The following is a 144,179-nucleotide window of genomic DNA, read 5'->3' as shown; positions in this document are numbered from 1 at the left end:
CCTTTGTCTACTTGTATAGTCCCGAAAAAACAATCTTACACCATCCTTTCAGGGGGCTCCGTACCCATCAAGGAAATCAATTAAAAAAACAACTCTAAGAAAACTGACAAAAACCCCAAAAATAGAGCTTCTCAACACATTTCTTCTTCAGCCACAAAGTTGTTTATTAAAACAATCCAGATTCCGGTAAAGAAATTGACTCTCGCAGCCAAAGCGGTTCGATTTAAGTATGCACAAATGACTTTGGCTAAGAGAATTAAAGAAACCTTGCCCTCTGTGCCACCCCCATCCTATGCTCCCTTGAATGAGCTTGTCGCACTAACTGAGAATCAACAATCTCTACCTAATAATGCTCAAAAGTTGACTAATTCTTCTATGATGGGAGCTCCAACTAAAAAATATCTAGCTCTCAACCTCAGGCGTTATGAAATTCGAAAAATGATTGATTCTTACATGTCTTCCCAACCCACCAAATCTAATCTGTTTAATCCTAATACCAATACTATCACAAGGGAAAACATCAGCTTTTCCATCCTCAGTCTTACTCAATCCTTAGGGCTTATTTTGAGTTTCTCTGACTAATCCTCAAGTTATTTAAAAACTTGAGGACTCTGGACAAGCTGATCTTACTACTGCGAGTCTTCCACTCGAACAAATTATGTCCAGGGCAATTGACCAATACATGTCCAAACATTTTCCTAAACCATCGAATACCCCTAAGGGGACATGATGAGCAAGTTGAAACACAGCCTTTGACACAGGTTTTCCAGGCAAAATCCAAGGCCCCTTTTTTGTCCTTCAAAACTTCACTTGTGCCGTCGAAGCAAGGTTCTAATGCACTCTCTAACCTTTTGACTAAGCACCCGGCCACTCAGTCTCGCCTTAAAAAAGATGGGACCCAGCACTTGCTTCATTCTCTAATTATTAAATGTAGAGAGCCCCCTTGCACTAAATACAACCTGAATCGAAGCAGTATCTTGGCAATCTTTGAGATATTCCGATGCTTGAAGACATCAAAACCTCTGATATTGAATTGGTAGAATTTCTCTCTGATTTCAATCTCTCTGTTGCCAGGATCTGGCTCTGATCTGGGCAGCTCGATCCAAGTTAAATGAACTAGTTTTGTTCTGGTAATTGACATCACAAGATCTGCCCCGGATCCTTCCTCCAATATAAGGAACCACCAACTGCAGGAAGGATGCACAGAGACTGTGGGCTCATTAAAAGGTTGTGCCCAGAACTCACTGTGCTGTAAATGCTTGTGTGCAAACAGCTAATTCCTCTCGTTGTACCATGACCCCCATTTTCCTGCAAAGTTGGAATACGAAGGGACACTGATATCTCCTAATGCCCTCAGCTAACAAACTGATTGGACATGATGTCATTCTTTTTCAAGAAACGTTGCAACCTTAGTTCCACCTTGGGATTATTACCACATCATTCTAAATCCAGCAATTTGTTCGTTCAGAGGTTGCACGATGTCCGGCCTCTTGGTTGCCTTAAAAAACAGCCCACATATCTCTTTAGTGGCACAGCAAGCACCCAATCCTTATCTGGAGCTTGTACAGATAATTATTTGCAGACTCACTACTCAATAATTAACGTATATTGGAATCCTGTTGCACAATCTCCTGATGTATTTCTTAAAGCCCTTGAATCCTTATGGCAGAGTATACTTCAAGCATCTTCATCTGATTATGTAATTTTAGCTGGAGATTTAAATCTACATTGTCTTGATAATTGCAAAACCTCTTCTAACATCAGACTAAGATCCTGGAATAGTTTTGTTGACTCCAAGAACTTGCTTTTGGTCAATGGGATATTCCCTGAGGATTCTCCTCCCACTTCACTTGGAAGAGGGGTACATCTACTGCCACTATTGATTTTATCTATGTTAGCCGTGATCTACTTATTTCTCTAACCGGCTTTCAGGTTTTACCGGCCACAGAAAGCGATCATGATATCCTGAATTTCCAATGGATCACCAGCAAGAACAGCCCAGATATACCTATTGCCAATATGTCGGGCACTGTTCAGATAAATTGTGCCTTGAATCGAATGCACTGGACTGAATCTAAACTATCATAGTTCAGCACCTTGCTAAAGGATAGGTTTTTGCAATCCCGGCCTTCTACCGCGACTGGCCTTGATTATACAAACCTGTTGCATCAATTTGGCACCACCTCTAAAACCAAAAAAACTGGTACTTGACCAATCATACCTTCGATCCAGATATGCAAAGGAGAAAAGCGCTATTCAGAAGAGAAAAGAAACTGGCCCTACTTTTACCAGACAATTTGCAATGGTTTACCCTAAAAACTATTGAGACAAGACATGGAAATTTGAGAAGAGCTCATCGAGCTGCCTTGTTCCAAAATTATAGTGAGTCCATGTTAACCAAATAAAAACTCTGCTGGAACTTGGGCACTAATTGGTCAAACCTAAAAGCGCTCACAAAGCTGTATGTAAATCAATGATATTTCATCGACCCAATGGCATGCTCACTTCTACTGGCAATATGCCGCCCCTGACTCGAAGTTTTCACCCTCTTTTCCTAAACTGGAAGGTCCTTTTTTGATATCCTTCTCTGCTGATGACATTCTTTATTCTATTCATAGAGCTAGCCGTTCAAGAGCTCCTGGCCCTGATGGCCTTTCTAAATCTATGTTGAAACAGTTCCCGGAACTGTGGGCCTCCATTCTTTTTGAGCTATTCTCCCAAATCATACTTGTACAAAGGATCCCAAAATCCTGGTGCTGTTCCCTTATTGTTCCTATATTCAAGAAGGGCGATATGCATAATCCAGCTAATTATCAGCCTATCGCCCTTCTTGATGCCGCAGGACATTTTTTCGCATCTTTGATCTTATGAGATTTACACGACTGCATCAAATCAAAGAATATGCAGGACATGTTTCAGACTGGTTTTGTTGCAGGGAAAGGCACATCTATCGATATTGCTACTATCACCTCAATCAAAGCCCTCTGTCATCAGCAAAAGCAGCTGCTATTTATAGCCTTTGTTGATTTCAGAGAGGCCTTTGACTCCATCAATCGAGCGCTGATGTTGCATAAATTAATAAAAATGGGCTGTCCTCCTTCCTTAGTTAAAGTGATCTCACTGCTTCATTCCAACACATCAATACGCATTAGAATTGCCCTTCACTGCCAGTTGATGACATCTTTACCGACTTTTTGAGGCTTTAAGCAAGGGTGCATTCTGGCAGCTACCCTCTTTGATCTTTTCATTCTGGATATGAGCGAAACATTTATAAATATTAATTCAGATGCTCCTAAATTAGGATCCCATCAAATTCCATTGGTCCTATATTCAGATGATCTGATCCTACTCTCAAAAACTCAAGTGGGATTGTAAAGATTAATTATAGGTTTAGCTTCCTATGTACATGAAAATGCCATGACTATTAATCTAGCAAAATCTCAAGTCATGGAATGCTTCAACTCGAGGCTTAAAATCTGTAAGCCGTTTATCTGGACTCTAGACCACAAACGTATTTTCTCTACCTCTGCTTATAAATATTTAAAGGTGATTGTTAGTAACACAGAGCATGATTCACTTTACCTATCAGACATCAATTCCAAATTACAGGCTTTAATCTCTCATTCGAAAGCAATTCTTTACAGGTTTGGTAAATTCACCTGTAGCCCTCTTCTAATCTTTTTTTCAATGAAAGTGATACCTATTATCACCTATGGTTCTGAATCCCGTACACCTAAAACTCGTGCATTCTGGGAGCAATTAGAGGGCAAATTCTGGCGTTCAGTTCTTAACCTACCTAACTTTGTCCCCATTGCCCAGATCCGCTTTCAATTAGGCTGGCTATCTTTATACAGTATGTTTGCTTGGAAACTGTGCTTGTCGCTAAGGAAATGTATAATCTCCTTGCAATACAAGGACATCTCCTATATTTTAGCTAGATACTTGCTAAAATCCATGCAACACTTTCCAAAGAGCTGGCGGAATTTGGCCATAAACATTCTCATTGATGCCGATATTACAATTGCTCTCATAACTAATATCCTGATCGTGTAAAATCAAATTTTTAGCAACGGGATTGGATTAATATCATATAATAGTGTCAACTCTCTAAACACTGGGAACCAGACCAATTTGGACATAAAAAGTTCAGAATCCCTGAATCATATTTAATGAAATATCCATCTCACACGTTTAGACGAGATTTAATGAGATTCCGCTTAAACCTGTGGGCCACCAGAGAGATACAATATAGTCAGCAGCTTCTGGCTTCTCATGAGAATGTTTGTAGGTTCTGCAATCTCACTGTGTACCCTGAAACTTTGAAGCATATTATTATTGTTTCAATTTCTTGAGAGCGATAGAGAATGAGGAATTTTGGTTGCAAGTTTTTGGTGCTAAACAAAGGTCTGTAAGAATAGCCACTATTGGCTTTTTACATGAGTTGGAACTTAATTAGACAGAATGCCAGGGATACATATCACTTTTTTATGAGATTGTGTTATTAAGTTTGATATTTTATATTCACTGAATTATGTATATTTGTATCTTATGTATCTATACGTCTGGAATTTTAGATAATTTCTCTACTATATATTAAATGTGTTTTTTTAAAATTCGGAATGATGTAATTTGCACGAATTGAAAGGTTGTTTTCTTTCAGCCAATCAATAAAAAAAAGAAAAAAAAAATAGGAGCGAGAGAGCCAGAGGGAGTAGAAGCTAGAGACCTGCTGTCCTCACGTACCCTCCTACCTGATACTGTAACAATAAAGAAAACTTACATTTTCTACATACCTGGCTCTGGAGTGGTTCCTCTGTCCTGTCTGAAGTTGATGTCACTCCAAGATACTACATTTTGGCGACGAAGAGTACTTGAAGAACCCAGAGGAAGAGTGAAGAAGTAAAGGAGAGCAAAGTCCTGAATGAAAAGAGACGTAATCCAGATGCCTTCCACCAGAAGCTGAAGAGCATAGACACGAGAAACTGGTGAAACTTGATGGAGCTGCGCAGCCATCAAGAAAGATGGCAGTGGCATCGGTGAGTATCAAAGCCCATCCATGTGGCATGAAGAGTACGGGCATGAAGAGTCCTGGCCCTGGCACAAGAAGAAGGCCTGGGAGACAGAGCTGCATGATGGAGAGCAGCATAACTGGGCATGTGCTGACTGAATCCGGCCAGCCAGTACTAATGATGCTGCATTTTGAGCACCGTGGTGCTCAGGCAGGAAGGTGCTTTGTGTGAATAGAATTGAAGTCTGGACTTGGACCTGTAGCAGAGACCGGAGGTGAAATTTGGGCATTCACAAATGGTCCCAGGGGGCTGTGGGTGGCATGCGCCCAGTTGTGCCCCTTGCGTTCCATCCTTGCCGTTAGGCTGGAATGCACAGAATTCGCCCCCGCATCATGGTTCCCATGTCAGAGTTCCAGAGTTGCTTTGCTAGGAAGAACATTAGAGAAAAGGGAAGCGTGATGACATGTGCGGAAGAGACTAGGGGCCTCATTACGACTCAGGCGGTAAGGGGTTTACGGCAGCGTTAACAGCGCCGACCCTTACCGCCTGAGTACGAGGTCCCTTAGCGCCATGGTGCTTTTAACACCTGCTTTTAGCAGGTGTTAAAATCCATGGCGCTAAGGGACCATGGAGTTAATTACGCCACCGTAATTTACGGTGGCGTAATTAACGCCTTCCCCACTCCCATTATGCCCTATGGGGCAAAAATGGGAATGGGGAAGGGTAAATGGGGATTGGGGACTTACCGCCCCGCCTAGGTCGGAATGGGGCGGTAAGTCCGCCAACCACCATGGCGTAAACGTAGTTTACGCCATGGTGGTAAAGTCACGGCCCAGGCGGTAACTTACCGCCTGGGTCGTAATGAGGCCCAAGGTGTTCAGAGTGGTTAACTTGGAGTCTTTCTTCATTGCGCTGGTCGCCGACCAGAGAGAGAGAGGAAAAAAGGGGGAAGCACTTAAGTAAAATGTGCTCCAGCGAGGGCATTAATGTGCCTGTGAAGGTTTATCCCTAGCGGAGAGCATCAGAGAGTCCAAAGCAGCATTTTCAGAGCCTTTGAGGAGGACTGACGTACTTTTTATTGCATCTTTAGGACGGCGTGGAAGATTTCTAATGATAATTGTTGCCTTTTTTCGGGTTATTAGATTATGCCAGATTGGGATAACATGGGTAGCACTGTGAGTATGAGGTGCCGAGGGGTGATGTGAGTTGTTTCTTAGAGGAACGTGATACAGAAACGAAATTGCAGTGCTTTACTGACTTGTTTTGTTACTCGAGGGTTATTTTGACACTGTGTGCTGCAGTCCATAAAGAAATGTGTTGATAGTTATTGTGTGTGTATTTTGAGTCATTGTCACATAGTGTGGTGCTAGTGTCCAGAGTTGACTGAATATTGATTGAGGTTTTAGTGCACCAGTGCTCGGCACTGGATGCTCGTCGCCATCAGCAGCGGCCCCATCTGCAGCAAGGTAAGGAGCCTCCTGACCCTCACCCAAAAGGGCAACTTAATAGAAATATATGGTGCTTAAAAGCACCATTGCGGACTCGGCGCGTGTTCTCGGTCCCTAGGCCCGCCCGCTTCCTGGTTTCCCTTCTGCCCGCCTCCCCTTCCTGATTGGGTCATTTTTATAAAAAAAATAAAAAACGAAGCAAAATAGAGGCCGCAGCGAGGCTCGCCACTGGATGCTCGCCGCCATCACCAGCGGCCCCCTCAGCAGCAAGGTAAGGAGTCTCCTGACCCTCACTCAAAAGGGCAACTTTATAGAAATAGATGGCGCTTAAAAGCACCATTGCGCCCTCAGCGCGTGTTCTCGGCGCCTGGGCCCGCCCGTTTCCTGGTTTCCATTCTGCCCGCCTCCCCTTCCTGATTGGGTCATTTTTATTAAAACATTTTTTTTAAAACGAAGCAAAACAGAGGCCACAGCAAGGCTCGGCACTGGATGCTCGCCACCATCACCAGCGGTCCCCTATGCAGCAAGGTAAGGAGTCTCCTGACCCTCACCCAAAAGGGCAACTTCATAGAAATATATGGAGCTTAAAAGCACCATTGCGCACTTGGCGCATGTTCTCGGTCCCTGGGCCCGCCCGCTTCCTGGTTTCCCTTCTGCCTGCCTCCCCTTCCTGATTGGGTCATTTTTATTAAAAAAAAAAAACGAAGCAAACAGAGGCCGCAGCGAGGCTCGGCACTGGATGCTCGCCGCCATCACCAGCGGCCCCCTCTGCAGCAAGGTAATGAGTCTCCTGACCCTCACCCAAAAGGGCAATTTAATAGAAATATATGGCGCTTAAAAGCACCATTGCGCACTCTGCGCGTGTTCTCAGTCCCTAGGCCCGCCCGCTTCCTGGTTTCCCTTCTGCCCGCCTCCCCTTCCTGATTGGGTCATTTTTATAAAAAAAATAAAAAACGAAGCAAAATAGAGGCCGCAGCGAGGCTCGCCACTGGATGCTCGCCGCCATCACCAGCGGCACCCTCAGCAGCAAGGTAAGGAGTCTCCTGACCCTCACTCAAAAGGGCAACTTAATAGAAATAGATGGCGCTTAAAAGCACCATTGCGCCCTCAGCGCGTGTTCTCGGCGCCTGGGCCCGCCCGTTTCCTGGTTTCCATTCTGCCCGCCTCCCCTTCCTGATTGGGTCATTTTTATTAAAACATTTTTTTTTAAAACGAAGCAAAACAGAGGCCACAGCAAGGCTCGGCACTGGATGCTCGCCACCATCACCAGCGGTCCCCTATGCAGCAAGGTAAGGAGTCTCCTGACCCTCACCCAAAAGGGCAACTTCATAGAAATATATGGCGCTTAAAAGCACCATTGCGCACTTGGCGCATGTTCTCGGTCCCTGGGCCCGCCCGCTTCCTGGTTTCCCTTCTGCCTGCCTCCCCTTCCTGATTGGGTCATTTTTATTAAAAAAAAAAAACGAAGCAAACAGAGGCCACAGCAAGGCTCGGCACTGGATGCTCGCCGCCATCACCAGCGGCCCCCTCTGCAGCAAGGTAATGAGTCTCCTGACCCTCACCCAAAAGGGCAATTTAATAGAAATATATGGCGCTTAAAAGCACCATTGCGCACTCTGCGCGTGTTCTCAGTCCCTGGGCCCGCCCACGTCCTGGTTTCCCTTCTGCCCGCCTCCCCTTCCTGATTGGGTCATTTTTATAAAAAAAAATACAAACAAACCGAAGCAAAACAGGGGCCGCAGCGAGGCTCGGCACTGGATGCTCGCCGCCATCACCAGCGGCCCCCTCTGCAGCAAGGTAAGGAGTCTCCTGACCCTCACCCAAAAGGGCAACTTAATAGAAATATATGGCGCTTAAAAGCACCATTGCGCACTCGGCGCATGTTCTCGGTCCCTGGGCCCGCCCACTTCCTGGTTTCCCTTCTGCCCGCCTCCCCTTCCTGATTGGGTCATTTTTATTTAAAAAAATACAAAAAAACCGAAGCAAACCAGAGGCCGCAGCGAGGCTCGGCACTGGATGCTCGCCGCAATCACCAGCAGCCCCCTCTGCAGCAAGTTAAGGAGTCTCCTGACCCTCACCCAAAAGGGCAACTTAATAGAAATATATGGCGCTTAATAGCACCATTGCGCACTCGGCGCATGTTCTCGGTCCCTGGGTCCGCCCGTTTCATGGTTTCACTTCTGCACGCCTTTCCTTCTGATTTGGTCATTTTTATAAAAGAAAAAACGAAGTAAAACAGAGGTCGCAGCGAGGCTCGGCACTGGATGCTTGCCGCCATCACCAGCGGACCCCTCTGCAGCAAGGTAAGGAGTCTCCTGACCCTCACCCAAAAGGGCAACTTATTAGAAATATATGGTGCTTAAAAGCACCATTGCGCACTCGGCGCATGTTCTCGGTCCCTGGGCTCGCCCGCTTCCTGGTTTCCCTTCTGCTCGCCTCCCCTGCCTGATTGGGTCATTTTTATTAAAAAAAAAAAAACGAAGCAAAACAGAAACCGCAGCGAGGCTCGGCACTGGATGCTCGCCGCCATCACCAACGGCCCCCTCTGCAGCAAGGTAAGGAGTCTCCTGACCCTCACCCAAAAGGGCAACTTAATAGAAATATATGGCGCTTAAAAGCACCATTGCGCACTCAGCACGTGTTCTCGGTCCGTGGGCCGGCCCGCTTCCTGGTTTCCCTTCTGCCCGCCTCCCCTTCCTGATTGGGTCATTTTTATAAAAAATAAATTAAAAAATCGAAGCAAACAGAGGCCGCAGCGAGGCTCGGCACTGGATGCTCGCTGCCATCACCAGCGGCCCCCTCTGCAGCAAGGTAAGGAGTCTCCTGACTCTCACCCAAAAGGGCAACTTAATAGAAATATATGGTGCTTAAAAGCACCATTGCGCACTCGGCGCGTGTTCTCGGTCCCTGGGCCCGCCCGCTTCCTGGTTTCCCTTCTGCCCGCCTCCCCTTCCTGATTGGGTAATTTTTATAAAAAAAATTAAAAAACGAAGCAAAACAGAGGCCGCAACGAGGCTCGGCACTGGTTGCTCGCCACCATGACCAGCGGCCCCATCTGTAGCAAGGTAAGGAGTCTCCTGACCCTCACCCAAAAGGGCAACTTAATAGAAATATATGGTGCTTAAAAGCACCATTGCGCACTCAGCGCGTGTGTTCTTGGTCCCAGGGCCCGCCCGCTTCCTGGTTTCCTTCCTGCCCGTCTCCCCTTCCTGATTGGGTCATTTTTATTTAAAAAAAACGAAGCAAAACAGAGGCCTCAGCAAAGAGCCGCACTGGATGCTCGCCGCCATCACCAGCGGCCCCCTCTGCAGCAAGGTAAGGAGTCTCCTGACCCTCACCCAAAAGGGCAACTTAATAGAAATATATGGTGCTTAAAAGCACCATTGCGCACTCGGCGCGTTTTCTCGGTCCCTGGGCCCGCCCACTTCCTGGTTTCCCTTCTGCCCGCCTCCCCTTCCTGATTGGGTCATTTTTATAAAAAAATAAAAAACGAAGCAAAATAGAGGCCGCAGCGAGGCTCGCCACTGGATGCTTTCCGCCATCACCAGCGGCCCCCTCTGCAGCAAGGTAAGGAGTCTCCTGACCCTCACCCAAAAGGGCAACTTATTAGAATTATATGGCGCTTAAAAGCACCATTGCGCACTCGGCGCGTGTTCTCGGTCCCTGGGCCCGCCCGCTTCCTGGTTTCCCTTCTGCCCGCCTCCCCTTCCTGATTGCGTCATTTTTATTTAAAAAAAACGAAGCAAAACAGAGGCCTCAGCAAATAGCCGCACTGGATGCTCGCCGCCATCACCAGCGGCCCCCTCTGCAGCAAGGTAAGGAGTCTCCTGAACCTCACCCAAAAGGGCAACTTAATAGAAATATATGGCGCTTAAAAGCACCATTGCGCACTCGGCGCGTGTTCTCGGTCCCAGGGCTCGCCCGCTTCCTGGTTTAACTTCTGCCCACCTCCCCTTCCTGATTGGGTCATTTTTATAAAAAATAAATTAAAAAATCGAAGCAAACAGAGGCCGCAGCGAGGCTCGGCATTGGATGCTCGCCGCCATCACCAGCGGCCTTCTCTGCAGCAAGGTAAGGAGTCTCCTGACCCTCACCCAAAAGGGCAACTTAATAGAAATAGATGGCGCTTAAAAGCACCATTGCGCACTCGGCGCGTGTTCTCGGTCCCTGGGCCCGCCCGCTTCCTGGTTTCCCTTCTGCCCGCCTCCCCTTCCTGATTGGGTCATTTTTATAAAAAAAATTAAAAAACGAAGCAAAACAGAGGCCGCAACGAACAAGGCTCGGCACTGGATGCTCGCCACCATGACCAGCGGCCCCCTCTGTAGCAAGGTAAGGAGTCTCCTGACCCTCACCCAAAAGGGCAACTTAATAGAAATATATGGTGCTTAAAAGCACCATTGCGCACTCAGCGCGTGTGTTCTTGGTCCCAGGGCCCGCCCGCTTCCTGGTTTCCCTCCTGCCCGTCTCCCCTTCCTGATTGGGTCATTTTTATAAAAAATGAATTAAAAAATCGAAGCAAACAGAGGCCGGAGCGAGGCTCGGCACTGGATGCTCGCTGCCATCACCAGCGGCCCCCTCTGCAGCAAGGTAAGGAGTCTCCTGACCCTCACCCAAAAGGGCAACTTAATAGAAATATATGGTGCTTAAAAGCACCATTGCGCACTCGGCGCGTGTTCTCGGTCCTTGGGCCCGCCCGCTTCCTGGATTCCCTTCTGCCTGCCTCCCCTTCCTGATTGGGTCATTTTTATAAAAAAATAAATTTAAAAAACCAAAGCAAAACAGAGGCCGCAGCGAGGCTCTGCACTGGATGCTCGCCGCCACCACCAGCGGCCCCCTCTGCAGCAAGGTAAGGAGTCTCCTGACCCTCACCCAAAAGGGCAAATTAATAGAAATATATGGTGCTTAAAAGCACCATTGCGCACTCAGCGCATGTTCTCGGTCCTTGGGCCCGCCCACTTCCTGGTTTCCCTTCTGCCCGCCTCCCCTTCCTGATTGGGTCATTTTTATAAAAAATAAAAAAAAACGAAGCAAAACAGAGGCCGCAGCGAGGCTCGCCATTGGATGCTTGCCCCCATCATCAGCGGCCCCCTCTGCAGCAAGGTAAGGAGTCTCCTGACCCTCACCCAAAAGGGCAACTTAATAGAAATATATGGTCCTTAAAAGCACCATTGCGCACTCGGCGCGTGTTCTCGGTCCCTGGGCCCGCCCGCTTCCTGGTTTCCCTTCTGCCCGCCTCCCCTTCCTGATTGGGTCATTTTTATAAAAAACGAAGCAAAATAGAGGCCGCAGCGAGGCTCGCCACTGGATGCTCGCCGCCATCACCAGCGGCCCTCTCTGCAGCAAGGTAAGGTTTCTCCTGACCCTCACCCAAAAGGGCAACATAATAGAAATATATGGCGCTTAAAAGCACCATTGCGCACTCGGCGCATGTTCTCGGTCCCTGGGCCCCCCCGCTTCCTGGTTTCCCTTCTGCCCGCCTCCCCTTCCTGATTGGGTCATTTTTATAAAAAATAAAAAAAAACGAAGCAAAACAGAGGCCGCAGCGAGGCTCGCCATTGGATGCTTGCCCCCATCACCAGCGGCCCCCTCTGCAGCAAGGTAAGGAGTCTCCTGACCCTCACCCAAAAGGGCAACTTAATAGAAATATATGGTCCTTAAAAGCACCATTGCGCACTCGGCGCGTGTTCTCGGTCCCTGGGCCCGCCCGCTTCCTGGTTTCCCTTCTGCCCGCCTCCCCTTCCTGATTGGGTCATTTTTATAAAAAACAAAGCAAAATAGAGGCCGCAGCGAGGCTCGCCACTGGATGCTCGCCGCCATCACCAGCGGCCCTCTCTGCAGCAAGGTAAGGTTTCTCCTGACCCTCACCCAAAAGGGCAACATAATAGAAATATATGGCGCTTAAAAGCACCATTGCGCACTCGGCGCATGTTCTCGGTCCCTGGGCCCGCCCGCTTCCTGGTTTCCCTTCTGCCCGCCTCCCCTTCCTGATTGGGTCATTTTTATTTAAAAAAATACAAAAAAACCGAAGCAAACCAGAGGCCGCAGAGAGGCTTGGCACTGGATGCTCGCCGCCATCACCAGCAGCACCCTCTGTAGCAAGGTTAGGAGTCTCCTGACCCTCACCCAAAAGGGCAACTTAATAGAAATATATGGTGCTTAAAAGCACCATTGCGCACTCAGCGCGTGTGTTCTTGGTCCCAGGGCCCGCCCGCTTCCTGGTTTCCCTCCTGCCCGTCTCCCCTTCCTGATTGGGTCATTTTTATAAAAAATGAATTAAAAAATCAAAGCAAACAGAGGCCGCAGCGAGGCTCGGCACTGGATGCTCGCTGCCATCACCAGCGGCCCCCTCTGCAGCAAGGTAAGGAGTCTCCTGACCCTCACCCAAAAGGGCAACTTAATAGAAATATATGGTGCTTAAAAGCACCATTGCGCACTCGGCGCGTGTTCTCGGTCCTTGGGCCCGCCCGCTTCCTGGATTCCCTTCTGCCCGCCTCCCCTTCCTGATTGGGTCATTTTTATAAAAAAATAAATTTAAAAAACCAAAGCAAAACAGAGGCCGCAGCGAGGCTCTGCACTGGATGCTCGCCGCCACCACCAGCGGCCCCCTCTGCAGCAAGGTAAGGAGTCTCCTGACCCTCACCCAAAAGGGCAAATTAACTAGAAATATACGGTGCTTAAAAGCACCATTGTGCACTCGGCGCATGTTCTCGGTCCTTGGGCCCGCCCACTTCCTGGTTTCCCTTCTGCCCGCCTCCCCTTCCTGATTGGGTCATTTTTATAAAAAATTTTAAAAAACGAAGCAAAACAGAGGCCGCAGCTAGGCTCGCCATTGGATGCTTGCCCCCATCACCAGCGGCCCCCTCTGCAGCAAGGTAAGGAATCTCCTGACCCTCACCCAAAAGGGCAACTTAATAGAAATATATGGTGCTTAAAAGCACCATTGCGCACTCGGCGCGTGTTCTCGGTCCTTGGGCCCGCCCGCTTCCTGGATTCCCTTCTGCCCGCCTCCCCTTCCTGATTGGGTCATTTTTATAAAAAAATAAATTTAAAAAACCAAAGCAAAACAGAGGCCGCAGCGAGGCTCTGCACTGGATGCTCGCCGCCACCACCAGCGGCCCCCTCTGCAGCAAGGTAAGGAGTCTCCTGAACCTCACCCAAAAGGGCAACTTAATAGAAATATATGGGGCTTAAAAGCACCATTGCGCACTCGGCGCCTGTTCTCGGTCCCAGGGCTCGCCCGCTTCCTGGTTTAACTTCTGCCCACCTCCCCTTCCTGATTGGGTCATTTTTATAAAAAATAAATTAAAAAATCGAAGCAAACAGAGGCCGCAGCGAGGCTCGGCACTGGATGCTCGCCGCCACCACCAGCGGCCCCCTCTGCAGCAAGGTAAGGAGTCTCCTGACCCTCACCCAAAAGGGCAAATTAATAGAAATATACGGTGCTTAAAAGCACCATTGCGCACTCGGCGCATGTTCTCGGTCCTTGGGCCCGCCCACTTCCTGGTTTCCCTTCTGCCCGCCTCCCCTTCCTGATTGGGTCATTTTTATAAAAAACAAAGCAAAATAGAGGCCGCAGCGAGGCTCGCCACTGGATGCTCGCCGCCATCACCAGCGGCCCTCTCTGCAGCAAGGTAAGGTTTCTCCTGACCCTCACCCAAAAGGGCAACATAACAGAAATATATGGCGCTTAAAAGCACCATTGCGCACTCGGCGCATGTTCTCGGTCCCTGGGCCCGCCCGCTTCCTGGTTTCCCTTCTGCCCGCCTCCCCTTCCTGATTGGGTCATTTTTATTTAAAAAAATACAAAAAAAACGAAGCAAACCAGAGGCCACAGCGAGGCTCGGGACTGGATGCTCGCCGCCATCACCAGCAGCACCCTCTGCAGCAAGGTAAGGAGTCTCCTGACCCTCACCCAAAAGGGCAACTTATTAGAAATATATGGCGCTTAAAAGCACCATTGCGCACTCTGCGCGTGTTCTCAGTCCCTGGGCCCGCCCACGTCCTGGTTTCCCTTCTGCCCGCCTCCCCTTCCTGATTGGGTCATTTTTATAAAAAAAAATACAAACAAACCGAAGCAAAACAGGGGCCGCAGCGAGGCTCGGCACTGGATGCTCGCCGCCATCACCAGCGGCCCCCTCTGCAGCAAGGTAAGGAGTCTCCTGACCCTCACCCAAAAGGGCAACTTAATAGAAATATATGGCGCTTAAAAGCACCATTGCGCACTCGGCGCATGTTCTCGGTCCCTGGGCCCGCCCGCTTCCTGGTTTCCCTTCTGCCCGCCTCCCCTTCCTGATTGGGTCATTTTTATTTAAAAAAATACAAAAAAACCGAAGCAAACCAGAGGCCGCAGCGAGGCTCGGCACTGGATGCTCGCCGCAATCACCAGCAGCCCCCTCTGCAGCAAGTTAAGGAGTCTCCTGACCCTCACCCAAAAGGGCAACTTAATAGAAATATATGGCGCTTAATAGCACCATTGCGCACTCGGCGCATGTTCTCGGTCCCTGGGTCCGCCCGTTTCATGGTTTCACTTCTGCACGCCTTTCCTTCTGATTTGGTCATTTTTATAAAAGAAAAAACGAAGTAAAACAGAGGTCGCAGCGAGGCTCGGCACTGGATGCTTGCCGCCATCACCAGCGGACCCCTCTGCAGCAAGGTAAGGAGTCTCCTGACCCTCACCCAAAAGGGCAACTTATTAGAAATATATGGTGCTTAAAAGCACCATTGCGCACTCGGCGCATGTTCTCGGTCCCTGGGCTCGCCCGCTTCCTGGTTTCCCTTCTGCTCGCCTCCCCTGCCTGATTGGGTCATTTTTATTAAAAAAAAAAAAAACGAAGCAAAACAGAAACCGCAGCGAGGCTCGGCACTGGATGCTCGCCGCCATCACCAACGGCCCCCTCTGCAGCAAGGTAAGGAGTCTCCTGACCCTCACCCAAAAGGGCAACTTAATCGAAATATATGGCGCTTAAAAGCACCATTGCGCACTCAGCACGTGTTCTCGGTCCGTGGGCCGGCCCGCTTCCTGGTTTCCCTTCTGCCCGCCTCCCCTTCCTGATTGGGTCATTTTTATAAAAAATAAATTAAAAAATCGAAGCAAACAGAGGCCGCAGCGAGGCTCGGCACTGGATGCTCGCTGCCATCACCAGCGGCCCCCTCTGCAGCAAGGTAAGGAGTCTCCTGACTCTCACCCAAAAGGGCAACTTAATAGAAATATATGGTGCTTAAAAGCACCATTGCGCACTCGGCGCGTGTTCTCGGTCGCTGGGCCCGCCCGCTTCCTGGTTTCCCTTCTGCCCGCCTCCCCTTCCTGATTGGGTAATTTTTATAAAAAAAATTAAAAAACAAAGCAAAACAGAGGCCGCAACGAGGCTCGGCACTGGTTGCTCGCCACCATGACCAGCGGCCCCATCTGTAGCAAGGTAAGGAGTCTCCTGACCCTCACCCAAAAGGGCAACTTAATAGAAATATATGGTGCTTAAAAGCACCATTGCGCACTCAGCGCGTGTGTTCTTGGTCCCAGGGCCCGCCCGCTTCCTGGTTTCCTTCCTGCCCGTCTCCCCTTCCTGATTGGGTCATTTTTATTTAAAAAAAACGAAGCAAAACAGAGGCCTCAGCAAAGAGCCGCACTGGATGCTCGCCGCCATCACCAGCGGCCCCCTCTGCAGCAAGGTAAGGAGTCTCCTGACCCTCACCCAAAAGGGCAACTTAATAGAAATATATGGTGCTTAAAAGCACCATTGCGCACTCGGCGCGTTTTCTCGGTCCCTGGGCCCGCCCACTTCCTGGTTTCCCTTCTGCCCGCCTCCCCTTCCTGATTGGGTCATTTTTATAAAAAAATAAAAAACGAAGCAAAATAGAGGCCGCAGCGAGGCTCGCCACTGGATGCTTTCCGCCATAACCAGCGGCCCCCTCTGCAGCAAGGTAAGGAGTCTCCTGACCCTCACCCAAAAGGGCAACTTATTAGAAATATATGGCGCTTAAAAGCACCATTGCGCACTCGGCGCGTGTTCTCGGTCCCTGGGCCCGCCCGCTTCCTGGTTTCCCTTCTGCCCGCCTCCCCTTCCTGATTGCGTCATTTTTATTTAAAAAAAACGAAGCAAAACAGAGGCCTCAGCAAATAGCCGCACTGGATGCTCGCCGCCATCACCAGCGGCCCCCTCTGCAGCAAGGTAAGGAGTCTCCTGAACCTCACCCAAAAGGGCAACTTAATAGAAATATATGGCGCTTAAAAGCACCATTGCGCACTCGGCGCGTGTTCTCGGTCCCAGGGCTCGCCCGCTTCCTGGTTTAACTTCTGCCCACCTCCCCTTCCTGATTGGGTCATTTTTATAAAAAATAAATTAAAAAATCGAAGCAAACAGAGGCCGCAGCGAGGCTCGGCACTGGATGCTCGCCGCCATCACCAGCGGCCCTCTCTGCAGCAAGGTAAGGAGTCTCCTGACCCTCACCCAAAAGGGCAACTTAATAGAAATAGATGGCGCTTAAAAGCACCATTGCGCACTCGGCGCGTGTTCTCGGTCCCTGGGCCCGCCCGCTTCCTGGTTTCCCTTCTGCCCGCCTCCCCTTCCTGATTGGGTCATTTTTATAAAAAAAATTAAAAAACGAAGCAAAACAGAGGCCGCAACGAACAAGGCTCGGCACTGGATGCTCGCCACCATGACCAGCGGCCCCCTCTGTAGCAAGGTAAGGAGTCTCCTGACCCTCACCCAAAAGGGCAACTTAATAGAAATATATGGTGCTTAAAAGCACCATTGCACACTCAGCGCGTGTGTTCTTGGTCCCAGGGCCCGCCCGCTTCCTGGTTTCCCTCCTGCCCGTCTCCCCTTCCTGATTGGGTCATTTTTATAAAAAATGAATTAAAAAATCGAAGCAAACAGAGGCCGCAGCGAGGCTCGGCACTGGATGCTCGCTGCCATCACCAGCGGCCCCCTCTGCAGCAAGGTAAGGAGTCTCCTGACCCTCACCCAAAAGGGCAACTTAATAGAAATATATGGTGCTTAAAAGCACCATTGCGCACTCGGCGCGTGTTCTCGGTCCTTGGGCCCGCCCGCTTCCTGGATTCCCTTCTGCCTGCCTCCCCTTCCTGATTGGGTCATTTTTATAAAAAAATAAATTTAAAAAACCAAAGCAAAACAGAGGCCGCAGCGAGGCTCTGCACTGGATGCTCGCCGCCACCACCAGCGGCCCCCTCTGCAGCAAGGTAAGGAGTCTCCTGACCCTCACCCAAAAGGGCAAATTAATAGAAATATATGGTGCTTAAAAGCACCATTGCGCACTCAGCGCATGTTCTCGGTCCTTGGGCCCGCCCACTTCCTGGTTTCCCTTCTGCCCGCCTCCCCTTCCTGATTGGGTCATTTTTATAAAAAATAAAAAAAAACGGAGCAAAACAGAGGCCGCAGCGAGGCTCGCCATTGGATGCTTGCCCCCATCACCAGTGGCCCCCTCTGCAGCAAGGTAAGGAGTCTCCTGACCCTCACCCAAAAGGGCAACTTAATAGAAATATATGGTCCTTATAAGCACCATTGCGCACTCGGCGCGTGTTCTCGGTCCCTGGGCCCGCCCGCTTCCTGGTTTCCCTTCTGCCCGCCTCCCCTTCCTGATTGGGTCATTTTTATAAAAAACGAATCAAAATAGAGGCCGCAGCGAGGCTCGCCACTGGATGCTCGCCGCCATCACCAGCGGCCCTCTCTGCAGCAAGGTAAGGTTTCTCCTGACCCTCACCCAAAAGGGCAACATAATAGAAATATATGGCGCTTAAAAGCACCATTGCGCACTCGGCGCATGTTCTCGGTCCCTGGGCCCCCCCGCTTCCTGGTTTCCCTTCTGCCCGCCTCCCCTTCCTGATTGGGTCATTTTTATAAAAAATAAAAAAAAACGAAGCAAAACAGAGGCCGCAGCGAGGCTCGCCATTGGATGCTTGCCCCCATCACCAGCGGCCCCCTCTGCAGCAAGGTAAGGAGTCTCCTGACCCTCACCCAAAAGGGCAACTTAATAGAAATATATGGTCCTTAAAAGCACCATTGCGCACTCGGCACGTGTTCTCGGTCCCTGGGCCCGCCCGCTTCCTGGTTTCCCTTCTGCCCGCCTCCCCTTCCTGATTGGGTCATTTTTATAAAAAACAAAGCAAAATAGAGGCCGCAGCGAGGCTCGCCACTGGATGCTCGCCGCCATCACCAGCGGCCCTCTCTGCAGCAAGGTAAGGTTTCTCCTGACCCTCACCCAAAAGGGCAACATAATAGAAATATATGGCGCTTAAAAGCACCATTGCGCACTCGGCGCATGTTCTCGGTCCCTGGGCCCGCCCGCTTCCTGGTTTCCCTTCTGCCCGCCTCCCCTTCCTGATTGGGTCATTTTTATTTAAAAAAATACAAAAAAACCGAAGCAAACCAGAGGCCGCAGAGAGGCTTGGCACTGGATGCTCGCCGCCATCACCAGCAGCACCCTCTGTAGCAAGGTTAGGAGTCTCCTGACCCTCACCCAAAAGGGCAACTTAATAGAAATATATGGTGCTTAAAAGCACCATTGCGCACTCAGCGCGTGTGTTCTTGGTCCCAGGGCCCGCCCGCTTCCTGGTTTCCCTCCTGCCCGTCTCCCCTTCCTGATTGGGTCATTTTTATAAAAAATGAATTAAAAAATCGAAGCAAACAGAGGCCGCAGCGAGGCTCGGCACTGGATGCTCGCTGCCATCACCAGCGGCCCCCTCTGCAGCAAGGTAAGGAGTCTCCTGACCCTCACCCAAAAGGGCAACTTAATAGAAATATATGGTGCTTAAAAGCACCATTGCGCACTCGGCGCGTGTTCTCGGTCCTTGGGCCCGCCCGCTTCCTGGATTCCCTTCTGCCTGCCTCCCCTTCCTGATTGGGTCATTTTTATAAAAAAATAAATTTAAAAAACCAAAGCAAAACAGAGGCCGCAGCGAGGCTCTGCACTGGATGCTCGCCGCCACCACCAGCGGCCCCCTCTGCAGCAAGGTAAGGAGTCTCCTGACCCTCACCCAAAAGGGCAAATTAATAGAAATATATGGTGCTTAAAAGCACCATTGCGCACTCAGCGCATGTTCTCGGTCCTTGGGCCCGCCCACTTCCTGGTTTCCCTTCTGCCCGCCTCCCCTTCCTGATTGGGTCATTTTTATAAAAAATAAAAAAAAACGAAGCAAAACAGAGGCCGCAGCGAGGCTCGCCATTGGATGCTTGCCCCCATCACCAGCGGCCCCCTCTGCAGCAAGGTAAGGAGTCTCCTGACCCTCACCCAAAAGGGCAACTTAATAGAAATATATGGTCCTTAAAAGCACCATTGCGCACTCGGCGCGTGTTCTCGGTCCCTGGGCCCGCCCGCTTCCTGGTTTCCCTTCTGCCCGCCTCCCCTTCCTGATTGGGTCATTTTTATAAAAAACAAAGCAAAATAGAGGCCGCAGCGAGGCTCGCCACTGGATGCTCGCCGCCATCACCAGCGGCCCTCTCTGCAGCAAGGTAAGGTTTCTCCTGACCCTCACCCAAAAGGGCAACATAATAGAAATATATGGCGCTTAAAAGCACCATTGCGCACTCGGCGCATGTTCTCGGTCCCTGGGCCCCCCCGCTTCCTGGTTTCCCTTCTGCCCGCCTCCCCTTCCTGATTGGGTCATTTTTATAAAAAATAAAAAAAAACGAAGCAAAACAGAGGCCGCAGCGAGGCTCGCCATTGGATGCTTGCCCCCATCACCAGCGGCCCCCTCTGCAGCAAGGTAAGGAGTCTCCTGACCCTCACCCAAAAGGGCAACTTAATAGAAATATATGGTCCTTAAAAGCACCATTGCGCACTCGGCGCGTGTTCTCGGTCCCTGGGCCCGCCCGCTTCCTGGTTTCCCTTCTGCCCGCCTCCCCTTCCTGATTGGGTCATTTTTATAAAAAACAAAGCAAAATAGAGGCCGCAGCGAGGCTCGCCACTGGATGCTCGCCGCCATCACCAGCGGCCCTCTCTGCAGCAAGGTAAGGTTTCTCCTGACCCTCACCCAAAAGGGCAACATAATAGAAATATATGGCGCTTAAAAGCACCATTGCGCACTCGGCGCATGTTCTCGGTCCCTGGGCCCGCCCGCTTCCTGGTTTCCCTTCTGCCCGCCTCCCCTTCCTGATTGGGTCATTTTTATTTAAAAAAATACAAAAAAACCGAAGCAAACCAGAGGCCGCAGAGAGGCTTGGCACTGGATGCTCGCCGCCATCACCAGCAGCACCCTCTGTAGCAAGGTTAGGAGTCTCCTGACCCTCACCCAAAAGGGCAACTTAATAGAAATATATGGTGCTTAAAAGCACCATTGCGCACTCAGCGCGTGTGTTCTTGGTCCCAGGGCCCGCCCGCTTCCTGGTTTCCCTCCTGCCCGTCTCCCCTTCCTGATTGGGTCATTTTTATAAAAAATGAATTAAAAAATCGAAGCAAACAGAGGCCGCAGCGAGGCTCGGCACTGGATGCTCGCTGCCATCACCAGCGGCCCCCTCTGCAGCAAGGTAAGGAGTCTCCTGACCCTCACCCAAAAGGGCAACTTAATAGAAATATATGGTGCTTAAAAGCACCATTGCGCACTCGGCGCGTGTTCTCGGTCCTTGGGCCCGCCCGCTTCCTGGATTCCCTTCTGCCCGCCTCCCCTTCCTGATTGGGTCATTTTTATAAAAAAATAAATTTAAAAAACCAAAGCAAAACAGAGGCCGCAGCGAGGCTCTGCACTGGATGCTCGCCGCCACCACCAGCGGCCCCCTCTGCAGCAAGGTAAGGAGTCTCCTGACCCTCACCCAAAAGGGCAAATTACCTAGAAATATACGGTGCTTAAAAGCACCATTGTGCACTCGGCGCATGTTCTCGGTCCTTGGGCCCGCCCACTTCCTGGTTTCCCTTCTGCCCGCCTCCCCTTCCTGATTGGGTCATTTTTATAAAAAATTTTAAAAAACGAAGCAAAACAGAGGCCGCAGCGAGGCTCGCCATTGGATGCTTGCCCCCATCACCAGCGGCCCCCTCTGCAGCAAGGTAAGGAGTCTCCTGACCCTCACCCAAAAGGGCAACTTAATAGAAATATATGGTGCTTAAAAGCACCATTGCGCACTCGGTGCGTGTTCTCGGTCCTTGGGCCCGCCCGCTTCCTGGATTCCCTTCTGCCCGCCTCCCCTTCCTGATTGGGTCATTTTTATAAAAAAATAAATTTAAAAAACCAAAGCAAAACAGAGGCCGCAGCGAGGCTCTGCACTGGATGCTCGCCGCCACCACCAGCGGCCCCCTCTGCAGCAAGGTAAGGAGTCTCCTGACCCTCATCCAAAAGGGCAAATTAATAGAAATATACGGTGCTTAAAAGCACCATTGCGCACTCGGCGCATGTTCTCGGTCCTTGGGCCCGCCCACTTCCTGGTTTCCCTTCTGCCCGCCTCCCCTTCCTGATTGGGTCATTTTTATAAAAAATTTAAAAAAACGAAGCAAAACAGAGGCCGCAGCGAGGCTCGCCATTGGATGCTTGCCCCCATCACCAGTGGCCCCCTCTGCAGCAAGGTAAGGAGTCTCCTGACCCTCACCCAAAAGGGCACTTAATAGAAATATATGGTCCTTAAAAGCACCATTGCGCACTCGGCGCGTGTTCTCGGTCCCTGGGCCCGCCCGCTTCCTGGTTTCCCTTCTGCCCGCCTCCCCTTCCTGATTGGGTCATTTTTATAAAAAACGAAGCAAAATAGAGGCCGCAGCGAGGCTCGCCACTGGATGCTCGCCGCCATCACCAGCGGCCCTCTCTGCAGCAAGGTAAGGTTTCTCCTGACCCTCACCCAAAAGGGCAACATAACAGAAATATATGGCGCTTAAAAGCACCATTGCGCACTCGGCGCATGTTCTCGGTCCCTGGGCCCGCCCGCTTCCTGGTTTCCCTTCTGCCCGCCTCCCCTTCCTGATTGGGTCATTTTTATTTAAAAAAATACAAAAAAAACGAAGCAAACCAGAGGCCACAGCGAGGCTCGGCACTGGATGCTCGCCGCCATCACCAGCAGCACCCTCTGCAGCAAGGTAAGGAGTCTCCTGACCCTCACCCAAAAGGGCAACTTATTAGAAATATATGGCGCTTAAAAGCACCATTGCGCACTCGGCGCGTGTTCTTGGTCCCTGGGCTCGCCCGCTTCCTGGTTTCCCTTCTGCTCGCCTCTCCTGCCTAATTGGGTCATTTTTATTAGAAAAAAAAAAACAAAGCAAAACAGAGGCCGCAGCGAGGCTCGGCACTGGATGCTCGCCGCCATTACCAGCGGCCCCCTCTGCTGCAAGGTAAGGAATCTCCTGACCCTCACCCAAAAGGGCAACTTAATAGAAATATATGGCGCTTAAAAGCACCATTGCGCACTCAGCGCGTGTTCTCGGTCCCTGGGCCGGCCCGCTTCCTGGTTTCCCTTCTGCCCGCCTCCCCTTCCTGATTGGGTCATTTTTATAAAAGTAATAAAAAAAAAAAAAACGAAGCAAAACAGAGGCCGCAGCGAGGCTCGGCACTGGATGCTTGCCGCTATCACCAGCGGCCCCCTCTGCAGCAAGGTAAGGAGTCTCCTGACCCTCACCCAAAAGGGCAACTTATTAGAAATATATGGCGCTTAAAAGCACCATTACGCACTCGGCGCGTGTTCTCGGTCCCTGGGCTCGCCCGCTTCCTGGTTTCCCTTCTGCCCGCCTCCCCTTCCTGATTGGGTCATCCTGTGCCTGCTTTTGTTTTCCAGCGTCTCTCGCCGGAGCGCTGTGTACGAACGATCGAGCTTGCCTCTTGAGGGCGTTCAGCGGCTGCGGCGGCATATTACCGCCTACTGGAGGAAAGACAGCTTAATACACGGGAGCCGTTGGAGCCCCGGAGCGTTCAGTGCGTACTGGCTTTGGCGTCCCAAACGCGCCGCTGATCGGGGCCGCGGGCCGCCTTAAGGGAGAACGACTCTACACGGAGTGGAGCTGACGGAGTTCGTGGTGGGTAACTTGAGTAGGAGAGAGGTTGTTGAGGGAGCCACATCGTTTTACAGTAACTTCATTACTAAGCTAGTAGTGTTATTTATTTATTTTAAGTAAACCCCCCCTTTTTTTACCCCCCCCCCCCCTCTCCTGTTATCTGACTCCCTTCACCTCTATTCTTAGTCTCCCCCTCTTGGCTCAATCCCATGGTGTTGCCACCAGTTGGTGAGGAGTGAGGAGTTGCATAGGGGAGGTTATATCCAACCTGCTCAACACCTGCCCGAGGGCCTAACTGAGGGGTGCCACGAATTTGGGGCCAGGTGGCTCTGCGCCTTGCCAGATTACTAGAACCAGTTCAGGGCACTTGCCGTAATCTGGCTCGGCTTTGGGTGTAGCCAAGTTTAGAAAATTGGCCAGAGTGTAGGCACCTCGACTTCTGTAATAATCTGAATGGCGCCAGAGAAGAAACGGACACAAAGTAAATATAACCTGCGCAAGACAAAGAAACAAGTGGAGATGGCACCCCTGAGGAATGATGTGATGAAAAAAGCTAAAATAAAGAGTAAGGCGAAATCCTCTACATCCATCCCTACGGGACAGGGAGCCATAACTGGTTTCTTTGCTCCTCTTCCCTCAACAGAAAGCAACTCCACGACCATCGAAGATCCCGTCTCATCAGATGACAAGGGAGGCGACCTTATGAGTTCCACTAACTTTGACGATATAGACAATAATTCATTGCTAGACCTGTGTTTAAGTATCCAGCGTGGGATGACTCCCCACATCCTTAGGCCATCAGAAGACACAGGTAGGCAATCGGAGAACATCTCTATGTCGTCTTCTGACAACTTCATAGTCCATGAGGCACCTATGGGCCGACTGTCAGCCTCCCCTAACCTAGTGATGGTGTCTATGGAAGACGGCCCAGAGACCGATGAGGGAAATCTCTCTACCCTGTTCCCTGGGGCTAAGGAACTGGCTGAGATCCAATCCTCAGTGGCCTCCCTGCAATTTGCACTCAAAATTCTGCTCCAAATGACGGGTCGGATACTTACAAACACTAATCCATTGCCCAAGCTACAAATTGAAGATAAGAATAATGAAGAAGAAGCGGAGATTAATCTATCGGAGGCCATAGGTATCGCTGTGGAAATAAATGCGATACCTGATAAAGATTTGGGAAACGAGGACTTGAATGAGTCAGTCTTCTATTCCCGAAAACAACGCAAAATGGCTAAGAAAGCACAAAAGAACAAGTCAAATATGTCCCAAGGAACTAAAGAAGATAAGAGGTTGCATACTGGGGGGCGCTCAAAAAAGGCAAAAAAAAGGGCAGCCAGAGCTAAGAAAAAGCTGAGCTCTGGAGAAGGTTGCCTTAGCAGTTGGCTTATCCCCCATCAAGATCCGCATCCAGTCTCACCGCCCAAACATGATCAATCAGTGACGGTGGATTTGACTGATGAAGTAGAAAGAATACCGACTACGGAGGAAGCAGAGGACCAGGCAGATGTATGGGAACGATTTGAGGCCGACCTCCATGAGGTAGAGGAAACTCGGACTAGGGACCCCGACTTGGTACCTCAATTTGAACCAGCCCCGTCTAGCCCTATCATCTCTACTGGGAGACCTATTAAGGATGGACCTGACCTTGCAGGGAACAGAATCTGCCTGATTAAAAATCTGTATAAATCTTGGGAACGTGGATGGCTGCCACGTTCAGAGTTTTTAATTCGGCTGCATTCGGTCCCCGAATTACGCGTTTTGAAATCAGAGGACTTCCTGTTTGTGGAACCTTTAAAAGGCCCTAATTCCTGTGTGTCGGCAATCCACTGCAAATTTTTATCCACCGCACAGATGCTTAGGAAATATCGTGAAGATCTGAGGGCTGTCGACATTGAGGTGGATGCAGCCTTGGACGAAGTTGACCTAAGTACTGAACCTGTAGTAATAAATGGGCCGGATACATCAGTAGAGTGCCCCTGGATATCTAAAGGAAAGAAAGTTGAGGTTGCTGACGTCCAGCTGGTCTTAAAATGGCTCGCTGAATCTCTACCCGAGGTTATACCTAAATACTGAATGCTAACATTGTTATCATGGAACACAAGAGGTTTTGCTCATTTACTGTCTTTGGAGGGGTCGGCCAATTTTTTAGCAAAACATAGTTTGATATGCTTACAGGAGACTTGGGCAATGGACATCTTATTACTTGATGGTTATATGAATTATCAATCCTATGCTAAGAAGGGAGACAAAGGTAGACCGTTCGGAGGGCTCTTGACAGGTGTGATCAGCTCTCTGCCCTCGAGGCAGATACCCTGTAATGAGTGTGACAACATGCTGGCAGTGGAGGTTGAATATGGAGCACAGGCAGACAAGGGGAGGGTTTTGTTAATAAATATATATAATCCTCCGCGTGCGGGAGCAAGTGAACTTATCCAAGACGCACTGCATGAATTACTGGCTTCTTGGTCTGTCTTACCAGGTAATCGAGCAGTGATAGCTGTGGGCGACTTTAATTGTCGTATCCCTGCTGTGACAGGAAAAAATCCCCAAAATCCCAAGTTAAGAGAGAAACATCTATTAACGCATAATAAAACAGACAGGGAGGGACCCCGTTGGAGTAGGCTGTTCAGCGAATGGGATTTGGAAATGCTGAATGGATACACGAATAGTGATTTTCCAGGGAAACACACTTGGTCCAATGGGCTATATTGTAGTACCCTGGATTACATTTTCATGTGCCCTAATATGCTGCTTTTGGTAGAAGATATGTTCGTATCCCCAAACAAATGGAGTGATCATTCAGCTCTCCACTGCACACTAAATTTACAACTGAGTGCTCCTGATAAGTGCAATATGGGCACAGTTTATGCGAACAAATCAGGCTCGTGTATTAGATGGTCGGCTAAAAATATTAATCAGGCTGCATTGGCACTCGAATTGGATAAACGGTTAAATCTACCTAGTTTCCATTCCATGTCTATTGAATCCATTGAGAATTGGATAAAAACCTTCTCTCATACACATGCCTTGGTCCCGTCCATTAGCATGCATAGATCGGAGGGTGGCCCCTGCTCCTATAACAATAAGATCAGAGATGCTAAAAGGGATTTGAGACGGGAATTACGTATGAGTAAAAAAAAGCTTGGACCGTCGGATGTATTACGAGTTGCAGCGAGGAAAATCAAAAATAAATATCGATCTATTATTAAAAATATTAAATCGATTGCTAGTACCCGGGCTCACCAGAGATTAGTCCATACGATCTGTTCTAAAGACACCCGTAGTATATGGGCACTTCTGGGAGAAACTAGGGAGACTCAGAAGAACCAAATGGTTAATCCAATTAAAGCTGAGTCATGGGTTGAGTTTTTACTTGCCCGAAATTCAAAATCATCTTATGACAATCTGGGCCCTCAGATAACCCTGGCCCCCCTTCTGGCTTTTGATATCTCTTATACGGCCATAATCTCTAAGATAAAGATGCTTAAATCGTCCAGAGCCCCTGGACCGAATGGCCTAGCTAATATAGTTATGAGAAAACAACCCGAGTTTTGGGCTAGTTTATTAGCAATACTATTCAAAAAGATAATGGCACAGGGGCAAATTCCAAGTTCATGGCAAACTGCAATACTGATACCTGTATTTAAAAAAGGTAATCGCCTAGATCCCATTAATTATCGGCTTCTCTCCATGCTGGATACAACGGGTAAACTGTTTGCCTCATTACTGCTGGATGAATTACAAACATGGGCAGAAAGGGCAAACATTCTGTCCATTTTCCAGTGCGGATTCAGGAAAGGTTACTCAACGAGTCACAATTTAATGGTCATGAACCTGTTGAGAACCAAAGCGCGCAGCAAAGGTGCACCACCTTTATATGCTTTATATATTGATTTTAAAGCAGCTTTTGACACCATCCCTAGGGATCTCTTGTGGACTAAACTTAACGGGCTGGGGTGCCCCGCAGGCATCCTGTACTACCTTAAATTGCTCCACCACAATACGTCAGTCAGATTGAAACTAGATCAGGAAGGACACCTGACAGACAAAGTGCTCCAGAACAGGGGGGTGAAACAGGGTTGTGTCACGGCCCCCTTGGTTTATAACTTGTATGTCTATGACATACCAGTGGCCATAAAGGCCGCTTCTAATTGTCCACCTAAAATAGGGGAATTGGCATGCACTGTTCTGGCCTACGCAGATGATCTGGTCATTTTTGATCACACAATCAGTGGCCTACGCAGATCGGCTACTGCTTTGTGGGACTATGTGAAACAAAATGGCCTAATCATCAACTTAGATAAGACTAAAGTATTGCGCTTCACCAACAAAAGAGTTTCACGTGTAAGCCTTATGGTGGGTAAGAACATAATTCCCTACGCCCCTCATTATCGATATATGGGTATCGATTTCGAAGTGAGCGGTGACTATGCCATGTGTAAATATATTCGGACGACGCGAGCAGCTCAGGTTACATCGCTGGTCGCGAATTTTACGAACAAGCAAGGAGGTTTCACTCTATGGGGCACCCGCCAACTATATGTGCAGGTTTTCACTCCCATGATAACCTATGGTCTAGAGGCTTTGTTTGACCTAGATCTCAGTTGGCTACAAGTCCTAGAAGGTAAATTTTGGCGGAGGGTCTTGGGGTTGCCCCCAGGAATTCCAATGGCCATATTGCGTCTAGAACTGGGCATACCATCACTAAAAGCTACTGTGATGAAAAAGAGACTAGGGTTTTTTATCAAAATGCGTTGTGGTACATCAAATGCCATATTGACTGCTGTAGACAGGGAATTATATATAAAACAAAACACACTATCTCCCGCTGCTATAATGTTAAAACATCTCGCTGACATAGGATGGACTCATTGTGAAGGGGAGTACACCCGGCAAGTCCAGAGAGCCTTGGACAAGCGAATAGATATGTGGGATTGGTTGGAAAATTTTGCCCACCTTAGTTCACTGAAAAGTTATGAATTTGTTAAATTCAGGCTGTATACTTATATGAGACCGCAAGAATACCTTAATTTGTGTCCGGGCAGAAGATTGCGACGTTTTGTACTCCTTCTAAGACTGGACCAACTCCCGACCCTTTGGGTCACGGGCAGGAGAGACCGATTGCTATCGACATCAAGGACCTGCAGATTATGCAAAATCAATAATGTACCTGAGACTGCAAGCCATGTTTTGACCCAATGCAGAAGTATGACAAATATAATACATCAACATATGGGAAAATATTCGCACGACTCTGCTACAATCCCTAAGTCATTATTTTGGCATCACTGTATAAATGCTGAAAATATTCATATTTTCACTGCTTTATACAACATCTGGCTGGTCATAGAGGGAAAGTTGGGTATCAGGATTTGAATAAGTGGCATTATCTCCACCTTGGTATGGAGTTCGGACTCTTTTTTACATCTTTACTAGTATCTCCTTTTGGCCATATGAGACTATGTAAGTGTGTATCCTGTAAGAAAGAACTCCAACTCCTATCCGCTCTTTTAAATATTTTTAGTCTTCTGTATCCTGGTGAGTTTCGATGTGCTTCTTGCAGGGTCTGATGTAGGGCGACTACGGGTGTGTTTGATTCTATCATGCACGATGGTGTTTAGGCCAGATGCATCTGTATATTGTGATTTCTGTGAATATGAATTCTAAACTGCCAACTTTAGGTCCTGATCCAAGGCGTTCTTGGCTGCTCCCGGTCCTTTTATGCTCTACTGTGCCTGGGTTAGAATTATTTGCCTATGCTGTATTCCGTAAGCATGTATTTTAATTTGTTAACCATTCCCCGGTACATTGTTAATATTGTCAATTATGGTGAAACTCTGATGTAATTCCCATAGGGCTGTTGTAGGATGATACTGGTTGTTTTATAGATCCTTTTAGGGTATTGGGTTTTAGGTATTTGTTAGAACTAAGTATGAGGTATTAGTATGATTGATTGTGTCTAGTCTAGATAGATAGATAGACTTAATTATTCTTCATCTATTTATTTATCTATAGATATTTTACTAAGAATGTTAAATTTTAGATGTGTAATCTTAATTTTATAAATGCACTATGTTGTTACTCATGTGTAAAGTTTATTAGTTAAACTGCAACACATTAAATAAATAAAATAAAGATTGGGTCATTTTTATAAAAAATAAATTAAAAAATCGAAGCAAACAGAGGAGCAGCCAGGCTCGGCACTGGATGCTCGCTGCCATCACCAGCGGCCCCCTCTGCAGCAAGGTAAGGCGCATCCTGACCCTCACCCAAAAGGGCAACTTAACAGAAATATATGGTGCTTGAAAGCACCATTGCGCACTCGGCGCGTGTTCTCGGTCCCTGGGCCCGCCCGCTTCCTGGTTTCCCTTCTGCTCGCCTCCCCTGCCTGATCGGGTCATTATTATTAAAAAAAAAAAAAAAAACGAAGCAAAACAGAGGCCGCAGCGAGGCTCGGCACTGGATGCTCACCGCCATCACCATCGGCCCCCTCTGCAGCAAGGTAAGGAGTCTCCTGACCCTCACCCAAAAGGGCAACTTCATAGAAATATATGGCGCTTAAAAGCACCATTGCGCACTCGGCGTGTGTTCTCGGTCCCTGGGCCCGCCAGCTTCCTGGTTTCCCTTCTGCCCCCCTCCCCTTCCTGATTGGGTCATTTTTATAAAAAATAAATTAAAAAATCGAAGCAAACAGAGGCCGCAGCGAGGCTCGGCACTGGATGCTCGCTGCCATCACCAGCGGCCCCCTCTGCAGCAAGGTAAGGAGTCTCCTGACCCTCACCCAAAAGGGCAACTTAATAGAAATATATGGTGCTTAAAAGCACCATTGCGCACTAGGCGCGTGTTCTCGGTCCCTGGGCACGCCCGCTTCCTGGTTTCCCTTCTGCCCGCCTCCCCTTCCTGATTGGGTCATTTTTATAAAAAAAATAAAAAACGAAGCAAAATAGAGGCCGCAGCGAGGCTCTCCACTGGATGCTCGCCGCCATCACCAGCGGCCCCCTCTGCAGCAAGGTAAGGAGTCTCCTGACCCTCACCCAAAAGGGCAACTTAATAGAAATATATGGCGCTTTTACCATTGCGCACTCGGCGCGTGTTCTCGGTCCCTGGGCCCGCCCGCTTCCTGGTTTCCCTTCTGCCCGCCTCCCCTTCCGGATTGCATCATTTTTATTTTAAAAAACGAAGCAAAACAGAGGCCGCAGCGAAGAGCCGCACTGGATGCTCGCCGCCATCACCAGCGACCCCCTCTGCAGCAAGGTAAGAAGTCTCCTGACCCTCACCCAAAAGGGTAACTTAATAGAAATATATGGCGCTTAAAAGCACCATTGCGAACTCGGCGCATGTTCTCGGTCCCTGGGCCCGCCAGCTTCCTGGTTTCCCTTCTGCCCGCCTCCCCTTCCTGATTGGGTCATTTTTATACAAAAAAAGCAAAGCAAAACAGAGGCCGCAGCGAGGCTCGGCACTGGATGCTCGCCGCCATCACCAGCGGCCCCCTCTGCAGCAAGGTAAGGAGTCTCCTGACCCTCACCCAAAAGGGCAACTTAATAGAAATATATGGCGCTTAAAAGCACCATTGCGCACTCGGCGCGTGTTTTCGGTCCCTGGGCTCGCCCGCTTCCTGGTTTAACTTCTGCCCGCCTCCCCTTCCTTATTGGGTCATTTTTATAAAAAATAAATTAAAAAATCGAAGCAAACAGAGGCCGCAGCGAAGCTCGGCACTGGATGCTCGCCGCCATCACCAGCGGCCCTCTCTGCAGCAAGGTAAGGAGTCTCCTGACCCTCACCCAAAAGGGCAACTTAATAGAAATAGATGGCGCTTAAAAGCACCATTGCGCACTCGGCGCGTGTTCTCGGTCCCTGGGCCCGCCCGCTTCCTGGTTTCCCTTCTGCCCGCCTCCCCTTCCTGATTGGGTCATTTTTATAAAAAATTAAAAAACGAAGCAAAACAGAGGCCGCAGCGAGGCTCGGCACTGGATGCTCGCCGCCACCACCAGCGGCCCCCTCTGCAGCAAGGTAAGGAGTCTCCTGACCCTCACCCAAAAGGGCAAATTAATAGAAATATATGGTGCTTAAAAGCACCATTGCGCACTCGGCGCATGTTCTCGGTCCTTGGGCCCGCCCACTTCCTGGTTTCCCTTCTGCCCGCCTCCCCTTCCTGATTGGGTCATTTTTATAAAAAATAAAAAAAAACGAAGCAAAACAGAGGCCGCAGCGAGGCTCGCCATTGGATGCTTGCCCCCATCACCAGCGGCCCCCTCTGCAGCAAGGTAAGGAGTCTCCTGACCCTCACCCAAAAGGGCAACTTAATAGAAATAGATGGCGCTTAAAAGCACCATTGCGCACTCGGCGCGTGTTCTCGGTCCCTGGGCCCGCCCGCTTCCTGGTTTCCCTTCTGCCCGCCTCCCCTTCCTGATTGGGTCATTTGTATAAAAAACGAAGCAAAATAGAGGCCGCAGCGAGGCTCGCCACTGGATGCTCGCCGCCATCACCAGCGGCCCCCTCTGCAGCAAGGTAAGGTTTCTCCTGACCCTCACCCAAAAGGGTAACATAATAGAAATATATGGCGCTTAAAAGCACCATTGCGCACTCGGCGCATGTTCTCGGTCCCTGGGCCCGCCCGCTTCCTGGTTTCCCTTCTGCCCGCCTCCCCTTCCTGATTGGGTCATTTTTATTTAAAAAAATACAAAAAAACCGAAGCAAACCAGAGGCCGCAGCGAGGCTCGGCACTGGATGCTCGGCGCCATCACCAGCAGCACCCTCTGCAGCAAGGTAAGGAGTCTCCTGACCCTCACCCAAAAGGGAAACTTATTAGAAATATATGTCGCTTAAAAGCACCATTGCGCACTCGGCGCGTGTTCTTGGTCCCTGGGCTCGCCCGCTTCCTGGTTTCCCTTCTGCTCGCCTCTCCTGCTTAATTGGGTCATTTTTATTAGAGAAAAAAAACAAAGCAAAACAGAGGCCGCAGCGAGGCTCGGCACTGGATGCTCGCCGCCATCACCAGCGGCCCCCTCTGCAGCAAGGTAAGGAGTCTCCTGACCCTCACCCAAAAGGGCAACTTAATAGAAATATATGGCGCTTAAAAGCACCATTGCGCACTCAGCGCGTGTTCTCGGTCCCTGGGCCGGCCCGCTTCCTGGTTTCCCTTCTGCCCGCCTCCCCTTCCTGATTGGGTCATTTTTATAAAAGTAATAAAAAAAAAAAAAACGAAGCAAAACAGAGGCCGCAGCGAGGCTCGGCACTGGATGCTCGCCGCCATCACCAGCGGCCCCCTCTGCAGCAAGGTAAGGAGTCTCCTGACCCTCACCCAAAAGGGCAACTTATTAGAAATATATGGCGCTTAAAAGCACCATTACGCACTCGGCGCGTGTTCTCGGTCCCTGGGCTCGCCCGCTTCCTGGTTTCCCTTCTGCCCGCCTCCCCTTCCTGATTGGGTCATTTTTATAAAAAATAAATTAAAAATCGAAGCAAACAGAGGAGCAGCCAGGCTCGGCACTGGATGCTCTCTGCCATCACCAGCGGCCCCCTCTGCAGCAAGGTAAGGAGTCTCCTGACCCTCACCCAAAAGGGCAACTTCATAGAAATATATGGCGCTTAAAAGCACCATTGCGCACTCGGCGTGTGTTCTCGGTCCCTGGGCCCGCCCGCTTCCTGGTTTCCCTTCTGCCCCCCTCCCCTTCCTGATTGGGTCATTTTTATAAAAAATAAATTAAAAAATCGAAGCAAACAGAGGCCGCAGCGAGGCTCGGCACTGGATGCTCGCTGCCATCACCAGCGGCCCCCTCTGCAGCAAGGTAAGGAGTCTCCTGACCCTCACCCAAAAGGGCAACTTAATAGAAATATATGGTGCTTAAAAGCACCATTGCGCACTCGGCGCGTGTTCTCGGTCCCTGGGCCCGTCCGCTTCCTGGTTTCCCTTCTGCCCGCCTCCCCTTCCTGATTGGGTCATTTTTATAAAAAAAATAAAAAACGAAGCAAAATAGAGGCCGCAGCGAGGCTCGCCACTGGATGCTGGCCGCCATCACCAGCAGCCCCCTCTGCAGCAAGGTAAGGAGTCTCCTGACCCTCACCCAAAAGGGCAACTTAATAGAAATATATGGCGCTTTTACCATTGCACACTCTGCGCGTGTTCTCGGTCCCTGGGCCCGCCCGCTTCCTGGTTTCCCTTCTGCCCGCCTCCCCTTCCGGATTGCATCATTTTTATTTTAAAAAAACGAAGCAAAACAGAGACCGCAGGAAAGAGCCGCACTGGATGCTCGCCGCCATCACCAGCGGCCCCCTCTGCAGCAAGCTAAGGAGTCTCCTGACCCTCACCCAAAAGGGTAACTTAATAGAAATATATGGCGCTTAAAAGCACCATTGCGCACTCAGCGCATGTTCTCGGTCCCTGGGCCCGCCCACTTCCTGGTTTCCCTTCTGCCCGCCTCCCCTTCCTGATTGGGTCATTTTTATAAAAAAAAATACAAAAAAACCAAAGCAAAACAGGGGCCGCAGCGAGGCTCGGCACTGGATGCTCGCCGCCATCACCAGCGGCCCCCTCTGCAGCAAGGTAAGGAGTCTCCTGACCCTCACCCAAAAGGGCAACTTAATAGAAATATATGGCACTTAAAAGCACCATTGCGCACTCGGCGCGTGTTCTCGGTCCCTGGGCTCGCCCGCTTCCTGGTTTAACTTCTGCCCGCCTCCCCTTCCTTATTGGGTCATTTTTATAAAAAATAAATTAAAAAATCGAAGCAAACAGAGGCCGCAGAGAAGCTTGGCACTGGATGCTCACTGCCATCACCAGCGGCCCTCTCTGCAGCAAGGTAAGGAGTGTCCTGACCCTCACCCAAAATGGCAACTTAATAGAAATAGATGGCGCTTAAAAGCACCATTGCGCACTCGGCGCGTGTTCTCGGTCCCTGGGCCAGCCCACTTCCTGGTTTCCCTTCTGCCCGCCTCCCCTTCCTGATTGGGTCATTTTTATAAAAAAATTAAAAAACGAAGCAAAACAGAGGCCGCAGCGAGGCTCGGCACTGGATGCTCGCCACCATGACCAGCGGCCCCCTCTGCAGCAAGGTAAGGAGTCTTCTGACCCTCACCCAAAAGGGCAACTTAATCGAAATATATGGTGCTTAAAAGCACCATTGCGCACTCAGCGCGTGTGTTCTTGGTCCCAGGGCCCGCCCGCTTCCTGGTTTCCCTTCTGCCCGCCTCCCCTTCCTGATTGGGTCATTTTTATAAAAAAATTAAAAAATGAAGCAAAACAGAGGCCGCAGCGAGGCTCGCCACTGGATGCTCGCCGCCATCACCAGCGGCCCCCTCTGCAGCAAGGTAAGGAGTCTCCTGACCCTCACCCAAAAGGACAACTTAATAGAAATATATGGTGCTTAAAAGCACCATTGCGCACTCGGCGCGTGTTCTCGGTCGTTGGGCCCGCCCGCTTCCTGGATTCCCTTCTGCCCGCCTCCCCTTCCTGATTGGGTCATTTTTATAAAAAATAAATTTAAAAAACCAAAGCAAAACAGAGGCCGCAGCGAGGCTCCGCACTGGATGCTCGCCGCCACCACCAGCAGCCCCCTCTGCAGCAAGGTAAGGAGTCTCCTGCCCCTCACCCAAAAGGGCAACTTAATAGAAATATATGGTGCTTAAAAGCACCATTGCGCACTCGGCGCATGTTCTCGGTCCTTGGGCCATCCCGCTTCCTGGTTTCCCTTCTGCCCGCCTCCCCTTCCTGATTGGGTCATTTTTATAAAAAATAAAAAAAAACGAAGCAAAACAGAGGCCGCAGCGAGGCTCGCCATTGGATGCTTGCCGCCATCACCAGCGGCACCCTCTGCTGCAAGGTAAGGAGTCTCCTGACCCTCACCCAAAAGGGCAACTTAATAGAAATATATGGTCCTTAAAAGCACCATTGCGCACTCGGCGCGTGTTCTCGGTCCCTGGGCCCGCCCGCTTCCTGGTTTCCCTTCTGCCCGCCTCCCCTTCCTGATTGGGTCATTTTTATTTAAAAAAAAACGAAGCAAAACAGAGGCCGCAGCGAAGCTCTGCACTGGATGCTCGCCGCCATCACCAGCGGCCCCCTCTGCAGCAAGGTAAGGAGTCTCCTGACCCTCACCCAAAAGGGCAACTTAATAGAAATATATGGCGCTTAAAAGCACCATTGCGCACTCGGTGTGTGTTCTCGGTCCCTGGGCCCGCCCACTTCCTGGTTTCCCTTCTGCCCGCCTCCCCTTCCTGATTGGGTCATTTTTATTAAAAAAAAGAAAAAAACGAAGCAAACAGAGGCCGCAGCGAGGCTCGGCACTGGATGCTCGCGGCCATCACCAGCGGCCACCTCTGCAGCAAGGTAAGGAGTCTCCTGACCATCACCCAAAAGGGCAACTTAATAGAAATATATGGCGCTTAAAAGCACCATTGCGCACTCGGCGCATGTTCTCGTTCCCTGGGCCCGCCCGCTTCCTGGTTTCCCTTCTGCCCGCCTCCCCTTCCTGATTGGGTCATTTTTATTTAAAAAAATACAAAAAAACGAAGCAAACCAGAGGCCGCAGCGAGGCTCGGCACTGGATGCTCGCCGCAATCACCAGCAGCCCCTCTGCAGCAAGGTAAGGAGTCTCCAGACCCTCACCCAAAAGGGCAACTTAATATAAATATATGGCGCTTAAAAGCACCATTGCGCACTCGGCGCATGTTCTCGGTCCCTGGGCCCGCCCGCTTCCTGGTTTCACTTCTGCCCGCCTCCCCTTCTGATTTGGTCAATTTTATTAAAAAAAAAACGAAGTAAAACAGAGGCCGCAGCGAGGCTCGGCACTGGATGCTCGCCGCCATCACCTGCGGCCTCCTCTGCAGCAAGGTAAGGAGTCTCCTGACCCTCACCCAAAAGGGCAACTTAATAGTAATATATGGTGCTTAAAAGCACCATTGCGCACTCGGCGCGTGTTCTCGGTCCCTGGGCCCGCCCGCTTCCTGGTTTCCCTTCTGCTCGCCTCCCCTGCCTGATTGGGTCATTTTTATAAAAAAAAAAAAAAAAACGAAGCAAAATAGAGGCCGCAGCGAGGCTCGCCACTGGATGCTCGGCGCCATCACCAGCGGCCCCCTCTGCATCAAGGTAAGGAGTCTCCTGACCCTCACCCAAAAGGGCAACTTAATAGAAATATATGGCGCTTAAAAGCACCATTGTGCACTCGGCGTGTGTTCTTGGTCCCTGGGCCCGCCCGCTTCCTGGTTTCCCTTCTGCCCGCCTCCCCTTCCTGATTGCGTCATTTTTATTTAAAAAAAACAAAGCAAAGCAGAGGCCGCAGCGAGGCTCGGCACTGGATGCTCGCGGCCATCACCAGCAGCCCCCTCTGCAGCAAGGTAAGGAGTCTCCTGACCCTCACCCAAAAGGGCAACTTAATAGAAATATATGGCGCTTAAAAGCACCATTGCGCACTCGGCACATGTTCTCGTTCCTTGGGCCCGCCCGCTTCCTGGTTTCCCTTCTGCCCGCCTCCCTTTCCTGACTGGGTCATTTTTATTTAAAAAAATACAAAAAAAACAAAGCAAAACAGAGGCTGCAGCGAGGCTCGGCACTGGATGCTCGCCACCATCACCAGCAGCCCCCTCTGCAGCAAGGTAAGGAGTCTCCTGACCCTCACCCAAAAGGGCAACTTAATAGAAATATATGGCGCTTAAAAGCACCATTGCGCACTCGGCGCATGTTCTCGGTCCCTGGGCTCGCCCGCTTCCTGGTTTCACTTCTGCCCGCCTCCCCTTCTGATTGGGTAATTTTTATAAAAAAAAAAAACGAAGTAAAACAGAGGACGCAACGAGGCTCGGCACTGGATGCTCGCTGCCATCGCCAGCCGCCCCCTCTGCAGCAAGGTAAGGAGTCTCCTGACCCTCACCCAAAAGGGCAACTTAATAGAAATATATGGTGCTTAAAAGCACCATTGCGCACTCGGCGCGTGTTCTCGGTCCCTGGGCCCGCCCGCTTCCTGGTTTCCCTTCTGCTCGCCTCCTCTGCCTGATTTGGTCATTTTTATAAAAAAAAAACAAAGCAAAACAGAGGCCGCAGCGAGGTTCGGCACTGGATGCTCGCCGCCATCACCAGCGGCCCCCTCTGCAGCAAGGTAAGGAGTCTCCTGACCCTCACCCAAAAGGGCAACTTAATAGAAATATATGGCGCTTAAAAGCACCACTGCGCACTCGGCGCATGTTCTCGGTCCCTGGGCCCACCCGCTTCCTGGTTTCACTTATGCCCGCCTCCCCTTCTGAGTGGGTCATTTATTTTTTTGAAAAAGACGATGTAAAACAGAGGCCGCAGCGAGGCTCGGCACTGGATGCTCGCCGCCATCACCAGCGGCCCCCTCTGCAGCAAGGTAAGGAGTCTCCTGACCCTCACCCAAAAGGGCAACTTAATAGAAATATATGGTGCTTAAAAGCACCATTGAGCATTTGGCGCGTGTTCTCGGTCCCTTGGCCCGCCCGCTTCCTGGTTTCCCTTCTGCCCGCCTCCCCTTCCTGATTGGGTCATTTTTATTTTTTTAAAAAAACGAAGCAAACAGAGGCCGCAGCGGGGCTCGGCACTGGATGCTCGCCGGCATCACAAGCGGCCCCCTCTGCAGCAAGGTAAGGAGTCTCCTGACCCTCATCCAAAAGGGCAACTTAATAGAAATATATGCCGCTTAAAAGCACCATTGCACACTTGGCGCGTGTTCTTGGTCCCTGGGCCTTCCCGCTTCCTGGTTTTCCTTCTGCCCGCCTCCCCTTCCTGATTGGGTCATTTTTATAAAAAATAAAATTAAAAAATCAAAGAAAACAGAGGCCGCAGCGAGGCTCGGCACTGGATGCTCGCTGCCATCACCAGCGGCCCCCTCTGCAGCAAGGTAAGGAGTCTCCTGACCCTCACCCAAAAGGGCAACTTAATAGAAATAGATGGCGCTTAAAAGCACCATTGCGCATTCGGTGCGCGTTCTCGGTCCCTGGGCCCGCCCACTTCCTGGTTTCCCTTCTGCCCGCCTCCCCTTCCTGGTTGGTTCATTTTTATTAAAAAAAAAATTTAAAAAACGAAGCAAAACAGAGGCCGCAGCGAGGCTCGGCACTGGATGCTCACCACCATCACCAGCGGCCCCCTCTGCAGCAAGGTAAGGAGTCTCCTGACCCTGACCCAAAAGGGCAACTTAATAGAAATATACGGCGCTTAAAAGCACCATTGTGCACTCGGCATGTGTTCTCGGTCCCTGGGCCCGCCCACTTCCTGGTTTCCCTTCTGCCCGCCTCCCCTTCCTGATTGGGTCATTTTTATAAAAAAAAATACAAAAAAACCAAAGCAAAACAGGGGCCGCAGCGAGGCTCGGCACTGGATGCTCGCCGCCATCACCAGCGGCCCCCTCTGCAGCAAGGTAAGGAGTCTCCTGACCCTCACCCAAAAGGGCAACTTAATAGAAATATATGGCACTTAAAAGCACCATTGCGCACTCGGCGCGTGTTCTCGGTCCCTGGGCTCGCCCGCTTCCTGGTTTAACTTCTGCCCGCCTCCCCTTCCTTATTGGGTCATTTTTATAAAAAATAAATTAAAAAATCGAAGCAAACAGAGGCCGCAGAGAAGCTTGGCACTGGATGCTCACTGCCATCACCAGCGGCCCTCTCTGCAGCAAGGTAAGGAGTGTCCTGACCCTCACCCAAAATGGCAACTTAATAGAAATAGATGGCGCTTAAAAGCACCATTGCGCACTCGGCGCGTGTTCTCGGTCCCTGGGCCAGCCCACTTCCTGGTTTCCCTTCTGCCCGCCTCCCCTTCCTGATTGGGTCATTTTTATAAAAAAATTAAAAAACGAAGCAAAACAGAGGCCGCAGCGAGGCTCGGCACTGGATGCTCGCCACCATGACCAGCGGCCCCCTCTGCAGCAAGGTAAGGAGTCTTCTGACCCTCACCCAAAAGGGCAACTTAATCGAAATATATGGTGCTTAAAAGCACCATTGCGCACTCAGCGCGTGTGTTCTTGGTCCCAGGGCCCGCCCGCTTCCTGGTTTCCCTTCTGCCCGCCTCCCCTTCCTGATTGGGTCATTTTTATAAAAAAATTAAAAAATGAAGCAAAACAGAGGCCGCAGCGAGGCTCGCCACTGGATGCTCGCCGCCATCACCAGCGGCCCCCTCTGCAGCAAGGTAAGGAGTCTCCTGACCCTCACCCAAAAGGACAACTTAATAGAAATATATGGTGCTTAAAAGCACCATTGCGCACTCGGCGCGTGTTCTCGGTCGTTGGGCCCGCCCGCTTCCTGGATTCCCTTCTGCCCGCCTCCCCTTCCTGATTGGGTCATTTTTATAAAAAATAAATTTAAAAAACCAAAGCAAAACAGAGGCCGCAGCGAGGCTCCGCACTGGATGCTCGCCGCCACCACCAGCAGCCCCCTCTGCAGCAAGGTAAGGAGTCTCCTGCCCCTCACCCAAAAGGGCAACTTAATAGAAATATATGGTGCTTAAAAGCACCATTGCGCACTCGGCGCATGTTCTCGGTCCTTGGGCCATCCCGCTTCCTGGTTTCCCTTCTGCCCGCCTCCCCTTCCTGATTGGGTCATTTTTATAAAAAATAAAAAAAAACGAAGCAAAACAGAGGCCGCAGCGAGGCTCGCCATTGGATGCTTGCCGCCATCACCAGCGGCACCCTCTGCTGCAAGGTAAGGAGTCTCCTGACCCTCACCCAAAAGGGCAACTTAATAGAAATATATGGTCCTTAAAAGCACCATTGCGCACTCGGCGCGTGTTCTCGGTCCCTGGGCCCGCCCGCTTCCTGGTTTCCCTTCTGCCCGCCTCCCCTTCCTGATTGGGTCATTTTTATTTAAAAAAAAACAAAGCAAAACAGAGGCCGCAGCGAAGCTCTGCACTGGATGCTCGCCGCCATCACCAGCGGCCCCCTCTGCAGCAAGGTAAGGAGTCTCCTGACCCTCACCCAAAAGGGCAACTTAATAGAAATATATGGCGCTTAAAAGCACCATTGCGCACTCGGTGTGTGTTCTCGGTCCCTGGGCCCGCCCACTTCCTGGTTTCCCTTCTGCCCGCCTCCCCTTCCTGATTGGGTCATTTTTATTAAAAAAAAGAAAAAAACGAAGCAAACAGAGGCCGCAGCGAGGCTCGGCACTGGATGCTCGCGGCCATCACCAGCGGCCACCTCTGCAGCAAGGTAAGGAGTCTCCTGACCCTCACCCAAAAGGGCAACTTAATAGAAATATATGGCGCTTAAAAGCACCATTGCGCACTCGGCGCATGTTCTCGTTCCCTGGGCCCGCCCGCTTCCTGGTTTCCCTTCTGCCCGCCTCCCCTTCCTGATTGGGTCATTTTTATTTAAAAAAATACAAAAAAACGAAGCAAACCAGAGGCCGCAGCGAGGCTCGGCACTGGATGCTCGCCGCAATCACCAGCAGCCCCTCTGCAGCAAGGTAAGGAGTCTCCAGACCCTCACCCAAAAGGGCAACTTAATATAAATATATGGCGCTTAAAAGCACCATTGCGCACTCGGCGCATGTTCTCGGTCCCTGGGCCCGCCCGCTTCCTGGTTTCACTTCTGCCCGCCTCCCCTTCTGATTTGGTCAATTTTATTAAAAAAAAAACGAAGTAAAACAGAGGCCGCAGCGAGGCTCGGCACTGGATGCTCGCCGCCATCACCTGCGGCCTCCTCTGCAGCAAGGTAAGGAGTCTCCTGACCCTCACCCAAAAGGGCAACTTAATAGTAATATATGGTGCTTAAAAGCACCATTGCGCACTCGGCGCGTGTTCTCGGTCCCTGGGCCCGCCCGCTTCCTGGTTTCCCTTCTGCTCGCCTCCCCTGCCTGATTGGGTCATTTTTATAAAAAAAAAAAAAAAAACGAAGCAAAATAGAGGCCGCAGCGAGGCTCGCCACTGGATGCTCGGCGCCATCACCAGCGGCCCCCTCTGCATCAAGGTAAGGAGTCTCCTGACCCTCACCCAAAAGGGCAACTTAATAGAAATATATGGCGCTTAAAAGCACCATTGTGCACTCGGCGTGTGTTCTTGGTCCCTGGGCCCGCCCGCTTCCTGGTTTCCCTTCTGCCCGCCTCCCCTTCCTGATTGCGTCATTTTTATTTAAAAAAAACAAAGCAAAGCAGAGGCCGCAGCGAGGCTCGGCACTGGATGCTCGCGGCCATCACCAGCAGCCACCTCTGCAGCAAGGTAAGGAGTCTCCTGACCCTCACCCAAAAGGGCAACTTAATAGAAATATATGGCGCTTAAAAGCACCATTGCGCACTCGGCACATGTTCTCGTTCCTTGGGCCCGCCCGCTTCCTGGTTTCCCTTCTGCCCGCCTCCCTTTCCTGACTGGGTCATTTTTATTTAAAAAAATACAAAAAAAACAAAGCAAAACAGAGGCTGCAGCGAGGCTCGGCACTGGATGCTCGCCACCATCACCAGCAGCCCCCTCTGCAGCAAGGTAAGGAGTCTCCTGACCCTCACCCAAAAGGGCAACTTAATAGAAATATATGGCGCTTAAAAGCACCATTGCGCACTCGGCGCATGTTCTCGGTCCCTGGGCTCGCCCGCTTCCTGGTTTCACTTCTGCCCGCCTCCCCTTCTGATTGGGTAATTTTTATAAAAAAAAAAAACGAAGTAAAACAGAGGACGCAACGAGGCTCGGCACTGGATGCTCGCTGCCATCGCCAGCCGCCCCCTCTGCAGCAAGGTAAGGAGTCTCCTGACCCTCACCCAAAAGGGCAACTTAATAGAAATATATGGTGCTTAAAAGCACCATTGCGCACTCGGCGCGTGTTCTCGGTCCCTGGGCCCGCCCGCTTCCTGGTTTCCCTTCTGCTCGCCTCCTCTGCCTGATTGGGTCATTTTTATAAAAAAAAAACAAAGCAAAACAGAGGCCGCAGCGAGGTTCGGCACTGGATGCTCGCCGCCATCACCAGCGGCCCCCTCTGCAGCAAGGTAAGGAGTCTCCTGACCCTCACCCAAAAGGGCAACTTAATAGAAATATATGGCGCTTAAAAGCACCACTGCGCACTCGGCGCATGTTCTCGGTCCCTGGGCCCACCCGCTTCCTGGTTTCACTTATGCCCGCCTCCCCTTCTGAGTGGGTCATTTATTTTTTTGAAAAAGACGATGTAAAACAGAGGCCGCAGCGAGGCTCGGCACTGGATGCTCGCCGCCATCACCAGCGGCCCCCTCTGCAGCAAGGTAAGGAGTCTCCTGACCCTCACCCAAAAGGGCAACTTAATAGAAATATATGGTGCTTAAAAGCACCATTGAGCATTTGGCGCGTGTTCTCGGTCCCTTGGCCCGCCCGCTTCCTGGTTTCCCTTCTGCCCGCCTCCCCTTCCTGATTGGGTCATTTTTATTTTTTTAAAAAAACGAAGCAAACAGAGGCCGCAGCGGGGCTCGGCACTGGATGCTCGCCGGCATCACAAGCGGCCCCCTCTGCAGCAAGGTAAGGAGTCTCCTGACCCTCATCCAAAAGGGCAACTTAATAGAAATATATGCCGCTTAAAAGCACCATTGCACACTTGGCGCGTGTTCTTGGTCCCTGGGCCTTCCCGCTTCCTGGTTTTCCTTCTGCCCGCCTCCCCTTCCTGATTGGGTCATTTTTATAAAAAATAAAATTAAAAAATCAAAGAAAACAGAGGCCGCAGCGAGGCTCGGCACTGGATGCTCGCTGCCATCACCAGCGGCCCCCTCTGCAGCAAGGTAAGGAGTCTCCTGACCCTCACCAAAAAGGGCAACTTAATAGAAATATATGGTGCTTAAAAGCACCATTGCGCACTCGGCGCGTGTTCTCGGTCCCTGGGCCCGCCCGCTTCCTGGTTTCCCTTCTGCTCGCCTCCCCTGCCTGATTGGGTCATTTTTATAAAAAAAAAAAAAAAATCGAAGCAAAACAGAGGCCGCAGTGAGGCTCGGCACTGGATGCTCGCCGCCATCACCAGCGGCCCCCTCTGCAGCAAGGTAAGGAGTCTCCTGACCCTAACCCAAAAGGGCAACTTAATAGAAATATATGGCGCTTAAAAGCACCATTGTGCACTCAGCGCGTGTTCTCGGTCCCTGGGCCCGCCCGCTTCCTGGTTTCCCTTCTGCTCGCCTCCCCTTCCTGATTGGGTCATTTTTATAAAAAAATAAATAAAAAAATGAAGCAAAACAGAGGCCGCAGCGAGGCTCGGCACTGGATGCTCTCCGCCATCACCAGCGGCCCCCTCTGCAGCAAGGTAAGGAGTCTCCTGACCCTCACCCAAAAGGGCAACTTATTAGAAATATATGGCGCTTAAAAGCACCATTGCGCACTTGGCGCGTGTTCTCGGTCCCTGGGCTCGCCCGCTTCCTGGTTTCCCTTCTGCCCGCCTCCCCTTCCTGATTGGGTCATTTTTCTAAAAAATGAATTAAAAAATCGAAGCAAACAGAGGCCGCAGCGAGGCTCGGCACTGGATGCTCGCTGCCATCACCAGCGGCCCCCTCTGCAACAAGGTAAGGAGTCTCCTGACCCTCACCCAAAAGGGCAACTTAATAGAAATATATGGTGCTTAAAAGCACCATTGCGCACTCGGTGCGTGTTCTCAGTCCCTGGGCCCGCCCGCTTCCTGGTTTCCCTTCTGCTCGCCTCCCCTGCCTGGTAGGGTCATTTTTATATAAAAAAAAAAAATGAAGCAAAACAGAGGCCGCAGCGAGGCTCGGCACTAGATGCTCGCCGCCATCACCAGTGGCCCCATCTGCAGCAAGGTAAGGAGTCTCCTGACCCTCACCCAAAAGGGCAACTTAATAGAAATATATGGCGCTTAAAAGCACCAGTGCGCACTCAGCGCGTGTTCTCGGTCCCTGGGCCCGCCCGCTTCCTGGTTTCCCTTCTGCCCGCCTCCCCTTCCTGATTGGGTCATTTTTATATAAAAATAAAAAAAAAACAAAGCAAAACAGAGGCCGCAGCGAGGCTCGGCACTGGATGCTCGCCGCCATCACCAGCGGCCCCCTCTGCAGCAAGGTAAGGAGTCTCCTGACCGTCACCCAAAAGGGCAACTTAATAGAAATATATGGCGCTTAAAAGCACCATTGTGCACTCGCCGCGTGTTCTCGGTCCCTGGGCTCGCCCGCTTCCTGGTTTAACTTCTGCCCGCCTCCCCTTCCTGATTGGGTCATTTTTATAAAAAATAAATTAAAAAATCGAAGCAAACAGAGGCCGCAGCGAGGCTCGACACTGGATGCTCGCTGCCATCACCAGCGGCCCCCTCTGCAGCAAGGTAAGGAGTCTCCTGACCCTCACCCAAAAGGGCAACCTAATAGAATTTATGGCGCTTAAAAAGACCATTGCGCACTCGGCGCGTGTTCTCGGTCCCTGGGCCCGCCTGCTTCCTGGTTTCCCTTCTGCCGGCCTCGCCTTCCTGATTGGGTCATTTTTATAAAAAAAAAAATAAAAAATAAAATGAAGCAAAACAGAGGCCGCAGTGAGGCTCGGCACTGGATGCTCGCCGCCATCACCAGCGGCCCCCTCTGCAGCAAGGTAAGGAGTCTCCTGACCCTCACCCAAAAGGGCAACTTAATAGAAATATATGATGCTTAAAAGCACCATTGCACACTCAGCACGTGTTCTCGGTCCCTGGGCTCGCCCGCTTCCTGGTTTCCCTTCTGCCCGCCTCCCCTTCCTGATTGGGTCATTTTTATATTAAAAAAAAAAACAAAGCAAAACAGAGGCCGCAGCGAGGCTCGGCACTGGATGCTCGCCGCCATCACCAGCGGCCCCCTCTGCAGCAAGGTAAGGAGTCTCCTGACCCTCACCCAAAAGGGCAACTTAATAGAAATATATCGCGCTTAAAAACACCATTGCGCACTCGGCATGTGTTCTCGGTCCCTGGGCTCGCCCGCTTCCTGGTTTAACTTCTGCCCGCCTTCCCTTCCTGATTGGGTCATTTTTATGAAAAATAAATTAAAAAATCGAAGCAAACAGAGGCCGCAGCGAGGCTCGGCACTGGACGCTCGCTGCCATCACCAGCAGGCCCCTCTGCAGCAAGGTAAGGAGTCTCCTGACCCTCACCCAAAAGGGCAACTTAATAGAAATAGATGGCGCTTAAAAGCACCATTGCGCATTCGGTGCGCGTTCTCGGTCCCTGGGCCCGCCCACTTCCTGGTTTCCCTTCTGCCCGCCTCCCCTTCCTGGTTGGTTCATTTTTATTAAAAAAAAAATTTAAAAAACGAAGCAAAACAGAGGCCGCAGCGAGGCTCGGCACTGGATGCTCACCACCATCACCAGCGGCCCCCTCTGCAGCAAGGTAAGGAGTCTCCTGACCCTGACCCAAAAGGGCAACTTAATAGAAATATACGGCGCTTAAAAGCACCATTGTGCACTCGGCATGTGTTCTCGGTCCCTGGGCCCGCCCACTTCCTGGTTTCCCTTCTGCCCGCCTCCCCTTCCTGATTGGTTCATTTTTATTAAAAAAAAAATTTTAAAAACGAAGCAAAACAGAGGCCGCAGCGAGGCTCGGCACTGGATGCCCGCTGCCATCACCAGTGGCCCCCTCTGCAGCAAGGTAAGGAGTCTCCTGACCCTCACCCAAAAGGGCAACTTAATAGAAATATATGGTGCTTAAAAGCACCGTTGCGCACTCGGCGTGTGTTCTCGGTCCGTGGGCCCGCCCGCTTCCTGGTTTCCCTTCTGCCCGCCTCCCCTTCCTGATTGGGTCATTTTTATAAAAATAAAAATAAAAAAAAATGAAGCAAAACAGAGGCCGCAGCGAGGCTCGGCACTGGATGCCCGCTGCCATCACCAGTGGCCCCCTCTGCAGCAAGGTAAGGAGTCTCCTGACCCTCACCCAAAAGGGCAACTTAATAGAAATATATGGTGCTTAAAAGCACCATTGCGCACTCGGCGCGTGTTCTCGGTCCGTGGGCCCGCCCGCTTCCTGGTTTCCCTTCTGCCCGCCTCCCCTTCCTGATTGGGTCATTTTTATAAAAATAAAAATAAAAAAAAATGAAGCAAAACAGAGGCCGCAGCGAGGCTCGGCACTGGATGCTCGCCGCCATCACCAGCAGCCCCCTCTGCAGCAAGGTAAGGAGTCTCCTGACCCTCACCCAAAAGGGCAACTTACTAGAAATATATGGCGCTTAAAAGCACCATTGCACACTCGGCGCGTGTTCTCGGTCCCTGGGCCCGCCCGCTTCCTGGTTTCCCTTCTGCCCGCCTCCCCTTCCTGATTGGGTCATTTTTATAAAAAATAAAATAAAAAAACGAAGCAAACAGAGGCCACAGCGAGGCTCAGCACTGGATACTCGCTGCGATCACCAGCAGCCCCCTCTGCAGCAAGGTAAGGAGTCTCCTGACCCTCACCCAAAAGGGCAACTTAATAGAAATATATGGCGCTTAAAAACACCATTGCGCACTCGGCGCGTGTTCTCGGTACCTGGGCCCGCCTGCTTCCTGGTTTCCCTTCTGCCCGCCTCCCCTTCCTGATTGCGTCCTTTTTATAAAAAATAAAAATACGAAGCAAAACAGAGGCCGCAGCGAGGCTCGGCACTGGATGCTCGCCGCCATCACCAGCGGCCCCCTCTGCAGCAAGGTAAGGAGTCTCCTGACCCTCACCCAAAAGGGCAACTTAATAGAAATATATGGTGCTTAAAAGCACCATTGCGCACTCGGTGCGTGTTCTCGGTCCCTGGGCCCGCCCGCTTCCTGGTTTCCCTTTCTGTCCACCTCCCAACCCACCCACTGCATCCTGATTGGTCCACACACCCCATAGCAAGGACTTCCTTGGGCAGCCCTCTGCCCGGCAACCCCTGTGGCGAAGGGCCCCAAGGCCAAGGGCGGCTCCTCCATGGGCGGCCCCAACATGTGTCTACAGGTGTCTGCAGGGGAAGCCATTGAAGCCAGCAGCTAACAGACACCAACAAAACTGTGAGTGTGGTATGGGTGGGGAGTAGAGCAATCACTCTACTCCAGAAAGCCCTGCCACTCTATCTTACCTCCCAATAACATAGACTGCCATAATATTAGCATGAGATAGAATTGTGAATATTAGCATGTCCAGACTTAGATAGAACTGTGAATATTAGCATGTCCACACTTAGATAGATTTGTGAATATTAGCACGTCCACACTTAGATAGAATTGTGACTATTAGCATGTCCACACTTAGATAGAACTGTGAATATTAGCACGTCCACACTTAGATAGAACTGTGAATATTAGCATGTCCACACTTAGATAGATTTGTGAATATTAGCCTGTCCACACTTAGATAGAACTGTGAATATTAGCATGTCCACACTTAGATAGATTTGTGAATATTAGCACGTCCATACTTAGATAGAATTGTGAATATTAGCATGTCCACACTTAGATAGAACTGTGAATATTAGCATGTCCACACTTAGATAGATTTGTGAATATTAGCACGTCCATACTTAGATAGAATTGTGAATATTAGCATGTCCACACTTAGATAGAACTGTGAATATTAGCATGTCCACACTTAGATAGATTTGTGAATATTAGCCTGCGTTACATCTACATGGGACTTTGAATGTTAGCATGCCCACTCTTAGATAGAATGGTAATATTAGCATGTCCACACTTAGATAGAACTGTGAATAGTAGTATGCCCATACTTAGATAGATTTGTGAATATTAGCCTGCGTTACAGCTAGATGGGACTTTGAATGTTAGCATGTCCATACTTAGATAGAATTGTGAATAGTAGCATGCTCATACTTAGATAGATTTGTGAATATTAGCCTGCGTCGCATCTAGATGGGACTTTGAATGTTAGCATGCCCACACTTAGAATGGGAATATTGCCATGTTCATGCTTGGATAGAGTTGTGAATGTTAGCATGCCCGCACCTAGGCGAAACCTGAATGACTAGCATGTGCCACACATAGAATTGTGAACATTGGTCTGCATCGCATCTAGATGATACTTTGAATGTTAGCATACCCACACTTAGATAGAATTGTGAATGTCAGTCCGCATCGCATCTAAACAGCTTTGTTTGAAGGATAGCATGCCCGCGCCTAGATGAAACTTGAAAGTTAGCATGTGCCACACTCAGAATTGTCAACACCAGCCTACGTAGCATCCAGATGAGATTGTGAATGTTGGCATGCCCACACCTAGACAGATTTCTGAACATCGGCCTGCGGCGCATCTAGATAGAATTAGGAATGCAAACAAGTGCCACGTTTAGACAAACTGTGAATGTTAGCATGCTAAAGGTCAGGTAACCCACTAACCAATATAAGCTCAAACTCTGCATACTTTTTTCACTCAAAAAACTCACGCAACCATCTCTCGCACAACAAGCCGCACGCACTTCACAGCACTGCAACAACACATAAGCTGGAGCAACAGCACACGTGGACTGACATTGATCCAAGACTCGCACCAAACCTCAGTATCTGGTGTATACCGAGCTGAAGCTGCCAACAGACCACTCCTCTCACTATCTTACCCCCTCTTCACCTTACTAACCCTTCCCACCTTATCATTTGCAGATCCGTCAGAGCGCCCGGGGACCAATTCCGTTGGTGACGGTGCGCGGTACAAATTCCTTTAACATTTAACATTTAACCATTATTAAAAAGTGAGACGTTTTGCACATTATTCATGAGAAATGTCATGGGACACATATGATATTTACTTTTAAAATGGAAATTAGTGTGTGGTGCTATTGGAAGAAAACATGCACATAATTTTAAATGATCCTTGCACAGTATATTTCTTAAATGATGTTTTATTTGCTTCAAAATGATGAAAGGGGACTGCAAAGGGAATAGCAGTCTGCAGTAACTGCGGTGGACGCTTTTGCAGTGACTCTTTGCTTGCTATTGTTGGAGGTGTGTACAAAACAGCATTTATCCGCAAAGCGGACCGCAAAAGGACTGCAAAGGGAATAGCAGTCTGCAGTCCGCGGTACCGAGGTCGGAGTAGGAGACATGTCTGGCTTCAAGATTCCAGGCTACCATATCCGAAGTATCAGATTTACCAGCACTCTCCGGTGGTAAGTGGAAAGCCTGTGAGGGTCTCTGTGAATAGTGTACGCTTTCTTTTTTTTTCTCCGGTCTTGTTGCTTGGATCCAGACCCTGTGAACGGTCTAGTGAGTATCCAGTGAGCATCATGAACAGGAGGTTAACAAGAACTATTAACTGGGTGCCTTTATGGGAACAGAACGGGGAGCGGCAGGGTGGATTCTCAGAGTCGACTACGTGGATTAAGTGAGAACCACGGCGACTTGCTCACTAACTGCTTGTTTTCCACGAGGCTACGGGGTGAAACGAGGTGGTTTACCCTTGGATCTGGGTACTAAGTAAGCCCTTAATATTCCAGTGTGAAGTGCAAATGAGTTGTTCCTAGAGACTGCAGTGCTCCTAGCCTTCTGGTTGCCCTTTGATCTAGGCTTTGATCCTCTTTGTACTTCTGAGTATTGACACTTTTTTCTCATCCTACAAGCGTGTTGATATAGGCGAGCTTGCGTTTTTATTTTTTTTAATTAATTTCCTCCTGTCAGATGCGCTCTGGCTTATGAAGCCAAATTGGGCCAGCTCCACAATTAGGAAATAACACCATTCCTGATAGAGTGGAGGGGTGCGGGAGACCAGAAGTAAGTGCGGGAGACCAGAAGTAATGAACAGCAACATTAGGTCCTTACATCCTGTCTCGTCCCCACTGTGTACATTTTCCCCCTTAAATTCTTCGGGAAAGCCCCAAGGCTAGGAGTCTGGGGGCGGGGGGAAGGAGGATATCCCATTGGTACCGCAATTGACTCTAACTTTAGATGATCAGGTCAACCCGGCTCCATTACCTACCACCAGAGTACAAGTACATATGCCACCCTTGGAGAAGATGGTTCCTGCTGCTTTTCCTCCTTCTGGCCCTTTGGCCCAGTTTACTACACCCAGGGGTACTTCACTAAGCCGACCGATTTCAGGACAACACTTTATGGACCGCTACTTCATCAAATCTGCAACCACCGGCACGGAAATGAAACCGTGCTCGGCGGTAAGAGGTAAAGCCATGCTCGACCACTCAGTTATGACCTTGCAGGCCCATTTTGGGGATCTCAAAGATCTGACTGATATCAGTATAATTGAATTTGCAGACCAGGCAGTTCAGCAAGATGCTAATCACGAGCCCAATGGGGGTAGTAACATTGACAGCGTGATGCAACAAACTTGTGATGCTTCAATTCAGGATTCACCTACAGACCTCACTAATATAATCGATAAGTACGAATTTGAAAATGATCCTGCGGGCCATGTGCAGATCCAAATGGAGGGTTCCGGGGAAAATGGCGCTCAGGAAGAGACCCCGGATTTACATCACACCCTGAGGGAGATTGACGAGAGAATACGTCTGACTCATCCCACTGTATCTGCTCTTAACATGGCCCTGTGCTCTTTCGTGGCATTATATGATAATATCTGTGCCGATTTAAAATCCACTAACGTTTTGATGGCGGAGGTGAATGGTAAATTTGATTTTATTGGGTCTGAGCTGCGTTTTGGGCCCATTGGTCTGGGCGCAGTGGATGCAAAGGTCAACTCGGGGGAACATCAGTTAAAACCTATTGTTGTTGAAAGCTCTGCGGATATTATTGACATTTCTGATCATAGTTGCACGAAGGGCCCCTGATCAAGTTGTGGCGAAGGGCCCCAAGGCCAAGGGCGGCTCCTCCATGGGCGGCCCCAACATGTGTCTACAGGTGTCTGCAGGGGAAGCCATTGAAGCCAGCAGCTAACAGACACCAACAAAACTGTGAGTGTGGTATGGGTGGGGAGTAGAGCAATCACTCTACTCCAGAAAGCCCTGCCACTCTATCTTACCTCCCAATAACATAGACTGCCATAATATTAGCATGAGATAGAATTGTGAATATTAGCATGTCCAGACTTAGATAGAACTGTGAATATTAGCATGTCCACACTTAGATAGATTTGTGAATATTAGCACGTCCACACTTAGATAGAATTGTGACTATTAGCATGTCCACACTTAGATAGAACTGTGAATATTAGCACGTCCACACTTAGATAGAACTGTGAATATTAGCATGTCCACACTTAGATAGATTTGTGAATATTAGCCTGTCCACACTTAGATAGAACTGTGAATATTAGCATGTCCACACTTAGATAGATTTGTGAATATTAGCACGTCCATACTTAGATAGAATTGTGAATATTAGCATGTCCACACTTAGATAGAACTGTGAATATTAGCATGTCCACACTTAGATAGATTTGTGAATATTAGCACGTCCATACTTAGATAGAATTGTGAATATTAGCATGTCCACACTTAGATAGAACTGTGAATATTAGCATGTCCACACTTAGATAGATTTGTGAATATTAGCCTGCGTTACATCTACATGGGACTTTGAATGTTAGCATGCCCACTCTTAGATAGAATGGTAATATTAGCATGTCCACACTTAGATAGAACTGTGAATAGTAGTATGCCCATACTTAGATAGATTTGTGAATATTAGCCTGCGTTACAGCTAGATGGGACTTTGAATGTTAGCATGTCCATACTTAGATAGAATTGTGAATAGTAGCATGCTCATACTTAGATAGATTTGTGAATATTAGCCTGCGTCGCATCTAGATGGGACTTTGAATGTTAGCATGCCCACACTTAGAATGGGAATATTGCCATGTTCATGCTTGGATAGAGTTGTGAATGTTAGCATGCCCGCACCTAGGCGAAACCTGAATGACTAGCATGTGCCACACATAGAATTGTGAACATTGGTCTGCATCGCATCTAGATGATACTTTGAATGTTAGCATACCCACACTTAGATAGAATTGTGAATGTCAGTCCGCATCGCATCTAAACAGCTTTGTTTGAAGGATAGCATGCCCGCGCCTAGATGAAACTTGAAAGTTAGCATGTGCCACACTCAGAATTGTCAACACCAGCCTACGTAGCATCCAGATGAGATTGTGAATGTTGGCATGCCCACACCTAGACAGATTTCTGAACATCGGCCTGCGGCGCATCTAGATAGAATTAGGAATGCAAACAAGTGCCACGTTTAGACAAACTGTGAATGTTAGCATGCTAAAGGTCAGGTAACCCACTAACCAATATAAGCTCAAACTCTGCATACTTTTTTCACTCAAAAAACTCACGCAACCATCTCTCGCACAACAAGCCGCACGCACTTCACAGCACTGCAACAACACATAAGCTGGAGCAACAGCACACGTGGACTGACATTGATCCAAGACTCGCACCAAACCTCAGTATCTGGTGTATACCGAGCTGAAGCTGCCAACAGACCACTCCTCTCACTATCTTACCCCCTCTTCACCTTACTAACCCTTCCCACCTTATCATTTGCAGATCCGTCAGAGCGCCCGGGGACCAATTCCGTTGGTGACGGTGCGCGGTACAAATTCCTTTAACATTTAACATTTAACCATTATTAAAAAGTGAGACGTTTTGCACATTATTCATGAGAAATGTCATGGGACACATATGATATTTACTTTTAAAATGGAAATTAGTGTGTGGTGCTATTGGAAGAAAACATGCACATAATTTTAAATGATCCTTGCACAGTATATTTCTTAAATGATGTTTTATTTGCTTCAAAATGATGAAAGGGGACTGCAAAGGGAATAGCAGTCTGCAGTAACTGCGGTGGACGCTTTTGCAGTGACTCTTTGCTTGCTATTGTTGGAGGTGTGTACAAAACAGCATTTATCCGCAAAGCGGACCGCAAAAGGACTGCAAAGGGAATAGCAGTCTGCAGTCCGCGGTACCGAGGTCGGAGTAGGAGACATGTCTGGCTTCAAGATTCCAGGCTACCATATCGGAAGTATCAGATTTACCAGCACTCTCCGGTGGTAAGTGGAAAGCCTGTGAGGGTCTCTGTGAATAGTGTACGCTTTCTTTTTTTTTCTCCGGTCTTGTTGCTTGGATCCAGACCCTGTGAACGGTCTAGTGAGTATCCAGTGAGCATCATGAACAGGAGGTTAACAAGAACTATTAACTGGGTGCCTTTATGGGAACAGAACGGGGAGCGGCAGGGTGGATTCTCAGAGTCGACTACGTGGATTAAGTGAGAACCACGGCGACTTGCTCACTAACTGCTTGTTTTCCACGAGGCTACGGGGTGAAACGAGGTGGTTTACCCTTGGATCTGGGTACTAAGTAAGCCCTTAATATTCCAGTGTGAAGTGCAAATGAGTTGTTCCTAGAGACTGCAGTGCTCCTAGCCTTCTGGTTGCCCTTTGATCTAGGCTTTGATCCTCTTTGTACTTCTGAGTATTGACACTTTTTTCTCATCCTACAAGCGTGTTGATATAGGCGAGCTTGCGTTTTTATTTTTTTTAATTAATTTCCTCCTGTCAGATGCGCTCTGGCTTATGAAGCCAAATTGGGCCAGCTCCACAATTAGGAAATAACACCATTCCTGATAGAGTGGAGGGGTGCGGGAGACCAGAAGTAAGTGCGGGAGACCAGAAGTAATGAACAGCAACATTAGGTCCTTACATCCTGTCTCGTCCCCACTGTGTACATTTTCCCCCTTAAATTCTTCGGGAAAGCCCCAAGGCTAGGAGTCTGGGGGCGGGGGGAAGGAGGATATCCCATTGGTACCGCAATTGACTCTAACTTTAGATGATCAGGTCAACCCGGCTCCATTACCTACCACCAGAGTACAAGTACATATGCCACCCTTGGAGAAGATGGTTCCTGCTGCTTTTCCTCCTTCTGGCCCTTTGGCCCAGTTTACTACACCCAGGGGTACTTCACTAAGCCGACCGATTTCAGGACAACACTTTATGGACCGCTACTTCATCAAATCTGCAACCACCGGCACGGAAATGAAACCGTGCTCGGCGGTAAGAGGTAAAGCCATGCTCGACCACTCAGTTATGACCTTGCAGGCCCATTTTGGGGATCTCAAAGATCTGACTGATATCAGTATAATTGAATTTGCAGACCAGGCAGTTCAGCAAGATGCTAATCACGAGCCCAATGGGGGTAGTAACATTGACAGCGTGATGCAACAAACTTGTGATGCTTCAATTCAGGATTCACCTACAGACCTCACTAATATAATCGATAAGTACGAATTTGAAAATGATCCTGCGGGCCATGTGCAGATCCAAATGGAGGGTTCCGGGGAAAATGGCGCTCAGGAAGAGACCCCGGATTTACATCACACCCTGAGGGAGATTGACGAGAGAATACGTCTGACTCATCCCACTGTATCTGCTCTTAACATGGCCCTGTGCTCTTTCGTGGCATTATATGATAATATCTGTGCCGATTTAAAATCCACTAACGTTTTGATGGCGGAGGTGAATGGTAAATTTGATTTTATTGGGTCTGAGCTGCGTTTTGGGCCCATTGGTCTGGGCGCAGTGGATGCAAAGGTCAACTCGGGGGAACATCAGTTAAAACCTATTGTTGTTGAAAGCTCTGCGGATATTATTGACATTTCTGATCATAGTTGCACGAGGGTTTGGTCTGTGGTAACTTTAATATTCTACTCGTAGGCTTAGGGGTGGAATCTTTGCCATCATTTCCACTTTTGAATGGGGGTACAACGCACATACCTTTTACAGAGTTAATACTTGACCAACCTACATCCTTGAGAAGTGCTACTATTGCGTCTGAGGAGGCCCTGCTCGAGAAGATAGATACCCCATTGGAGGCACCTCTAACTAAACGTACTAAAAGAACAAAAGTTGTAAGGTGCAAAATTATGGTGGGGAGGCCGCATCGTTTAACCATCGGAGGAGCCCATAACTCCCTTTTCAGATCTAGGCTGTCCCCGGTTATTGAAGATAGAGATCATAGATTGGTGGTGTCTCATACCAATAGCCTTGCTGTAGACCCCCAGTTGGGGTTGGATCGATCATCTGCACTGGTTGAGATGAGGGCTGTTCACCAAACTTCTGAGGGGGAGGATGGGGGAGAAATGATGGCACGTCCATGCATGGGAACGGTTGCGGTGGCAGCTCCTGTGATTGCCAGACACAGTGTGTCAGGTTGGTTCAACCTGAGGGCTCAAGGGGGGTGAGTCTTGCTTGGGTCACATCCCAGTGCGGGGGGAGACAAGGAAAATCCTCCTTGTCTTGGGCTCTGGCTCAGGGAAATCTTGTGCTCTTGAGCTAACCCAGGGCAGCAGCAGAGGGCGGGTAAACACATCCAAAGTACTTGGTTGTGAGGTAGTGGGGCAGACCCCTGTGGGACAGGGCTGTGGGTAGGTAAATCACAGGTTCAGGAATCTATTTGGGGTCCTAGTGAAATCCCTTGGGTAATACTAAATGGGAACAGAATGCCCTTGAAGTGGGATGTCGGATGGGGAAATCTATCGCAATGCCTGCACCTGCCCACAGCCAATGTACCAAAGGGGGGACCCAAACATCAGGATCCAATCTACAGGGGCATGAGTGGTTTCTCACTTGACTCGCGACGAGTGGGATTTCCGGAGCAAAAGGAGAGGAGTTCTCTAGGCTCGAGGTTGAAAGATAATTCCATGGGCAGGTGGACCCATCAACTAAGGATGACTACAAGCTAAGACATGATCAGCCAGTCTGCTTGAATAGGTACAATATCCTCACAATTTTTGTGGAAATCCCAGTTTTAGCTATGGACGGTTCAGCAGATATTGGGAGAGTCTCCTTCCCAGATAGAAAACAATTTGGTACCTGCAATAATTATTTGAACTCCCCGCTAGTCAAGGAATTGGACTCACTCAGCAAGAAGGTCTGTCACATCTAGGATTTGAGATTATTAATGTTCAGGCTGAAGAAGAGACTTATTTGGGCAGAAGCGACAGTTTGAGAACTGTGGCTCGACCTGTGGGCAGTGTGTGTAATGGTGTGCGTCTGGCAGCGATGATTGAATCTGGAAATATCGATTGATTGGGCTGAAGTCATCTCAACCCTCTGGCAGAAACTTGTTCCATAAACAGTCTACTTGTGTGGGCACAGGGCACAGAACAATGTCTTTGTGCCTGAAAACTTGGAATACCCAAGGTAGCTCACATCTGTTCACCAACCCTAGCTGCCTAGACAATTTAAGAGAGGCGAACTGCTTCTGTTTGCAGGAGACTTGTTTGCTTGACGACCTGATAATGGATGGCTATTCACCCAACGGGCTAAAGGTGGTGGGGGCGGGGGTCCTCGGGTGGCTTGCTTACTGCAGTGGAAAATACTCTGGGCTTGAGTGGTGCAATTATTGAAGGGCTTTCTATTGGAGCTCTGGTGGTTGACCTCACCTCACGGGATGGCTCACTGAAACTACTGATTGTTAACATCTATTGGCATAAAGGCATTTCGAGTGTGGAGGAGTTTGTAGAGAAAGTGTGCGTCTTAATGGATGAATGTTCCATGTTACATCAGAACGGTAGAATTATTGCTGTGGGGGACCTCAAATCTGATTCCATACAACTCCTTGGGATCTCTGTGATATGCATTTGGATCGTGCGGGCACTTCTGCGAAAAGGCAGATTGGGAAAATATGGTATCTGGGTATGGGGCCCCTTGGTCTTCAGCCCTTTGTTGGGAAATTGTGTCCTAAAACCAAGGAATCCGCTTGGCACACTTGGCATCGTGGGAATAGCTCATCCCTCTTAGATTATATCTATTTAGGTCATTTTTTGCTGGACCGATGTGCATAGTTTTGTGTGTTTAAAAATGCCTGGAGTGACCACTACATTCTGACGGCTGTCTTTGATATGTCAACTAGCAGTAGAGTGTTTAGATTGCACCCTCAGGTGGTAGCTAATATTGCGAGGAATGCAATCAGATGGACGGATATTGTTTGTTATGTTATGTTAGACGTATTTATAGAGCGCACAAACAACAAAGGCACCCTGGCGCTAGGATGAATACAGAGCTACCATATTACAAATTAGAACACAGATGTTTTGAGCATATGCCGAAAGGTAAGATGATCAACTGTCATCCGCAATGACAGGGGAGTAGCAATCCAGGCCTTGGCGGCAGCCACTGAAAAGGCACGACAGCCATTACAAGTCAGTCTAAACCGGGAGATCTTGACCAGAAAAGCAGAGTGAGAGCAGAGACATCGGGTCGGTACGTAATGGCAGAACTTTCCTGAATATATTCTGGCCGAAGGCTGTTAAAAGCCTGATGTAACATACGCAAGGATTCGAACAATATACTTGTGTGCACTGGAAGCCAGTGGAGCTGCCTCAGCAGAGGGTAATGTGGGCTCCAATAGGAGGCCGAAGGATAGCTCTGACAACAGCGTTCTGAAGTAACTGTAACCGATGCATCACATAGCGGGGCTGGGCAAGATACAGTGAGTTGCAGTAATCTGACCACTCAAGACGAGTGCTACTACCACCAGAGCGCAACATTTTTCCTGCACAAAAGGGAAGACTTTCCGGAGTATGCACAGCTTAAAATGACCACTCTAACATACTGCCGCAACCTGGGCATCCATCGCAAGAGAGGAGCATATTAACCCCAATGCCTTTAAGCAAAATCTGAGGGCTACATTGAATACAACTACCCTTGACTGGAAAATTAACAACTTTAATGCATTTGAGATCCAGAGACTTATAGGGGTTTCGATCTCTGGTGTTCGCCCCAACTCAGCAATTAGATAGCGGCCCTGCAAGACATGTCCACTGTTACAATGGGCAGTTGGCCTTGGTGTAATCTAGCATGAGGAGGTTATTGAGAGGAATTCATAGATCAGGTTTGGATGAGCCTACTCAAACTAATTCTCTTAGGAAAATTAGGCAGAAGTATAAGAATTATTGCAAAACAATGAAAAATGCTTTTTTACAGCAGGATGCTGAATCCATTTTAGGGGTACTGTGTAACACCAAGGTTAGTGCCTTTTGGTAATTGGTAAATGGCCAAGATCCCAACTATGTGATTACCCAGTTAAATTCGATCTCTGAACAGAGTGGAAGCCTCAGTTGGAGAAAAGTACTATTCACTCCCTTTTAATTAAATGTAAAAAAATCACGGGCCCCTGGACTAACTAATGCAACTTTTAAGCCAGACTTAAATCTCTGGGCGAATATGTTGTACCTCGAATTTAAAGACATCCTTAGTACAGGGGGCATGCCACTGTCCTGGTGTACGGCCCATGTGATTCTTATCTATAAATGTGGAAGAAGAAGAGATCCTAAGAACTATCGGCCCATTTCATTAATAGATGCTGATTATAAAATCTTTTCGGAATTTCTAATGTCACATTTAGAAGAATGGGCCAAGTTGGCCCACCCCCTCGAGCGACTACAGATGGGTTTCCGTAAGGGTTATGCAAATAATATCAATAGATTGGTCCTAAATAGTATTCAAGAGGATTTGTGGATAAGAACGAAGGGATATACCTGTATGGCCTCAATTGACCTTTTGGCTGGCTGCATTTGACTGCAAAGCTCACAGCAAACTCTTGGCTAAATTGGCAGCATGGGGTATGCCGGCAGGTTTGATCAGACTTATCTATGGCATATATGAGAATAGTGGGATTTAAGTTCGCTTAAGCCCGAAAGGGGATTTATCAGAACAAATACGTTGCTACCGGGGTGTTAGACAGTGATGTGTCCTAGCGCCCAATATATGTCGGATGTGGCAATTTGTTTAGTTAATGAAGGGTTGTTAGCCCCTAAAGTAGGGAATTCTAAAATCATATGGTTTGCATACGCAGACAACTTTTTGATCTTCGACCTAACTGGGGTCTGTCTGCAACCGCTTTTGAATAGATTTGCCAGGTAATGTAAAGACAATGGCCTTATTATAAACCCTGCTAAAACTAACATCTTGGCATTCTCGTAATGAAATCTAAGAACAATCACCAGTTTTGTCAGGTTGAATGGACCCCTATTAAAACATCAGTGAGCGTCAAATATTAGGGTTTTCACTTTGGATCACATAAGGGTTCCAAACTAGGTACCAATGTCTTGATGCAAAAGAGCAAGATGCTTGAATCACAAATTGTAAAAATTGACCGCAAGTTTGGATTTTTTTTCATTGAAGCCAGCGATTATGTTTTTCCAAGGAAAGATAGTCAGAAAATTAATCTAAGGGCTAGAATTGTCTACAATGGGCTCTATGAAAATCCTGAAAAATATTGAGGGTAGGATTTGGAGACAGATACTTGGCATTCCAAATGCTGTACCAATCTCAGCCATCAGGCATGATTTGGGAGCGTCCTCTCTGTTAGCTAGGGTACAATGGCGTTTACTAACATTATATGCCAAGATCATGGCCCCTATCCTGAACTCCCTGTATCATCTCTTGGGAGATAATGTGAAATTGTCAATAGACTTGACGGACCTTAAGGGTAGATGTGAATATATCCTAATATTGGCTCCCACCTTGAGATCCTGAGTAATAATCTCTTGCAAACTAAAAAGAACCTGCTGGACTATGACTGGATAGTAACTACAGATGCCTTTCAATCATATGTATCGATGACCCATCTTGCCCACGAACATAAATGCTGAGGATCGGTCTCCTCTATCCTCCACCAATTCCCTAACCGCTACCATTGCAGTCTTTTATTTAGGCTAAGGTGGAACCTCCTACCAACCAAGGACATTCTGTAGAGGAATAAACAAATCTCAATTGAGGAATTGGGATGTAGATTCTGCCATGTAAAATTGGAGTCAATTAAACATCTTGTTTTGGAATGTGATTGTAAAACACTTGTGGGGCTGAGATCTAAATACTGGGCAACCTGGTGCCTATATCACTGTGCCTATAGCGAGGACCTACTCTGGAACTGATGTCTTAGCATTCAGAATGCTTTCAGAGGGCTGGGTCTTATCAGGCTTTATTAAAGGTCTAAACCTATAGATTACCTGAGGTAAAATTTGAACCGCTAGTTACTGCTTTCAGATATAGCTGCCCTAGTGGCTTTTGCCCTCTAAGCCTTAATGACTGCTTCTGTTCTCATCAGTTTTGGGGGAATACTCTTATTGTTCCTTCAATTGGGAAAACAGAATGCGGCTTTTCTTGTTGTATCTAGTGACTAAAAGTACATGTAGTTGGTCTCCAATGTATGTATATATATATAGTTTATTTTTACTGTTTTGTTATTGATTTGTATGGTTACTTTGTTTTTTTCTTTTGATCTATTAGCTGCTTTGCCCACTTAATTGAATGTGTCTTTTATCTCTAATGAATTTGTAAAGGTTTATCTTAAACCATATACAATAAAAAAAAATATGAAACGTCCACCAAATTTTTTACAATGAATATTTTGCACAGAATAATTCTTAAATGGGGTTTCTTAAATTATAGATTATTGAGAGTGGGATGTTCACAAATGAAATTTTAACTGAAATGAGTGCACACTTTCAGAAAGGTGCTTGATCACCATGTCTGCTAGTGTTGTACATCCCTTGATTGTAATATTTATTCTGTAAATGCACATTGGCCCTCATTACGACCCTGGCGGAAAGTGACTGACCGGACCGCCACAGCGTAAATAGCGTTTCCGCCATTGCACGAAGGAGCAAAGTGCGGCCAATCACGACCCATCGGGCACGAGCATTACGCCATGGCGGAATCCGAAAGGCTGCGATGGCGGAAATGACCCCAAAACGGCCCTTACCGCCGCCGTACGCTGCACCAGGTGCAATACCGCCACCCATCTTAGCGGTCACCGTAATGAGCGGTCACCGTAACGAGCGTGCACCGCAAATTACGGCCACCGGAAATATACGGAAACGGAAGTAAAAGCATGTGGCCGGAATGGGAAACAGCACGCCGCACAACTATAAAATCCGAATCCCAACACAACCATAAAAAATCCGACCCTGACACACATCCCAACCCGTTAGCAACCCCAGTTAAAAAAATAAATATGGGAAAGGTAGCCAAGAAAGCGTGTGACCGCAAGCGGCAGGTACACTTCTCCCGAGAGGAACTGACCGTGCTCACCGAGACCCTACAGGAAAATTCCGCCGTCGTCTTCTCCAGTCAAATGACCAGGACGGCCCTTGCCAACAAGAAGGCCATATGGGCCCTGGTGGCACAGCGCGTAAGTGCGGTGGGGACAACACCCCACACGCCACAGCAATGTCGCAAGCGGTGGGACGACCTGCGGATCCGCGTACGCAGCATACTTTCTGCGAACAGGAACATCGCCACAGCTACCGGGGGGGGTTCAGAGTCGCCCATCAAGTTGACCCCCTGGGAGGATATCTGCGCCTCCACCATAGGAATGGAGAGCATAGAGGGAGTCGGAGGGATGGAGAAAGGAGTGCCGACATCCGGAGAATCAGGTAGGTTGGCCAAGAGAAACAATGCGAAATCCACAAACCACGAACATGTGCAGTACCATGTGACCCCATAGTGCAATACATACTTAGCCCTGACAGCGCCCTCTAAAAGTCAGAATGAACAAACAAATCAATCAAGAAGCCATAAACAACCCCTACATGTGCAGCATGCACCCCCTAACTGCAGGCAGCCAAATGAATGCATCCTCAATCCACACGAAAATGAGACCACCTCCAAGGCCCAGTCCCAAATCAGCCTCATGTACCACCCCAATGCATTTGATACGTTGCCATTCCAAATCCGACAGACCCATAACTAACGCTCGCCCCTCTTTACTCCACCACAGGGTCCGATACCAACGACGAGCTGCAGGACACCCCTACCAGCACGCCTGCAAAGAGGGCCAGGACCAACGTCCCAAGAGCCTCCACCTCAGGTGCAAGGATCAAGACACGGCAGCAGCAGGAATCAAGTGGCAGCACACTGGAGGGGACTGCAACAGGCACCCCAGCAGCCAGCAAGTCCACAACCCCAGCACCACAGGTCCCCCCAAAGAACGTATCTGATGGCACTGCCTCTGGTGGTAGCAGCACCATAGGTGACACAGCTGTCATGCCAGCATGCTCCGACACGGAAAACAGTGCTGGCGACGTAGGTACCATCCATGACCTTTCCCAATCCCCCTGCATGTTCCATCCCCTACACCATGACGAAACCACGCAGGGGCACCCTGAAGACGACGACTGGCCAACCCCCACAAGTCCTGTGCCAAGGCAACATGTGTTGAGCAGCCCCCCTGTCACACCACCGCAAATGTCCATGGCCCAGCAGAGGCAACAGTCCCTCGACCTGCTGATCGAGCAACAGCAGGAAGCGTCCACGCTACTCAAGGACCATGCAAATGAATGCGGGGGTTCCAGGGCAGCCATGGAAACATCCACCGAGACACTCAGGGCACAAATAGAGAAAAGTAGTGAGAGCCTCAGGGGAGAAATGGAGAGAAGCACCGAGAGCCTGAGAGCACAAATGGAGAAAAGCACCGAGAGCCTGAGGGGGGAACTGCATGCGACGTCCAAAGACGTTTGTGCTGAACTTGCTGCTGTGCGCCGTGTGCTCTCGGAGCTCTCACAAACCCTCAGAGACATGCATGGACGCGAGCAGGCAGAGACCTCATCCGTGGCAAGTTCCGTCCAGGGCAGCCCCCAACGCAGATCTGGCAGGAACCTGCGCTCCACGGGCAGGGGTGCCCCTGATACCCGTAGAGGGGGCTTGCAATAGCGTCTACCCACGGACAGCATGCATATTTGGACACTGGTGTTGGGGGGGGAGGTAGTAGGGTGGAGGGGGTGTGTTGGGCTTCACTGGGTGGCGGGTCCATAGGGTGTATAAATCAAATCACATTAACAATACAGCACCTCATTATCATCCAATGACATGTGTGGACATTGATATTTGCGTACGAGGCCTTCATAGGCGTACAGTCCACAATGTGCCTGTACTACACACACACAGTGCCACAGGTCCCCTTTCCGTGTAATAGGCACCATGCGTGGTTGCTAGAAGCATGCATCTATGATGCTCTGTCGGATTGCACGTGCATCCTGTGCCTCATGGACTCCTTGAGGTGCCTCCACATCCCCACCCTCATCATCATCATCATCTTCAGGTGCATGCAGTACAGCGTCAGGGGGCATGGGCACATTCCTACGTATGCACATGTTGTGCAGCATGACACATGCCATGACCATCTTAGAAACCTTCTCATGGCTGTATATGAGTGCCCCGCCAGACCTGCTGAGGCTGCGGAAACGAGCCTTCAGTAGGCCGAATGCCTGTTCAATGACCACACGGGTACGTGAGTGGGCATGGTTGTAGTCCTCCTCATGCTCGTTCTGTGGGTTCCGGATTGGTGTAAGGAGCCATCTCTTCAGTGGATACCCGGCATCACCTGTATGAGACGAATAAAGGGTGTCAGTGGAATGATAGTGCTAAGTAGCCCCCCCCCCCCCTGCAAGGTCATTGACGCATCAAATGGGCCACGATGTCATGCATGGAATGAGACTCACCGAGTAGCCAGGATCTGTGCCCTGCGTGTCGCTCCATGTAGCGTGGTATTCTTGTGTTCCTCAGGACCATAGAATCATGGGTAGATCCTGGAAATCTGGCACAACAATGCGTAAATATCTTGTTGGAGTCACACACCATTTGCACATTGATTGAATGAAATTGTTTCCGGTTGCGGTACTGGACCTCCATGGCATGTGGGACAACCAATTCAACATGGGTGCAGTCGATGGCACCAATGCAACCCGGGATGCCGCCAAGTGCATGGAATCCCACTTTAGCGTTGGTAATCTCCTGGTACGTGCGTGGTAGTGTGATGTGGTCGTCGGCGTGCTTCAGGAGGGCATCGTGCACTTGGAAGAGTGTCCGTGAGAACAGTGGCTGTGAAATGCCATGCAACTGTCCCACTGTGTGCTGGTAGGTGCCTGTGGCCAGGAAGTGGAGTGCAGACACCACCTTCAGTAGGGGTGGGATGGCGGTTGGGCTATCTATCATGCTCACGAGGTCAGCATGTGTCATGTCCACAATGGCGATTATGGTGTCCCGGTCCAAACGGTAGAGGGTGTGGATCTGCTCAGCAGTGAGGTTGAACGGATCGGCTCGGAGGCGTGGGATTGCGGGCCGCCTGCGTGGTGGTAGTGGCAGTGCTTGTGGGCCTTGCTGACCCTGCCTTGCCCTCCTCCTCCTCCTTCTCCTCCGTCTCCCCTGTGCGCCCGGTTGTTGTACCTGTTGTTGTTCGTCGTCTTCTTGTAGTTGTAGCACTTGCAGTGCTATCTGGTACCCCAGGCCCAACATCGCTAGTCCTGCCGGTAGCATTTTGGAGTGGGAGTGGTTGTGGGAGGGGTTTGGGTCTGCGATATATGTGCTGTCGGCCTGTATGGCCTCCACCTGTGCTGATTGAATGAATCTGTGGCAGATGCAATCCCTTCTGGTCGAGCACGGCCCGCACGTAAGGCTGCATTTGGCCGCATGGCATCTTGGGATTTGAATCATGTATCTAATCCCGATGGCAGTGTGATGTACTTTGACTGATCTTCATGCTATGCTCCCATTGTTACACATGCTATGATTGCAGCCGCTTACATACCTGTGAAGAGTCAGTGGTATGTAGGGCTCGATCGATGGCCGACCCTCATGCAGCACAGTAACGTACTTCACCGACGGGCGTGGCGTGCCATTTGTGATTGCAGCCAGTTAGCATCATGACACGCAGCCGCACTACATTGATGTAATTGTGAATGCAAGCGTTCACAGAAGCCTTTTCGACGTAATGTTGCAAGTGAGGAATTCGAAGGCCAGCATTTTGGGTTTTGAAGTAGCGGCGAGGATACGCCCACAGGTCTGGCTGGAAATGTAACGTTCTATTGTAGAATGTCCTTGGGACATGGCCCATAACGAGCAGGCAATGAATGATATGAATTGAATGGGATGCGCAATAGCGTAGTGGACGATGAGGCAGGACGTTCCCAAATCCATCTTGCTTCACAACACTACAGATCCGGCCAGGGGCACAGTGGTTTTTGCGGACTGCATTACGCACAGACGCGATGGAAGTTTCACATATTATGTGAGTGAATATTCATGCGTTTTCATTGCGGGATGAGGGAATGATGTGTGGATGCATGGACTGATGAATCCGTTTAGGGTCTGCCATGTACATGGGTATTTTGGTTCACTCCCCTTCCCCTGCGTTATGTGATGCAAGGCTGCCATAGTGGGACATACGTCTATCTGCCCTTGTCGGATCCTCCCTGTCTCGACGCGCCTTCATACACTTGTGTCTAGGCACGTTACTAATCCCATGTCATGGGTTCTATCTTGACGGACGCATGCACAGTAACCGACGTTGCCAATGGTGTATTTAGCTCGATTGGTTTCGTTGTGATTCGATACTGAATTAGGGGTGTGTATATTCCTTTGGAGTGGGCTAGCATGCATATGGGTGTGGATTTGGTGTGTTGAATGAAGATTGTAATGCATCATGAGTCCCGTAATGCAATCGGTTGATTTGTGTTTCTTTTGGGTGACAGGTATCTCCTGCCCTATTGCAGATGCCATCTCTACGCCACTCCTCCAGATGGTTTTTACTCTCGACTCCTGCAGCTTCGGGTGAATCAGTGGAGCACCATTTCGATCATATGGGACGATCGCCAATGGGCCACATGCCCTTACGCTGTACTGGTGGCTAGGTGCAACATTTCGGCCTTTCAGCTCGACTAGTGCCTGCCTCATGGGACGGACCTGCGGTTCTTGCCGCTTCCATGTTGCCTTTTGGAACGTTGATGTAAGCCCTGTGTGCCATGATGGTACAGGGCGTCACACAAGTGGAAGCCGGTCAATTATTGCAGATGCAGCCCTCGGTGATGATGGTTGTTTTGGTGGTATTTTGCAAATTGATGTGGGGCCTTTGTCATTTGGATGTGCATTTAAATTGTATTCCGATATTTGTCGTGTTGCGTTGTTCTTTGCAGGTGATGTGGCGATTTTCGCTTTGTGGCGGTATGTATTGCGTGATGATCTGCTTTGTGTTCCGCCTTCTGAGTTGAGTTGTGTGGTACAGTACTGGCCGCGTTTGCCTACGTAGCACAGTATGGTCACGGATAGAGGCTGCCATTGTGACTGTTTACATGATGTGCTGTTCAGGGGCGGGGGATTGGCTTTTGGCCGACTGGTGCCTGTCAGCCAGGTCGATTGGTGGAATGATGGGTTGTTCAGAATGTGGCTGGTCACAGGTGACTGTGTTTGCGTGCGTTTGTTGGAGGGGGACTGGGGTCATGTCCATTGGAATAGCTTCTGTATTGATGCCATCTGTGCCCTGCAGCTCCCATCGGCCCCTCTTGGGATGAGCCTGGCTGCTCAGTCACTCTGCCGACTTGTGTGGTACATGCTTCTGCTGATGGGTGGTTTGTTTACTGGCATGAGTACAGGGCTGGTGCAATCCCCCTCAGGATGCTGTTGTGGATGTTGCCTTGCGCTGGTGGCAAGCGATGGGGGACTACTGTTGTTTTGTGTCATGTGTTCTTGATTTTCATTTTGATGTGTTGTACCTTCACATGCCTGTGCTGCGTCAGTACGGCTATGGTGACATGCCGTACATGGATGCCCACTCACGGGGCGCTTTGAGCCCCTGCATGCTTTTCTACGTTGGCATGCATGGGTGAATTGTGGATTTCACTGGTTGCATGGTGTGAGTACATTGCGCCTGCCAGGAGTTGTGCAATGAGGCCAGGGAGTGGAGTACAGGCACTCAGTGGGCCATTTACGGTTGGTTCGCGTTGCCGTATTTCTCGCCATGGCGGAATGGTACTTTACGACGTGCTTGATGGCGTTCAGTACATGTCCGCTAGGGTCAGAATTCGCGTACCGTTGCGCCATGGCGGTGATTCCGGTTTTGCAAGGCGCGCGTGCGCGTACTTGGTGCAGTTAGCGTTGCCGTTCACTGCGGTGTCGCTAATGGCATCGTACTTTACGGTGACGGGTCATGATCGCAACGAGCGGTGTTCGATGGCGGTATTGCATTTCCGCCATCATTTTTCCATTTCCGCAAGGGTCGTAATGAGGCCCATTGTGTGTTAAGTGGATGTGTTTTGAAATGCATGTCATGGAGTCCATGTCGTGGAGTGCATGTTTTGATGATAGAATGCAGGTATAGTAATACGTGCATAAAGTTGTTGAGTTTGTTTGTGTGATCGCATGTGCGTGTTGTTGAGTGACATACATGAAGTGTAGTGTTGAGATGTTTTTGTGTTTAGAGATAGCATACGTGTGCATGCTATGTAGTGACATACATTAAGTTAATGTTCAAGTGTCTACGTGTGAGAGGTAGCACGCATGGAGGAGAGGTTGTGGCTTACATGCTGGCAGGTGTGGTGCCATGGTTTAAACCTGTTTTTAAAACTTGAGTTATGATGAGGGTAAAACGTAAGTGGAGTTGTGGCGTTCTTATTAGTTGAACTCTAGGAGGGTAGGGTAGTAGTTATATGGGACACTAGGGCAAGGTGCCCTCTGAGATGTAATGAAGACTGATAAAACGTATTTTGACGTGTCATGTGAGGGAATTGGGCCCCATGCAGTAGAGAAGATGTGTGGCAGGTGCCTGCATCTATCGCCAGTGTTAGTTGTTGAACATAGTGTTGTTGTAGGAGTGAGGGTTGTAACTCCTATTTGAGGGCTGTGTTGCCAGGTTGTGCATATTGAGTATTAAGAAATAGTTTCCTTGGCACACCTTAATTGATATTTAATTGAAGCAAGATATAGGGCACACAGATTGATATGCCAGTGTTGATAAGTGTCTTGAGTTGAGTTGTGTTAAGTGACGTTGTGGTCATGCTGTGACCAGGTGAACCTTCAGACACTGGCAAGTGACTTAGTGGATTATATATTTATTTAAAAATTCTAATATAACATTTTTAGCAAGCATTCATTTTTTTTCATCTTTTTGTGCTTGCGTGCAGTCTTTTCACAGTATTGTCTGTGCATACCCTACGCACCACGCTTTTTGTTGTTGCTTCCTTGTGTTTTTTTGTGCTCTTTGTTTAGTGAGTCACTTTTCTATATTGTTTTCATTACTTTTGTGTGTTGGAGTGAGGTGGTGTTGTTAGTGGCTAGCAGTGTTGGTGTTAATTGGTCTTACCTAAGGGGTTAGATATTTTGAAACCTCTATTTGAACCTCCATGTGTGGTACTGAGTTCTTTGAGAAGAAACGTCAAGGAATTTTGGACGATAGAGTGGTTGCTCACACTGCAGAGACTGGCGTGCTCTGTATTGTGGGTGAGGTTGTGCCTGGACATGGCAGGTCGAGGGTTTGGGTGTGGCAGGACCTTTCTTAAGGAGCAAGGTTCCTTATAGGTGGTTGATCTGAGTTAGTGAAGTCTATTATTCATAGGGAGCAGGGCGTGCTTGGGGGTGGCAGCCCGAAGGTCCTGGGGGGCAGACCAGGACAGAGGAGTTTTAGTTCCTCGGTGTGTTAGTTTTCCTTGTGCACATGTGTAGAGTTTTCTGTTTTCTTCTTTTGAGGAAGGAGATGTGTTGTGACTTAGCACCTGGCAGGATGAGCTATGTGTGTGTCTGAGTAAGTGCTGCTTGGATTGTGGTATGAGACCTGGAATCTAGGGTGCATGGGAGCTCCAGGGATGATGGTTGGGGATAGTAGAGAGAGAGAGTCAGAAGGAGTAGAAGCTAGAGACCTGCTCTCCTTACTTACCTTCCTACCTGATACTGTAACAATAAAGCAAACTTACCTTTTCTACATATTTGGCTCTGGAGTAGTTCCTGTGTCCTGCCTGAAGGTGATGCCACTCCAAGATACTACATCATGCCTATGCTAATACTGCTTATACTGCACAGGGAACTGATTATCAAATGGGCCGAGACGCTGGAGGTGAAATGGCTCACAGGACTGTCTGTCGTCACATGCGCGATAAAGAAATGGTGCAGTGTTATTTAAATTTCATCCGGATGGGCAGTTTCTGCATAGTTGTGAGGGGTATATTTAGAAGAGCGGTTAACACAGTTTTATCAGTATGGGTATGAGTCACAGGTCTGCTGAGTGCGGAATGGAAGTTGAGCAAATGACATCTAAATGCGTATTGTGTACAGAGCAATGATGAGAATGGATTGTGTTCTGATGTTAGAAATAACATTTTGGATGATTTGCAGGATTTAAGCTACTGCATTTAGCATGGACTTATATGCCTTTAGTGAATTTAAATGGGTTATCTTATATCTGTTTGACAGTGTGTTTTAGAGGGGTATCTAATGGAGAATCATGATAGATATGTCATGAAGTGTTAATATTAACATCTTTTAGATCCAGCACATGCAGCATGGACTTTAGGGATTGGTGCATGAATAATTTCATAGTTTTTTGTGAAATGTGAAAACAACTTGTGATGCTATATGCGAGATAAGGAAGAATATTACAATAATATTAGTAAAGGTGTGAGGGAACAGTTTCCAATTACTAGAACGCAGCATTGTGTTTACCATGTCCAGTCATCCTCATTACTCCATCCCTCGTCCTCGCCTCAGTACCAAAGGGGGTAGAGGTAAAAGAAGTTCTGGGTTACAAAAACTGGGAAGTCTCTATATTACAATATGTCATGTAGGAATGTTGCAGTGGCAAATGGCTGTCACTAAAACTTATGACTGAAGGGTTGTCTTGACTCAGTCTGTTCCTGTCTGCCTGGAGCTTATCCTCTCTCACGTGGTCCTCCTGCAGATAGCCACCCCCAGGGTCAGAGTCGGGTAGCTTCTGCCTTTCCCTGGTCACGTGAGAGATGCTTCCTTCCAGGGAATGAGTGACGAGGTTATGAGATTCGTACAGAAGTTTACAACTCCCATATTCCCCAAAGTCATGTAATCTCTTTATGGAGATATCACTATTGAGAAAACAGAAAATGAGTAGCTGATGCACTGGGTGCCACTTCCTCAATGCTTTCCACATTGTGTGGATGCTCTGCATCCAATGCTTGGATGCTTTCCCCACAACTTATTTGGTCCTCTTCTTCCGGTGTCCCCACTTTGCTGTTTTCCTTGACACCCTTAAAATCCTGTTTTCCGCAGTTTGTTTACTGGATGAATGCTGGACTTTTCTGACCCGGGTTTGTCTACTGGCTTACTTTGGATTCCTGTATTTAATACTGTAGTGAACTGCACAGACTCTGACCCATATTGTGTAGTGGTTTGCTTGGTCCCAGGGACTTGGTACTGTGTTGAGCTGTATGGACCCGGACCCGGATTTTGTAATGGATTGCCTTGGATCATGGTCTCTGAAACACGTTTGGCTGCACTATTCTTTCACCTGGATTCTTTTGACTACTGACTCTTGGAAGGAAGGTGCTACAAGATAACAGACAGTCCTTCTGCTGTGAGTGCTTCTCCGCAGAGAATACTCTCTGCCTTTAGGTGCACCAATGCTGCTTTAACTTTTAGCAGGGAACTTGCATCGAAGAGGGTGCATAACACAGGTGAGGCATTCTTGTTTCAGGCCTAATAACAATTGCTCCGTATTTTCTATTGCAGGCAGGGAGTGAACCTGATCAGTATACCTACCAACCTTTCACTTAAGTCTGGGGTGTATTGAGTTACCTTTCATCTCACCATGAGGTTGGGGCAAAGGCCTTATCCCCTCGATCGTCTCTGTTCAGTGTTAGACCTGACAGATTTAATCATCAATCCCCTTCAGCATGAAAGATTTAAATACAATTTGGCAAATTTGGTTTGATTTGGCCCTATCAGTTGCACACCAATTTGTTGAATGAAATATATACTGAGCCTGTGCAATACCAAACTTTCCACAAACAAAGACAATTGGCAACTTGGTCATAATATTCATATATGTTGCTCTCTGTGGCAGAACATAGAGGTATGCCCTTCACCACAGTCAACTCATTTGCTGCAATCACTTGATATTCACATTGTAAAATACCAAAAAACAGTATGGAAATCTTATCTTCATAGAAACGCAGAACAATGCAGCCTAGGGCAGATGTAAGGGGCTGAGAAAAAGCTAAGGCAGGGAGTAGGAGAGTGGAGGGAAAGTGGCATTATGTGTCTGGAAAAGGAATGTGCAGCCATAGATGTGCAATTGGGATGTCTGATTCAAAATTGGGATGTCTGATTCAAAATTCCATAATTGTTCAGACCGTCTAAATGCAAAGTTGTTTCATTAGTCATTCCATCCATCCATCCTCTGTTCATCCATCCATCCAAATTATCATCCATCCACTTTAATTTGTATAGTACTACAAACTCAAAAGTGTAAGTCACCATTGACAAACTGGACAACAAAAAAATAAGTTAGATTAAGTGGTTCCTAATATTCTGTTGGTCATGTTTTGCAATTATTTTGAGGAAGGGACATCACTATCTTTGTCTAGAGTTTTTAGTTAGTCTCTACCTTTGAGAATAGAGTAAGCACTTTACTGGTAAAAGGAATACCACAGGACCATCAATTCAGGAAACTGAAAAGTATGCTATATTACAAGGTTGGACAAAGCACCTTTATTAATGTAAATTCTACTGACGGACAGGACTCATCAGTCAGAATAAAAGGTTTACTACACGTTTTTCTATTACATACCCGAACATTTTAATTAATCCTATTTCTTGCCAGTCACATCAGGGTTTTATGTTCATTTTCTGCTGAATAAGCCAACATAAGACAAATTAAGATGGAACTTTGCCGGAAACGTAACCTTTCCAAGACTATTTTCTGAGGGAAAAGTTCACCAGCCATCTTCCAGTGACCAAGGGAAGATCAGCTTGGTGCACTCTACCCTTGAACTATGATACTAGCGGTGTCACAAGGTCTCCAGAAGGTCTGTCCTGAAAACTCTTCACAGTTACGGCTTCCTGGATCCTGATCCAAGTATGCAATCATACTAGAATTTTGAACATGACCTAGACAATTTACTTCCTCCTGAAGGTACCCAAACCATATACAACAATACCAGAAGGCATACCAATTGTGAGTGCAATCAGAGGGGTGAATGAACCAATGGCCAGATAGCAAAAATGTCATTGAAACAGAACTTGCAAAGATCCCGACATACCTACGCGATACCATGCATGCACTGGAAGTCCTGCAAGAAGTTAAATGGGAGCCAGGATACATATTGGTGATGTTGGACGTTAAAGTGCTCTACACAGCTATAGAGCACACGCAGGCACTTGAAGCAATCGACTTTGCTTTTTCACAAGCCTCAGCATCATTTTACTCACACATAACCATGACCAAAGAGATCCTAGAGTTTTCACAAGCCAATAGCATCTTTCTCTTTGACGGTATCCTCTATAGACAAAAGAAAGATATAGCCATGAGGGCAACATATGCTCCAGCTATAGCTAATTTGTTCATGAATAGATACAAACAGATCCACGCTTCCAGCAGGATACATTTAACACACACATTTACAAATGGTTTTGATTTATAGATGATGTCCTGATAATCTGGACAGGATGCAATGAAGAATTACTAACCTACAAAGCCTACCTGAACAACAATCACTTTGGAATCAAACTGACTGGGACAGAGAGTGAGAACATCATTGATTTCCTAGACATCAGAATCTTGGTGAACCAAAATGAAATTGTAGCAAGAACCCGCAGGAAGCCCACTGAGGTGAACTCTGTCCTCTTCTCCACTAGCTACCATAAGAAGATGGTGACTGAAAACATCCCTAAAGGTGAATTCATTAGGGCTAGAAGGAACTGCAGCACAACTGCAGCCTACCAAGAAGAATGTAACCTCCTGCAAGACAGATTCCTGGAAAGAGGATGTACGATCTTGAATATCAAAACAGTTGTCAACCTGGTAAATGCCATTCCAAGAGGCAATTTATTGAAACTCAAGAATAAGGCAGACCTGACTGACAAAGGAGACAATATCAGATTTGTAACAGAATACAATCCGGAAAGCTACAAGTACCAAAAAATAATTGAAAAACATTGGAACGTCCTAGGAACTGACAGGGACTTACAGAGCTGGATCTCCGACAAACCCAAAATATCATACTGTAAAGCACCCACCTTAAAAAGTATACTCAGCCCTTCATTCATGGAACCACAAAAATCTGTAAACAGCAATTGGCTGAACCAACAATTGACACCTGTATTCCACAAATGTAGGACCTGCTCCACGTTCCCACACGCACTGACCAATAAAATTGTAAACTTTGGCATGGCACCTTCCATGAAACATGTATTGATCAGTTCATCAACTGTAGGTCCACATTTATCATCTATGTAATTATATGTGTATGTGGACTGAAATATATTGGAAGTACTGTCCATGAATTGCGAACAAGGATCAGAGAACATCTTAACACGCTGAAAACAACAGACACCAGATATCCTCTGTCCATGCACTAGCAAAAACAACATCAAATGGACAATCAGAGGAAGATCCAGTTTGCCAGGCTGGAAATGATCAGATGTGATTCAAGAGGAGGCAACAGGGCACTCAGACTCCATCAGAACGAAGCAAGACTGATCTGCAGGACAAGGAACATCAAACATGGCCTCACCACAGAACATGAATTTAATGTGTTTTTATGACTAACCAAACCACGTTACAATACAGCACCATGCATACATATACCTCAACAACATGAATGCTCTTGAATCCAGTTTGGTGGATGCAGAGCCCCCTGGACCCCAATGACCATCCATCACCACTAGATGTTAGGCAACAATGACCAATCGTTACCATCTGCTCATCCAACTTCTTAGCAATAGCACAGTGGAACTTTAGCACCCAGCATGATCATACCGTCAATGTACCACTGCTCAACCTCAGAGCTAATCCTAACCCATACCACTGACTACACCGCATTATGGAAAAACCCCACCTAACTGGTCATCAAGCCAGGCATGATGCCCTAGAGATACCCGAACCGTAGCATTTACCCACTCCCAGCCAAGCTCCAGCTGGCCCTATATTAGCAGCCCACCAGTTCAAAGCTCACCAGCACAACCTCCAAACAATGCCCAATTTATGTATGCTAATTCACAGATATAGGCAGGAGCCTTCTTCTGCCCCACCTAGGCCCCGACAAGGGCCCTCCCCTTTGAAGCCCAACCAACCTTCACAATCTCCATACATATACAAGAGTACTCATCTCAGATAGATATATCTGAGTCACTTGGCCGCTCACCAGCGGAATCTCCAAACAGCACCCACCTGAATCATGCTAATCTGTAGATCCAGACAGGAGCCTCCTCCTCACTCACCCTCACCTAGGCCCTAACCAGGGTCCTTCAGGACCTTCATCACCAACTCGTAACAGTCAGCGTCACCCACGCGGCTCACACTTATCCTGTGCACACCATTTAAGCAACCAGGCCAGTCCACCATGAACGGACGTAATCCGAGCCCTTGACCCATTGTCAACTGGTGCTAACCAGCGTCTCCCACACAGCTCACAGTTATCCCGACTACACTCCAAGCAACCATGCCAGTCCACCACCAACAAACATAATCTGAATATTCTGACCAAAGCACATAGCCTGTTAATTTCAGGACACAACCACCATTTCTATTAAGAGCCTAAGAACCGCAGGCAGGCAATTACGTTGTTTTACAAACGCATCCTCACTAACCCTGGGAACGGCATGGCAGACCATTGCTGTCAGTCCACGACACCGACTGTGCCTTGCAACCGCACCGTGCCACTACCTTTCCAGCCAAACCAAGACCCAATGCCAACCAACACCTGCTAATTCCCATTACCTTATTGCCCGTTATGAGACTAGACCATAGCTGCAATTCCACCACTCTGCTCGAGCCTTCGCAAAATGCCTTGTGACACAATTTGTGCAATCTTACATACACCAGATGTCAGCATTTGAGCAATTCAACCAACACTAGGGGCCACACCGGCACTTGCCAAGTTCTATCACTTTCTTGCCCCAGTGGGAAACTCGCCCATCATGGGAGCCCACCACTCACTTAGCCACCATTCCACCAAGCACCCCGAGCCTACAGCTACCCCAACACAAGCTCTAACTGCTCATCGGATTGACAGGATGTTCACTTATCATATCATACACCTTGATACTCCCCAGACTCATCAACCACGATAAACATACCCAAACACGGTCCCCAGCAAACTCTGCAACAAGAACTTCAAGACACTCTGTCCGGGTCCACTAGACCCTTTTGATTCGCGATGTATCAGACACCTAAATTCAAGGTGAGCCAACCCTACGAATCCCCTATACCAACCTATGAATTGCCATCATGCATACCATTATCACTAACATACCTTTCCTTCTTCCCTCCCCTTGTGCTTTTCTCTCTCCAAATTGTTTTTACCTATTATTCTCATTCTTGCAAACAAATGCTTATTTCCGTGTTAATCATAATAATTGTCACCCAACAACAATGTTATGAGCTACTCTAAATGCAGGGCTTTAGAGCACAGGCCCTCTGGTCCCCACAACCGACAGCTTGTGCAAATAAATGGATCATTCCAGTGGCAGGCAGCTGCAGCATTCGATAGTTCCAAGTGCTCTAACCAGCCCCCTGTCATACACAATCAACGCCTCTGACCTGTAGCTGGGACAAGTATCTTGACAGATGCTGCCATGTTATTCTGCACACTGGAAGGTGCTGTTTCCATCCCCATACGGAGCTCTATGCCCTGCAGCACCATTACATGATAATTTGAGGTACTGGAAACGCCAATACTGGCCACTGGGACTGTCTCAAACATCTTAGCTTCTAAGGTAACCATAATGCTTCATATAATTGAACCTTGTCCGAACATCTGAGTGAGACCCAACCACAAAGATGCAAAGTGCAGAATTCGGCTATTTAAAGAAGACATCGCCCACCTGCTGAATTGTGGCACAGGCTCCAAAAGAGATGCCAGCCACTCTGCTAAAATGTACCACCTGACCTTGAATGGAACTCTGTGCTGCTATATTGTGACGAATCACCTATGGTGTGGTCTGAACTTTCAGAAGAAACCTAACCTACATGTTGTCTAAAGATGACATTAGACTATTTGCTGGAATGCCCCACCTTTTGCGTTGCAGAGTGAAATAGCTCAGACCTAAGAACTGTTGCTGCACTAGAACACTTTGGAGAGTGTGTTAGTTGTCTGAAGCAATAACTGATATATCTCTCTAGATGATTGCTGACACGTTTTAAACAATGTAAAATGCACACAGTGCTTCTTGAGAAGTACAAAGGTACAACAACGGTAGAATAATTATGTAGGGAAAACTCTCCAGGTTTGAGGTAAAATCCACAAAGGATAACTGTGGTTGCAGTGCATATCATGTGTTTCGTTATTATTATATAATCATGCTAACTTGCTTTGGTTCATAGACTTCAGATGTATATATTATTGACATTCGAATGCGAGGCGACATACCTGCAAAGTAGCTATTCATGGCAATAACCTACCTTTTGATAAAACATTGCATCTTTGGTGCTACGTGTGGATGTTACTTCCATTCAAGAAAATAAAGGGTTACACTGATTCTGGAAATCTCACATACCCGCCTAAGAGTTGTGCCTTAGGAGAGTATGTGCTACACTGGGTCAGTAGGGGACTGTAGGACGTGTAAAGGGGAGTAACTCCAGGCTTAGCGTGGCTAAACAACTCTCCAAGTAACGAATACAGTCGCAGGAGACTTTTGTTACAACACATGTTATTACTCTTAACTTTCAATTCCAAAACAAAACAATCACAGGTGTATTAGGGAGGCGTTTTTATTATTTTTTTAACGAAACGGGTTATTTACATTTGACCCATTAAATTAGTGAAAACAGCACATTGCACGTTTTAGAATTGATGAATTCAGGCTATTAAATATATAAATAATACGCAGCCTGTACCTATCACTTTCAAATTGTCCAGTGACTGAGCATCGCAAAAAAGATGTTTACCCTGTTTTCATGTCCAAGCAGACAACAAACTGGAAGTTTCCACATGATCAAAGTCAAGCAAAATCGGAAATGAAGCAATAGTTCAACATGGTCAGTGATGATGACAAGTATGTTCAATTTTCATTAGATTGTTTTAACCACTACCAACCTGAAATTGATCTGCTATTTTTCATTATTAAGACATCATTTTTATTACAAAAATGGGTAGTTGGTGGACAATATCCATGGTTAAAAAAGAACTTCCAGAGAGGTTTATTTAGGGAGTTTATACAGCTTGTGAGTTGAAAATGAAGAATACACGTTTCCCGAGCAAAATTTGTCAAGTATTGCAAAGTGACAAGAAGGTCAGACTGAAAGAAAAATATTGATTCAAAACATCACTGCAATATGTATCTCATCCAGTGAAAAAACGATCTGTTAGCACTGATCTGTCATATGGTTTCATGATGATAAATGCTGCCTGTTCCTAGTCTTTTTTCAAGATATTTCCTTTCTCCTCAGAACACTCCTTCCTTAACCTATTTTGCAGAGACTATTTGCTACCACGTCCACAATTGTATTATTGCGTTTGTGTAGTAAATCCTTCTCTTCTACAATATGCAATTTATTTTTTAATATACACTCAATATATCATACAGAATGGGGTTAATTCACATAAACTGCTTCTTGATAGATGTACTACGTAGATTGTTCATCACATTCTGCATCCAAAAAAAAAACAAAACGACCTACTCACAGGTTTCCTTATTATACAAGTGGGTCCTACGTGAATAAAGAAGCCAGGGCTGTACAGAGCAATTGCTCCTGCGGTACTGAGCACACAACAAACATATACTTGTTGTTCTCCTGGCACCCCATTGTTGCATAGTGCACATTTATGGTATGGTCATGGATCCAGTCGGGAAAGTCACCAGAAAGGTCATTTTTCAGTTTCACTCCTAATGTATCCATATTTTAACGTTGGGCATTTAAAACCCCTGTATATCACTGAATTGGATTGTTTATGCTGTTTTGGAAACTGCACACACATAACTGCCAAAAAAGGACAAACCATGCCTATTGGGCAGATGCTGCAGTGGAAACATCACTTGGTGCATTGCTTTGTGAGTGTTGTCATGGATGCATAAGAACATTCCTTGGTATTTCACCTAACACAGAATATGCTCCTTCAGCATCAAAATTACAAGATACTATTGTATATAATGTACTGGTGTAAACACATATTTTAAACTGTAAGGATATTTGGCGTGTTACAGCACAGAGTCCAGCACTACTGCACAGGATCAATGTGTAGCATGTTTTTTTATGCAGCACCACTGCATGGGTTTGGTGCACTGCTATGATGCAGTTGTTTCAAGCTATGTGTTGCCAGTGTAACATGGACATATAAGTAAGGGCAGGTTATTCAGTCAAAAACGATTTTTACATATAAAATGCAAATACATTTTTCACAGTTAAAAGCACACATCTGTACCTTCAGAATGCACACCATTTCTCACCTGAAATGCCTATGTTGCAAGAGACACATTTGGTAATTAACAAACTAATATCACTAACAAGACTAATAATTATAACTCATTAATAAAAGAATGTGTCTTCACTGCAAAAAGAGGCAGACTCTGAAAATCAGTTTTAAACACACATTCAAGTTTTTTTTTTTCTTCTTCTTCTTTGCCTTCCTGTGCTCTGTCCACAGTAACTGCAGGAAGCAAAGACTTCGAATAAGCAGGAAATCAGCTTGTTACAGTTGCAACTGTACAAGAAGAACCAGTGTTAAAAGTAGGAGGATAGAACATGATTGATTCTGATTGGAGCATGTCACATCAAGCATCATGTTAGAGGCTGTGACTAGTGTTTTTGCTGCAGAATCCGGGGGAGAAGGGAGAGACATCTTGACACAGCTCGAAGAAGGACAGGGTTGACAGCTGGGGAGGCCTGATTCCTAAAGCAGATTCAACTTGGTTGCAGAGACTGGCTTTTCCAGTCAACAAGCCCCAGTTCGAGTGACGGCAGATGCTTGTCCTCCTGGGTGAACCCCTCCAGAAGGCGAACAGCCAAAGAAGTTACATGCTGAATAAGCCTGGTAATTATCTCGCTGAGGTGTGGGGGCTGAGTGTGTACGAGAATATTCAGTCGTGTGTACGAGAATATTCAGTCAGTGTAGGAAAGGAGATTCCTGTGCTTTACTCACGTGTTTAATGTTGCAAATTGAGTTCTTGTCTCCGCCACTCTCTTTTCAGTGTATCACAGATAATGCTGTTACTGTGCTATTTCATTTATTTCTGTAAAGAGTGAGATCGTGTTTAAATGCAACTTTTATAATACACAAAAATAAGACAGAGAGAAATTGCCCATGGTGGCACACTAAAAATGAAAATGTGGTGTTCCTGAAAGGCAAGCCTGAGGTCTCTCTAGTGATTACACGAAAAATCTAAACAAAAATAAGGGGTTCTGGATATTGGGGCCACAAATAAAACAAGGGAATTATGCTCACCAAAATACCACCAACCATGCATACCAACCACGCATACCAACCACGCATGTCTGTGTGCTGAAATAATGCATGTCCACTGTATTATTGCTGTACATGGCCCAATCTGAATACAAGGAGTGATTGTTGCTAAATTATTTTTTGGCGGTAAGAAAATACCGTCAGGCCCCAAATCTCCACAAAAATACCCAACAAAACTTAATCCATTCAGTAAATTCCCTGTGATTCTCACTTCTGAGGTGGAGCAGAGTTAGGGAAAGGGTGTCTCAGCAGAACAATGTACACTAACTAATGTTGCGGTGCTGCAGACACCTTGGGGGTCATTATAAGTTTGCTGGTCTGGGAAGAATTCCAGTAAAAGTGGTAGTAATTCCGTGGCCAGCATATTTCCTGAACCGGCAAACCGGTAAATCAGGACCCCACTGACAGAAAACCAGACTGTTTTTCCAGTACCGGTATTACTGGTGCCGGAAATACCAGCAATCCTCTCCATGGAGCCCAATGGGACTTCATGGAATGGGGATTTAACGCACTTTCCGCCACCTGTAATATCCTGGTAATTCTGGGATATCAGGCGGTGGAAACGATAGGCCAGTTTACCGGTATCCCGCCGGAGTTACCAGTGGGATACCAGCAAACCTGTAATGAGGGCTATTGTCTGGTTACGTCAGATTGGTGTCTCATATCTCATGTTTTTCTCTTGTCAAGCATCACACATCCAAGGGCAATGTCAGACAAAAAAGGTTTCATTTTTGTTTTTTATGGTTGTGTGTTAGATTTGTTTTAAATTCATCACACGTAACCTATAGAACGTTGTTAAACAATGCCATTGTAAATCTGACCACCTCCTTCACGCAATGCATTAAGGTGAATATTGCTGATATTAAATATAAACAAAAAACAAACAAAAAAACACTCCAAGTAAACTGGGTCACATCAGTAGAATACTTAAATCAGCATTTCATGGGACAGTGGCACATCCAACATGAACACATCTTTAAAAGTCCCTCTATGAATGAAAGGGTTAATTCCTAAGATATTAAGCTCACTAACATTCTTGACACCCCTAAGTGTGTTCTTTTGAGTTTTATCAAAGGAATGATTTTTTCCGATTTTCTGCTATGGGAGGGGTTTACTAAATAGGTGGTGTGAGGTTTCTAAATAGGTGGTGTGAAGTTATCACCTCTGGCAGATTAGAGTCAAAAGTGTAAAGAGTCAGGGCCTCATTTACAAAACGTTTAGCGTGGCACAAAGTGACTTATCATCATAAAAGTACATTTTGGGCCACACTAAAAATAAATGACCAATTTACATTTAGTACCCTGGAGTCACGAGAAGGCCCAGCGCAAAAAAATAAAAAGCAGGTGGAACATTCAAAATACTCCTTAAAACAAGAAAATGAGAAATACATTGGCTGTGTTGAGGGAGGCACCACGCAAACAACAAACACGCCCCATCAAGCCCTAAGCAAACGCTATTCACAGAAGGTATCACACAATTGTCTTCATTCCAAAGGAGAACGATCGTCCTACGATTTTACCGCCACCTGTTACCCATCACAAAGCATGATGCGCAATTAAAGCCCACGCACAAAAGCACAAAACAACCACAATGGACATATGATTGGCACAATGCCGGATTCTGCATTGCTAGCACTGGTATTATTACTTGGAAGGAGGAGAAGGAGGATGAGGAGGAGGGCCAGAATATTCCATCCACGAACAACATTATTTGGGATGTCAGACGAGGAGGTCCATGGAAGATACCACTCCACCTCCAAGTGTCATCCTAGACCTGGTCAGGGAGTGGGACAATGACCTGGAATAACCCTCCATGTGCTCACAGGTTGTGACACCTCTGGTCAAAGTGCTTTCAGCCTTACACTTCTGGGCCTCAGACTAATTCCAGCATACCACAGCTATTGTGTGGGGGTGTCCCAGCCCACACAATCCATGTGCCTCCACCAGGTCTTGCACTGCATCCTGGCACATGTACATAGGCACTTTTGCATGCCACACACACTGCAGGCAAAACAGAGAGTGTGCCAGGAATTCTTTGCATTTGCATTTTCTCCAGGTAATGGGAGGCATTGACTGCACCCAAGTAGCAATGCAACCCCCCCCCAAAGACACAAAGGAACATTGATATTCCTTCAATGTGCAGGCGATCTATGATTCCAAGGGATACGTCATGCATGTTAATGACAATTACCCAGGATGCACACATGATAGCTACATCCTCCGGCATTCCCCCATATACCAGGTCTTTGCATCAGGAACCTTTGGGAACAGTTGGCTCGTGGGAGGGTTACAACTATCGTGCACACGCAGGCAGCCACATGACACACGGAAACACAAGAAATAACAATACATGCAATTAAAAATCATGTACTCCTTTGCAGGGGACAGTGCCTACTCGCTGTCACCATTTGTGTAAACACTGATCAGGAATGCCGCCACCCCAGGTGAGGCGCACTACTACAACACATAACACTTAGCCACTAGGGGCAGGGTAGAGCGCTCATTTGGAGTGCTTAAGTCAGGCTTCCGCTCCCTTGAACACTCAGGTGGTATATTGCTATATGCACCCCCTGTAGTATGCAAATTGACTGTGGTATGTTTTGTCCTGCACAATACTGCCACACACCCAGCCATACCAGTAGAGGTGCAGGAGGGCTTCTGTTCTCAGCCACAGACACCACCCTTTCCTTTAGTAGGCCAAAGGGCACAGGGACAGGACACACACAACCAGGTAGTATACAATAACTTCTCATGAATGACAACTTCTGTGAAGGTAAAGCCACATCCCTGATGGCATTCAATGATGCAATCAGGCCAATCCAGCTTGTTCTTAACAACACCATGAGAATGCACCTTTTGGATTGCCAACAGTGTGTGCCCCATAACAACAAAAGTACACTGTATCCTCATTGATATCCTTGGCATGAAGTGCACAAACTACGTCTACACTCATGTTAAGTTGGCAGAATATTGAAGATGACACAGGCCCTAAATATCAGATATTGTAAAGGTTCCATCACATGTGTAACCCTGAGTCCCATGCATTGAGTGGAAAGAAAATGTCTCACCTTATTGACACCCTGACGCGGAGTCACTCTGCACTATTGCACCTGGTCCTGTTTACCACCACTGCCATTTGCATCCTACTGCAATGGGGAAAATCAACAGCTGCCCACCCAACCCCTGCTCATACATGTCTAAGATACCTTTAACATGTCCCTTGTCCCATCATAAAGATGCACACACAATCTCCCAGAAAGCTATATATCCACTCACAGGATACACAACACAAACATAAAAAATGAATGCAAATTTACCCATCCTTCACCATCAACAGCCCTTGATCAGATGAATGGGAACAGAGAAGCAACATTGCAAATGACACATGAGAAATATATGTAATCCTCCCATACCCGCACCTTACCAGCAATGCAACACATTCTTCACACATCAACCACATGCATACTTGTCAACTGGATCATTCTCCTATGTGGAAAGTGATAGTCAGGTGTTTCACGTGGATAGGGGTCGTGTTGTTTCCAAAAACAGGCCATGGAAATAATTCCCACAGTGAATCCTTATCACACTGCCACAACAAGGCCAACACTTTTCCCATGAGAAAATGAGGAAATACCTCACAAAAGAGGCTCGGTGTGCAGAGGACTGCCTTGAAATCACCAGACTTCCCTATCGGCCAGTCCACCCCTGGATCATGGAGTGGCTACTCGACATGACACAGGTCAGGAAACGGCATGCAAGGCTGACAGGAAAGGAGTGCAAATGTAAAGCCACACGAGAAAGAAACTACTGCATCTACCCTCCCCAAAGAGAACATGTGCACAGGAACATCCCAAAGAGACTGATTCCGAGCAGCACGTTGTGTATGTGCCACCAGTACAACAAAGCACATGCATAGCTGATCAAGGAGACATGCACACACAATTATGTAGGACAGCTCACATCTTCAGTGACAGTGACCATCACCATATTACACCACTCGTGCAAACCCTACATTTGCCACATCAAGCTACTATTTGGATGCATATGTCACCAGCCATTAAATTGAATGACAAGCACAACCTTAACTGGTGGTACAGCTGTGGTTCTGAGAATCATTCACCTCCTCCAACTAAAACTGGGCTTCTATATTGGTGCTATGAGGGACAGTTTCTAGCAGAGGGAATGGGAACTTGGGTGGAAATAGGGTTTTCTTAGGGAGTGTGGGCACCGGATGAGGAAAGATACCTGAAATGACATTGGGCATTTGTTTGGACGAGCTAAAGTAGTCTGTCTGAAACACTGCACATATACACATCAATGTGGAATAGAATGTTCACCTGTATGTAGGAGGCTGTACAAGTGCACAATACAATGTCAGGTGACCACAATGAGCATGGCTGCATGCCCAGTCCCCCAGCTCGAAAATGTGCACACTATCATGAGCAATTGACTCACTGTCCTTGAGAGTAAAATGGCAGTACGATGAGAACAAATTAAAATTGATACAGTCGACCCTGGACGAGGACAAAAAAAAGAATAACACAGTGCATCCTGGGTGAGGAAAAATAAAAATGATCCAGTTCACCTTGGATGGAGGAAAAAATCAAATACAGTCCACTTTGGATGAGGGGGAACAATCAAATACAGTCCAGCTTGGACAGGGGAATACAAAATAGGATTAAAAAAACCTGTCCACTATGGAGGGGAGGGAGGTAAAAAAAAATGGTAAAAATCCATGCCCCCTCCACGGGCTCATGGCCACTAGGGTGCATGAAGAAGGGGTGATGGTGGCAAGAGGATAGGGGTGTGATGGGATATGGCCAATGGCATCACCTTTGTGGTTCAAATGGAACACCCATCCTGCGCTGGATTCTGGGACGGTGCACTCTGACCACGCAATGCCAAAGTCTGGTCCTCATTGGCTCATGAGAGGGATGGGTGCATGAGAGCCCCAATTGATACAAGGTCCTGGTGATGGATGTTCCGAGTGGCCAAAGAGTCATTAGGTATGCTGACCATTGACGTCTCCAACTGCATGTTGAGAGATTTCCTCAAGGAATCTATCTCTTGGAGATGGATATCAGTTGTAGCAAACATTTCATCATGCAGAGATTGCCTCACAGAATCTGTGTCTTGACGGCAGAAATTCCTTGTGCCCAACATCTCGGTGTGCAGGCATTTACTCAGGGTAGCTGTGTCTTAGAGTTGGGATTCCTTTGAGGCCAACATCTCCACATGCAGTGTTTCCCCCAAGGTGTTTATTGCCTGCCGTTGATGGACGCTTGAGGCCAACAACTCATCATGCAGGAATTGACTCAATCTGAACTATCATCAGAAATCACCTGCCTCAGTTGTTGTCCTCCCTGCTCTCCTACAGCAATAGAAGGAGTTTGCCAGTGTGTGCAACAATTGAGGAGATGTCATTTTCAACCAGGCGATTGATGTCCCTGGCCATCTCGTGCAGTACCTCTCCTGTTGGCCACTTATATGCAACAATTCCTGCTCCCACTCTGAGTGTACGGCAGGCACACATACACCATTGTGCAGGGCCTATGAAGGCGGGATGCGGAAGCCCAGGTCTGTCACAGGGACTGCACTGTCATTGGCTGGTGGTCTGTAACCCTCCAACTGACACCAGTCTCTGCTGCTGTCTCCATGATGGGCAAAGGCAATCTTGCCGACACTGAAGCTGCCACTGATGCAGTGTTACTCGGCTCTCTTCTTCTGATTCAGTATCCACAAGTAACTCAAGGAGCTCAATGGCATCTGGATTACTCAGTGGTGTTCCCTCCACATGTCCCTTAGTATGCCCTCCACATCAGATTTGGCAGCATCATCAGAAGAGTCACCAGGCCTGCTTATGATGGCCTGCATCCCTAGGCGATTTTCACCAGGCACAGCACCTGGGCTGCACTAGTGATTGGTTGTGCCTCATCCACCTCCTCCTACACATCTGCTGCATCCTTATCTGCATAAAATCAGACAATATTCCAAGAGCTATGAACCGAGCTTAGCATGCACATGTGAATTCTCAAGCATACAGACTCAACTGGACCAGCCACACATACATTTCACATTAAAACTGGGGACACTGAAATGTGAAAGGCACAGGTGACAGACATTAAATTATTTATGCATATTAGGCCATGCATCAAGCCACAGATTGGATGAGTAGGCGATCACAGAAATGTATGAGCGTAGATGGATGGAGATCCACACTTCATTGCTGAGTCCCTTCTCTACTTTAACCATGCCTACTTGCAACATGTGGAAGCATCACATTTACTGCTGTTGGCGAAACCTGCATTCAGACATTTGTGTTGCCAAAATCCCCATCACCCCTTCACCATATTGCCCGAGGTCAGATTTTTGGTAACCCATGCTCACTTGCATCTTAACTATGTGCGAGTTGGGCGCAACATGGACATGGTCAGCGTGCACTTGCATGACCACTGAACTGTTGACACTCCAAATGTGTAATGTACATCACCCAAACATCTATTGGCCAACCACTGCAACTCCTACCTGGAACACACCCTCATGCCAATTTGCACTGACATTGCCGGCCATCCATGTCCACTCACCGCCAGGTCCAGAAAATGGATAACTCTGACGTTGTCCACTGCTTGGTGTAATTCAATGTGAGTCATTATTTGTGTTCACAATGCACTATCCAGAAGCCTGACACTGTGAGTGTGTCCAATTATGTGTGTCTTACAGGCCATTGCCACATATAGGTGTATTGGTGTCACTAAACAATTATGCATACAGTACTGTGTGCTGTGAGATCAATATCAAACACACACACAGTTCAAGCATCCACTTTCTCCGATGCACAACATGTAATGGAACTGACAATGGAAGCATATCTGTAGTACTCATGGACAGGTGTGAAGGACCCGAGCCGACTCTACCACAACATTTGGCAGCATATCATGTATAGATGGAAGCATATATGACATGCACACATGGCACTCACCTGATAAGGATGCATAGGTATTGATGCCAACCACCTGCTCACAGCAGCCACTTCAAATGGAGTCAGCTCATCCACATTTGGTGATTCACCCCAGTAGCCCAGGCAGAGGTCACATTGGTGCCTAGCTTCTCCTTGGTCCTTAGCATGAGGTCCCCCATTCTCTTTTAGACATATTCCCCAATGTGCCTCTCCACCCCACAGGCATTGATGTGATCTGTGACCTCCTGCCACATCGTGTACCTCTGGGTCACAGGAAGGATACTGACAGCCAAAGGGTACAGGCCAACCTGGGGGTCGTCGAAGTACTCAGTGAGGATTGTCAGCTCTTCATCTGTAAAGCAACTCTTACTTGGTGGCCTCTTCTCATTGACATGTGCCTCTCTGTGGGGTGCTGCTTGTTGCTGCTATGCAGGCCTGACTCTGTTGGCGCTAGTGGGCTCTGGTAGTACAGAGACACCTGTAGGCTCACCACCATCCCTCTGTGATGAATATAGTGAAGTGGTCTTCTCCATGTGGCCAGAAACTACCTGACTGTGACCCTGGGGTGGCTATCTGCGGGAAGACCACGTGGGGGGGAGTCCAACCTCAGTGGGTGAAGATGGCTCACTTGAAGAAGACCTGCCCTACTCCCCCCTTGTGAGGGATAATAGTACTAGTCATTGCCTTACCAGCTATGTATGACATATTGCAATATGGAACTTCCTGTTAAAAACCATAAACAAACACATATTTGTTCCTATGGGCCTACTGGCATGGTGAAGAGGTTGCAAGTAATGAAGGTCATGCCCGCCGAGAACCACACAGTGGAGGCTAGTTGTTCCATACAGCTGACCAATGCCAGGAACTTGAAAACACTTGACAAGCCAGAAAGATTGAAACACACCATACCCAAGGACGGTTGGAATACTGGAGGGACGCTGAGAAGACCGGAGTGCAGGCGAGATTGTGGCAGTGTCAGAAGAGGAGGGTGCGAGACAAAAGGTCTGCTGCACAAAAGTAAGGAGCAAGAGATACACGATTGGGAAAGCCTCTACAGTGCAACAACTGGGAAGCCTGCGCGACACTAGCCAGAAGGCAAAGCTTACAGCTGGGCAAGACACGGACCAAACAGAACACTGAAGCAGCCAGGAGAGACCGGTGAGCCCACACAGGGAGATTGGGAAACTTTGCAGCATATACTGCACGCCAATTGAAAGTGATTGAAAAGCCTTGGAGAACACAAGCAGAGGGGCTGGGGCAACCTGGCAAGCATGTGAAGTTGTGAACGAAATGCGGGACAAGGCCCAATACCCGAACATTGGCAAAGTTCTGGCAGAAGAGTATACCAGGCACCGTTAATGCGAGTTTTGGACCTGCACCCATATAAAGAAAAGAAAGAAGTCTGATAAAGTCCTGGCAGGAGAGTATAGCAGGCAATTGAATGGGAGTCTGGAACCCGAACCCAACATACAAATAGTCAAGTTTTAACCAACTCCTGGCAGGAGAGTACACTAGGCTTTTTTTGTTCATTAGTCAGGAAACACACACCTGATCTGTGCGGAAAGCAAGCCAGAGGAGAAAGTAAAGAATTCTCATGAATGTGTGAAACCTAGGGGAATGGAAACATGTCCCTTGGAAGGACAAGCTTGTAAGGAGAAGAAAGAACAATCTCTTGATATGAAATCCTTACCATATATTTGAAATTCGAGGGAAAGCTGAGAGGAGTCGACCACCCTCTTGGCACTTGGGAGACTGTGAACTTTGAAAGAACTTATAAACTTAGGGGAAGTTAAACCCCTTCCAACAATGCTTTTGGCTATTTATTTAACACCCTTTTGGAACTTTGAGTTTACCTTGTGAATTACAGCTGTAAGTGGCAGCTATAGAACATTAAACCTTTTTGCACCATGTGAGGGTCAGCGTAGGGTTTTGGACATCGGGTGGAAAGTTTTTACTTTGGCCATCTTAACAGAGACTGTAGTTAATTTTGTTGAGGCAGGGAAACCCATCCTAGAGCTAGAGGAAGTTAGGCATATCTGCAACCCATTTATTTTAATTTATTTTTTATAGAAATCAACAATATGCGTCCAAGTCATACTCATGATACCTCACATATGGTATCAGGAGTGGGATCCGGATCAGCTGACATAAACTTGGGGGTACTTAAATTCACAAAATTGAGTGAAAGGGCCTCCAATCCAACAACAGCCATTAAAGAGTCTACTGGTTTTGACCTGGCTAGAAGCCAGGGGAAAGTGATATCATCGGGAGAGCGAGTGTTAATTTACACAGATTTGGTCTTGATTGCCCCCAGGGAATGCATATAAGATTAACCTCTAAGTCAGAATTGGCTTGGAGGCATGGTCTAGACTTTCTGGCTGGGGTTGAGGATTCTGATTATAGGGGTGACATGAAAGTACTAATCCAAAATAACAGGAAACGCCCCTATCTTGTTCAAGAAGGAAAAAAGTAGCACTGGGAATTCTAGAGAAAGCAATATTCCCCAAAATTGTAGATACTGCAGAAATGGACAAAACCGATGGGGAGAGCAAGGTTTTAGGGAGGCCAACAAAGAATCAATACACCCAATTAAGACCTTAAGAACTAATCTGCATGATGATGAACCATAAACTATTGCAGACCTAGCGTTTGCTCAACGCAATGACCCTTTTTTAGCTGAAGCTTTCCTTCAGCACATCCCAGAAGAAGTAGGAAATAAGGAGGGACTTTTCTTTTTTCTGAAACAAGGCCTGCTCTACAGTGGTGATGCTAACCCAAAAGGTACCTCCAGATCTCATCTTTCGGCATCAAAATCACACAGAAGAATGGTGTGAGAGTTTGGCCATTCTCATTTGACTGGCGGACACTTAGGAACATCTAAAACACAGGGGCAGGTGATCAGTAGGTTTTACTCACCCAGCGTTTAAGCCAAGATAAAGAATTGTGTTACTTCCTGTGCCTATGGAAAAAGACAAATACCCAAATGCCAGCTCCAGCACCCCGACAGCCCTTGCCCATTATTTACATACATTTCCCATATTGTGATGTATATAGTCAGTCCTCTTGAACCATCTAAATTGGTTTAATCCTGGTGGCCCTAGATTACGCTACTAGATATTCTTAGGCTTTTCCACTAGGAAACAACACATCCTAACACATTCTGAAACACTTCATACCATTTGTTTCCTGGGTGGGCTTCCCTAAAGAGATACTTACAGATTAGGGTACTACCTTTATGAGTAAGTTCATAGATTAAGTAAAACAAGTTCTTCAGATCCAGATTCTCTGCACCTCAGTGGACCATCCCCAAACTGATGGGCTTGTTGAGTGTTTTAATAGAACCCTTAAGAGCGTTCTCACAAAACTAGTCGAGGCAGATGGAAAATCTGGGACATAATGATACCTTGGGCCCTTTTTGACATCCAAAAAACTCCCCAGACTTCCCAAGGTTTCTTACCGTTTGAGTTACAGTATGGTAGAGAACCCTGTGACGCATTAGACATGTTGAGAGAGACACGAAGGTACGAAGTTTTGTAACCGCTTTCTCAGACTGGAAAACGTCTGAAGGAACACATGGCCACAGTCAAATCTATAGTACACTCACACTTAGCCAAGGCTCAGGAATACCAAAAGTCTATCCTCGATAAGAGAGACACTCTTAGATACTTTTCAATCAGACAAGAGGTCCCTGTTTTATTACCCACTTCACACAGTAAGATGTTGTTTAAATGCCATGGACTGTACCAGATTTTACAGATTTTACAACAGACAGACCCATACAACTATCGAGTTTCACAGCAAGATGGGGGGGATCAAAACACAAACATATTATGTTAACCTTCTGAAAGAGTAGAAGGAGGACCCACCCCAATCAACATCTGTGGTCATGACGAGTCTTCTATTAGATGGTCCAAGTGAAAATAATCAGAGCCCTGCAAATCTGTCAGAAACTCAAAAACAAGACCTTCAAGATCTATTGGACCAATTTACAATTTTTTTTTTAATTGAACCCGGGAGAGCGAAAGAGGGTCTCCACTATATTTGAACATCCCAAGGGAAGGGGTAAATCTAAAACCCTATAGACTCCACAAGGCCAGGAAAGAGATAGTGATCAAACAGATAGAGAAAATGTTGTACTCTGAAATAATAGAGCTGTCTGAAAGCACCAGGTCTGCACCCATAGATCTTGTTGCCAAACCCAAAATATCAGGGCGATTTTGTATAGATTTGAGAAAGGAAAACATAGTTTCCCAGTTTGACAACTACTGCATGCTGAGAATTGATGATCTTAATTATCGGCTGGGCCCCTCCATTTAACTTGCTACAATCAACCTCACCAAAGGTTATTGGCAGGTCCCTGTAAATCCATTAGACAAATAAAAGATGGTATTTTTTCACTCGATCGAGACAACATCAGGTCAAAGTTCAAAGTTCTCCCATTTGGGCTTCACGGTGCACCTGCTACTTTTCAGTGACGTATGGACCAAATACTTTGTCCATATACCTCCTTCTGTGGTACCTATCTGGATGATATAGTCCTTCACAGTAAGACCTGTGAGGAACATATGTACTACCTTTACCAAATAACAAGAGTCCTAAGCAGGTCTCATCACTAATCCCCAAAAAGAAATTTGAATACAATATGCAGTAAAGTACTTAGAGGTTTTGGTTGGCAATGGGCTGGTTCAACCACAAACCGAAAAGGTAAAAGCCATTTAAGACACTTCAATACCAAAAATAAAGATAAATCTCATCGCCATCCTAGGGTTGGTTGGATACTATAAATGTTTATACCCAACCATTCTTCTATAATTGGGCACTTGCCCTGTTAGGCAGAATCACATGCAGTACCCTTTGGGAACACTACATGCAATTAGGACTATAAGTGTAAGCACAATTTCACCTTTGGTACAAGCCTGTACTACACAGTAAAGTGGTAGCGATGGCTGAGCAGCTAGACTTATCTCAAGAGTTTAAGTGAGCAGTACAAGTTACACAAAGGACCAACAAATACAGTGATTCAAATATACACTTACTCAAGGTTTCTTGGTAAAAGAATATACATTTATTTACTCAGCCATTTAGAAAACATTACTCTAGCAGAAGCAGTTCAATATCACACACTAATACACCATAAAATACACCGTAAGTAACTGAACAAGTTTAGCTCTAAAATGAAGTGGGAGCAAAATGGCACTTCAGATACTTAAAAAAGGAGGGAAAAGACAAGGTTATAAGAATAGACAGCCCAAATACATTCATAGGAAGAGCAATGGGTTTCAGTTAAATACAACCAGCAATTCTTCTCAACAGGCCTTGGCCAAAGTCAATGGTTCAGAGTCTTTTGAATAGGATAGCACAGTTCTGGTATATAACGGTTAAGTCCTTGCCACCGATTTCTAAAGTATTTGACTAGGTGAAAAGTTTGACGAATGTTTAGGGAAGGACAAGCCTTCGTAGTTGAAGAAAGTTTCACGCACTTTCTCGATGGCCGAAAAGATTTCCGTACCGCATTTGCACAGTACCTTGTCAATGAAGAAAGCTGTAGGTGAGGCAGTTGTTCCTTGCAGTTCAAGCAGATCTCACTGTTCCTGAGCTTCAGTTGTGGGGACAAGAAGGAGGACGTCGGGAGGTTCCTGCACTGCCCAGGGAAGAGGCCAAAAGCTGTAACAAGATGTCAGTTTAAGGTGAAAGTGCCTGAAAGTCCACAAGCTGGTTTCCTTCCCTCTGGCTATCTGGTTTTCAACAGCCCTCTGATGAAAATTCGACCAGAATAGAACGGTGTCCAGGTGGCTTGCGAGTTGGTTGTTCCCACCCAACTCAAGGGTAGAAGTTAACTTTGAAGGGCTTCTCTGTCGTCGGAGTTTCAGGCAATTTGGACATGCAGCAGGGTTTCACCGATCGTCCAGGAGTTGCAGCAGTCCTCTTCCTTCCTCTCCTCTTCGGTTCTTTCGTTCCAGTGGTCGACTCTGCTTTCCAAGTCCCAGAGACCTGCTTTTAAACAGTTTTCCCCCATTCATTCCAGCCTGAAAATAACAAAAATTGGGGGGATAACTTTGCGTGGTGCGCTCAACTTCCAAAAGTCTTGTCTAGATGCAGCAGAAAGTACACATGAAGTTCCCCTTGAAACCTCAAACGTGATTAGCAATAAAGGATGTGGAGTATACTTAAAATGTGCAGGTAGACCTAAATTACTGTAATCAATACTTGAATTTCCAATTCAGAATCCATAACAACATCAGAAAATATACATAGATGAAGCCATTGGATGTGTGTGAGGTGATTTAATCCAAGCACAGCCGACACGTGTTTCGACCACTGGGTCGTTATCAAGGCAGTCTAGTATTTCTGGGCAAGATCCCCTAGTAGATTATAGTTTTCTGGATAGGAAAAGTAGATACTGCGCTGCAAAAATGGTTCCTCAGTCAAAGAAACCCCTGTGGCACGTCATCTGAGTTCATGGCTTGAGTGCCTGAGGGGAAATTTGCGGTGGTGCACAGTGGCCAGTCTATATCACTCAATCTCCCTTTAAAATAGAGGTGTCAATACCTTAGAAATCGAATTACAGGGATAAATCTCAAGCGGTTTGCACACCACAAGATATCAGCTGATGAGACGATACAAAGTTGCCCAACTGAACAATCTGATATTGGTCCTTTAAAAAAGACTTCAGCCACACTAATGCACAGCCCGATATATTCATAACCTCTTCTATCTGTTGCAAGAGAATACTCTGCGCCACAGTATGAAATGGTGTGGAAAGATATAAGAGGATGAGAGAGAGCAGTTGGATGTTCTCTATCCCATGAGAAGTATTGCCTCTATCCCGTAATTTCAGTGGTCATTGGCGAATTAAAAGAACTGTTGTTTCTGTGCTATGCTGAGGATGGAAACCTGATTGCATCCTAGCAAAGACATGTCCCTCTTCCAAAATGCTAGATAGCTGATTAGCGACCACCCCTTCTATGATTTTACTTACAAAATGGAGGTTAGGAATTGGCCTATAATTCCCTAACTTGGTAGGAGCTAAGTGCAGCTTTTTTAACAGAGGAGAAATGTTAGCCTCTTTCAGAAGAGACGGGTAACATACTATTTGTAAAGGGGCAGTACAACATGCTCTTTGATACATCTGGGGAGTACATCAACTAGAGAAGCACCAGAGTCAAACTTTCTTTATTATGTCTGCCCCTGACAAGATGTAAACATTATTAAACTGCCTATAATTACGTGCAATAGAATCATTAAGACATGAATACATTTTAGGTTCAATTCTCATAGTCTCTATAGTTTAGCCACTTTTTCCACAAAAATGATACCAACTTATTGCATATCTCTTGGGAGTGAAAGCTGGAATTATGAACCTTAAATTTTGAAAAGTTCTGAACTATCTAAAGAGACATTTAGAATCTGCTCTGAAAAATAATCGATTTTGAGCCTGAAGAACAGCTTTCTTACAGGCTAAACAGTGCAGTTTCCTTGTCTGAGCTTGGAGGAGGCCGCGCCAGCAGCGTTCTAATTGTCAACGTTTTCTTTTAAGAGATCTTAGTTCAGGCGTGAACCAGTGGTTAGAATGAGCATGCTTGGACTTCTGTTATTTATAGATCAGGGGAGCCAAAGAATCAAGATCTACTTTGTTGTAGAAGGAAGCCTTTTGAAACATCATGTCAGTGTTTCAAATTCTCTGTTGATATGTCGGATGCTCCATTACATATAACAAGAAAAAAGAATAACAGGGACAGCGATATTAGAAATATTAACTGGAGAGAGAAATCTGAAAAATGAAAAAAGGATATGTAATGCATTCACCACAACTTTGGGATATGTAGACACACACCAGAATGTAGACTGCCAATACAATGTTTTAGGAAGATCACAGTTAGGTTGGAAAAGATCCTACAGGAACTTGGAAAGGAAAAATAACCAATTGGGAGATGGTTGAGTCTAACATCTCCAAGGAAGACTAAATAAAATGTATGTTTGTGTTAAGACTTTATTGATTCCGCTTTCATCTCTGGGTTTCCACACAGTTTTATAAAGCTACTTCTCAAGGGAAAAACAATCCTGCTAAGTGGGTTACCCTGAATCCATGACAAGTCCATGAGATGTCCATTACTGCTGTTACCTAAGGGAATAGTTCAAACAATCTGAAAGGCTCTCGTTCTCCAGATCTTGCCTCCAAAGATTCAGTTCATAAACACAATATCTGTAACGTATCTCAGAGGGGGACAGTAGAACCTTACTCACTCAAATATTCCCTTTTTAAATACAACGGTCTTACACATTTTCAAACGTGTCCCTCTCAGTGATTGTTAGGTTTTGTGGCTATGTATTATCCTTCTTTTGGTTCTTGGTTCTCTTCCTCCTGGTTCTAATCTCCTGTATGACTACTTTTTCTTCTGTCAAAAGAATAGGTACTCCCTTCTTGCTCTTGGCATTTAGTGCACTTTTTCCCTGACCTTAGGCAATTCTGGTTCTTCTTATGACCTTACTTTAGGCACATAGTTCCAGTTGCCTTTAGAAAGGTTAATTTTACTTTGTTAGGGAGAATTTTCATTTCTGTGCTAATTCCCTTCAACCTTAGAGACCCCCAGCTCATTTGCTGGCCTTAGGATATTTTAATGTTAACTCCTCTGTGAGTGGTACCCTTTTCTCACTCCATCATGTGTTTTTCCCTGACTAGGATTTTATATTTTCACCGTTGTTGGAGTCTGACAAACTCCATAGGCAACATGCTTATTATATCGTAACACACAGCACCCTCAGTGCAGTGTCACTGAGAAATCGCTTGGATTTCTCTTAAGGTTTAAATACCTTTTCTTGGGTAAACTACTGTTCACAAGAATAGTAAGGTGAAATTGATCTTACTTATCTTTTCACTTTGTTGGTCCAGCACAATCCATTTTATGTGGAGTGCTGGGGGGTTACCTAGTAGCCCCTTAGCTTACTTTCTCATGTACATTTATTTTGTGACACTTACTACTTTAGTGGCAGTGGTTTACTTTTTACTACCAATATGCATTTTTAGCGCAGGCTCAACCCTCAACTGTAATACAGAACTCATGGGTGACTATTTTGTCAGAATGGCCCTTGTCGTCTTTTTTCACCATTTTCTGTTTGTAAGGTCTTTCTAGGCCTTATCTCTGTAAGAAGAGATAGGCTTGACCCCTTTCTGTGTTTTGTCTTCGGCAGGCATCAGCCCAGAAGACTGCCACTGGGTCCAGTGTGCCTCGAAGGACAGGAAGTGAGGGAGGGTCCTGAAACTCCCCTTTCCTTTGTCTCTAATTGTGCCTGAGTGAAACTAGTCCTGATTGGCCGGCTGGCTGTCCGGGAAGGACAGCCAGCCTGCTGGGTGATTGACAGCTTAGGGCTGTGAATGAATGAGAACAAGCTTAAAAGGCAGGTTCTTGGGACTACAAGCAGAGTCGACCACTGGAAGATACATCCAAAGAAGAAACCATGAAGAGAAGCATGCTAAGGACCCTCCAGAATCAGGAAATCATGATCCAGCGACCCCTCACCAGAGTCCAGGACCAAGGGAGGAAGGAAAGTCCAAACCGGGATATTCATTCTCCATCAGTGCTATTTGAAAGGCGCTGAAACCACGAAGAGCCGCTGAATCCAAGAAAATCCATAGCTGATGAAGTTCTCTCCCAAGTACTGCTGCAGGAGTCCACCAGAAGTCCTCCCTCTTATCCCATTACTGAGGCCCAGGAACAAGGCTCTGCTTTGCTGTAGCAAGGATGAATCCAGTTAGAACACTTTTGTCAAACCAGAGGTACTGTGGGGGCTTGGGATACTTACCTTATTGCCATAACTCATGTTTTCTCACGTTAGAAGTGCACTGGCTTCACTTTTGTAGTTGATCTCAACTCCCCTTGCACATGATTAACAGCTTGTGTTCCTCCAGTGGTTTTCTTGAACTATCTGACTTTGCGAAAGATTTCATCCAAGAAGAAGTGCATCAGAACTATTGACTTGGTCCATTTGACTTTGGCTGCCCTGTCTCCTTAAAAGCACCCTTCTGAATCTCTTGGCTTTGGCCTTGCTTGTCCCCTCATAGGTTGTAATTTGTTGAACACTTTTACTTCTGAGAAAAGGCTTACCTAGATTTCATTAGAGGATTCAAACTGTCTTCACATTATAAGTAAGTATGTTCTAAGCTAAGATTGGTAACCCTAGGTCTCCTGGGGGCAACCAGACGTGGTCTCCCTCTCACTGTGCTTAGAGAGGCATCAGCTTCACCTCACTGATGATCCCCAACAAGGGTGAAACACGTGTATGGGGTTGCTGGTGGTACTCTCGTTCAGATTGGAATTGCCATTGTATTTCGGTGCTGGACTGCCCCTGGGCAGGACAAAGACTGATATGCAAATGGATATTTCCCATCTGTGAAAGGCACAGTGAGTAAAAGCAGTGGCTGCAAACTCTCAAGTGGTTAATAACCACTGAACAGGTTATCATGTCTGTTCTTGCGAGAGAGGGGCGCCCGCTACCTTTGTAAAATTATTTTTAAGGAACCTGGGATTGGTAACCCTAGGTCTCCTGGGGGCAACCAGACCTGGTCTCCCTCTCACTGTGCTTAGAGAGGCATCAGCTTCACCTCACTGATGATCCCCAACAAGGGTGAAACACGTGTCTGGGGTTGCTGGTGGTACTCTCGTTCAGATTGGAATTGCCATTGTATTTCGGTGCTGGACTGCCCCTGGGCAGGACAAAGACTGATATGCAAATGGATATTTCCCATCTGTGAAAGGCACAGTGAGTAAAAGCAGTGGCTGCGAACTCTCAAGTGGTTAATAACCACTGAACAGGTTATCATGTCTGTTCTTGCGAGAGAGGGGCGCCCGCTACCTTTGTAAAATTATTTTTAAGGAACCTGGGATTGGTAACCCTAGGTCTCCTGGGGGCAACCAGACGTGGTCTCCCTCTCACTGTGCTTAGAGAGGCATCAGCTTCACCTCACTGATGATCCCCAACAAGGGTGAAACACGTGTATGGGGTTGCTGGTGGTACTCTCGTTCAGATTGTAATTGCCATTGTATTTCGGTGCTGGACTGCCCTTGGACAGGACAAAGACTGATATGCAAATGGATATTTCCCATCTGTGAAAGGCACAGTGAGTAAAAGCAGTGGCTGCGAACTCTCAAGTGGTTAATAACCACTGAACAGGTTATCATGTCTGTTCTTGCGAGAGAGGGGCGCCCGCTACCTTTGTAAAATTATTTTTAAGGAACCTGGGATTGGTAACCCTAGGTCTCCTGGGGGCAACCAGACGTGGTCTCCCTCTCACTGTGCTTAGAGAGGCATCAGCTTCACCTCACTGATGATCCCCAACAAGGGTGAAACACGTGTATGGGGTTGCTGGTGGTACTCTCGTTCAGATTGGAATTGCCATTGTATTTCGGTGCTGGACTGCCCCTGGGCAGGACAAAGACTGATATGCAAATGGATATTTCCCATCTGTGAAAGGCACAGTGAGTAAAAGCAGTGGCTGCGAACTCTCAAGTGGTTAATAACCACTGAACAGGTTATCATGTCTGTTCTTGCGAGAGAGGGGCGCCCGCTACCTTTGTAAAATTATTTTTAAGGAACCTGGGATTGGTAACCCTAGGTCTCCTGGGGGCAACCAGACGTGGTCTCCCTCTCACTGTGCTTAGAGAGGCATCAGCTTCACCTCACTGATGATCCCCAACAAGGGTGAAACACGTGTATGGGGTTGCTAGTGGTACTCTCGTTCAGATTGGAATTGCCATTGTATTTCGGTGCTGGACTGCCCCTGGGCAGGACAAAGACTGATATGCAAATGGATATTTCCCATCTGTGAAAGGCACAGTGAGTAAAAGCAGTGGCTGCGAACTCTCAAGTGGTTAATAACCACTGAACAGGTTATCATGTCTGTTCTTGCGAGAGAGGGGCGCCCGCTACCTTTGTAAAATTATTTTTAAGGAACCTGGGATTGGTAACCCTAGGTCTCCTGGGGGCAACCAGACGTGGTCTCCCTCTCACTGTGCTTAGAGAGGCATCAGCTTCACCTCACTGATGATCCCCAACAAGGGTGAAACACGTGTATGGGGTTGCTGGTGGTACTCTCGTTCAGATTGGAATTGCCATTGTATTTCGGTGCTGGACTGCCCCTGGGCAGGACAAAGACTGATATGCAAATGGATATTTCCCATCTGTGAAAGGCACAGTGAGTAAAAGCAGTGGCTGCGAACTCTCAAGTGGTTAATAACCACTGAACAGGTTATCATGTCTGTTCTTGCGAGAGAGGGGCGCCCGCTACCTTTGTAAAATTATTTTTAAGGAACCTGGGATTGGTAACCCTAGGTCTCCTGGGGGCAACCAGACGTGGTCTCCCTCTCACTGTGCTTAGAGAGGCATCAGCTTCACCTCACTGATGATCCCCAACAAGGGTGAAACACGTGTATGGGGTTGCTGGTGGTACTCTCGTTCAGATTGGAATTGCCATTGTATTTCGGTGCTGGACTGCCCCTGGGCAGGACAAAGACTGATATGCAAATGGATATTTCCCATCTGTGAAAGGCACAGTGAGTAAAAGCAGTGGCTGCGAACTCTCAAGTGGTTAATAACCACTGAACAGGTTATCATGTCTGTTCTTGCGAGAGAGGGGCGCCCGCTACCTTTGTAAAATTATTTTTAAGGAACCTGGGATTGGTAACCCTAGGTCTCCTGGGGGCAACCAGACGTGGTCTCCCTCTCACTGTGCTTAGAGAGGCATCAGCTTCACCTCACTGATGATCCCCAACAAGGGTGAAACACGTGTATGGGGTTGCTGGTGGTACTCTCGTTCAGATTGGAATTGCCATTGTATTTCGGTGCTGGACTGCCCCTGGGCAGGACAAAGACTGATATGCAAATGGATATTTCCCATCTGTGAAAGGCACAGTGAGTAAAAGCAGTGGCTGCGAACTCTCAAGTGGTTAATAACCACTGAACAGGTTATCATGTCTGTTCTTGCGAGAGAGGGGCGCCCGCTACCTTTGTAAAATTATTTTTAAGGAACCTGGGATTGGTAACCCTAGGTCTCCTGGGGGCAACCAGACGTGGTCTCCCTCTCACTGTGCTTAGAGAGGCATCAGCTTCACCTCACTGATGATCCCCAACAAGGGTGAAACACGTGTATGGGGTTGCTGGTGGTACTCTCGTTCAGATTGGAATTGCCATTGTATTTCGGTGCTGGACTGCCCCTGGGCAGGACAAAGACTGATATGCAAATGGATATTTCCCATCTGTGAAAGGCACAGTGAGTAAAAGCAGTGGCTGCGAACTCTCAAGTGGTTAATAACCACTGAACAGGTTATCATGTCTGTTCTTGCGAGAGAGGGGCGCCCGCTACCTTTGTAAAATTCTTTCTATTTCCCTAACCCTTCCTTCCTGACTCAAAAGTCTAAAAAGTATGTTGGTGTTTAAGATAAATGCAATACTATCCTTGTTATTGAAGTCACTTTAGGGTATTGGAGAAATGTAATAGCATGACCAGAAAGTATTCACCAACTGTATTGACTTTGTAAAGTGATTCCAAAGTGTGCCTGACTGTTACAAACAATTGCCTTTTGTTTTTTAAGAATCCTAAAACTAAAACAAATAATATTTATAACTGAAACCTTGAGAGTGTAAGTGTTACTTGGTTACTTGTACTGACTGATTTCATCTGTACAGCTCTACAGCTCACATTTACCCCTCTAGAGATAGGCCTGGCTGCTCAGTCACACTACCAACTTGTGTAGTACAGAACTATACCAATAGTTGGGTTACCTAATACCACCGATACGTCTTGTGTAGTCTCACCCAGTGTGACTGCACCAATTCTTACCTAACATACGTATCATCTTCTTTTAAGGACACAGACCCCAGCTAGCTTTGGCAACTCTGGATTAGCAACATTTGCACTGTACCCTACTTCTAGGTATTTGCACCCCCACGTGCCAGGTGTCTTAGAGACATATCCTCCATGGTTCAGTGAGGTAATGTTACTTTAAACTACAAAATGTAGTTCAACTGTAGAAGGCTGATGATATTGTTATAGACCCTCCTGCCAGGGTTCTGTTTGCCTTAACTCTCAAGTGATGAAGAACAGAACCTTTCTCCCCTCTATAGGCTCTAGTTTTCAGCAAAGTCCATTGAGGCTTGTTGGATCAAGCACAATGCAATTGCTTCTGTTCACATGTTCTGGTTGATCTGCCAGTTTCTTCTGGAGTCCAGCTGCCTTATCTGTTGTATTACTTAAATGTGTGTCTTTGTTTTCTATTTATTCTCTGGCCTGGGGTTTGTTTTCTGTTAGCAAACTGGCTGCAGGCTGTAGGTCTTAAAGGAGCTTACGTCTTAACCACCATCTTGGATTTATAAAATGTACAGCCATTTTTTACATTTTTGTTGGGCTGCCCTGATTCTCCACGAGTTGACCTGCTTGTTCTGGGGGCCCACTTATACTTGGTAGATTTCGGTCTTCCTCTCATGTAGGAGACTGTAAGGCTCTCTTGCAAGTTTCACCCCTGCAAAATTGATGTTTTTTTGTTGTTGCTTGGGGGCGTTTATTTATATTGAAGTCAATATCTGCACTTCTGTTTCACTGGTCTCCATCTGAAATGTCCTGTGGGAAGATGTCATTCTTTTCCTAGGCATGTCTGTCATGGGGAGATATTGACGTTTATTGCTAATGAGGTGTTGTCCTCGCTTAATGCCTGAGCTGTTAATATAGGATACCAGGTTGTAGGGTCCTTTCTGTATTGCTCCTAATCCTTTTCTTTTACGTTCAGAATAGGACTTTGTGGTTTCCAAATTCTTTCTGAATGTTTCCCCTGACTGTGAAATGCATCACGGACATGCATATTTGATATCACTTTGCTGATGTTGGGCTGGTTTGTGGCCAAACCTGATACTCCCTTTTATCTCTATGTATTATTGGAAAAGATTATCCTCGACTGGTTTTGTATTTCCCCTGGCTCACGTTCTGACTCTGGTCCAGAGCTTGGTTAATCAGTCTGTGTTTTTGGTCTGTAAATTTGAATATGATGTATGCTGGGAAATGAAGTAGGCTCCTTTTCCTTCCTGCCATGATGTCTCTTCAGATGGAGAACACATTCGGGCTGGTGTCTCATGACAAGAAGAGGGTTGCAAAGAACTCTGTGGCCTGCCCTATGTATCACCAAGTTCACAGAGCGAGTGGTTATCCCTAGGTCCAATAAGGACACGTGACTTGATCACGTAGCGGAAATACATGATTTGTGAAAGTGATGAAAGGAAAGCTATCAAACATAAGTTCTATCAAATCTGAGACAGAACATTGGAGGAAAAAGAAGAACACAATGAGAAAATGGCAAAAGATGTTTCACTGTGGAGCATGGGAGTTGTATCTGTTGGGTATTTTGTGTAGATTTGGGGCCTGGTGGTATTTTCTTACTGCCAAAAATAATTTAGCAACAATCACTCCTTGTATTCAGATTGGGTTATGTATAATAATAATACAGTGGATATGCATTATTTCAGTACACAGACATGCGTGGTTGGTATGTGTGGTTGGTATGTGTGGTTGGTGGTATTTTGGTGAGCATAATTCCCTTGTTTTATTTGTGGCCCCAATATCCAGAACCCCTTATTTTTGAGACCTCAGGCTTGCATTTCAGGAACACCACATTTTCACTTTTAGTGTGCCACCATGGGCAATTTCTCGCTGTCTTATCTACGGCAGCGAGCTATCATGTGGTATTTTTCACTAACTTATATACGGTAGTGAACTATGTCCCGGGTCTCTATTTTTGCTGACTCATGTACCTTCAGCAAAAAGGCTATAACACACACAGTTGTTTATAATTGCTCATACTGAATGACATGCACACAGCTGCAGCTAAATCTTATTTTTAGCTACCTTGAAAATGACAATTGCACTGTCTAAACATTTCCCCACATCATCAGCACTGTATTGGTAAATATAAAACACACCACCCGTCTGCTTTCAGATATTTTTGTGTATTATAAAAGTTGCATTTAAACACGATCTCACTCTTTACAGAAATAAATTAAAAAACACAGTAACAGCATTATTTGTGATACACTGAAAAGAGAGTGGCGGAGACAAGAATTCAATTTGCAACATTAAACACATGGGGAAAGCACAGGAATCTCCTTTCCTACACTGACTGAATATTTTCATACACACTCAGCCACCACACCTCAGCGAGATAGTTACCAGGCTTATTCAGTATGTAACTTTTTTGGATGGTCGCCTTCTGGAGGGATTCACCCAGCAAGGACAAGCATCTGCTGTCACTCAAACTGGGACTTATTGACTGGAAAACCCAGTCCCTGCAACCAAGTTGAATCTGCTTTAGGAATCATGCATCCCCAGCTATCAACCCAGTCCTTCTTCGAGCTGTGTCAAGATGTCTCTCCCCAGCTCCTTCCTCGAGATTAAACAAAAAAACTCTGGTTCCCTCCTACCAAAGGATCCTAACCAATAAAATTCTATCATGTCCTAACCAGCCTCTGAACACAGTGGCTTGGCTTATACAGTTGCAACTGTAACCAAACTGATTTCCTGCTTATTCAAGGTCTTTGCTTTCTGCAGTTACTGTGGACAGAATAGCAGAGCAAAAAGAAGAAAAAAAAAACTGAATGTGCATTTAAATAATGACTTTCAGAGCCTGCCATTTTCCATCCATGTTGCACTGAAGAACACATTATTATTAGTGGGTTATGATCAGGTTAGTTGTTAATGATGTTAGTTTATTAATTTTCAAATGTGTCTCTTGCAACATAGGCATTTCAGGTGAAAAATAGTGCGCATTTTGAATGTACACATGTGTGCTTTTAACTGTGAATTTTTTTTTTCATTTTATATGTAAAAATCGTTTTTGACTGAATAACCTGCCCTCACTTATATGTCCATGTTACACTGGCAACACATAGCTTGAAACAATTGCATCATAGCAATGCACCACACCCATGTGGTGGTGCTGCATCAAAAAAAAATGCTACCTGTGCAGTAGTGCTGTACTCTGTGCTGTAACACGCCAAATATCCTTACATAACCTCCTTTTGTTTTTAGAACTTGGCTACGATCCAAGCCAATTCCTAAAAACAACTTGTTCTTTTTCTTCTTTTCACAATATAGCAATCCAACAAAATGAATATTCATGTGCAACAATGAAAAATTTGCAATCAACACAGTATTCATCTGAGTTCATTAGTTTACAAAATGTTCTACATTTGCCTTCTCAGTGGAAGTGGCATTACTCTAAGTTTCGATTTTACAAGTCAATTAAAAACAATAAAATAAAACAACTAACTAAAACAAATAATTAATATAACAAATTAAAATAAATAATTAAAATAATAAATACGTGGAACTCCATATGTCAGGACTCTTGTCTGCCTCTGATATGTCCCGACCAGCGATGTCATTTGGTTCATTCGAGTACACTTTCATCTTGGCAATCTTGGATCCATAGGAGTCATCTTTTCTGACATTCTGGTTATCTTGTCTTCACCTCCACCTGGAGGCAGGCATCTTTTGGTCTTCATCCAGGGGACTCCAGGACTCCATCGTCTCCCGTGGCCTCTGATCTCGGAACCTCCGACCAAATAATGTTAATTTTCTAAATCAAATCGAAAAGAAACAAGTTAAGTACATAGCACAAAACTAACTTCACCCTTTTGCCAAAAATAAAACATGCTTGGTAAAAACATTTTTTTTTTTTTTTTTTCTGAAATTAAACACAAGTTTAAAAGAAAACAAACACATATAAAACAGCATTCAATATTTAATACATTTTCTCTCTGCACACCAACCATGAGCTTCCATTATATATATTTATTTATTTACTTATTTTATATTATATATTTTTACATATATTACAGTGTTTATGCGCCATTATAACAATCAACTTTTTAACTTCTCTGTCACTGTAGGGTATTTTGTGGAGATTTGGGGCCTGACGGTATTTTATTACCGCCGAAAAATAACTTAGCAATAATCACTCCTTGTATTCAGATTGGGCCATGTGCAACAATAATACAGTGGACATGCATTATTTCAGCACCCAGACTTGCATATTTGGTATGCGTGGTTGGTATGCATGGTTGGTGGTATTTTGGTGAGCATAATTCCCTTGTTTCATTTGTGGCCCCAATGTCCAGAATCCCTTATCTTTGCTTAGATTTTTCGTGTAATCACTAGAGAGACCTCAGACCTACATTTTAGGAATACCACATTTTCAGTGTTAGTGTTAGTGTTAGTGTGCCACCATGGGCGATCTCACTGACTTATTTATGACAGAGAGCTATATGTGGTAATTTTGTGGTAATTTCCACTACCTTATATACGGTAGTGAACTATGTTCAGAGAGTCCCTCTTCCCGTTGGCTCATGTACCTCCAACGAGCTATGCTACAAACAATCACTCTCAACTGTCCATACTGAATATGATCATGCACACATCTGTCTTTAAATGACAATTGCATTGTTTAAAAATCTCCCCTCATCATCAGCACTGTATTGGTAAATATAAAATACACCACCCGTCTGCTTTCAAATATTTTTCTGTATTATAAAAGTTGCATTTAAACACGATCTCACTCTTTACAGAAATAAATAAAATAGCACAGTAACAGCATTGTCTGTGATACACTGAAAAAAAAATGGCGGAGAACAGAACACAATTTGCAACATTAACATGTGATTAAGGCACCAGAATCTCCTTTCCTACTCTGACTGAATATTCTCGTACACACTCAGCTCCCACACTTCTGTAATTACCTTATCTCTTCAGCTGTTCTCTTTCTGAATGTGGCTCCCTTGAAGATTAACCCCAGTGAAAACGAACGCCTGCCGTTCTCAAACCGGGGTTATTATCTGGAATTCTCAGCTTTTGCAGATAGGAATGTCTCAGCCAGGAAAAAGCTCCTTCTCCCAGCCCTGCCAAATCTTGACTCTCCTCCTTCCTCCTCAAACTCCCCCCAGCAAAACTCTGATCACTCCCTCTAGCATGATACTTGCTATGACGCTGCTCCAATCAGAATCAATCATGCCATCTCCTCCTTCTCTACACAATGGCTCATTTTTATAGTAATACTGTGTAACCAACTGATTTCCTGTTCTTTCGAGCTCTTTTGCTTCCTGTAATTATGTGGACAGGGCAGCAGAGAAAACAAAAAAAAATGGATGTGCGTTTAAAAGTTCACTTTCAGAATAGGCCTAATTCTGCAGTGGAGACACATTTTTATTAGTGGATTATGTTAACTTTAGTTTCATTAGTCAGGTTAGTTATGAGTAATGTTAGTTATTAATTTCCAAATGTGTCTCTCGCACCATAGGCATTTCAGGTGAAAAATAGTGTGCATTTTTGAATGTGCACGTGTGCTTTTAACTGTAAAAATAGATTTGCATCTTATATTTTAAAATCGTTTTTGACTGAATAGCCTGTCTTTCCTTGTTAATCTGGTAACACATATAGCAATGCACCGCACCCTTTTGGTGGTGCTGCATAAAAAAAATTGCTACCTGTGCAGTAGTGCTGTACTCTGTGCTGTAACACGCCAAATATCCTTACATACCCTCCTTTTGTTTTTAGAACTTGGCTACAATCCAAGCCAATTCCTAAAAACAACTTGTTCTTTCTTTTTTCTTTTAAAATGCATGTGTATTGGGATATCTTTCTCTTCCTGAGGTATCTAGTAAAATCAGTAACATTTTCAGTTTTACTGATAGCACAATCAACCATCCACCCATGATTAGCACCAGGATAGCCAAACCCACTATTGAGCGTTCCCCCCAGGTTCCCCAATTAAATCTTTCCACTTCTATTATGCCCAGATTACTAATTGTAATATTGTTTTTTCTCAAATTCATTTTTATAACATGTCTTTCTTTGTGATTCAATAAATATTCCACATCCGGATCTATTGGAAAAGTATCCCTTTGAAAAAAATCGATATTTTCCACTTGGCTTTCCCAAACATCATTTGTTACATGAAACAATGTTAATCCCCCAATTGACACAATTGCATCCTTTGGAACCTGTAAATAAAAAACATTATATTTCACCTGTTTAACCACGTATGTTCCATGGTTTAAATGTACTACCGTCATGTTCTTTAAGCAGGTGCTGACCAACCATTTACCTCTGACCATTTTAGCCTGTGCCATTTCTTCACTCCCCATATTACTAATAATCACTTCACATCCCTCTGATATACTTCGGTCAGATTTCAAACCACAAATAGCATCTGTGGCATCAGGAACAAACAGTTTACCTGGACACATATAATTTTATTCTTTAAATGTTACACATGTTTCCAGGTTTGGTATTAAATAAACTTCAGGTTCCCATGACTGAAATGCCACCACTTCTGGAGTCTTAATCTTAATGAATTTGTCCTCTTGCCAAAATCCCACGTTGTGTACCCACTTCGTTTGATAAATAAGTTCAGGGGCTACATATGGGATGCATAGCAAAAATCCGATCTCTAGTCTTTCCAAGTCCACATATAACGGCATTGCATTCCCCATTTCGAATGCAATTTTTACCTGTATTATGTCAATTTCCCTCCTGGTCAATCTTTCTATCATTTGACGAATGATATCCTGCGAAACAAAATACAATGGAATATGTCCTTGAATCAATTGTGAAACTGCAGTTTGAACTTCTCTCATATAATTCGTCAATAGTCTATCAGCAGGACTCATTATGTTCAATATTTCATTTAAAGTTCTGTCATGCTTAAGTATTATTTTAGTCGCCCGTTGCATTACATCCGCTTGTTCATTTAGAATGATTGCAGTTTCATTTATGAATCTTACTTGTTCATCCAGTCCCCCTCTAATTCCATCTTATGTTTTTTGTATTATTTCTAGGTCAATACTCAGTTGTTGTGCTTTAGTACTCAGTGTTCCTACCGAAATAGAATTGGCTGTTGATATTGTGGTACCTATTATTGCTCCAACTATAGACATTACCATTGATATCGCAAGCATCCCCGCACCTCTCTTTCCTCTCTTCTTCTTAATGTCTGCTGAATTCACGAATGTTTTTTCCAATTGCATTAATATATCTCTTATTGACTGCTTAGTGTCCTCTTTTCTTATTTCCAGCCACTCTTTAGTCTGTTCAATCTTAATTCCGGTATTGTTCAAGTGTTTTTCAATCAAAATCTCAGGATTTAATGGTATGTATATATTTTGGAAAATCATCCTTCTATCACTCATGATGAATCCTGGGGCCTCTTCCACCGCAATACCAGATGCTGGTCCAGGTTCAATGACAACCTGTGCTTCTGAATTCTTGAAGATCCCTCCAAATATCATCATCATTAACCATATCATCGGTATCATCTTCAATGCCGATCGCTTTGCAGCCTTGGTCTTCACCCCTCTTTGGGGCTTTCTCGGAATCCGTCCACATCGGCTCCAGGACTCCATCGACTCCAACTTCACCCTTTTGCCAAAAATAAAACATGCTTGGTAAAAATATTTCATTTTTTTTTCTATTATTTTTTTTTTTTTGAAATTAAACACAATTTAAAAAAAAACAAGCAGACATAAAACAGTATTCAATATGTAACACATTTTCTCTCTGCACACCAACCATGAGCTTCCGTTATATGTGCATTTATTTATTTATTTATTTATTTTATATTATACATTTTTACATATACTACAATGTTTATGTGCCATCATAACAATCAACTTTTTAACTCCTTTGTCACTGCCTCCTAATTGCACCCATTTATTTTCTCTTTTTGTGTTCAAGGGACTTTATCTGTTTCTACATGCTCAAGCTGCCTGATCTCATGTCTGGGATGGCATGGTTTGATTTGATTTACATGGACAAACTGCTCTATTGCTGTTTCACCTTCATTTTTCAAAATTTTATAAACTACAGGAGAGACCTTATCTATAATTCGAAATGGCCCCTGCCAGGCTGCTAGAAATTTAGAATTTTTCTGTTTACTTTTTCCAAAATGAAACTTGTACACCTGATCCCCTACACTGTATTCCTTTACTGATGTCTTTTTATCATAATACGATTTTGCACTGTGAGCAGCTCTTTCCAGATTTCTCTGCACAAAAGCAAATGCAGGTTGCAAATGCCTCCTCAGTTCATCAATATATTCATGAACTGTGGATGCACTCACAAGGGTTTGCTGATGTGTTCTGTATAGTAGGTGTTGTGGTAACACCATTTTCCTACCTGTTAAGATCTCATAGGGGCTAACACCTGTTGCTTTGGCAGGAGTCGACCTGATTGCCATCAAAACCAACGGTAAACGTAAATCCCAGCTGGAACCTGCTTCTGCCACAAATTTCTTTAAAATATCCACAACAGACCTATTGCTTCTTTCAACTGTACCTGAAGACGCCGCCCGATATGCGATATGTAGTTTCCTTTTCCCACCTAGTATTTGCCATACCTTACTCATTAGAGTACTTGTGAAATGACTTCCTCTGTCTGACTCAATTCTTTGTGGCAACCCAAACCTTGAGAACACATGGTTCACCAGCAATGTGGCTGCTGTTTGCGCACTACAATCTGGTGCAGGAATGCATTCAATCCACTTCGACATCAAACATACCACACTCAAAATATAACGGTGTCCCCTGCTCGACCTTTTTAAAGGACCTACATAGTCTATTTGCAAATCTGACCATGGGAGAGTTAGGCCTCTTTTCATCAATGGTGCTCTATGCATTGGTGAAGCAGGTTTAAATTGGGCGCATACTAGACATCCTCTAGTATATAATTCCACATCTTGGGACATATGTGGCCAGTAAGCATAATCTTTTAGTATTTCTAATGTTTTTTGTGAACCTCTATGGCCTGCGGTTATGGCATCATGTGCATGGTGTAGCATTACTCCTCTGAATGAAAGGGGTACTACCCACTGTATTTGTCCTGTTATGGACTCTCTAATCATGAGTCCATCCTGTAATCTAATTCGTGTTTTGTTCTTTAATAGCACCCTCAACTCTTCTTTTCCCATACAATCATTTTCTGTTAAAGGATTTTGTTCGGGGTCTATCAAATGATTATAATAGATTCCCAAAATTTGATCATTCTTTTGTGCCTCAATCAAATCTTGGTCTGGCGTGTCATGACTCCACTGCACCACCGGTTGATCTACCTCCTTTGGTGCTTTAGAACGTGTGACTGCATCAATTTGTATTTCACCCATTAAATAATCAATAGGTAGCAATTCTCCCATCACAGCCCCAATCTTAGCCAGGTGGTCTGCCTTATCATTTCCCTCCTTATCCTCTCCTGGTGTTTTTAAATGCCCACGAATTTTTCTCCAGTATATTGTTAACTTATTCTCTGACACCAATTTGTCTATGGCTTGTATCATTTTTCCATGCTTAAGTGGCTTTTTGTTATATGTAACCATGCCTCTTGCTTTCCAACCAGGCAAATACTCCACAAAGCTATTCCGTGCATAGTCAGAATCAGTCACCAGGACAATTTCACTGAACTTTTTACCAACTGCAGTAGCAATTGCTTTATAAATGGCTGCCAATTCCGCCACCTGACTGCTCCTATCTCCAATCCTCATCCCTATACTGGGGACACCTTCACATTTCAACCAGATATTTCCTATTCCTGCCACTAACTGTTTATTACTGTCATTTTCAATGTGAAAAGCACAACCATCCACATATACAGTTGGCAAATCCTTGCATGTTTTTTCATCAAAAGCTTTGTGTGGTGATTGTTCAAATTCCTGCAAACTAGTTTCTACTTCCATTTCATTTGGTATTTGTTCAGCTGCACAGTCATGTAAGTCAGCTAACCCTTGAGCAATTGGGTTCTTTTTATTTTGTCCATATCTCACTTCTACGGGAAAACCTTGTAATGCTAGCGTCCATGAAGTGATTCTGGATTGCGCTAGATTACCTGATCTAATTCTTTTACTCTCTAAAAATTGCAAAGGTTGATGATTTGTTTCAATAATTACCTTTTCTCCCTGAACAATGGGGCGGAAATGTTGTAGCGCCCACACAGTGGTTAATAGGGCCTTTTCACATTCATTAAATTTCATTTCAACTTGGGAAAATGCCTTACTTGCATATGCAATGGTTTTGTGATTCAAATCGTGTTTTTGTGATAACACTGCTGACATACAATGTTCAGAAACACCTATTTCTATAACGAAATCCCTGTCCTTTATGGGGTATGCTAAACATGGTGCCTTTACAAGACATTCCTTTAATTTATCCACTGCATCAGACTGCCCTTTTTCCCATTTCCAGGGAGTATTCAGTTTAAGCAGTTTAGTCAATGGTTGAGTGATTTCTGCATAATTTTCAATGAACTTTCTGTTATAGCCTGTCATCCCTAATAAACTTTTTACTCCTTTCACATTTTTAGGATCTTTTAATCTTTGTATGGCCTCTATTTTCTTCTTTTGTGGATTTAGCCCATGTTCAGTCACTTCATGCCCTAGAAAGTTCACTTTTTTCTTGCACCATTGTGCTTTTTGCAAAGATACTTTGGCGCCTGCTTTCTGCAATTGGCCAAGTACATGTCTTATTTCATCAAAATGGCTTTTCAGGCTTTCATTTTTTATCAGGACATCGTCCACATAAACTATTGTTCCTCTTTCCGCTGCATCCGGCATGGCCTTTCTCAAAAATATGCCAAATTCACTCCCACTATTGATGTACCCGAACGGAGCTCTAAGCCAGGCATATTGAGTCCTGTCAAATGTAAAGGAAAATAAATGTTGTATCTCCTCTGCCAATGGCACGCACCAATATCCAGAGGTGAGATCTAATGTGGTAAATACATTTGAACCATGTACCTGAGCTAGGCCCTGATCAATGAATGGCAGTGGCCATCTAGATATTGGTACTCTTTTATTTAACTCTCTCAAGTCTGCACACAGCCGCCATTGACCATTTGGCTTTAACACACCTAAAATAGGTGTATTGGATGTGCTATGAATGGGCCTGATGATTCCCCGCGATTCCAAATTTTTAATAATCTCTGCCAATGATTCTAAACATGCCAGCGGTAGTCTATACTGGCGTACACACACTGGGTTTCTGCTACACCCTTCTGGTAGTGTGGCCACATGTAAATCAGTTAAACCACAATCATAAGCATCTTTTGCAAATACATCCTTAAACTCCATAAATATCTCCCTCAGATTGTCCCTCTCTTCATTGCTTTCACATGCATCCGCTAAGGAGATCTGCTCTTCTACCATTTTGGAAAATTCTGGAAAATCTTCTGGTAAGGGAATCTCAGCGCTTTCCTCTAACTGTGTGGCTGTGTCTTTTTGTAAAGCTGCCACTTTTAAATATTTTGGCATATCAGCTTCCACTTCAAAGGGCTGATTTTCTGTTTCATTTTCATTTAAATTAAATATTATGCAATCCTCTTGATGGCAGCACACACATAAGGATACACAGAATGAATTTTAAATATTCCTTTGGGCTGAGAGTCCAGGTGTTCTGGCAACTCGCCCTTGGCATCTACATATTTTTCAGGAATATTCCCAATCACCATGTTATTTAAATCTGCCGTATAATGTGATTTTTGTATGGCCATTCATAATGGGGAGTTTTCCTCTAAATGAATATCCTGACAACCTTTATTATTTACCATGATTTTTACAGATCCTTCACCAATGTCTACCAATGGAATGTATTCATAATACAGGCCTTGCTGTTTTATGGATTCATTCAGGCATACAAATGCATCAGAGCCTTTCATCTGCTGTCCATTTTTGCATTTCAGTGTTATTGCAAACTGTTTTGTAAATGCAGGAATAATAGTATCTTTCCTCATTTGTAATTCGATTGCATAAGGAACCAGTTGTGCACAATGATAAGCCCTTCTTTTGTCTTCAAATTCAGGTGCCGGACCACCTAGGCGTGACCATATTTTTTGATTAAGGAAATCTAACACCATACACATTCTGTGCATGATGTCATTGCCCACGTAAAATTCATTTTGTGCTCCACTCACTATCCAGACATTATGGTAAATTGTTTTCTGCCCAATGCTAATTTTAAGCATGCATCTGCCTGCAATTCGGTTTTCAAAGTCTGGACTGTCCAACCCAGAAACATATTGGTTTTTAACCCTAAATCTCGGGATTTCTTCCCTTTCCATTATTTTTTGCAACAATTTCTCATTAATGAAACTCCTTTCATGTTCAAGCGCTAAAGTGGCTTTTATTGTTTTAAAATAGTCATTTATACCAACATGAACCCATGGTTGCTCATCTTCCATGTGTATTTCTGCCAGAGTGGTAATGTGTTTTTCTGAATCTGTTTTAGGAACAATATTCTGTTTGCACGTTTTCTCTTTTAAATAAAAACGTAATGTGTGCTCATCTATGGCAGTCTGCCAATCTTTCCTTGGGTCCAAGTATATTTGTACAGGTAGTTTTTCATTGTCGCTCTGCATTTTGTCTTGACACATTAATATGACAGTGACACTAGGTATGCAGCTATTCTGGAGATATACCTCCACAGCATCATTTGTTTTGGCAACGGTGTGACATTCATTTATATTGCTGTTTTGTGATTTTAGTTTCTTAGGCCTCAATGGTTTTTTGGTTAAGGACCACAGCACTCCATTCACCCCATCTATGAGAGGAGACAATCTTTTCAGGCAATCTGTCCCCATCAGAAATGGAATTTCACAAATAGATGTGATCAATACCTCTTGTTTCATTCTGTGCTTTCCTATTTTTATGTCAACCTCAGTTACACCTATGATGGGCACCTCCTCCCCATTAAAGTTATGCACTGGGCCTTGATTTTCCTTCACTGTGATCTGACTCTGTGGAGGTCTCCCTTCATTGATACTCTTTACCAGCTCCTTGGACATAATTGTGGCCTGTGCGCCAGTGTCAATCATAGCAAAGGTGTGGCATTTTTCTTCTACAGTGATGGGTGCATAATATCTGTCCTCAACTTCCTCTAATACACATAAGAAATGTGAGTTCTTACTGATTTCAGGGCTCACATTTCTCAGGTCTTTTTCACTTTTGGCTAAGCACATTGGTAAATGAAAAGACATTTTTCCCTCCTTTTTACCCATTTCTGTGCGAGAGATTTTATTCATTTCTCCATGTTCAGAGGTTTTTTGGAGTGTGGCCACTGTTCGCCCATCCATCTGGGTAACATCAGAGACCACATTACAATCCTCCAACTGAACATGTGTAACAACATCATTCAGCAATTTGTCATTTTTTAATTCTGTGCATTTGTGATCATTTAGTGTGATACCAGCCCTTTCAGCCTCTTCAAAAATATGTGGCTCAAAGAATTCTTCAGGTGATTGACCTGTACCCTCTTTTTGAGTATTTCCTTTTTCTGTCTGTGTTTGGTCATGGTTTTGCTTGCCCAGGGAAGGAGCTATAGCATCCCCACTTACTCCCTGTTCACTGGTATTCCCCATGCATGAGTCATTTTTCTTAAATCTGTCCCTTTGTTCTTTTGGAATTCCTAATGTTTCTTTTTCATTTGTGCAAATCTTTACTGTTTTATTTAGCTCTAGGTTAAATCGTACCTCTTTTTTAGAAGTGTTTGCACTTTCTGTCACAAGTTCATTTACTGGCACTTTCATTTTTAATCCATTAGGCATCTCAGAGTCGTTATGCAAAATTATATCAGAGCAATCTGTCATTTTGGCACTGCAGTTATCATGAGTACTTAGTCACTTTTCGGAAGCCCCCCGGTCATTGCTATGGCCATCAGCCCCCTCTTTGGAAGGTTGTTTTTGCGCTGTATAGAGCTTTCCTATTTGCTCAGCTAACATTTTCACTTGGGCCTCAAGGCACTGGACCCTTTCCATCTCTCTAGGATCCTCTTTCTGTGGCCTAGGTCGATATTGGTTGTTTTCCCCCTGATTGGATCTATTCTGATACCTCTCAGGTGATTGATGTCGGTTGGGATGGTTTCTGAACTCTTGATTCATTTGTGGAGGGGAGCGGGTTGCACCCATCCTTTGATTATAGTCCCCTGGTGGGGAATCATTGTACTGGCGTGGATTGTAGTTCACGTTTTGCCTCATGTCCTGTCTCTCAGATTGTGGGTACTGGCCCCTAGGTTGATTTCCATTATCAGTAAATCGATCCACATATCAGGGCCTATCCTGATTACCATATATCATGGTGCTGGGATCAAATCTGCTCTGTGTCCCCAATGACTGGTAGGGACCATCATTTCTTTGATCTTGATTTTGTCTCTGGTTATTGTTCATCCCTGCCATATCAGGCCGATATCCTACCCGGGGTCTGTCCCCTAAATACCTAGGGCTGATGTAGCTCTCTCTATTACTAGGATCATGTGATTGGAACATTGGTACAGGAAATGGCGATCTTTGTTGATGACCCCTTTGTTCAGGTGTCACATTATTTTTACCTTGGCTTTGAGCAGACTCAAGGGACATTTTGGCTGACCTGATTTCCATTACTGTGGCTGAGGGTTCTTTAGATTTAGGTCTAGTATCTTTCATTTTATCACTTTCTCTACCCTGACAATAGAGTACCTCATATAGTTTTGTGCTTTGATGTACAATCCATTCAAGGGACTTGTCACGGTCAAATTCACGGACCAATTGGGATATGATGTCTTTCTGTAGCCCATAGAAGTATGCAGTTTTAAACTCATTGGAATTTGAGTCAAAAGATACATCAAAGCGAGAAAATGCTCTTTTTAAGTCTTGTAAAAATTGGCGAGGAGATGTATTAGGTCCAGCAGTAATTGTGTACGCGACTTTCTTTGCCTCCTGCAATGACTGAAAAGGAGAAAAATGACGCCTAATTTCTTTTTCAAACTCCAGCCATGTCATATTCTGCTGTTCATTTAATCCCCTTATGATGCTGGCCGTCGGGGCATCTAAAGTTAAATGAAAATATTGTCTGTACTGTTCCTTAGGTATCTGGAGTGCTTTAAAAATGTCATGCACCGCTTCTAAGTGATCCTCAATGCAGCATTCACCTCCCTTTTTAAATGGTTTGACCAGGGCTTTAATGGATTTCATTATTTTTATGGGGCTACTTGTTGCAATGCATGGAATTGCACTATTTTGTGATTCAATCCTGTTTTCAGGTGTATGAGATTGGTGGCTGCCCCCAATGGGAGTATCAAATCCCCCAAGGGCGCTGCAACCAAGTTCAGTCACCGGCCCAGTCACTGGAGCACTAGCTCTTTGGGCAGAGCTAGAATTCACCTCCACTCCATTGAATGTGGTACCCTGCCGTCTCTCCTGGGACCTGGGAATGCACATTTGCTGTTCTAAGTCCTTACACTTTTTAAGGAGTCTGTTGGCTTCATCTTGCAAATAGTTGTTTTCACCATTCATCTTATCAATCACCTCCTGCATGTCGCACATTTGCATTTGGCATTCATTGAACTCTTTATTTCTCTTGTCTCTTTCTTGAATCATTTTAATCATTTCTTGTTCTGCGCTCTGGAGATCACATTCTTTTTCACAATGTTCTTTTTGTAAAATCTGCATCTCTGAAACAACCTCATCTTTATCCCGTCTAACGTGATCCACTAAGGCTTTTAAGTGTGCCAATTCTTGCTCACTATCTTCAAATTGTTTCTTGCTTTTGGATAACTGAGTATCAAAGTCTCTGCATTTTAATTGCATGTCTTTTTGGCATACATCCAATTCTGCTCTCAACATTTCCTGATTTTTACTTGCCCCATCTAATTCAGTCTTTAACCTGTTAATTAGCTGAGTATCATTCTCTTGCATTCGCAGGGACTTGTTTAAAATAAACCATATTTTGCCGCATAGCCGTATCAAACAGTCTTTCTCTGCACTTTTATCGGCTACATTCAATAATCTTGTAAGGCAGACCTGAATTATGCTGCCTTCTGCAAAAATATTGTCTAGTTTTTCTTTCTGCACCTCACCCTGAATGCGGTTACTCCATTCTAACGTGCTATTTGACGACCAATTCCCATGTGCAAACAACTTTGCCTCTAAATATTGCACTAGATCTGAGAATGTGGTTTCCCTTTGTGACATTCTGAAATTCGTTTTTAGTGGCACACTGCTATTATAAAATGGGTTCCCTTTAATGTGCAAATGGCAGTGTGAGACACGCTTGCCACGCCCAGTAGGTACTCTATGATCACTTTCCCGGCCTGCAACGCACCATAAATATGTAGGGTATTTTGTGGAGATTTGGGGCCTGACGGTATTTTATTACCGCCGAAAAATAACTTAGCAATAATCACTCCTTGTATTCAGATTGGGCCATGTGCAACAATAATACAGTGGACATGCATTATTTCAGCACCCAGACATGCATATTTGGTATGCGTGGTTGGTATGCGTGGTTGGTGGTATTTTGGTGAGCATAATTCCCTTGTTTTATTTGTGGCCCCAATGTCCAGAATCCCTTATCTTTGCTTAGATTTTTCGTGTAATCACTAGAGAGACCTCAGACCTACATTTTAGGAATACCACATTTTCAGTGTTAGTGTTAGTGTTAGTGTGCCACCATGGGCGATCTCACTGACTTATTTACGACAGAGAGCTATATGTGGTAATTTTGTGGTAATTTCCACTACCTTATATACGGTAGTGAACTATGTTCAGAGAGTCCCTCTTCCCGTTGGCTCATGTACCTCCAACGAGCTATGCTACAAACAATCACTCTCAACTGTCCATACTGAATATGAACATGCACACATCTGTCTTAAAATGACAATTGCATTGTTTAAAAATCTCCCCTCATCATCAGCACTGTATTGGTAAATATAAAATACACCACCCGTCTGCTTTCAAATATTTTTCTGTATTATAAAAGTTGCATTTAAACACGATCTCACTCTTTACAGAAATAAATAAAATAGCACAGTAACAGCATTGTCTGTGATACACTGGAAAAAAAAATGGCGGAGAACAGAACACAATTTGCAACATTAACATGTGATTAAGGCACCGGAATCTCCTTTCCTACTCTGACTGAATATTCTCGTACACACTCAGCTCCCACACTTCTGTAATTACCTTATCTCTTCAGCTGTTCTCTTTCTGAATGTGGCTCCCTTGAAGATTAACCCCAGTGAAAACGAACGCCTGCCGTTCTCAAACCGGGGTTATTATCTGGAATTCTCAGCTTTTGCAGATAGGAATGTCTCAGCCAGGAAAAAGGTCCTTCTCCCAGCCCTGCCAAATCTTGACTCTCCTCCTTCCTCCTCAAACTCCCCCCAGCAAAACTCTGATCACTCCCTCTAGCATGATACTTGCTATGACGCTGCTCCAATCAGAATCAATCATGCCATCTCCTCCTTCTCTACACAATGGCTCATTTTTATAGTAATACTTTGTAACCAACTGATTTCCTGTTCTTTCGAGCTCTTTTGCTTCCTGTAATTATGTGGACAGGGCAGCAGAGAAAACAAAAAAAAAATGGATGTGCGTTTAAAAGTTCACTTTCAGAATAGGCCTAATTCTGCAGTGGAGACACATTTTTATTAGTGGATTATGTTAACTTTAGTTTCATTAGTCAGGTTAGTTATGAGTAATGTTAGTTATTAATTTCCAAATGTGTCTCTCGCACCATAGGCATTTCAGGTGAAAAATAGTGTGCATTTTTGAATGTGCACGTGTGCTTTTAACTGTAAAAATAGATTTGCATCTTATATTTTAAAATCGTTTTTGACTGAATAGCCTGTCTTTCCTTGTTAATCTGGTAACACATATAGCAATGCACCGCACCCTTGTGGTGGTGCTGCATAAAAAAAATTGCTACCTGTGCAGTAGTGCTGTACTCTGTGCTGTAACACGCCAAATATCCTTACATCACTGCCTCCTGATTGTACCCATTTATTTTCTCTTTTTGTGTTCAAGGGACTTTATCTGTTTCTACATGCTCAAGCTGCCTGATCTCATGTCTGGGATGGCATGGTTTGATTTGATTTACATGGACGAACTGCTCTTTTGCTGTTTCACCTTCATTTTTCAAAATTTTATAAACTACAGGAGAGACCTTATCTATAATTCGAAATGGCCCCTGCCAGGCTGCTAGAAATTTAGAATTTTTCTGTTTACTTTTTCCAAAATGAAACTTGTACACCTGATCCCCTACACTGTATTCTCTCACTGATGTTCTTTTATCATAGTATGTTTTAGCACTGTCTGCAGCCCTTTCCAGATTTCTCTGCACAAAAGCAAATGCATGTTGCAAATGCTTCCTCAGTTCATCATTGTACTCATGAACTGTGGATGCACTCACAAGTGTCTGCTCATGTGTTCTGTATAGTAGGTGTTGTGGTAACACCATTTTCCTACCTGTCAAGACCTCATGGGGGCTAACACCTGTTGCTTTGGCAGGAGTTGATCTGATTGCCATCAAAACCAACGGTAAACGTAAATCCCAGCTGGAACCTGCTTCTGCCACGAATTTCTTTAAAATATCCACAACAGACCTATTGCTTCTTTCAACTGTACCTGAAGACGCTGCCCGATATGCGATATGTAGTTTCCTTTTCACACCTAGTATTTGCCATACCTTACTCATTAGAGTACTTGTGAAATGACTTCCTCTGTCTGACTCAATTCTTTGTGGCAACCCAAACCTTGAGAACACATGGTTCACCAGCAATGTGGCTGCTGTTTGCGCACTACAATCTGGTGCAGGAATGCATTCAATCCACTTCGACATCAGACATACCACACTTAAAATATAACTGTTTCCCCTGCTCGACCTTTTTAAAGGACCTACATAGTCTATTTGCAAATCTGACCATGGGAGAGTTAGGCCTCTTTTCATCAATGGTGCTCTATGCATTGGTGAAGCAGGTTTAAATTGGGCGCATACTAGACATCCTCTAGTATATAATTCCACATCTTGGGACATATGTGGCCAGTAAGCATAATCTTTTAGTATTTCTAATGTTTTTTGTGAACCTCTATGGCCTGCAGTTATGGCATCATGTGCATGGTGTAGCATTAGCCCTCTGAATGAAAGGGGTACTACCCACTGTATTTGTCCTGTTATGGACTCTCTAATCATGAGTCCATCCTGTAATCTAATTCGTGTTTTGTTCTTTAATAGCACCCTCAACTTTTCTTTTCCCACACAATCATTTTCTGTTAAAGAATTTTGTTCAGGATCTATCAAATGATTATAATAGATTCCCAAAATTCAATCATTCTTTTGTGCCTCAATCAAATCTTGATCTGGCGTGTCATGACTTCACTGTACCACTGGTTGATCTACCTCCTTTGGTGCTTTAGAACGTGTCACTGCATCAATTTGTATTTCACCCATTAAATAATCAATAGGTATCAATTCTGCCATCACAGCCCCAATCTTAGCCAGGTGGTCTGCCTTATCATTTCCCTCCTTATCCTCTCCTGGTGTTTTTAAATGCCCACAAATTTTTCTCCAATATTTTGTTAAATTATTCTCTGACACCAGTTTGTCTATGGCTTGTATCATTTTTCCATGTTTAAGTGGCTTTTTGTTGTATGTAACCATGCCTCTTGCTTTCCAACCAGGCAAATACTCCACAAAGCTATTCCGTGCATAGTCAGAATCAGTCACCAGGACAATTTCACTGAACGTTTTATCAACTGCAGTAGCAATTGCTTTATAAATGGCTGCCAATTCCGCCACCTGACTGCTCCTAGCTCCAATCCTCATCCCTATACTGGGGACACCTTCACTTTTCAACCAGACATTTCCTATTCCTGCCACTAATTGTTTATTACTGTCATTTTCAATGTGAAAAGCACAACCATCCACATATACAGTTGGCAAATCCTTGCATGTTTTTTTCATCAAAAGCTTTGTGTGGTGATTGTTCAAATTCCTGCAAACTAGTTTCCACTTCCATTTCATTTGGTATTTGTTCAGCTGCGCAGTCATGTAAGTCAGCTAACCCTTGAGCAATTGGGTTCTTTTTATTTTGTCCATATCTCACTTCTACAGGAAAACCTTGTAATGCCAGCGTCCATGACGTGATTCTGAACTGCGCTAGATTACCTGATCTAATTCTTTTACTCTCTAAAAATTGCAAAGGTTGATGATTTGTTTCAATAATCACCTTTTCTCCCTGAACAATGGGGCGGAAATGTTGTAGCGCCCACACAGTGGTTAATAGGGCCTTTTCACATTCATTAAATTTCATTCCAACTTGGGAAAATGCCTTACTTGCATAGGCAATGGTTTTGTGATTCAAATCGTGTTTTTGTGATAACACTGCTGACATACAATGTTCAGAAAAACCTATTTCTATAAAGAAATCCCTGTCCTTTATGGGGTATGATAAACATGGTGCCTTTACAAGACATTCCTTTAATTTAGCTACTGCATCAGACTGCTCTTTTTCCCATTTCCAGGGAGTATTCAGTTTAAGCAGTTTAGTCAATGGTTGAGTGATTTCTGCATAATTTTCAATGAACTTTCTGTTATGACCTGTCATCCCTAATAAACTTTTTACTCCTTTCACATTTTTAGGATCTTTTAATCTTTGTATGGCCTCTATTTTCTTCTTTTGTGGATTTAGCCCATGTTCAGTCACTTCATGCCCTAGAAAGTTCACTTTTTTCTTGCACCATTGTGCTTTTTGCAAAAATACTTTGGCGCCTGCTTTCTGCAATTGGCCAAGTACACGTCTTATTTCATCAAAATGGCTTTTCAGGCTTTCATTTTTTATCAGGACATCGTCCACGTAAACTATTGTTCCTCTTTCTGCTGCATCCGGCATGGCCTTTCTCAAAAATATGCCAAATTCACTCCCACTATTGATGTACCCGAACGGAGCTCTAAGCCAGGCGTATTGAGTCCTGTCAAATGTAAAGGAAAATAAATGTTGTATCTCCTCTGCCAATGGCATGCACCAATATCCAGAGGTGAGATCTAATGTGGTAAATACATTTGAACCATGTACCTAAGCTAGGCCGTGATCAATGAATGGCAGTGGCCATCTAGATACTGGTACTCTTTTATTTAACTCTCTCAAGTCTGCACATAGCCGCCATTGACCATTTGGCTTTAACACACCTAAAATAGGTGTATTGGATGTGCTATGAATGGGCCTGATGATTCCCCGCGATTCCAAATTTTTAATAATCTCTGCCAATGATTCTAAACATGCCAGCGGTAGTCTATACTGGCGTACAAACACTGGATTTCTGCTACACCCTTCTGGTAGTGTGGCCATATGTAAATCAGTTAAACCACAATCATAAGCATCTTTTGCAAATGCATCCTTAAACTCCATAAATATCTCCCTCAGATTGTCCCTATCCTCATTGCTTTCACACGCATCCGCTAAGGAGATCTGCTCTTCTACCATTTTGGAAAATTCTGGAAAATCTTCTGGTAAGGGAATCTCAGCGCTTTCCTCTAACTGTGTGGCTGTGTCTTTTTGTAAAGCTGCCACTTTTAAATATTTTGGCATATCAGCTTCCACTTCAATGGGCTGTTTCATTTGAATCATAAGGATACACAGAATGAATTTTAAATATTGCTTTGGGCTGAGAATCCAGGTGTTCTGGCAACTCACCCTTGGCATCTACATACTTTTCAGAGATATTTCCAATCACCATGTTATTTAAATCTGCCGTATAATGTGATTTTTGTATGGCCATTCCTAATGGGGAGTTTTCCTCTAAATGAATATCCTGACAACCTTTATTATTTACCATAATTTTTACAGATCCTTCACCAATGTCTACCAATGGAATGTATTCATAATACAGGCCTTGCTGTTTTATGGATTCATTCAGGCATACAAATGCATCAGAGCCTTTCATCTGCTGTCCATTTTTGCATTTCAGTGTTATTGCAAACTGTTTTGTAAATGCAGGAATAATAGTATCTTTCCTCATTTGTAATTCGATTGCATAAGGAACCAGTTGTGCACAATGATAAGCCCTTCTTTTGTCTTCAAATTCAGGTGCCGGACCACCTAGGCGTGACCATATTTTTTGATTAAGGAAATCTAACACCATACACATTCTGTGCATGATGTCATTGACCATGTAAAATTCATTTTGTGCTCCACTCACTATCCATACATTATGGTAAATTGTTTTCTGCCCAATGCTAATTTTAAGCATGCATCTGCCTGCAATTCGGTTTTCAAAGTCTGGACTGTCCAACCCAGAAACATATTGGTTTTTAATCCTAAATTTCGGGATTTCTTCCCTCTCCATTATTTTTTGCAACAATTTCTCATTAATGAAACTCCTTTCATGTCCAAGCGCTAAAGTGGCTTTTATTGTTTTAAAATAGTCATTTATACCCATGGTTGCTCATCTTCCATGTGTATTTCTGCCAGAGTGGTAATGTGTTTTTCTGAATCTGTTTTAGGAGCAATATTCTGTTTGCATGTTTTCTCTTTTAAATAAAAACGTAATGTGTGCTCATCTATGGCAGTCTGCCAATTTTTCCTTGGGTCCAAGTATATTTGTACAGGTAGTTTTTCATTGTCGTTCTGCATTTTGTCTTGACACATTAATATAACAGTGACACTAGGTATGCAGCTATTCTGGAGATATACCTCCACAGCATCATTTGTTTTGGCAACAGTGTGACATTCATTTATGTTGCTGTTTTGTGATTTTATTTTCTTAGGTCTCAATGGTTTTTTGGTTAAGGACCACAGCACTCCATTCACCCCATCTATGAGAGGAGACAATCTTTTCAGGCAATCTGTCCCCATCAGAAATGGAATTTCACAAATAGATGTGATCAATACCTCTTGTTTCATTCTGTGCTTTCCTATTTTTATGTCAACCTCAGTTACACCTATGATGGGCACCTCCTCCCCATTAAAGTTATGCACTGGACCTTGATTTTCCTTCACTGTGATCTGACTCTGTGGGGGTCTCCCTTCATTGATACCCTTTACCAGCTCCTTGGACATAATTGTGGCCTGTGCGCCAGTGTCAATCATAGCAAATGTGTGGCATTTTTCTTCTACAGTGATGGGTGCATAATATCTGTCCTCAACTTCCTCTAATACACATAAGAAGTGTGAATTCTTACTGATTTCAGGGCTCACCTTTCTCAGGCCTTTTTCACTTTTGGCTAAGCACATTGGTAAATGGAAAGACATTCTTCCCTCCTTTTTACCCATTTCTGCGCGAGAGACTTTATTCATTTCTCCATGATCAGAGGTTTTTTGGAGTGTGGCCACTGTTCGCCCATCCATCTGGGTAACATCAGAGACCACATTACAACCTTCCAACTTAACATGTGTAACAACATCATTCAGCAATTTGTCATTGTTTAATTATGTGCATTTGTGATCATTTAGTGTGATACCAGCCCTTTCAGCCTCTTCAAAAATATGTGGCTCAAAGAATTTTTCAGGTGATTGACCCGTACCCTCCTTTTGAGTATTTCCTTTTTCTACCTGTGTTTGGTCATTGTTTTGCTTGCCCAGGGAAGGAGCTATAGCATCCCCACTTACTCCCTGTTCACTGGTATTCCTCATGCATGAGTCATTTTTCTTAAATCTGTCTCTTTGTTCTTTTGGAATTCCCGGTGTTTCTTTTTTATTTGCACAAATCTCAATGTTTGATTTAGTTCTAGGTTAAACCGTACCTCTTTTTTTAGAAGTATTTGCATTTTCTGTTACATGTTCATTTATTGGTGCTTTCACTTTTAAATCATTAGGCATCTCAGAGTCATTATGCAAAATTACATCAGGGCAATCTGTCTTTTTGGCACTGCAGGTGTCATAAGTACTTAGTCACTTCTCAGAAGTCCCCCGGTCATTGCTAGGGCCATCAGCCCCCTCTTTAGATGGTTGTTTTTGTGCTGTATCGAGCTTTCCTATTTGCTCAGCTAACATTTTCACTTGGGCCTCAAGGCACTGGAACCTTTCCAACTCTCTAGAATCCTCTTTCTGTGGCCTAGGTCGATATTGGTTGTTTTCCCCCTGATTGGATCTATTCTGATACCTCTCAGGTGATTGATGTCTGTTGGGATGGTTTCTGAACTCTTGATTCATTTGTGGAAGGGGGCGGGGTGCACCCATCCTTTGATTATAGTTCCCTGGTGGGGAATCATTGTACTGACGTGGATTGTAGTTCATGTTTTGCCTCATGTCCTGTCTCTCAGATTGTGGGTACTGGCCCCTATGTTGATTTCCATTATCAGTAAATCGATCCACATATCGGGGTCCATCCTGATTACCATATATCATGGTGTTGGGATCAAATCTGCTCCGTGTCCCCAATGACTGGTAGGGACCATCATTTCTTTGATTTTGATTTTGTCTCTGGTTATTGTTCATACCTGCCCTATCAGACCGGTATCCTACCCGGGGTCTGTCCCCTAAATACCTGGGGCTGATGTAGCACTCCCTATTACTAGGATCATGTGATTGGAACATTGGTACAGGAAAGGGCGATCTTTGTTGATTACCCCTTTGTTCAGGTGTCACATTATTTTTACCTTGGCTTTGAGCAGACTCAAGGGACATTTTGGCTGACCTGATTTCCATTACTGTGGTTGAGGGTTCTTTAGATTTAGGTCTAGTATCTTTCATTTTATCACTTTCTCTACCCTGACAATAGAGTACCTCATATAGTTTTGTGCTTTGATGTACAATCCATTCAAGGGACTTGTCACGGTCAAATTCACGGACCAATTGGGATATCATGTCTTTCTGTAGCCCATAGAAGTATGCAGTTTTAAACTCATTGGAATTTGGTTCAAAAGATACATCAAAGCGAGAAAATGCTCTTTTTAAGTCTTGTAAAAATTGGCGAGGGGATGTATTAGGCCCAGCAGTGATTGTGTAAGCGACTTTCTTTGCCTCCTGCAATGACTGAAAAGGAGAAAAATGACGCCTAATTTCTTTTTCAAACTCCACCCTGTTCATTTAATCCCCTTATGATGCTGGCCGTCGGGGCATCTAAAGTTAAATGAAAATATTGTCTGTAGTGTTCCTTAGGTATCTGGAGTGCTTTAAAAATGTCATGAACCGCTTCTAAGTGATCCTCAATGCAGCATTCACCTCCCTTTTTAAATGATTTGATCAGGGCTTTAATGGATTTCATTATTTTTATGGGGCTACTTGTTGCAATGCATGGAATTGCACTACTTTGTGATTCAATCCTGGTTTCAGGTGTATGGGATTGGTGGCTGCCCCCAATGGGAGTATCAAATCCCCCAAGGGTGCTGCAACCAAGTTCAGTCACTGGCCCAGTCACTGGAGCACTAGCTCTTTGGGCAGAACTTGAATTCACCTCCACTCCATTGAATGTCGTACCCTGCCGCCTCTCCTGGGACCTGGGAATGCACATTTGTTGTTCTAAGTCTTTGCACTTTTTAAGGAGCCTGCGTGCTTCATTTTGCAGATAGTTGTTTTCATCACTCATTTTATCTATTATCTCCTGCATGTCGCACATTTGCATTTGGCATTCATTGAATTCTTTGTTTCTCTTGTCTTTTTCTTGAATCATTTTAACCATTTCTTGCTCTGCACCTTGGAGATCACTTTCTTTTTCAAAATGTTCTTTTTGTAAAATCTGCATTTCTGAAACAATCTCATCTTTATCCTGTCTAATGTGGTCCACTAAGGCTTTTAAGTGTACCAATTCTTGCTCACTATCCTCAAATTGTTTCTTGCTTTTGGATAACTGAGCATCAAAGTCTCTGCATTTTAATTGCATGTCTTTTTGGCATACATCCAATTCTGCTCTTAACATTTCCTGATTTTTACTTGCCCCATCTAATTCAGTCTTTAACCTGTTAATTAGCTAGGTATCATTTTCCTGCATTCGCAGGGACCTATTCAAAATATACCATATTTTGCCGCATAGCCGTATTAAACAGTCTTTCTCTGCACTTTTATCGGCTGCATTCAATAATCTTGTAAGGCAGACCTGAATTATGCTGCCTTCTGCAAAAATATTGTCTAGTTTTTCTTTCTGCACCTCACCCTGAATGCGGTCATGCCATTCTAAGGTACTGTTCGACGACCACGTCCCATGTGCAAACAACTTTGCCTCTAAATATTGCACTAGGTCTGAGAATGTGGTTTCCCTTTGTGACATTCTGAAATTTGTTTTTAGTAACACACTGCTATTATGAAATGGGTTCCCTTTAATGTACAGATGGCAGTGTGAGACACACTTGCCACGCCCAATAGGTGCTCTGTGATCACTTTCCCGGCCTGCAACGCACCATAAATATGTTGGGTATTTTGTGTAGATTTGGGGCCTGGCGGTATTTTCTTACCGCCAAAAATAATTTAGCAACAATCACTCCTTGTATTCAGATTGGGTTATGTATAATAATAATACAGTGGATATGCATTATTTCAGTACACAGACATGCGTGGTTGGTATGCGTGGTTGGTATGTGTGGTTGGTGGTATTTTGGTGAGCATAATTCCCTTGTTTTATTTGTGGCCCCAATATCCAGAACCCCTTATTTTTGTTTAGATTTTTCGTGTAATCACTATAGAGACCTCAGGCTTGCATTTCAGGAACACCACATGTTCACTTTTAGTGTGCCACCATGGGCAATTTCTCGCTGTCTTATCTACGGCAGCGAGCTATCATGTGGTATTTTTCACTAACTTATATACGGTAGTGAACTATGTCCCGGGTCTCTATTTTTGCTGACTCATGTACCTTCAGCAAAAAGGCTATAGCACACACAGTTGTTTATAATTGCTCATACTGAATGACATGCACACAGCTGCAGCTAGATCTTATTTTTAGCTACCTTGAAAATGACAATTGCATTGTCTAAACATTTCTCCACATCATCAGCACTGTATTGGTAAATATAAAACACACCACCAGTCTGCTTTCAGATATTTTTGTGTATTATAAAAGTTGCATTTAAACACTATCTCACTCTTTACAGAAATAAATGAAATAGCACAGTAACAGCATTATTTGTGATACACTGAAAAGAGAGTGGCGGAGACAAGAATTCAATTTGCAACATTAAACACGTGGGTAAAGCACAGGAATCTCCTTTCCTACACTGACTGAATATTTTCATACACACTCAGCCACCACACCTCAGCGAGATAGTTACCAGGCTTATTCAGTATGTAACTTTTTTGGATGGTCGCCTTCTGGAGGGATTCACCCAGCAAGGACAAGCATCTGCTGTCACTCAAACTGGGGCTTGTTGACTGGAAAACCCAGTCCCTGCAACCAAGTTGAATCTGCTTTAGGAATCAGGCATCCCCAGCTATCAACCCAGTCCTTCTTCGAGCTGTGTCAAGATGTCTCTCCCCAGCTCCTTCCTCGAGATTAAACAAAAAAACTCTGGTTCCCTCCTACCAAAGGATCCTAACCAATAAAATTCTATCATGCCCTAACCAGCCTCTGAACACAATGGCTTGGCTTATACAGTTGCAACTGTAACCAAACTGATTTCCTGCTTATTGAAGGTCTTTGCTTTCTGCAGTTACTGTGGACAGAATAGCAGAGCAAAAAGAAGAAAAAAAAAACTGAATGTGCATTTAAATAATGACTTTCAGAGCCTGTCATTTTCCATCCATGTTGCACTGAAGAACACATTATTATTAGTGGGTTATGATCAGGTTAGTTGTTAATGATGTTAGTTTATTAATTTTCAAATGTGTCCCTTGCAACATAGGCATTTCAGGTGAAAAACAGTGCGCATTTTGAATGTACACATGTGTGCTTTTAACTGTGAAAAAAAAAATGATTTTCATTTTATATATAAAAATCGTTTTTGACTGAATAACCTGCCCTCACTTATATGTCCATGTTACACTGGCAACACATAGCTTGAAACAATTGCATCATAGCAATGCACCACACCCATGTGGTGGTGCTGCATCAAAAAAAAATGCTACCTGTGCAGTAGTGCTGTACTCTGTGCTGTAACACGCCAAATATCCTTACATATGTATCCCATTACATGTGTGTGCCCACACATGTTGCAAACCCCTTTCCTAGGTCGTTGTGTGAAGTTATATTTAAAGCAAGTTATTGGTGCTGTTCCAAGATAAATCTCAAAAATTACTAATGTCCCGTACTACTGGGTATTTCTTTTAATGGCTATTTCTATATCCACTCTATTCTCCCGTAGTCGGCGTATGTCATCCACAATGTTATCTCCTTGTATTCCTCCTCAAATAGTTTATAAGCCATAGTCACATGATTCTCTCGGCTTGCCCTGGTGGGTATTACAACAATAAATGACACAGTAAGAGGAAAACATGGAACTAATGTCTTGTGCCTGCTGCAAAATTAAACATTCCAGACAATAGTGCATTTGCTGTCATAGTAAATCCGAGGTCTTGATACAACATTGTAAATATGTTAATGAAAATACACCATTAAACACAAGTCTTTATGAAGATTTAAAATTATCCATCCAATTTACAAGATCAACCCCTTTTTCTGTAACTGAAGAGATGACAGACAGCCATGTTTCTTTGTTGGCAGTTATGTATTTGACAAACAAACCCTCATTATGAAACACTCCATTAATGTTATAAACACAACAAGTTCATGACTTATAAATGTGGCAGTAGAATCGCCAAACCATTTGTAAAGCAGTTGTTAATGAATGCACCAGGACAGTGTGAATGGCTTGTGAGGGAGGGCATCAGATGACAGCTCCACTCCTCGTCTGACCTTGCTGCATGCTGCACCATGCAACCTGCAGATTATGACTGAATCCTGTGATGTTGAAGCTTCACTGCTTGCTCCTCTGCACAGCTGCTCTACCACTGAACTGATGTATCAAAGCAATACTTTGCTTAATTATTATGAAATGGTAAGGTGCGAGAGGTGAAGCATAGTCATGATCTTTGGCCACCCTCCTCCCCTCCTCCCCTCCCTCCTCTCCCTTCCCCCCATTCCGTATATCATCGCCTAATTCCTGCTATCTCTTGTCAACCACGAGAATGTTTAGCTCTACGGGGGTATATTCCATCCTTTTTTTGAGTCCACTGGAAAAGAAAACCTCACACCAAATACAGAAAAGCCACATTTTCATCAATCAGCGATCATAGCATTCTGCAGGAGGGTTATGTTATGTCTGGGGGTATGGAAGACAATTCATATATTCAAATGGAGGGTATTATGTTGCATATAAGGTATAGGGTAGGGCTGTATGAATTATTTAGGAAAATAGACGATGGAACCCCTATAAAATTCTAGAGAATATCGAAAAAATAACAAAAAACTTTGGCAATTTTGTTTGGCTTTCTATGATTTCTAAATATTTTAATAATTATTGAAAACATGTTTTTAATGTGTTGCCTTATGGATCTGTTTGGAGCTGAAAGAGCAGTGCAGAGTTTAACAGGAATAAAGAGTCTTGGCATGCTGAGGAGTCAATGCTCATGGAATATCTCCTTAAAGATAAGTAGCACAGCTCCGCCTTTGATTGCACACCTTTTCAGGGATGTTGCTCTTCTCCCCTTCTTGTCTCCCAGTTTAAACAGCCTCTTCCCTTTCTTTTCCTCTCTCCTTTTCCCTTACCTGTACTCTATTAATTTACCTTTCTCTCTATTCCTCCATTGTGTTTTCTTTTTCTGCGTGTATGTCTCTGTTCCCTGCCAATGTCTGCACTCGGCCTTCTCATCGTCCACTCTAGCGGATGAAGATACTTGGCACAAAACTTAAGACCACTTCTAAAGAATTGCATGCTCAAGGAGGAAGCCCCACAGGGAACCTCCAGGATGAGGATTACATAGGATAACGTAACTGGCTTTGCAAGCTATATGCGGTATCCCATTGGAGATGCAAATTAAGCTATTCATCGAGAGCCAGCAAGGTATTTTTGTGCAAGACATGCCTTCATGCTGTGCGCCATAACTTGCATAACTTGCAAAATGATCTTGCAAAACAAAAACAGAGCTTTGAGAAAGAGTTAAAAACATACAAAAACATACAAGCATCCAAAACCTTTTATTTAAAATGACGTATCTCCCATTTCACAGGAAACGGATATAGTTACATCGTTAATTTCTGTTAGACCAACGGCCCCCTAATTTCATCTTTGAAATCCTTGCTGAGCCACTGCGATAGAGCATAAAGACTTCATAGGCAAAATATTACAGTTTTTGAAGGCCTACATTTTTGGAGAGTGTACTTAAAAAGGGAATGCTTCCAAAGTGGAAAGTGAGTGCGGTGCTAAAGATCATAGGTCTGACCTGCACATTCAATGGAGATGAAGGATGACAATACAATTAATTTTATTGTCTCAGCAGAGGGGCAAACATGATACAGTGGTTGAACATGCTCAATAGGAGATCAAGCAAATCCGGTCTGAGTACACCTCCTGTAATTCCATGTAAAACAAAATACTTGTGCAAATTGTAGTGAAGTGCAACGACAATAAAGGCACTTTCCCCGGCCAAAGTCTGAATTAGACTGTCATTCCATTGCTCGCTGTCATTTTCCATGTCATTGTTACTAGGCCCTTTTAGGGCAGATGCTGAAGCTAATCGTTTCTGCACCTAGTTTTCGCTATAAGCTTATTAGATTCAGCGTCTGCCCTAGTAGGGGCTAGTGATAATGACATGGAAAATGACAGTGACCAATGGAATGAGTTATATCAGTTTCAGAAACGGTTGGTGAGAACGGAACTACACAGTGCCATCATGCTTCAGTATTTTAAAAATCAAGCACTCCCTCAGGGCTTAATTGTGAGAAACTAACCCTGGTTGTTTCTCAACAATAAAGAGATCAAAATTAAATGGAGCTATATCGCAAACAAATGTGATCGGCTCATTCTGATTATTGACACTGCCAATGAAGTTTCCAAGCTAACAGAAATTGATCTAAATGAAATTCAAGAGAAAGAACTGGACTTGTACGCTTTCAAGATTAAATTAGACCTACATCTGAAAGAAATGGCAGATTTCAAAAGTGAAACTACCACGGAAAGAATAAAAAGAATGAACAAGGATATTCAAATATTCAGTCATGGAAAAGCGTTCGCCGACACCATAGAAAACAGTACACTTGGCAACAATAATGGTGAACCCAATAGAACAAGAAGAGTACACTTTCATGGCACTTCATATAGTCCAAGGGAAGATGAGTTGAGGGACAATAAGAATAACAATGCACCTAGTACAAGCAGTGTTTCAGGGGAACAAGACACGAGAACGACCAGAAGTAGCAGGGTATAGGGATGGAACCCGCTCCAGACAGGGTTGCACATCTTTTTTAGATAGAGGCTCCCACAGAGGGAATTGCACCAGCTGGCTAATGATGATAATAGGTTTATGGTCTTTCATGATGGAAATGCATCGAAATGCAAATCCATGGATGAAAATCCATTGAATGCCATTGCATCGAAATGCTATCTTTCACATGTAAAAGTGCATTTCCATCGAAACCAGTCCATTGAATATATAAATGGACAAGTTCAAATGGAAATGCACTTTAAAATGTAAAAAATAGCATTTTGATGCATTTTTTGTAATGTTAAAAAGTTACATGGAGCTGTCCAGTGTTGACATTTCGGAACAGGCCAGCTCCTTGTAACATTTTAAAGTTTATTGTATATTGAGGGGTTAAAACAGCCACGCACACCCCCTAACCCTAACCCAACCCGAACCCTAACACTAACCCTAATCTAACCATTAATCTAATTCTTAATCTAACCCTAAATCTAACTCTAGCCCCAACCCTAACACAACTCTAACCCTAACCCTAACTCCAACCCCAACTCTAACCCTAACCCTAAGCTAATCCTTATTGTAACCCTTATTCTAATCCTTTATCTAACCCTAAATCTAACCCTAGCCCCAACCCTAACCCCCGAAGCCAAAACCTAACCCTAACCCTAATCTAACCCTTAGTCTAAGCCTAGATCTAACCCTAAATCTAACTCTTTATCTAACCCTTTTTTCTAATCTAACCCTACCCTTAATCCTAATTATCCATCAAAATTAACCATAGAAAATTATTCAATTAATATGGTTTTCGATGGAAAGGCAATTCAATTAATAATTTTCGATGGAAAGGTATTCAATTAATAGGTTTTAGATGGAAAGACCAGATACCGTGATAATAAATACAAGCTGTAGTACTCTTTCATCATGCCCAGCATATGACTTAGTTTTGATGTTCATGCAAATATGGTATAAGCAGTATTTGTGTTCTGAGAACGTAACTGATGAGCATCGAAAAATACAAGTAAAGATTATTTAGAAATGTAGTGCTGACGCTCTGTTCGTGCAGTCCTGGTTGTTGTCAAACTACCAAGCATTTGTCAGATATGCTTACATTGATGTATGTGTGCTGTTCTGAGAATCAAAACATAAGGACGTTATATAAGGAAACGCTTACATATCGATTACATTTCCGAACCAGGAACGTGTACCAGTAGACTTACAGTCCAATGAAATTGCACGAATAAAAGTTAAACGGAAAGTTTGCCATGATTTTTCTTTACACTCTAGCTACAACTATTTCTCAGGAAAAAACGAGTTTCTACTTATCAGGCATATGCTGCTTGCACTTTTCTTGTTTTCTTTTCTTCTACCCAAATACAATCCCCAGTGCAAGTGCAGATTTTCTTTTATTATGACAAGTTTCAAATTTGATTTTAATTCTCTGTCATAGTAAAGGCATTTGCGACTGAGAAAAATGATGACAGATAGGGAATTTTTATCAAATAACCTTGGAAGGAAATGAAAATGCAAGAGTAGAGCAAGCTGTCATTTTTGTAATATTCTTGGATGATAATGTATAAAATGGAATGTCGCGAAGTAAATGTGAAATCCGCAGCATCTCCGAAGTCCAATTACAATTCACTGACATTAGTTCGCAAGAAAGGTGCTTGTAAGCTAAATAACATAAAACAATGCTCTTTTAGGGTTTATGCCTAAATCAATCTTTTGCAGCCAACCAGAAGAAACTGCATAAATCATACTGCTATAATAGAATCCGAAATATGATTATTCGGGAGAAGTGGGATTATAATTATGTGCATGTTAAGCCTCCTTCTTAATAGATGTGAAAATGCGTCTCTGCCTTTGTATTGCTGTTCTCTGGTGTCTGCTCCATCCGAATCAATGTGCCCAGCTCTTCTTTAACCACTGCCTCATTTCTGCAATACATGTGATTTCACAGTCCCTGTTACTTTAGTTTGCCAAGGTTTCTTATATTACAATGTTGAAATAATAGCAGGTGCAATTTATAAGCCTTGATGTTGATTGCTGGGCTGTATGCTTCTACACTTCCCTCAACTTATGTCTTTATGGAAAAATGCAATGCTTAAACGTAAAGTGTTTTTCTTATTTCAATTGTACGCTATTGGTTTGTACACTCCATTCCTTTGCATTCTGATACCAGCAGCAATCAGCTTTATGGACAGGATATTCTTGACTATGCCCAAGCTTGGTTCACGCTTTGTAGTCACAGAATTAACATTTTCGAATATGTCCTGGAGCCCAACGTACAGAAATGCCCAGGTAAATAAGACACCAACGTCCACAACTGCCCGCGCACACTCTTGAGTGCCTCATGCATATCATACATATCTGCTGCCTCACTTTTAAGAAACTGTTCTCCACCCAACAGGTTTGATATCCACCCATGATATAATAAAACATTTCCCCCTGCTTCCACATTTAAGAGGACCTCCACAAGCAAAAGATTTTCATAATCATTGCCTCCACTAATTTCGAAAGAAGGGATAGTATGTTTCACTCCTGTCATCAGACCCCCACTTGGTCTGCCAACTGGGACTTGCATGACAACTCTCTGGTAGCTATTATAACCATCTAAATATATACTAGTGGGAACCCAAGCCTCTTGTAGGCATATGATGTCATTGAAACAGAGAAGGTCCAGCGAACCGTCAGGTATCAAAGAGTGTGAGCTACCTCTTCAGTTCCATGTTGCAAATGAATCCGTTCAAGGGCCCATTATCGTATAGGAAGGAAGCCTATGATACAATTCAACACCTGCTCCACATCTCTGGGTTTGGTTTCAGGGAATTGCCTTACTTTTCCAGCAGATATTTTTTTTTCCCAGTGCGGCCAGCAATGTGTGATTTGGCACTGCCGATCCAGCACAGTGGGCAAGAGATTGATCCAAGTCATGCCCCAATTTCAGAGTTGAACATTCTCAGATGGGGAATTAGTTGGAGAAGGTACAAACGGTCTGAGGGATTGCCACATTTCCCTTTGCTTTCTGTAAACTGACTCCTTACAGTGAAAGAGTTACAATCGAGCATCTTCAAGGGGTCTTTGTCTTTAGAACAAAAGTCAACCTGTATAGACTCACAATTTAGCACCTACGTAGGAGTCATATTTGTGCTTACTGATGGCCTTGAGCTCTGAAATACATTGTGTAAGGTACAATATAAATACCCAATAAAATAAAAGAAATTGCAGATTGCATACATCGGAGGGAGCCATCAAGTCTTCCGTTTTGGTACCTGATGTATCCATCTGATTAGAAGTTTCTGATGTTGTTCGTGCTTCATTATTAGGCTCCTCTACCAGCCAGCTAGTGAGCATGCCAATCGATCTTGCTTGTCATTGCTTATGTCGTCACACTTTCTTTTTGCCCTTCTTGGTGGGTTTTCTTACAGCAGTCGGTGCAGGCACAATGACCTCCTTGGCTTCACTCACAAATGAGCTGGTTTTATTTTCTTGGTTCAAAGCTGCCAGCCGTTTGCTTCCTGCCGTTGCTTCTGGGTAAGGTAAATATCAGAAATATGAAGAAGATCTGCAGTGTTCGAGCCATCATTAGGAGGGTCTTATATTACAAAACCCATTGCACCCAAACCTGTGGGACCACTTCAGCCCTATTTTCAGGTGGCCAAATGCGATTTGTTTCAGGGTTTATTACACACTGAAATGTACCTACTATGTCCAGGTTCAGGTCCTCTGTCTTAAACTCAAGCCTATGTATTGCCTCGCCCACTGTCTTCAGATCTTCGTGGGTTCTACCACATAGTTTGAGGAGAATTTTTACAACAAACTGGAGAGTAGAAAGGGTATACTATATTTACTCCGTACTTAAATGTTCTGGAGAGGATTGCACTGACACCTCCTGAGCTACAACCAGATTTGGGGAGGCAGATGGAGAGGTGACTGTGTCTGTAAATGTTCTAAATTGCCTTCTTCTAAATAACTTCCCACAATTTGCGAAGATGGTATAGCCTGTAAGGATATTTGGCGTGTTACAGCACAGAGTACAGCACTACTGCACAGGTAGCAATTTTATTTTTGCAGCACCACCACAAGGGTGCGGTGCATTGCTATATGTTTTACCAGATTAACAAGGAAAGACAGGCTATTCAGTCAAAAACGATTTTAACATATAAGATGCAAATCTATTTTTACAGTTAAAAGCACACGTGCACATTCAAAAATGCACACTATTTTTCACCTGAAATGCCTATGGTGCGAGAGACACATTTGAAAATAATAACTAACATTACTTATAACTAACCTGACTAATGAAACATAATCCACTAATAAAAATGTGTCTCCACTGCAGAATTAGGCCTATTCTGAAAGTGAACTTTTAAACGCACATCCATTTTTTTCTCTGCTGCCCTGTCCACATAATTACAGGAAGCAAAAGAGCTCGAAAGAACAGGAAATCAGTTGGTTACAAAGTATTACTATAAAAATGAGCCATTGTGTAGAGAAGGAGGAGATGGCATGATTTATTCTGATTGGAGCAGCGTCATTGCAAGTATCATGCTAGAGGGAGTGATCAGAGTTTTGCTGGGGGGAGTTTGAGGAGAGAGAAGGGCAGTCAAGATTTGGCAGAGCTGGGAGAAAGACCTTTTTCCTGGTTGGAGCATTCCTATCTGCAAAAGCTGAGAATTCCAGGCAATGACCCCGGTTTGAGAAGGAAAGGCGCTCCTTTTCACTGGGGTTAATCTTCAAGGGAGCCACATTCAGAAAGAGAACAGCTGAAGAAAACTCTGAACAGATAAGGTAATTACATAAGTGTGGGAGCTGAGTGTGTACGAGAATGTTCAGTCAGAGTAGGAAAGGAGATTCCGGTGCCTTAATCACACGTTAATGTTGCAAATTGTGTTCTGTTCTCCGCCATTTTTTTTTCAGTGTATTACAGACAATGCTGTTAATGTGCTGTTTTATTTATTTCTGTAAAGAGTGAGATCGTGTTTAAATGCAACTTTTATAATACAGAAAAATATTTGAAAGCAGACGGGTGGTGTGTCTTCTATTTACCAATACAGTGCTGATGATGAGGGGAGATTTTTAAACAATGCAATTGTCATTTTAAGACAGATGTGTGCATGATCATATTCAGTATGGACAGTTGAGAGTGATTGTTTGTAGCATAGCTCGTTGGAGGTACATGAGCCAACGGGAAGAGGGACTCTCTGAACATAGTTCCCTACCGTATATAAGGTAGTGGAAATGACCACAAAATTACCACATATAGCTCTCTCTCGTAAATAAGTCAGTGAGATCGCCCTTGGTGGCACACTAACACTGAAAATGTGGTATTCCTAAAATGTAGGTCTGAGGTCTCTCTAGTGATTACACGAAAAATCTAAGCAAAGATAAGGGATTCTGGACATTAGGGCCACAAATAAAACAAGGGAATTATGCTCACCAAAATACCACCAACCACGCATACCAAACACGCATACCAACCACGCATACCAACCACGCATACCAAATATGCATGTCTAGGTGCTGAAATAATGCATGTCCACTGTATTATTGTTGCACATGGCCAAATCTGAATACAAGGAGTGATTATTGCTAAGTTATTTTTCGGCGGTAATAAAATACCGTCAGGCTCCAAATCTCCACAAAATACCCTACAAGCCTCTCCCACTACAGCTACCTCTTTTTGCAGAGAGTAGCATAGATCTAAGATCGAGTTGTTGTCCATTAGGATGGATGCAGTGTTCTCCCCCTCTTTATATAATGGAGGGTCACATGATGTGATGCCACCAGTGCATGGCATGGCTCCAAGAGGAAAATATGTTGTTATTTTCCCTTTTCTAGTAACCCGGTTGTTGGAGTTAATAGTTGAAGTGGGGTTACTGGCATCAATATTTATTATCTCGGACTGTGTTAGTGTCTGCTAACCTTTATTAATCCTTCCAGATCTCACATCTTTATTTCTTAAATTGTATTGCTGTTTTTTGTTTTGGTTTTAGGTGGCATTTCCAAATATTTATCTAACGCGTTTTATACACCGATTTCAGCAGCACGATTCATGGGGTTTGAGCAGAAATTAGCAGTTACAACAGCATAATTCTGAATCTGTGCACTTTCCTCAGAGCTCACTTGTGTAGGCTCTGAGCGGTGGATTTTGATGATTATTTCACGTGCCTTCCTTCGCCCTGCAAAAGTTTATTATGAATTTCTGCTCACTAATCCAAAACAGAAGCACAGGGAAGAGCACCCACACCAATAATAAAATATTGTAGCCAAAAACAGTGTAAACCTCTCTATGTAATCAATGTATTGATTATTACACAGATAAATCTCTAGTGAGATCCCAGAAGAATCCCTCCCCTTTTGTGATATTATTCTTCAAATCAGAAACAGACGTGTAGTCACTCTGACATATGCTGAAGACAGACAAATACAGCTTTTAGTTTTTCAGCAGACCTGTGTACACTTTAAGTTTACTCACTCAGTCATTGCAGTAGGGAGTGGAGCAACAGCAAACTATGCACCCTTATGTCAAATCACTTGCCCATTGCTCTTTGCACACAAAGAAAATGTCTGCTTGGAAGCTGGTTGCTGTGTTTGATGATTGGAGTCGTCTGCGATCAGTATTCGATCACGCCTTCATGATCGTTCATGATCCTAAGCACTAAGGGTCGCAGCAGGTCGTTTACGGTCTCTATAGGTCTGCTTTCATAATCACGATCTTGTACAGCAGTTAGCTGCATGCTGACACTCTGACCTGACCACCATACACAGAACTTAAAACACACTGCTAGACACAACGCACACTCCATGCATTTGGTGTGTTTTTGAATGAATGAATGAATGAATGAATGAATGAATGAATGAATGAATGAATGAATGAATGATAATGCAGCACCTTCTCTGTAGCAGCCAGTCATGAAAGACTCAGGTCCAAAAGAGTCTGCCACAAGTTCCAAAAAACACACTGCTACACACTGCACCAAAAGTGTCAAGAATTATCATACTATTGTCACACTATTTAATTGGCCTGCTCTTTCAATTGACATGCCTTAAAGTTAGACACTGGTATTCAATACATTCACAATTTTGTTTCGGTTTTCATATTTCTATATTTGTGATCAGAAAGAAATGTGGGGGGCAAAAACGTCTCCTAATACTTTTCACTGCAAATTAGTTTCTGTTCCATAATTTACCGGTAGAACAATGCCAATGTAATGAAAGCCGGATTATCATAATCATTTGGTTAAGAAGCAGAAATAAACAACATAACTATTTTGGCATATTGATTCATAAAGCTATGATTTTGTTTTCTTTTGAATCACTTCTGATTAATGTATAAACAGCAAATGTGTTGTTAAATGAAAGAGGAGTCTCTTATCTTTGAAACACACCCTATCTCATGTTTCTAATTCTTATAGTTTCAGATTTATGAGTAGTATTCTCTTTAGCATATAGGGTAAATGGTAAATAATAAGTACTGTTTGAACCAAGGGAAAGGCATGGTTGAACAAGCTTGGTAATTCACCTTGAAGCCTACTGCTCATCACATGAGTTATATGTAAACAGTTCTTTGTGAGGCCTTGATGAATGATTGATCAGGCATTTTTGGCAGGTCACCTTGTTCTCATTGCATTCGCTTCCAGGTGGCCAGTGGTATTGCCTGGCAAATCATCATGCTTAATGGATGGATTTGCCTTTGAGGCTGCCCTGTTAAATAGACCATCTGGTCACCCTAGATGTTAATCTTCATTAAAGACTGCAGATTCATATTCTTATCTTATTCTGTCAGTCTGTTTTCATAAGAAGATCCCCTGCAAGACTCCCGAAGTTTGAGGATCAATTTACTCTGAGTTGAAACCCCGGTAAAGTTGAAGTCAGCACAAAATCAGACTGAGATGAACACATTAAAACATGCTGTTTCCAATGACATTTGAGATAACCACTGATAACGTACACATTTACCGTCATGTATTCCCTCTTTACAATATTTCACATGTATAATTGTAATAGGTCCCCACATGCATTTATAAAATGGCACTGCTATATTTTTTATACATATTTTGAAAGCAACACATCACATTTTTCTCCTTTTCTGTATCCTGGAGGGAAACAATTTTCACTTCAGATGATTATTTCTTTATCACATGCCATGTTTCATTTTTTAAATGGAGTTCTGTGATTTACAGGGAACAAAGCAGTGCCTGTTGACATGTTGCTTTATCTCCCACCAACACTGCAGGATAATATATTACTGTTACAGATAATTAGTTATAGCATCAAGTACGGTTCTCCTGTTTTCAGTGCTGTCTCTCAAGGAAGTAAGTGACTTTTGAAACTGTAATTGAGCAAAACAACTCATTCTTTTGGCAGCTCCAGCCTTACATTGAGACAGTGTCCATGGTTTGTGTTAGGTGCTGGCCATCCCAAAAGATGACACCTAATCACTTGGTTGGTCGGTGCAAAATGTATCCAATATTTCACATGTATAATTGTAATAGGTCCCCACATGCATTTATAAAATGGCACTGTTATATTTTTTATACATATTTTGAAAGCAACACATCACATTTTTCTCCTTTTCTGTATCCTGGAGGGAAACAATTTTCACTTCAGATGATTATTTCTTTATCACATGCCATGTTTCATTTTTTAAATGGAGTTCTGTGATTTACAGGGAACAAAGCAGTGCCTGTTGACATGTTGCTTTATCTCCCACCAACACTGCAGGATAATATATTACTGTTACAGATAATTAGTTAGAGCATCAAGTACGGTTCTCCTGTTTTCAGTGCTGTCTCTCAAGGAAGTAAGTGACTTTTGAAACTGTAATTGAGCAAAACAACTCATTCTTTTGGCAGCTCCAGCCTTACATTGAGACAGTGTCCATGGTTTGTGTTAGGTGCTGGCCATCCCAAAAGATGACACCTAATCACTTGGTTGGTCGGTGCAAAATGTATCCAAACAGTTAAAATCATATGTGTCACACTTGAAGAAGCTAAGCAACTTTGCAGCACCTCTCACTTTGGCTTTTGGCAGTATTGATTTTCCGATACTTGTCTCCACAATTTTTTTGGGAAGATCAGTGTTGGAATAACTCCTGTGCAAGCACTCCCTGTAATGTCAACACCCCTGTCCATCCCCACCACCCCTGCTTTAAGAAAAGAATTTAAAATACATTAAAAGACCACCTCTGAGAATATATTGTTTAGATGGAAAGCTTGTGTCCTTTCTGTTGAAATGATCTGTAAATGTCATAAGCCACACTGGAGGAAAGAAATTGTCAGAGTAGCTATATGAATAATACATGTCCCACAATGTCTAATGCAGGTGCCCACAGACAGAAATATGGAAGAAAAACTCCCTAATATACTCAAGTCCACACACAGTTGGAATACCCATTAAAATTGAGGTGCATGAAGGCTTATCTAAGTTTCTATATTTCAAGAAGTTGTCTGAAATACGAATGTCAATTAATTGTTTTCAATGGGGCCATGTCTCAATTGAAGGCTGAGATGACTATACTGATACATGATTGCATTGAATACATGCAGTGGATTTTCTTTATTGCTTGTGCCCTTTGGTTAGAGAGTTCACAATTCCTCGGGGTGTTTACAAGAAACCATGGGAATAAAACCATATAGCCATCCAATGGACTGTGATCTAAATACTGCAATTGAAGATTGTCAGAAATGTGCATCCTTGGTTATACAATTCATTCCAATGAACATTAATATATTTTAATTTCCCAAAATGTACTACAGATCGCCTGTAAAAGTAGTTACAAATGAAAATAATGTTGCGAGTTCTAGACTGCATTCAGGGATTTAAAAATATTGCAGATAAAAAGCACACATTGATATAACCACGCTGCGAGGCATTTGTAAACAGTTGTTTTTATAGGTGAACAAACAATTGCAGGACCTGTGAATGATGAGTGAGTATTGCAGGTGCTGCCCGTTTCATTCTAGTGGACTGGAGAAGCATGGTGGATTCTAGACATTTAAGTATGGCAGACTGATAAGTGTGAGTTGTCCTGGCATTCTCATAGTCAGGCTCAACAGTAGAAAATTAAGAAAATAAGTTCAAATATGCCTTATGCGCGATTCTAATCATTTAGCTGGAGTGCACACATTGTGGAAGGGATAACACATGTAAGCATGATCTTAAGAAATATGATAGGGCAGGTGTATGTCTACACATGTTAAAAGTTACCACCATGCCACTCTCTGGTACAAGAACAATCCGAGGCAGCCATATCATAGGACAACTAACAGATTAATGAGTTTGGTAGTGACTGCAGTTCTTCTTCTGCCTGTGTCTGTACATAACGGTTGGCTTCCCTAGAGTTGATAGACTGTAAAATAGTCTCATTAATGACCAGTTTGATGAGACATCCATGTATTCTAAACCACGGTACACAGCTGAAAGAAATGTGTCAATGAGAGCTTTGTCTCCCTCAAACGTGTCTGTCATGAAGTGCTAGATCCCATGAAATAGTACAACTGCACTGCTATTTAAAATTGATGCAAAGTTGGAGATCACTTGAGGAATGGGAACACATATTTTAATCTGACCTACATGCTCTTTGTATTGTATGGTCCCCGTGAATGTTTCTCTGGATGCAAGGGCTTTTTCAGCCATCATGGGATGTATGGCCATCCTGAGCACTGTATAGTCATGGGGGAAGGACACTGAGAAATGGTTTCCTGACATATATATATATGTTCATGAATAACAAACAGCTTCAATCCTGCCGGAAAAGTCTGCAGTGAGGGATATTTTAGCAATGGTGAGAGTTTGCAGCAGAGCAAGTGGTGTCTGAAGAAACCTTTCTTCCGATTCAGGAAGATTCACAGCCCACAATGACTTTTGATTTCAGTCGTTTTATGGAGTCGCAGTGCATGTCTGAAGTCTCATGACATAACTATCCATAACATTACATTTTTACTGAGCTAAAGAATAACATCTATGTTGTTTGTGGTCCACACTCTATGTTTGCATGAAGAAATCATTTGGGCTGGTTTTCAAAGCCTCAAAGTATTTCTGCTATCATCAGCAAATTCGAATAAAATGTCACATCCATCAGACCCCGTGCAGTGTATCAGCAAGCCAAGTTGTCCCTCAAACACCTTTAGATCAGTGGCTGAAATTGGAAATGCTAACGTCTGATTCAGCATGACCACCTGTGATACAGGTTCCTGGATTTTGTCATGTCAAGATGCTGTGGCAGTTGGAGAGACAAAGCATGCAAAGTCAGGCCAGATGTTGATGATAATGCTGTCATTGTGAAGGGAGACAATGAAGCACTGCAGGAGGATTCACCAGAATTGGGTATGAATTTCACCTGTGAGTGCTGTGTACAAATCACGTTGATGATATGTAAGCAAGATGCTGATCTTGCTTGTAATCAATGAGTGTTTGAAACATTTTGTAACATTATAGTTTGAATTTACATCTTGAGCGCTGGCAATGCCCAGCACGTCAGTGTGTCATTGAAGGTCTCCAATTTGTTGTTTTTGCTTGTTGTGCCCATTACTGCGTTCATACTCTATTGATGCAGGATTTCCACAGCCAGTGAAAATTGTTTTTTTTTGGGCCCATCTATGTGGCTACAGCAGTCATACACCACTGTAGGAGATTTTGTCTTATTGGGGTAAATTTGGGATTTGGTGGTATTTTCTTACCGTAAAAATATTGGCAGTAATTTTGCGGTAAACTAGTCTTACATTTATAGTCGGTCTGGTATCACACTATTTTAGTGAGCATATCTTGTTAGCCTGTGTTGGCGGTAATTTTAGTGGTATCTTACTTTGCGATATTTTCAGAATTATCTTATTCCTGTGGTATAGTGGTGAGCATGGCTTTTTTTTTACACTATACCCCATAAAACAAAAACTTTACTTTCTATTAGAATGCCTTCTAGTCGACTGTAGAGAGCCCCAGACTTAGAACACTCCTGAGAACCCAATGAATTTATTTAAGGCGTCACCTATAGTTTGTGGCTGGCATTTCTGTCTTGTGTACATCCAGTAATCTATGTGCCAGATTAGGCATTACTGGTTTATGTACATCCAGTAATCTATGTGCCAGATTAGGCACCACTTCCCATCAGCATGCAAAGAAGGACACACTCATACAATGCACACACATCCGTTACCTTGTAGATATTTAATACTGACTTTCTCTTATTTGATATTTCAATTACAGTGGTAAATTGGTAAATGCACTACTGTACTGATATAAACCTCCCCTCTGTACTTCACTTACATAAATAATTCACAGATGCATGAACATTTACAATCTACAAAATCGTACCACATAATATTTACAGCATCACCTGCAAGATAAAAGAACAAAACAGAATAAGTAGATATTTTGCAAACATGAATTTATGTTATTACACTTTGAATATAGAGAGAGAAAAATAAACATACAATGATTTCTAACTTCTCTGCACTGCCAATGGATTCTAGCAACAGACACGCATCATACTTTTGTTTTTTTCCTCACTTGGCACAAATCTCTTACCAAGGCCAGTAATCTTTGAAGTCCCTGCACAACCTTGCTGTTTCGCAGTCCCACTCT

The sequence above is a fragment of the Ambystoma mexicanum genome, chromosome 11 (assembly GCF_040938575.1).
Source record: "Ambystoma mexicanum isolate Mex_15411 chromosome 11, UKY_AmexF1_1, whole genome shotgun sequence".
NCBI lineage: Eukaryota > Metazoa > Chordata > Amphibia > Caudata > Ambystomatidae > Ambystoma > Ambystoma mexicanum.
Note: the sequence above shows the minus strand (reverse complement) of the source record.